Genomic DNA, 144,179 nt, shown 5'->3' on the forward strand with positions numbered 1-144,179 from the left:
TATACTTTTGTTTTCCTGCATAAGTAAAAGCAGGAAATTCATCACCTATGCCTCTACTGCCATTCATTCCAATTAGACTGGTTTTGGATTACTTCCGGATCAAGACGGCTGCCATTTTCGCTCGATTATGGAACTTTGAGGGTTTATGACATAGCCCATCTAGTAATTTAATAGGATCTATATGCTTGAGAGAATCTCTTCTAACAGAGAGAGCTGGAGTACTATCTGACTGATTCACTATGAGCTCTCCCTCCTTCCACTCCATTGACTGGCTGTCTACCTGTCCTGTGTGTACTAAGCGCTACAATAAGGCCCGGTGTCAACCCAAGCTGCTGCACTGTGGGGAAACCTTCTGTCTCATCTGTCTGGGAGAGATAGACAGTCACACCAGTAAGGGGGCGCTGCCGTGTCACTCATGCAGACAGGTGATCAAAGTACCGCACTCTGGTGTAGCTAAGCTAGTGGATAATTCTGCCATCTTCAGTTTGGTGACAAGAAGACAAGAAGAGTCAGAAGTGGGCATCTGCTGTGAGAAACATGCAGACGAGAAACTGAAGTTATTCTGCAATTCGTGACACAGGTATGTGCATGAAAAAGAAACAATCAACATGTGCACACCTGCCCACACATACGCACGCCCACACACACACGCATGCCCACACATACGCATACCCACGCATGCCCACACACTCACGCGCCTGCGTGCCTCTGCCTATACGCAGACTACGTGCTGCACATTGAGCCCCGCGGTTGCTAGGGCGCCACCGATTACAAATAGGAACTCAGTCAGGGACTGAACTTACTGTTTAGAGTTAGAAGAGTAGAATAGTAGAAACAAGGTGCAATTCTTTTTTAAGTAGTGCAACAGCAGTTTTCCAATTGTTATGCCAGTCACTCTATAAACCCATGTCATCTACTATTTTTGTATGTATTGCTAGGCAAAGTAGTCTAGCCGGCTATCTAAACCTTGCAGCAATCATCACCAAAGGCCCTGACCTCCAGGGGTCCACGACTGATTTTGTTAGTCACTCTTACTCTGATATCATATGAACATGACATAAATCATGGCAAAATCTGTTGAACTGTAGGGGATTAGCTTAAAACTAAATTTTTTTCTCCTCTGCCAAGAAGGGGGTCACTGAAATGTTTTGCCTGCGAGGTGGTAGAGGCAACCAAATCTCATCCCCAAAACACTAGAGGCGCTTCTGCACACACACACACACACACACACACACACACACACACACACACACACACACACACACACACACACACACACACACACACACACACACACACACAATGTAAATTGTAAGGTCTGAGACAGGGGGACTGAAAGCTAACTCTTCTCTCCTAATCAGCCACTGTGTTTTAGTCCCAGGGAGAGGGAATACATCCATATTCATGAGGGATTGTTTAGATAAATATCCACTCTGCCATAACTACTCCTTGAACAGCACCCTGGACGTCAGACACATTCCTCCATATTCATAGTTCCATATTGTCACCTGCTTCAACAAATACCAGTATAAGAGGGTATCCATTTCCCTATGGAGATTGCTGCACACAGATTAGAATATGCACACTGTCAATAGAATAGAAGATAGATACTCATTTGTTTCACTAAGGACTTACAGATGCAGTATAGACTATACTCTTCCATCAAGCATTAGACTAATAACAGATATTTTCAATCACACTTTGAACTACTGTAGCTCTATTCTGCTTTCATCTTTCCTCAAGGATGGGATTCTGGGATTCTGTCAGCTCAGGGATTCGATCCAGCAACCTTTCGGTTTCTGGCCCAACGCGCCTACCCGCCAGGCTAACTGCCGTCCTTGGGTGCTTATCATTGCAAACTGCCAGAACAACAAGAGCATTATAATATGACCTCATCAATAAGAAGACACAGTAACTAATGCCAGCTTGAAAAAAACATTTACTAACACTAAATGCACTAGCACTTTTTAAGGACATGCACTATAATAAACCTACAGCACAAAAGCATTCAATAACTCATTTTGATTAATGAGCACAATGAAATCTCTTACTCATACATCTTCATCATCATGTTTTCTCAATGATCCAATCCAGAGTGACCATGTCCTCCCTATAGTACTTGAAAGATGAGTAAGCAATAGACATGGGTGTGTCACAACAACTCTACCGCGGCATTGCTTTGTGAAATGAATGGTTTCTGGAGCCCTCATGCAAGGTAATAATGGGGCCCTGCGCTAGCCTAGTGCAGGAGGATAGAAAGAAAATGTCACAAACCCTGTAAACTGGGGAAGAGCCCCGACCAGGTACCTGAGTATATCTCCCTGCTCTTCAATTTCATCCGCCACCGCTTCACACCTGCAACAATGATGTGAAGAAGCCCGTCATGCGCAGGGCAATGTTACAGTAGCCGTGAAACCGGTCGAGGCAAGGCAACACACTCAGGACCTTCACACAGGAGACTGCCAGTAATACAGTAGTTAACATTCAGAGCAGCAACAATATTAGATCATTTGCTTATATAAATCACCACCCATCCTAACCCCAAACTGAACAACACTTCAAATACCTGTTGCAGTTTCAAATAAGCAGACGCCTTCTGCAGTAGCACTGACTACACCCATCAGCATATATTTCCACTCCCAGCTGAGATGAGACAGAAACAGCAGGTCTGACAGTATGTCAACATCTGTCAGATAGAATCCTGTGATACTCCAGGGACCATGCAGACAGATATGAACCCCCCTCACCCCTTGCTGGCTGGCTGGCTGACAGACAGTGCATCTCCCCTTGTCCCACTCCCCAATCTGCCTCTGCTCTGAATGTGTTTGGCTGGGGCACCTGCTTTTACCTGTGTTCGTGTCAGGTAAGATACAGCAATGCTTCTGCAGGATGCTTGGCAGCACCTGTGTAGGGAGAGAGAGAGGGATAAAAAAAATAACAGTTGTGTCACAGCAGAATGAATGGCAATTAGTCCTGGGAGAGCATTCAGCCACACTCTATGGCCTACAATTACAGCAATAGGCAACAATTTCTCACCCCATTTGTATGGGCTGAGAATGATCCTCATGTTTATTTAAATAGATCTGTTATGAAGCATTTTAATTATGCAGTAAGCTGTGAAATTGTGGTCCAGATACAGATGTGTGTGTGGGCGGACCATGTAATTCCGAGAGTCTTTTATCTAAAACATTGGCAGTGGTGAATTTGGTGGTGTGGAGAGGAGAATGTGATAGGATAACAAGTATCTAGCAGTCAAATTGAGGAAATTAAGACCATCTGATAATTTAATCGATTGATGTGTTCACTACAAGATTGAAGAAGCCTGACTTAGAAGCATTTTCTGCTGCATCAACAGTTTGACAGGAAGCTATGGAACATAAAATAGAACAAGCACTTACTGTACTATTTACATTATTGGTATGATATAATGAACAATAACACACTGTAGCCTACCTATTTCATATATTAAAATGAAATATATGATCTAAACACAGCATAGTGAAATGATTTCCCTCAGCACCAGCAAATGTAAACTATTTTCATAGTCTAAAGCTAAAGCTTCTTATGTAGCATTTTCACTGAAAAGAACACAAAACTAGAGGCAGGAATTGGGTAGAGCTAGTCTCAGTTAAACCAGAACTAAAATCTTGCTCATTTGGTTTACCTAGTCTGTCCATGAGCGATTAGGGTAGAGCAGGTGTCACAGCAAACAGCAGGTGTCTGTTTATGACTACTGATTGACAGGTTTATTGTCATCAAAATGACTTTCATAATAACGACCACTCGGCGCTCTCCCATTCACCCATGGGAAGAGCAGTGGGAAGGGAGGCAATAATATTCCCTATATTTGCTCTTCTTTGTAACTTCAAACACCTCAATCTACCAGAGTTATATCAAGTCCTGCTACTAGGTATTGGATAAGCATATCTTAATTAAAACTGAAACATATCAAGTTCCTATTTGACAATGAGAGGAGTCTAGGGGGAGATGGGGGGCGGCGGTGGATGGAGTCTTCCTGGGGCTTATATCTATACTTCTACATTATAGACAATGTATATACAGTGAGGGAAAAAAGTATCATCTCAGCTTATTACCTGTATAAAAGACACCTGGGAGCCAGAAATCTTTGATTTCAAATACTTATTTCCCTCATTAAAATTAAAATCAATTTATAACATTTTTGACATGCGTTTTTCTGGATTTGTTTTGTTGTTATTCTGTCTCTCACTGTTCAAATAAACCTACCATTAAAATTATAGACTGATCATTTATTTGTCAGTGGGCAAACGTACAAAATCAGCAGCAATACTTTTTCCCCTCACAGTACAGTACCAGTCAAAAGTTTGGAAACGCCTACTCAGTCCAAGGTTTGTCTTTATATTTTACTATTCTCTACATTGTAGAATAATAGTGAACACGTCAAAACTGTTATGAAATAACAGATATGGAATCACGTAGTAACCAAAAATGTGTTAAACAAATCAAAATATATTTTATATTTGAGATTCTTCAAAGTAGCCACCCTTTGCCTTGAGACTGCGTGAATCAGGCCTTCATGGTTGAATTGCTGCAAACAAACTACTAAAGGACACAATTAAGAAAAAGGGACTTACTTGGGCCAAGAAACACAAGCAATGGACATTAGACCGGTGGAAATCTGTCCATTGAGTCCAAATGTGCGATTTTTGGTTCAAACCTCCCACCGCGAAGCATAGAGGAGGGGGTGAGATGGTGCTTTGCTGGTGACATTGTCAGTGATTAATTTAGAATTCAAGGCACACTTAACTAGCACAGCTACCACAGCATTCTGCAGCAATATGCCATCCCATCTGGTTTGAGCTTAGTGGGACTATCATTTGTTTTTCAACAGGACAATGACCCAACACACACCTCCAGGCAGTGTAAGGGCTATTTAACCAAGAAGGAGGGTGATGGAGTGATGCATCAGATGACATGGCCTCCACAATCACCTGACCTTAACCCAATTGAGATGGTTTGGGATGAGTTGGACCACAGAGTGAAGGAAAAGCAGCCAACAAGTGTTCAGCATATATGGGAACTCCTTCAATACTGTTGGAAAAGCATTCCTCATTAAGCTGATTGAGAGAATGCCAAGAGTGTGCAAAGCTGTCATCAAGGCAAAGGGTGGCTACTTTTGAAGAATCTCAAATATAAAATATAATTTGATTTTTAACACTTTTTTTGGTTACTACATGATTCCATGTGTGTTATGTCATAGTTTTGATGTCTTCATCAAAACTTTTGACTGGTACTGTATATCTTGTTTGTTTTGTTTTGTTTTCAGTGGCGGCCACAATCTAGCAACGGCAGTGTGCCGCTGCTAAATGCATATTGGGGAAACACTGAACAGGTAGTCTTTATCCTGTCACCTCTGCTTCATAAGCGCCACAAATCATCCTCACCTCCTCCTCTCAGCCTGTCGGCTTCATTCATCAATTAGCAGCTCATGTTATTGGCTGTTGCTCCGCCAGGCATTTAAAGGATGACCTAAGCCGTGCCGTGGAGTGGTTAGGTGGATAAGGAGCAAGAGAGGAGCATTGAAACCGAATGAGAGGCTCCACAAAAGTGAATGATAAACAGTTTGGCTTGCATGGATCAAACTCAGCATAATGGGCTAAGTTATGGGGACGGTGCATGGTGCTGGCTGGCTGGCTGGGCTGGCAGACGTTGCATTAGGAGGGGGAGAGACAAACTGTCAGGATGATCATAAATGTTTCACACCAGGCCTCCCGGGTGGCACATCGCAGTGCTAGCTGTGCCACCAGAGACTCTGCATTCGAGCCCAGGCTCTGTCGCAGCCGGCCGCGACCGGGAGGTCCATTGGGCGATGCACAATTGACCTAGCATCGTCCGGGTTAGGGAGGGTTTGGCCGGTAGGGATATACTTGTCTCATCGCGCACTAGCGACTCCTGTGGCTGGCGGGGCACAGTGCACGCTAACCAGGTCACCAGGTGCACAGTGTTTCCTCCGACACATTGGTGCTGCTGGCTTCCGGGTTGGATGTGCGCTGTGTTAAGAAGCAGTGCGGCTTGGTTGGGTTGTGTTTCGGAGGACGCATGACCTTCGTCTCTCCCGAGCCCGTACGGGAGTTGTAGTGATGAGACAAGATAGTAACTACTAACAATTGGATACCACGAAATTGGGGAGTAAAGGGGGTAAAAAAAAATGTTTATATAAATGTTTCACACCCAGAAAGAGGAGTCCTTCTTTCTCATTTTCACTTTAAAGGGATTGTTGGGCCTGAAAGCATATTGTCTAATTTCATATAAACATGTTAGGCATCCATTTGTCTTTAAGCTCATCTTGGGCTGCGTACCAGAGAGAGGATTTATGTTGTTCTGCTTTAACAAGGCAGATTTACAAGAAACACAAATAGTACAATACTATAAATGGGACAACTGGGAATAACATGTCAAGAATCAGCTTTAGGATGTGTTTGATGTCGACTCATTCAAATGGATGTGATAGTGGAACATTCCAGTTGGGGGATGAATAGAAGGTGAAACTAATGAAAAAACACAGTCACAGCTGATCTGTTATTTTAGTTCTATACTGTATGTGCTAAGTTATTTTTAGCTTCAGGTCCAATTTTAACAGGGAACAAGGAGCTTATTGGCACAGACTATGGCTCTGGTTAGCAAATAATTACATGTTTTTTTTGTGGAGGTCCACAGTTTCTATAAAACAAATGAATAGGCATGCATGAAACAAGATTGTAAATGAGAGTTTACCACATTACCATCTGGACTAAAGGACAGATCTTGTGAATGAACAGTCTTAATCCACTGTGCCAATGTGCTATTAAAAGGTACCATTTAGCATAAGTGCTTTCAAATCCTCTGTGCTACTGCCAATATTATTCAATGTTATATTTTTTGCTTAATTACTATTCGGGGCTGCAGATGAAATACAAAAGAATTAGAGTGTATCTCATTATTTGCATTCTGGATGCCTCCTGTCCTTCTTCACTTATCTGTCTCTGCAGCCAAAGAGAATGCACAACACAACCATGTCCTGTGTTTCCAGGCAAAGCCAGCAGATCACAGGAGGGGGGCTTTTCTCAGAAGAGAGAGAGAAATATCATGAGGCATGTATTGTACAACTTGGAGGTTTCAGATAAGTATGAATTTGCAACTTTTACTTTTACTCCACTACATTCCTAAAGAAAATATGTCATTTTGACTTCCACTCATTTTCCCTGACACCCAAAAGCACTCTTTACATTTCGAATGCTCAGGCAGGACAGGCAGAATATGGTCCGATTCAAGCACCTATCAATATATGGCATTGTCATCTCTACTGTCTCTGATCTGGTGGACTCCACAAACACAAATACTGCGTTTGTAAATTATGTCTGAGTGTGCCCCTGGCTGTCCTTATAATAAAATTTAAAAAACAAGAAAACTGTGCCATCTGGTTTGATAAATTAAGGAATTTGATGTGCAGCATTTACTTTTACTCAAGTATGACAATTGAGTAATTTTTCCACCACTGTACTTAAGAACATTTTAAACCAGATACTTTTAGACTTTTACTGAAGTACACTGAACAAAAATATAAACGCAACATGCAACAATGTCAAAGATTTTACTGAGTTACAGTTCATATAAGAAAATCAGTTCATTGAAATACATTCATTAGGCTCTAATCTATGGATTTCACATGACTGGGAATACAGATATGCATCTGTTCGTCACAGTTATCTTTTTTTAAAGTAGGGGCGTGGATCAGAAAACCGGTCAGTATCTGGTTTGACCACCATTTGCCTCATACAGCTCGATACATCTCCTTTGTATAGTTGATCAGGCTGTTGATTGTGGCCTGTGGAATGTTGTCCCACTCCTCTACAGTGGCTGTGCGTGAACTGGAACACGCTGTCCTATATGTCGATCCAGAGCATCCCAAACATGCTCAATGGGGGACATGTCAGGTGAGCATGCAGGCCATGGAAGAACTGGGACAAATTCAGCTTCCAGGAATTGTGTACAGATCCTTGCAACATGGGGCTGTGCATTATCATGCAGAAACATGAGGTGATGTCGGTGGAAGAATGGCACGACAGTGAGCTTCAGGATCTTGTCATGGTACCTCTGTGCATTCAAATTGCCATTGATAAAATGCAATTGTGTTTGTTGTCCATAACTGATGCCTGCCCATACCATAACCCAACCGCCACCATGGGGCACTCTGTTCTAAAGAAACATGATATGAAAAAAATGTAGAACAGAATAGCATACTCTGAGTTGTCCTTATGTTAGGCCATGATCTGGCTATGCCACATGGTTGTGGACTACACTAGTTCATATACCAGACAAGATTTATTTAGAATTCCATGACATTATTTTATAGTATGAAGAATACAATTGAACATAGCTGAATACAATAGAAAGGATATGATTTAAGGGAGTGCACACATGGGGCTTCCTCAGTCTCTTCCCTGTGTGTGCATTAATGTTGTTTTGTTCCCCTTGTCCAGACGCTGTCCTTGTTTTCTTTCATGTCGGTTATTTATTAAATATTCACTCTCTGTACTTGCTTCTCGTCGTATGTGGATGACAAAACACTACACGTCAGCTACTACAGCGAGTGAAATCATTGCAAACCCTTATCACTGCAACACTTAAGAAAGAGCTGCAGTTAGTTTCAGAATAGGTGGGAAGGAATAAATACAATATTTTAAAAACTAAAAGCATTGTACGTGGGACAAATCATTCACTAAACCCTAAACCTCAACTTAAATATTGTAATAAATCATGTGGAAATGGAGCAAGTAGAGGTGACTAAACTGCTTGGAGTAACCCTGGATTGTAAACTGTCATTGTCAAAACATGTTAATACAACAGTAGCTAAAATGGGGAGAAGTCTGTCCATAATAAAGCCATGATCTGCCTTTTTAACAACACTACCAACAAGGCAGGTCCTACAGGCCCTAGTTTTGTAGTACCTGAACTACTGTTCAAATCAAATAAATCAAATCAAATTGTATTTGTCACATGCACATGGTTAGCAGATGTTAATGCGAGTGTAGCGAAATGCTTGTGCTTCTAGTTCCGACTGTCACGACTTCCGCCGAAGTCGGTCCCTCACCTTGTTTGGGTGGTGTTCGGCGGTCGACGTCACCGACCTTCTTGCCATCATTGATCCATTTGTCATTTTCCATTGGTTTTGTCTTGTCTTCCTACACACCTGCTTCCAATCCCATTCATTACATGTTGTGTATTTAACCCTCTGTTTCCCCTCATGTCCTTGTCAGAGATTGTTTGTTGTATGTAGGTGTGTTATTTGTTCTGGTGTGCGACGGGTTTTGCACTCGATTATGTTATTTTTGTCTACTTTGGTTTTAGGAGGTTTTTTTGAATGTTTATTAAACAGCTCCATTTTTACCAAGTTCATTCTCCTGCGCCTGACTTCCCTGCCACCAGCACGCACCCCATTACAGAATCTCTGACCACACTATGGAGTCAGCAGGAGAGGATACCCCGGCAATTGAGATGGAGGAGCACGTCCAGGAGCATGCAGTAAGCTGTTTTTCAGTCTCTCAGTCCCAGCTTTGATGCACCTGTACTGACCTCGCCTTCTGGATGATAGCGGGGTGAACAGGCAGTGGCTCGGGTGGTTGTTGTCCTTGATGACCTTTTTGGCCTTCCTGTGACATTGGGTGGTGTAGGTGTCCTGGAGGGCAGGTAGTTTGTCCCCGGTGATGCGTATTGCAGGCATCCCTACCCTCTGGGGAGCCTTACGGTTGTGGGCAGAGCAGTTGCCGTACCAGGCGGTGATACAGCCCGACAGGATGCTCTTGATTGTGCATCTGTAAAAGTTTTAGTGTTTTTGGTGACAAGCCAAAGTCTCTGAATGTCCTTAAATGGCCCAGCCAGAGCCTTGACTTGAACCCGATCGAATATCTCTGGAAAGACCTGAAAATAGCCAGGCAGTGACGGTCCGCATCCAACCTGACAGAGCTTGAGAGGATCTGCAGAGAAGAATGGCAGAAACCCCAAATACAGGTGTGTCAATCTTGTAGTCATACCCAAGAAGACTCGAGGCTGTAATCGCTGCCAAAGGGGCTTCAAGAATGTACTGAGTAATGGGTCTGAATACTTATGTAAATGTGATATTTCAGATTTCTTTTTTTCTTTTTTTTTTACATTTACCCCCCAAATTTTACACCAGTTTTCAGTTTGTCATTATGGGGTAGTGTGTGTAGTTTGATAAGGGAGAAAAACAATTTAATACATTTTAGAATAAGGTTGTAGTGTAACAAAGTCAAGGGGTCTGAATACTTTCCCGAATGCACTGTACCTTGCCTTACTGAACACAAGCTGGACATCATACACAAGTGATAGGCTAATATTGACACCCATCTGACTACTCTTAATTTAATCTAGTCTTTACATATACTAAATCATATATGTGTGAAATGTGTTTTGATTTAGAATGGACCATTATCAAGTACCTGTATCGAAACAGGGGCAGTGGAAAAAATACATGTCATCTTAAATAGAGAATGGAGGACGCTTTTCCATTGGTTCATTTTCAGTACAGCCAGGTAGGCTATACTCCTGTTGTAAAGTAATGTGCATAATATTAGTAGTGCTGAGAAATAAATATAGTAGAAATAGCCTATAGAAAGCTGATGGGATCCTCCTATTTTTAAAAGAGACCATCACTCTGTTTTCTCAATTTCATAGCCTATAGAAATGTTGCACAACATGAGGTCATGGGCTCTCATGAAGTGTTAGTTTAGATTTTTGAATACATTTGCATTGATGTCAGAGTGATTAGAGAGATAATAGAGTGCTGAGTACCAGGCAGTTAGCAAGTTTGGTAGGCTACTAATGACCATTCGTATCATCATGGCTTGGAGAAGCCTAATTACCGTGACTAAACGGGCACGTGGAATTTCACTGCCGGCATGACTTGTGACTGCCGGTGTGGTGGTAATACGGTCACCGTAACCGTCCTGGGCTGGCGTGGTTACACGTGGTCTGCAGTTGTGAGGCCAACACTGTTTGAGGTGGCTTATGGTAGGGAACTTAACATTACATTTTCTGGCAACAGCTCTGATGGACATTCCTGCAGTCAGCATGCCAATTGCACACTCCCTCAAAACGTGAGACACCTGTGGCATTGTGTTGTGTAACAAAACTGCACATGTTAGAGTGGCCTTTTATTGTCCCCACCAAAAGTTGCACCTGTTTCTTGATATGCCACATCTTTCAGGTGGATGGATTATCTTGGCAAAGGAGAAATGCTCACTAACAGAGATGTAAACACATTTGTTCACACAATTTGAGAGAAATAAGTTTGTTGTGCGTGTGAAGAATTTCTGGGATCTTTTATTTCAGCTCATGAAACATGGGACCAACACTTTACATGTTGCATTTATATTTTTGTTCAGTATAGTATTTTCTGCGTAACCTTAACTTTTCTGTGAGTCATTTTCAATTAAGGTATTTTTTCTTTTACTCACGTATGACTAATAAGTACTTTTTTCGACCACTGACTGTTGGTTTCACAATCATGTCTTAACTGAATACGATTGCTCTCAATAGAAATACAAGCATCAAATGTAGACTGCCAATGAAAAGAGCGATTGGCCAGTGGTAATTTCACACAATAACAATCACACACTCAGGAAAGTACAAGTGAGAAGGCGAGAGATGCAAAACGAAAGGGAAAAAAAGCCAATACAGACCAGAAAAGTCATACACTATCGTTTCGAGTTTTTTTTTTTTTTTACTGATGGCATCTCATATAAAAGGAACTGATTGCCTACTCTCTGAATGGCTATTTGGGGAGCAGAAAGCAAAAGTACCGTTTGGCCAGTGGATATGACTGCTGAATGGAAATCAGCAGAACACTGATTGTCCCTCAATAGGAAGCGGATACAGCAGCTTCAGCATGAACTCTCCCAGTCATAGATAACAGAGGAGCATACATGTAAATGTTATAAAAGTCTTGAGTTGTTTTCCACCCAAGACCACTAACAGGAATACATCTCCACTGCATCTCAGCAGCCCATGCAAAAAGTAGACATCTCCGCACTCTTAGAAAAAAAGATACTATCAAGAAGGAAAACCCCTTGAATAACCTTTTTTGGTTCCAGGTGGAACTCTCTTGGGTTCCATGTAACACCCTTTCCACAGAGGGTTCTACATAGAACCCCAAATAGTTCTACCTGAAACCAAAAAGGGTTCTACGTAGAACGAAAAATGGTTCTACCTGGAACCAAAAAGGTTTCTCTTATTGGGACAGCTGAAGAGCCCTTTTGGAACCCTTTTTTCTTAGTGTCGCTTAAAAAACAAACAGGTTTTGATGGGGATTGTTTTGGTGTGTGGTAATTAGAACTCCGTGCGGCACGGACATTGACTCTAGTAAGCTGAAGAAAGTTGAAAACTCCCCTGAATACAAGACAGGGTTGGATGCACACACTGTCCCAGTTTCATTTAACGCCTCTGCACTGCATGCAGGGCTGGGGAGATGCAACACAGTTTATCAAGAGGAGTGGAGTCAACAGAAATGCCTATTGTCCCAGCAGAGACTCAGATCCACTGACAGTGTCAAATCCAGCCTCACTCACGCATGCATTCACACATACTACACACACATACTACACACACACACACACACACACACACACACACACACACACACACACACACACACACACACACACACACACACACACACACACACACACACACACACAGTTAATTATGGGAAGAAACAGTGTATAATGGGATATCTTGGCACAAACTACGGGTGGGTGGCTGGGGAGCGACTCTTCCTGCAGCTGAGAAGTGGAGTAGATTCCATGCATTTTAAAGTGTTTGCTACTCTCCCCTATTTGGTCCCCTATGCTCAGTCAAGCTATCAAGACCACTTGTGTGTAGATGAAATGTTAGATAAGTGCTATGTTTAATCAGAATCCCCTGAGGAAGTTGGAGACTTAATAAACTGCAGCTTAGTCTGCTGAGGAACGGCTTACCGCGTAATGATCGTATTACTATCAGTGAACTGGCTGAAAGGGACCTAAAGGGGAAAGCACTATAAGCCACCTATTGATGTAGGATCGTAATTTGAGCTAGTTTGCTACAGCGCGATAATAATCCTGCAGCAACAGGAAATGTGAATTATGGATTATAATTAATGGACATTTGTGTAGGGGTTGGTACATTTTTTGTAAGGGAAAATCAAGTCAGAGATTTCAAGGTGTAAATTACAAACTTCAGGAGCCTTTTTAAACCTCAAATGTACTACAGGTTTAAAATGTCCTGCATGGCAGGAAAGTTCTGTACTACACCAAGTAGACTGCTTCCACTTCACATGTAGATGCTTTCAGTTTCAGAACAAGTGTACTCATGCACTCTAAAGTGAAGATGCTGTATTTTACAACACCTATGCTGTGTTTGCATCACCCATAAAGGTTCACACCAAAATACCCACCAAAACCGCTTCGTAAAGATTTACAGTGCATCGCTTGCTGGCAGTATACCATGCATTCTTTCACGTAGAACCGTGTTCATTTAGAGTTGAGAGCACTGCACTTCACTGCATACTTCACTGCATATATCTGCACATGGAGATATAAAATATGTTTTTAACTTCTGGAGGTGAAATCACTACAGGATGTCCATCTGCAGGCAGCCCTCCATATCAGTGGAGTGAGTGGTGGGGTTGAGGAGAGGTCGATACATCCCATAGACATAGCATGGTTGATTTTGGCAAAGGTACAGGTGACCAGTTATACAGTACATGTGGTGCACAGCAGGGTGAAGAGGTTGGCTACAGCGTCTAACACTCATGTTAGATAGAAGGGGGGCCAGACCGAGGCAGTGCCAACAGTTCATATCAGGGAAGAAAAGAGAGCGAGAGAGAATTTCTGAATGAAGGTTAATAAAATTAGATGAAGTCTAGGTTATACTTCAGGAGGAGGATTTGAACATGGTAGCCTCTCTCATAAAACAAACTGTAGAAAGACAGTTTGTAAAGATTAACACATTATCGCTACACAATATGACAATAAATCAGGTAAAGCAGCCACTTTCCAGAATGACATGTTATGTTTTTTGTTTCTAAATCCACTACCTATGGCATGCATTAAAATTTGCCAGCAGTATACCATCCTGCATCCCACTGCCGGTTTGCCTCTGAAGCTAAGTAGGGTTGGTCCTGGTCGGTCCCTGGAAGGAAGACCAAATGCTTCTGGAAGTGGTGTTGGAGGGCTAGTAGGAGGCACTCTTTCTTCCGGTCCTAGATAAAATATCTCAAGGCAGTGATTGGGGACATTGCCCTGTGGAGGGTGGTGTCTTTCGGATGGGACGTTAAACGGGTGTCCTGACTTTCTGAGGTCATTAAAGATCCCATGGCACTTATCGTAAGAGTATGGGTGTTAACCCTGGTTTCCTGGCTAAATTCCCAATCTGGCCCTCACACCATCATGGCCACCTAATCATCTTCAGCTTCCAATGGACTCATTCATCTCCTCTCCCCTGTAACCATTCCCCAGGTGGTTGCTGTAAATGAGAACATCTCAGCCTCTAATATCATCACCCCTCCATTAAGTTCACACAGTAGAGAGTTTTTCTCACGTCTGTATGACTGATAATCTCTCCCTCTGCTTAACTTTCAAAGCAGAGAAGTGCGCTGCAGAGCACAGGAGGTGACAGTTTGTTCAAGAAAACTGCACTTTCACATTCACAATTTGCACCAGCAAACGACACCCACACACAAGATAGACTACTAGACCTATAGCTGAAACACTGTACTGTACTGGGGCTGCATGATATGGCCAAACATTACCCATACTACCAAATTTTGCTATTGCGATTTGACATGCGATATTGCCTAGATCAAAACACTTGGGCGAACTGTTGGAATCATAGAAATGTAACGACTTATGGTAAGAAGCTAAGTGAAAAGAAGCATTATTCTTGTTTGAAACAATCAGTTGACTGCATTTTACCCTTATGGTGACTCTAACAGTGAGGAGATGCGTTTCAAAATATTGCATGTGCTATGAATCTTTTGCGATATGGATATTGCACATGTTAATATTTCGATGTCAATTCAATTAATTGTGCAGCCCTATGTAGTACTGTACAAAATAGTGGTTAAGTTCTTCAACTGTTGAAATCAGAGCAAACATGAGCAGGAGAAGTGATACCAAAGGGAGAATAATTACCAAGTAAGAATTTAAACAATTAGCCTACTGTTTGTTGACTAAAGAAGCCAGAACTCTGTGTTTTTACAGTAACTTAATCAAATTTAACTCACACTGACTGGGCCCATTAAGTCTGTGCCTGGGCGAATCCATGAAAAAGTCAACCTGAGCATGTCCAAACAAAATGAGTCATTTCCAAATAAAACCACATTCATAATTATACTTAAGGTATATTGGAGTTCAAGCAGTATAGGCATGTGCAGATTGTCTCATTTGCAGTTGTAATACAACAAAATCTTGTATGTGTCTTCATTCAACTGGGTTAATTTTGAAATACAGTGCCTTGCGAAAGTATTCGGCCCCCTTGAACTTTGCGACCTTTTGCCACATTTCAGGCTTCAAACATAAAGATATAAAACTGTATTTTTTTGTGAAGAATCAACAACAAGTGGGACACAATCATGAAGTGGAACGACATTTATTGGATATTTCAAACTTTTTTAACATTTCAAAAACTGAAATATTGGGCGTGCAAAATTATTCAGCCACTTTACTTTCAGTGCAGCAAACTCTCTCCAGAAGTTCAGTGAGGATCTCTGAATGATCCAATGTTGACCTAAATTACTAATGATGATAAATACAATCCACCTGTGTGTAATCAAGTCTCCGTATAAATGCACCTGCACTGTGATAGTCTCAGAGGTCCGTTAAAAGCGCAGAGAGCATCATGAAGAACAAGGAACACACCAGGCAGGTCCGAGATACTGTTGTGAAGAAGTTTAAAGCTGGATTTGGATACAAAAAGATTTCCCAAGCTTTAAACATCCCAAGGAGCACTGTGCAAGCGATAATATTGAAATGGAAGGAGTATCAGATGACTGCAAATCTACCAAGACCTGGCCGTCCCTCTAAACTTTCAGCTCATACAAGGAGAAGACTGATCAGAGATGCAGCCAAGAGGCCCATGATCACTCTGGATGAACTGCAGAGATCTACAGCTGAGGTGGGAGACTCTGTCCATAGGACAACAATCAGTCGTATATTGCACAAATCTGGCCTTTATGGAAGAGTGGCAAGAAGAAAGCCATTTCTTAAAGATATCCATAAAATGTGTTGTTTAAAGTTTGCCACAAGCCACCTGGGAGACACACCAAACATGTGGAAGAAGGTGCTCTGGTCAGATGAAACCAAATTTGAACTTTTTGGCAACAATGCAAAACGTTATGTTTGGCGTAAAAGCAACACAGCTCATCACCCTGACTACACCATCCCCACTGTCAAACATGGTGGTGGCAGCATCATGGTTTGGGCCTGCTTTTCTTCAGCAGGGACAGGGAAGATGGTTAAAATTGATGGGAAGATGGATGGAGCCAAATACAGGACCATTCTGGAAGAAAACCTGATGGAGTCTGCAAAAGACCTGAGACTGGGATGGAGATTTGTCTTCCAACAAGACAATGATCCAAAACATAAAGCAAAATCTACAATGGAATGGTTCAAAAATAAACATATCCAGGTGTTAGAATGGCCAAGTCAAAGTCCAGACCTGAATCCAATCAAGAATCTGTGGAAAGAACTGAAAACTGCTGTTCACAAATGCTCTCCATCCAACCTCACTGAGCTCGAGCTGTTTTGCAAGGAGGAATGGGAAAAAATTTCAGTCTCTCGATGTGCAAAACTGATAGAGACATACCCCAAGCGACTTACAGCTGTAATCGCAGCAAAAGGTGGCACTACAAAGTATTAACTTATGGGGGCTGAATAATTTTGCACGCCCAATTTTTCAGTTTTTGATTTGTTAAAAAAGTTTGAATTATCCAATAAATGTCGTTCCACTTCATGATTGTGTCCCACTTGTTGTTGATTCTTCACAAAAAAATACAGTTTTATATCTTTATGTTTGAAGACTGAAATGTGGCAAAAGGTCGCAAAGTTCAAGTGGGCCGAATACTTTCGCAAGGCACTGTACAGTGAAAGAATTCACACTTCTTTACTTTTTCACATTTTGTTGTGTTAAAACCTGAATTTAAAAATGATTAAAATGTATATTTTTGTGTCACTGGCCTACACACAATACCCCATTATGTCAAAGTGGAATTATGTTTTTTGAAATGTTTACAAATTAATTAAAAATGAATAAGCTGATATGTCTCGAGTCGATAAGTTTTAAACCCCTTTGTTATGGCAAGCCTAAAACAAGTTCAGGAGTAAACATTTGCTTAACAAGACACATAATAAGTTGCATTGACTCACTCTGTGTGCAGTAATCGTGTAGAACATGATTTTTTTAATGACTACTTCATGTCTGTACGCTACACATGCAATTGTACGTAATTCAGTTGAGCAGTGAATTTCAAACACAGATTCAACCACAAAGACCAGGGTGGTTTGCAAATGCCCCGTAAAAAAGGGAAACTATTGGGAGATGGGTAAAAAATTTAAAAAAGCAGACATTGAATATCCCGTTGAGCATGGTGAAATTAATTATACTTTGGATGGTGTATCAATACACCCAGTCGCTAGAAAAATACAGGGGTCCATCCTAACTCAGTTGGCAGAGAGGAAGGAAACTGCTCAGAAATTTCACCATGAGGCCAATGGTGACTTTAAAACAGTTACAGAGCTTAATGGCTGTGATAGGAGCAATCTGAGGATGGATCAACCACATTGTAGTTACACCACAATACTAACCTAATTGACAAAAATAACTGAAAATAAGTTAGCCTGTACAGAATATGTGGCAAAGCAATTCCCGTTTTGTCCTGGATACAAATTGTTATACAGTGCAATCGGAAAGTGTTCAGACCCCTTGACATTTTCTAAATTTTTGTTACATTACAGCATTGTTCTAAAATTGATTAAATCGTTTTTTCTTTCATCAATCTACACACAATAGCCCAAAATTACAAAGCAAAAACAGGTTTTTAGAATTTGTAACAAAGAAAACCCAAATATAACATTTACATAAGTATCCAGACCCTTTACTCTGTACTTTGTTGAAGCACATTTGGCAGCGCTTACTACCTTGAGTCTTCATGGGTATGACACTACAAGCTTGTCACACCTGATTTGGGGAGTTTCTCCCATTGTTCTCTGCAGATCCTCTCAAGCTCTGTCATGTTGGATGCGGACTGTCACTGCACAGCTATTTTCAGGTCTCTCCAGAGATGTACAATCGGGTTCAAGTCAGGGATCTGGCTGGGCCATTCAAGGACATTCAGAGACTTGTCCCGAAGCCACTCCTGCTTTGTCTTGGCTGGGTCGTTGGATCGTTGTCCTGTTGGAAGGTGAACCTTCGTCCCAGTTTGAGGACCTTAGTGCTCTGGGTCAGGTTTTAATCAAGGATCTCTCTGTACTTTGCTCTGTTTATCTTTCACTCGATCCTGACTAGTCTCCCAGTCCCTGCCACTGAAAACATCCCCACAAGATGATGCTGCCACCACCATGCTTCACCGTAGGGATGGTGCCAGGTTTCCTCCAGACGTAACGCCTTCAGGCCAAAGTGTTAAATAATGTTTCTCGTGGTCTGAGAGTCCTTTAGGTGCATTTTGACAAACTCCAAGCTTACTGCCTTTTACTGAGGAGTGGCTTCCGTCTGGCCACTCTACCATAAAGGCCTGATTGGTGGAGTGCTGCAGAGATGATTGTCCTTCTGGAAGGTCAGAGTGGCTATCAGTTTGGCCGGGCGGCCAGCTCTATGAAGAGTCACGGTGGACCCAAACTTCTTCCATTTAAAAATGATGGAGGTCACTGTGTTCTTAGGAACCTTCAATGTTACAGACACTTCCTCAGATCTGTGCCTCGAAACAATTCTGTCTCGGAGCTCTACGCACAATTCCTTCAACCTCATGACTTGGTTTTTGCTCTAACATGCACTGTCAACTGTGGGACCTTATATAGAATAGAAGAGACATTTACATTTCATTGAATTTCACTGATATCAATTATATTTCCTTTCATGCAAATTCAAATTGCAATTCTGTATCCTGTTAACTACTTATATTTAAATTAAATTAAAATGCAATCATTTCATTGGAATTCATGAGGAATTCTCAATTCAGTTCTGAATTGAGCCCAGCCCTGACACACACACACACACGAACGCACACACACACGTACATTACCACACAAACACATACTAATCATTTATAGTTGCCAATCTTGATAACTCCCTGCTCATTTGACGCCAGGTCCGCCCCCTTCTTCCATTCACTCCATTTCATTACACACTGCTTTCCTCCTGGCTGTCACGACAGGGCTTTGCCAAAACACTATCTCTCACACATGCATGCATAATAAATGAACACAGAACACTTTGCAATTGACGTGCCCTCAGCTTGCTTCCACATGGTAAGACATGCAGTTTCCATGTTGCAACTGTAGCGATCCTCTCTTTTCCTCGTCCAGAGAGAAACACACGGGAATCTACCACAAAGTTTCTGCCGCGCAGCTGGTTGTCATTGAAGAAAGATGCGTTGGGAACTATGGGCTAAAAATACGGACAATCTCTTTGTATTATTGAAGAGGCAAGGTTTGAGCGTATTTGAACTGTTTAGGAAATATGAGGTTTGAGGGATCGCAATGTGCCAGCCATTCAGCTTTTAGGAGAGGTGACATGCAAATTACAATGTTCACCTTTTTAGGGGGTGGCAGGTAGCCTAGTGGTTAGAGTGTTGGGCCAGTAACATAAAGGTTGCTAGATTTAATCCCCGAGCTGACAAAGTAAAAATCTGTTCTACCCCTGAACAAGGCAGTTAACCATTGTAAATAAGAATTTGTTCATAACTGACTTGCCTAGTTAAATAAAATCACCTATGATGTTTGTGGAATATTTACAACCTACCTGGAAAAAAGTTGAATCAATGTTGTTTCCACATCAGTTCAACAAAATAATTCAATATGATGATGTTGAATCGATGTAGTAAACTGATATGCAAAAGGTCATCAACATAAGGGAATTACATGTTTTTTTTTCATCCAAATTTTAAACTAAATCCAATGGTCCAGACATTTTTTGTTCCTTGCACATTGAATTCCCATAAATTGACAACTCAACTAATGTAAATCAAAACTAGACGTTGAACTGACATCTGTGCCCAGTGGGAACTCAGTCAACCACTAGCCTATATGCGGTCTCTGTGCAACCAGATAATTGATTTCTTCCCGTGGTGTTCAAAAACCCAATTTTGCACACAATAACAGCATTTTTGTTTGGCATCAATCATTGCATCTGCAAATTGTGAATCCTAACTACTGTGGCCTTTGACTCATCGTCATACCTGACAATAGCACATCATACTGTATGTATTTCCAGTACGCCAGCCGCAGCCCAAGTGATGTAACCTAATTAACAGATTCTATACACCCTTCACGGGAATACATCTAGTCTTGCTGCTATTGCTCTTTGGCCACAAATAAATAAATGCACAGTGTACTAGTTGATTATTATTGTCCCAGATAGTCTTGTTGAATACTTGGCTTCTCTCACAGTGTCCTCAACACCCGATCATTACATAACATGTTTACCCAGGTTTCCTCCCAGCTCCTCACGGACAGAGAAACTGACTATTCAAACACGGCTGCCTGCTTCCCTTCCCGAGCTGAACCGAGCTCTCCCTTCAAAGCATGCAAAAGGCAAGCGGTACCCACTACTAACCACCACCACTGCTTCCACTGAACATAGTCCACACAGACAGATAGCAGCAGCACATTGCATGTCTGCCGGCTGCAACCAGAAGTGTGTGAGATGAGATGCACTGTGAAAGATACATTTCTTCCATTTCAGACGTTTACATCTCACAATAAAAAATTCATTTTTTTGCCTAGAAAGTTCCCATCTCTCACTCTTCTCCTCCGGGGCAAAGTTGTGCATGTATGCAGTAGCAGCCAGAGAGAACAGTGGTGTGTTTGTGTACAAAAGCATGTCAGGTGCCCCACAGTGCAAAATCATTCAAATGATAATCTTTCTAGGAAAGATGCAGGGGGGGATTAATAATTGCAGGTAACTAAAAAGTAATGAATGATATTTTCTACCAAAATCATCTATCAAAATTCTTAAACAGTGGATATTACATAAGACTGATCTGCCATACAGAAAAAAAAATGTATTTGGAAGTCAGATGCTGAGACCCACCCATTTCCAAACTGAACACTTAATCTATCACTATGCTAAAATCACTGACTATTCAAACACGCTGAAATCCATGTGCTGCCAACGTTGCTAATCCGACACCTTTAGACTTTTCGAATAGGGTATAACTATGACATGAGGGGTAGATTATCAAAAATGATGTTACCTTCTTCAGAGCTGACATTCTACAGTAGGTAATTCCTCCTCAAATCCCGTTCACATGCTGAGGTTTCCAGCGAAGTTTAGAGGGTGCGCCCATTCCAAACTAGGCTCACTCTGGTCCTGATGCTGAGCCATTGGTACCTACCTATTTGATATTCACATCGCGGTTTCCATGCGCTGCTTTCAAACCCTTCTTCACATCTGGCTTAGTTTGCGCATGTCAATGGAGTTTTACTGGATGCGAACAGAGGGGGAGCTGTTGATCAGGATATAGGGGGCCACTGTCTGGCAGGGGGACTGATGCAGGCAGTTGAACTTCTATCAGTTTCTAAACCAGTCTTTGGTTCCATTCTCGTATGGATGTGAGGTCTGTGCTCCAGCTTGCTTGTTTATTTTCTTTCACCGCTGTGCACACACACACACGCACACACACACACAATTATATTTGGCGAAATGATTTCAGTGGTAACGGGGCATGCTTCGTCGATGCAATGATGCAAATGATGGAGTGTCATTCCAGAAGTTCTTAAAAGCTGCAAAACACTCACTAGCAGGGTAGATGTCTATGCTAACGAGCTATGTAGCTGATAGCTTTAGCGTTCATCACAAGTTTGTTTAATGGTGCATTCGAGTTCATTCTAGTGATATGGCACATAGGAAACAAGGTAAGTCCATTTCGCTTCTAACGCCAGACGTAACGTTAGGTAACATTAGCTGGTTTTACAAGTTTGTACTAGCTAGCTATCCTGCTAGCAAGGCTGCTACTCACCTCGCGCATCTCACTGTGTCAAACGCAAGTGGCATCCTGCCCTGTCAATCCCGCGTGTTTTTGCAATACATTCATAGATGTATACATCTATTAGCTGCTGTTGTGATATTTTTTTTCCCCCCATTTGTCCATTAACTAGATTTTTATTTGAAGCCTATGGCTTGTACTTGACATGGACAGCAAAGTAAAATAAAAGTTAAAAGATGGTTCACATAAGATTATATATATATACTTTTTACAACAGAAGCTGCCCGTGAAGGGAGAAATCAATAGGCAAATATCTTAGCCAATCACAACAGTGGTAGTTAAGTAATGTTGTGAAACACTATCATTCCACTATTAGCACCAGGTATATTAGACATATTTAGACATTACTATGCAAAAAAATATGTGAAGCACCTTTAAGAATGTTAGTTACATTTGTTTCAGTATTCCAGTCTAAGGTTCTTCAGATGCTGTACCTTACCTACCAGGCCTGTGAAAGAATCCAGCTCTCCACCCCTTGAGACCTCTGTGAAACAAAAGTAGGCCTAGAGGAGGAGGGCACTATCACTGGTAAGTAGAGTTTCATATTACAATATACAAGTTATTCTCAAATTATTCTTATCTCTGTCATTCGCAGGAGAAAGAGAAGGCGATATCGAGGGCGGTGGTCGGGGTGCCTTGTAAGGATCTGGTGGTGAGTGGGTTATTTGCCTTTACCATCAGTCCTGTTAGCCAACGTACAATCATTGGATAAAAGAATAGACAAACTACAAGCACGTATATCCTACCAAATGGACATTAAAAACTGTAAAATCTTATGTTTCACCGAGTTGTGGCTGAATGACGACATGAATAACATACAGCTGGCGGGTTATACACCGTATCGGCAGGATATAACAGTAGCCTCTGGTAAGACAAGGGGTGGCGGTCTATGTATATTTGTAAACAACAGCTGGTGCATGATATTTAAGGATGTCTCAATGTTTTGCTCGCCTGTGATAGAGTAGCTCAAGATACGCTGTAGACCACACTATTTACCAAGAGTTTTCATCTATATTCTTTGTAGCTGTCTATTTACCACCACAAACCGATGCTGGCACTAAGACTGCTCTCATTGAGCTGTATACGGCCATAAGTAAACAGGAAAACGCTCATCCAGAGGTGGCGTTCCTAGTGGCCGGGGAAACTTAAATCCATTTTACCTCATTTCTGCCATCATGTTAAATGTGCAAACAGAGGGGAAAACACTCTAGACCACCATTATTCCACACAGAGAGACGCATACAAAGCTCTCCCTCGCCCTTCATTTGGCAAATCTGGCCATAATTATATCCTCCTGATTCCTGCTTACCAGCAAAAACTAAAGCACGAAGCACCAGTGACTTGGTCAATAAAAACGTGGTCAGATGAAGCAGATGCTAAGCTACAGGACTGTGTTGCTAGCACAGAATGGAATATGTTCTGGGATTTTTCCGATGGCAATGAGAAGTACACCACAACAGTCACTGGCTTCATCAATAAGTGCATTGATGACGTCGTACCCACAGTGTATGTACATACGTACATACGCCAACCAGAAGCCATGGATTACAGGCAACATCCGCACTGAGCTAAAGGGTAGAGCTGCTGCTATCAAGGAGTGGGACTCTAACCCGGAAGCTTGTAAGAAATCCTGCTATGCCATCCGACAAACCATCAAACAGGCAAAGCGTCCATACAGGACTAAGATCGAATCGTACTACACTGGCTCTGACGCTCGTCGGATGTGGCATGGCTTGCAAACTATTACAGCTGCGAGCTTCCCAATGACATGAGCCTACCAGACAAGCTAAATTACTTATATGCTTGCTTCGATACAAGTAACACTGAAAATTGCATGAGAGCATCAGCTGTTCTGGACGACTGTGTGATCACGCTCTCCGTAGTCGATGTAAGTAAGCCCTTTAAACAGGTCAACAGGACGTGTACTGCGAGCATGCGCTGACCAACGAGCAAGTGTCTTCACTGACATTTTCAACCTCTCCCTGTCGGAGTCTGTAATACCAACATGTTTCAAGCAGACAAACATAGTCCCTGTGCCCAAGAACACTAAGGTAACCTGCCTAAATGACTACCGACGTAGCGTCAGCGTTCAACACCATAGTGCCCTCAAAGCTCACCACTAAGCCAAAGCCCCTGGGACTAAACACCTGCCTCTGCAACTGGATCCTGTACTTCCTGACCCCCCCCCAGGTGCTAAGGGTAGGCAACAACACATCCACCACGCTGATCCTCAACACGGGGCCCTCAGGGGTGCGTGCTCAGTCCCCTGCTGTACTCCCTGTTCATTCGTGACTGCTTGGCCAGGCACGACTCCAACACCATTATTAAGTTAGCTGATGACACAACAGTCGTAGGCCTGATCACCGACAACGATGAGACAGCCTATAGGGAGGAGGTCAGAGACCTGGCCGTGTGGTGCCAGGACAACAACCTCTCACTCAAAGTGACCAAGATAAAGGAGATGATTTTGGACAACAGGAATAGGAGCACCTAGCCCGCCCACATTCTCATTGATGGGGCTGTAGTGGAACAGGTTGAGAGCTTCAAGTTCCTTGGTGTCCACATCACCAACAAACTATCATGGTCCAAGCACACCAAGACAGTCGTGAAGTGGGCACGACAACATATTCCCCCTCAGGAGACTGAAAAGATTTGCACGGGTCCTCAGATCCTCAAAGTTCTACAGCTGCACCATCGAGAGCATCACTGCCTGGTATGGCAACTGCTCGGCCTCCGACCCCAAGACGCTACAAAGGGTAGTGCGTACAGCTCAGTACATCACTGGGGCCTAGCTTCCTGCCATCCAGGACCTCTACACCAGGCATTGTCAGAGGAAGGCCCTGAAAATTGTCAATGAAAACAGCAACCCAAGTCAGGTCATACAGTTGAAGTCGGAAGTTTACATACACCTTAGCCAAATACATTTAAACTCAGATTTTCACAAATCCTGACATATAATCCGAGTATAAATCCCTGTCTTAGGTCAGTTAGGATAACCTCTTTATTAGATGAATCTGAAATGTCAGAATAATAGTAAATATTATTTATTTCAGCTTTTAGTTATTTCATAACATTCCCAGTGGGTCAGAAGTTTACATACACTCAATTAGTATTGGGTAGGATTTCCTTTAAATTGTTTAACTTGGGTCAAACGTTTCGGGAAGCCTTCCACAAGCTTCCCACAATAAGTTGTATGAATTTTGGCCCATTCCTCCTGACAGAGCTGGTGTATCTGAATCAGGTTTGTAGGCCTCCTTGCTCGCACACACTTGTTCAGTTCTGCCCACAAATTTTCTATAGGATTGAGATCAGGGCTTCGCAATGGCCACTCCAATACCTTGACTTTGTTGTCCTTATTCCATTTTGCAATTTTGCTTGGGGTCATTGTCCATTTGGAAGATCCATTTGCTACCAAGCTATAACTTCCTGACTGATGTCTTAAGATGTTGCTTCAATATATCCACATCTTTTTCCTTTCTCATGGTGCCATCTATTTTGTGAAGTGCACCAGTCCCTCCTGCAGCAAAGCACTCCCACAACATGATGCTGCCACTCCCGTGCTTCACAGTTGGGATGATGTTCTTTGGCGTGCAAGCCTCCCCCTTTTTCCTCCAAACATAACGATGGTCATTATGGCCAAACAGTTCTGTTTCAGACCAGAGGACATTTCTCCAAAAAGTATGATCTTTGTCCCCATGTGCAGTTGCAAACCGTAGTCTGGCTTTTTTATGGCAGTTTTGGAGCAGTGGCTTCTTCCTTGTTGAGCGGCCTTTCAGGTTATGACGATGTAGGACTTGTTTTACTGTGGATATAGATACTTTTGTATCTGTTTCCTTCAGCATCTTCACAAGGTCCTTTTCTGTTGTTCTGGGATTGATTTGCACTTTTCGCACCGAAGTACCTTCATCTTTAGGAGACAGAGCGCTTCTCCTTCCTGAGTGGTATGACGGCTGCGTTGTCCCATGGTGTTTATACTTGCGTACTATTGTTTGTACAGATAAACATGATACCTTCAGGCGTTTGGAAATTGCTCCCAAGGATGAACCAGACTTGTGTAGGTCTACAATTGTTTTTCTGAGGTCTTGGCTGATTTCTTTTGATTTTCCCATGATGTCAAGCAAAGAGGCACTGAGTTTGAAGGTCGGCCTTGAAATACATCCAAAGGTACACCTCCAATTGACTCAAATTATGTCAACTTAGTATTTGTAAACTTCTGACCCACTGGAATTATGATACAGGAATTATAAGTGAAATAATATTTTTGTAAACAATTGTTGGAAAACTTACTTGTGTCACGCACATTGTAGATGTCCTAACCGACTTGCCAAAACTATAGTTTGTTAACAAGAAATTTGTGGAGTGGTTGAAAAACGAGTTTTAATGACTCCAACCTAAGTGTATGTAAACTACACTTTCAACTGTAGACTGTTCTCTCTGCAACCGCACGGCAAGCAGTACCGGAGCTCCAAGTCTAGGTCCATAAGGCCTCTCAACAGCTTAGACGCCCAAGCCATAAGACTCCTGAAGAGCTAACTAATCAAATGGCTACCCAGACTATTTGCATCGCCCCCCCCCCACACTCTTTTACGCTGCTGATTTTCTCTGTTTATTACCTATGTATAGTCACATTAACTCTACCTACATGTATGTACATATTACCTCAATCACCTCGACTAACCAGTGCCTCTGTACATTGACTCTGTACCGGTACCCCAAGTTTATAGCCTCGCAATTGTTATTTTACTGCTGCTCTTTAATTATTTGTAACTGTTTGTTTCTCCTTTTTTACTTATATTGTTTACTTAACACATACTTTTGTTAAAACTGCATTGTTGGTTAAGGGCTTGTAAGGTCTACACCTGTTGTATTCGGCACACGTAACAAATATTCTGCACATGTAACTAATAAAATTTGATTTTAAATAAATATTGTTTCCGGAGCTGAGCAAAGTGAGACGTCACCTGCTTTTTATTACTCTCAACTAAGTTAGTGTCACACTCAGGAAATAATATAGCTACAAACACCTCCAAACCAACTGCCAGTACTTACAGTATAGCTAACGTTCTTTCTTTCTCATTTGCTCTGTGTCGCAGGAGATAGAGGGATAACACTATCCCCAGCCAGGCAGACGAGTGCAGATTACAAGACGAGTGCAGAGGGATCTGTCACGCCTTCAGCCAGCATGCATAAATACTGTGGATTTGGTAAGAGGGCTATAATCTTACATTTATGGACTGTCTGTGGGGAAAGAGATGTGCCGTAAAGCAAGGGATTTACTATCGAGGCCTCTCCCTGGTTCCCCGGTTCGGCTCAGTGCTCAGTTTTACTATCACTCTCCCTGATTGTCTTTTCCTGTCCAGTTGTGGAGAAAAAGCAGGAACAAATATTTTTAACCATGATCTTAGTTGTTAGATGGTTATGCAGAGTGTACACCATGCATTGAGATGGGATCTTTTCAATCTCTGTGCCACATGGATTAGACCAGCCAGTTCGGGGCTCTCGAGTGGCGCAGTGGTCTAAGGCACTGCATCTCAGTGCTAGAGGCCTCACTACTGATCCTGGTTCTATTCCAGGCTGTATCGCAACCGGTTATGATTGGGAGTCCCATAGGGCAGCGCAAAATTGGCCCAGCATCGTCCGGGTTAGGGTTTGGCTGGGGCAAGCCGTCATTGTAAATAAGAATTTGTTCTTAAATGACTTGCCTAGTTAAATAAAATAGTCAATGCTGTTGCTCAGTGTGTTCTCAAGGGCAAATGTTATTGTTGTCATTACAGATATGGGTTGATTATCTCAGTGTAAATGGCTTATGTGGGCACTCAATTAAACCATTTTGGCTCAACAGTTGACATTGATTTACCAAAGAACGTATATAATTTTTGATATGTGGTCAGTAGACTGAGATGTAACCAAGTACAGTAGATGTGTTTAGTGGAGGTTTCCCTGGCATCACGAAACAGCTGAATGAACCAGCTGCTTTAAGCCGTCCTACCCAAGTCCATTTCACTCACTCACCGTCTGCCTGCTGGAGGGGTAGGGGGTTTGGGCTACCTGGCTGAAACTGATGAGATGAGTATTGCCATTGGAGAATAGCCTAAGGCAACAGCTTAATTTGTACACTGAATGGGTTGTACTAGTATTTACACTTTACCAGCTCTCTGCAGCAATTGTGTTAATTAATTGGAAGACATGTTTTTCTAGCAGCTCAAGAATTTATGACATCAAGGCATACTCAATTGAGCTATATTTGCCCGTTACAATGGTTTAGGCCGAGTCAGCAATTTAGGCCTATTAATACTTTCTCTTAAAGCCTGTCCAAATTCACATAGAAATGTGAGTTATAGATCTATCATTCTCATTAAAAGCAAGTCTAAGAACCGGTAGATCGGTTCTATGTGCGATATTTCTATGCTTCCCGTTAAGTTTTGTTCTTGCGTATTTCGGTTTTGTACACAAGCTGAAAACACAATATTCTTGTTTATTGAAAATATATTTCACAGCAGTTTAGATGGTACAATGATTCTCTACACTATTGCTTGTTTTGTCACCAACTGAAATTTGGCAAACTATTCACACTTTTGTAACCAGAAAATGGTGGCGCGATTTCTTCTTCTTTAATGCTTGGCCATTCCATTTTTCTGACAAGCAGCACTATTTTAGAAGTAGTAGAGGTTAGCACAGGATAGGCCTAATCTTGTAGCAGTACACATGGAGTAGTAGAGTGGTTTTGAGTGGATGTTTGTGGCTCTGTGCTACATTACGCTTGCAGGTACGGTATGCCTACTTTAAATATTTGTTGTTACCATGGAGAAAGCAAAGAGCATGACAACCTCAGTCATGAAAATCTGTATTTTTTTTTGTTGTTTCTTCAAAGTCTTAACATTTACCGTGGCAGATGTCTATTTTGAATAATGGCTTAAAGTTCTTCCATGTAGAGCAGCTGGGTGTATACGCATGATGCAGTTCTTCTCCATTTTTTAAATTAACATCTAAGCAAAGAATGAAGTCATCATGTATATTGCATATTTGAAAAGGCCCACTTATGGGAAAATCTCAATGACCAGTATACACACCAAAAACAAGTAAAGAGGCATGGGGAGAAGCTCAGCAATACTCAAGTGACTGAATAAGCTGACACTAAGAGCAATGTCTACTGCTATTTGCCTAGTTAATAGCAACTCTACTGCATTGTATTTGGGCTGCCCAGTGCCCGCTAGTTGGTGAGTGGTTTTAGGCCTGTGTGTCTATGCATGTCACAGGGAATTTGTTTCCAAAAGCCTAATTCCTTCAACCTCCCACAAGGCCTTGGAGTTCTTAGACAGTCAAAATGTGTAAAGTGAGGGACCAACTCAGCCAAGAAGGATATCTTATCAGTGGTTTAGATTTACTCATCAGAGAGGCCTTGGATGACCTTACTATTCATCCCTCCTGTCAACATTACAATGTTGTTTCTGGATCACTAATAGACTTAGCCTACCTGACCACTAGAGGGAGCAGTGTGACTCACGTTCCTTAGATCACTGCAGTTCACCTGTTTCCCTTTTAAAACAGACCATTTTGTTTTCATGACTAATACTATGCACCACACGTCCGTCTTCATTCTACAGGACAGCCTGTGTCTTTGAACCGCGATTGATTGACCTGGACCTTGCTGCATTAAGCGTCTATTATCGAGCCCATGTTATCTTCGCCCCATATCTGCTGCATAATTTACATATTACCTCCAACAGCCAATCGCTTCCTACAGTGCATTCAGAAAGTATTCAGACCCCTTGACTTTTTCCACATTTTGTTACATTACAGCCTTATTCAAAAATGTATTTAAAACACAATACCCCATAATGACAAAGTGACAAAGCAAAAACAGGTAGGTAATTCAGACCTTTTACTCAGTACTTTATTGAAGCACCTTTGGCAGCGATTACAGCCTCGAATCTTATTGGGTATGACACTACAAGCTTGGCACACCTGAGTTTCTCCCATTCTTCTCTGCAGATCCTTTCAAGCTCTGTCAGATTCACTACACAGCTATTTTCAAGTCTTTCCAGAGATGTTCGATCGGGATCAAGTCCGGACTCTGGCTAGGCCACTCAAGGACATTCAGAGACTTGTCCCGAAGCCACTCCAAGATGCATTGTCTTGGCTGTGTGCTTAGGGTCGTTGTCCTGTTGGAAGGTGAATCCTTGCCCCAGTCTCAGGTCCTGAGTGCTCTGGAGCAAGTTTTCATCAAGGATCTCTGTACTTTGCTCCGTTCACCTTTCCCACAATCTTGACTAAACTCCCAGTCCCTGCCACTGAAAAACATCCCCACAGCATGATGCTGCCACCACCATGCTTCACCGTAGGGATGGTGCCAGGTTTCCCCCAGACATGACGTTTGGCATTCAGGCCAGAGTTCAATCTTGGTTTCATCGGACCAGAGAATCTTGTTTCTCATGGTCTGAGAGTCTTTATATGTCTTTTGGCAAACTCTAAGCAGGCTCTCATGCTTTTTTTTTTCAATTTAAAGTTTTATTAAGTTTTCTTGTTTTTCAATCAACCAACAAAACACATTCCACATTCACAGATACACAGATACATACATACTCAAAAACAAAATAAAAACACAAAAAAAACATAACACTTGCAGCAGCACTATCAAGGTTCTTATCAGCTATTTCTAGCATTCGCTGAGACGACGGGCCAATAATTCCTTTTTAGGTTTTACAGTACCTTACACAACATGTATCTGCGCATTTCCCTCGTCACCCCTTTCACTCTGTCCAGTTTGAAATATAGTTGAGTAGTGGAGACCAGAGTCTATCAAACTTGGGCTGTCTCTTGTGGAGGTCATAAGTGAGCTTTTCAAGAGGGAGAAAGTCAACAATCTGGTCAATCCACATTTTAAATGTAGGAGGGATATTAGAGGCCCACAATAGAAGAATACATTTCTTAGCAAAGTATGTAATAGTCATAAGCAAATTTTCTCTGTCAGGATCAAGAACAAAGTCCTGCTGGGCATTAAGAAGATAGATACACGGGGTCATATCAAACTGTACCTCTAGTATTTTCTGTGCAGCAGTATGTATAGATTGCCAGAATCAATCTCTCTACAGTTCCAAATACATGCATATAGGTTCCACTTTCAGAGGTACATATTTTACAGTTAGGAGACATATCTGTTTTCATTCTATGGAGTCTCAAAGGAGTATAATAACATTTGTACAAAAATTTGTAATTAGATTCTTTCATTTTTACATTGGTAGAGGAGCAGTATACCCTGTCGCAGACCTCCGCCCATAACTCATCACTGATAGTCAGATCAAGGTCCTTTTCCCAGATTATTTTCAAAGGAGTAAAGGAGGAGCCTCCTTTCTCAGAAAGGAGTCTATAGATGTAAGATATTTTGCCTTTAATGGATTGTGCTGTGACAAGAAGGGTTTCAACTTCATTCAACTGAGTTCTAAACCTCCTCTTGGAGGTAAATGAGGAAATTACATGTCTAATTTGAAGATATTTTTTTTTAAATGGATCTTGGCACATCAAATTCACTGCAGAGCTCTTGAAAGGATTTCAGTGTAGTGGTTTTCTGATGAAATAGGTCTGAAAAGGTCCTGATTCCTAGAATATGCCAAAGATTAAAGTTGGCATCCCTCAGGTCTCTTGGCAAGTCTGGGTTGCCTACTATAGGCGAGTGAGAACATATTTGGGAGGAAATGCCCAGGTATTTCTTACAGTCCCTCCATGCTAGTAGGGTGCTGTAAATCACAAAGGTTTTGGCTATGTTGCCCACTTCACTAAAGTTATTAATGAATATAATTGAGTTTAAGGGCAATGGACCACAGGATTGGGCTTCTCTCTGAATCCACATTGACTCTTGTCTGTTTGTGATCCATGTTAGCATGTTGCGGATTTGGGCAGACCAGTAGTACAATTGAAGGGAGGGAAGGGCAAGACCACCCTTAGATTCAGGTTTCGATAGAGTGGAAAACTTGATCCTAGGTTTTTTATTTCCCCATATAAATTTGGTGATGCTTTGGTTAGTTGTTTTGAAGAAGGAAACTGGGAGAGAGCATGGGAGCATCTGAAATAAGTAGTTCAGTCTAGGTAGGACGTTCATATGGATGACATTAATTCTTCCTACTAAGCTAATTGGGAGGGAGATCCAGGTTTGGAGATCGTTCTTAATTCAATCCAGGAGTGGAAGATAATTTTCCTTAAGGCTATTCAGATCTGGTGTTATGAAGATCCCGAGGTATTGAAACCCCTGTGTTTTCCATTGGAAAGGACATAGTGTCTTCATAGAGCTGGTGAGTGTAATATTGAGAAGGCAGACAGTGGATTTGTTAAAATTGATCTTATAACCTGAACTTGCCATACTGAGCAATTGTGTCTAAAATGAGAGGGAGGGATTTCTCAGGGTTGGATATGTAGAGCAAGACATCATCCACGTAAAGCGAAATCTTGTGCTGCAGGCCGCCTGCAGAAACACCCATAATACTTGGATTGCTCCTTATCAGCTCTGCCAGAGGCTCCGCCCCCAACAAGTAGAGCAGGGGGGACAGCGAGCACCCCTGTCTTGTGCCCCGTTCCAGAGGGAATCTGTCAGAGTTCAGTCCATTAGTAGTCACCATGGCATTTGGATGAGAGTATAGTGATTTGATCCATTTAATAAAATTTGGGCCCATATTGTACTTTTTTTTCTAATACTGAAAACAGAAAGCTCCACTCCATCCTGTCAAACGCCTTCTCAGCATCCAGTGAAGCCAGCAGGACAGGGGTCTTCTGTGCGTTTACTTGATCAATAATATCAAAAAGACGGCGAATGTTATCAGAAGAGTATCTGTCTCTAATAAATCCAGTTTGGTCCGCTTTTATTATTTTGGGAAGAAGAGTGTTTAGTCTTTTGGCGAGCAATTTGGTAATTATTTTATAGTCGAAATCCAACAAGCTTATGGGCCGGAAGGACGAGCAGGATAGGGGGTCCTTGTCCTTTTTTAGCAACACTGTAATGCGAGCTGTGTGCATCGAGTCTGGGAGAACTCAGTTTTTGCAAAAATCCTCCAGCATTGGCATGAAGATAGTGCGGAGCTGGGGCCAAAAAGCTTTGTAGAACTCTCTGGGGAATCCATCTGGGCCTGGGGACTTATTAGGTGGCATGGAGGTAATTGCCTCCAGGATCTCCTCAGGAGTGAACGGGGAGTTGAAATCTTCTTGGTCGGTCTCTGATAGTTTAGGTAGCGAGATTCCCTCTAGGAAAGAGTGGAGTTCTGCCTCTGTGTGTTTTCTCTCAGAGGTGTATAGTTTGCAGTAAAAATCATGAAAAGTTAAATTGATATTTTTTGGGTCAAATCAAATCAAATCAAATTTATTTATATAGCCCTTCGTACATCAGCTGATATCTCAAAGTGCTGTACAGAAACCCAGCCTAAAACCCCAAACAGCAAGCAATGCAGGTGTAGAAGCACGGTGGCTAGGAAAAACTCCCTAGAAAAGCCAAAACCTAGGAAGAAACCTAGAGAGGAACCAGGCTATGTGGGGTGGCCAGTCCTCTTCTGGCTGTGCCGGGTAGAGATTATAACAGAACATGGCCAAGATGTTCAAATGTTCATAAATGACCAGCATGGTCGAATAATAATAAGGCAGAACAGTTGAAACTGGAGCAGCAGCACGGCCAGGTGGACTGGGGACAGCAAGGAGTCATCATGTCAAGTAGTCCTGGGGCATGGTCCTAGGGCTCAGGTCAGTTGAAACTGGAGCAGCAGCACGGCCAGGTGGACTGGGGACAGCAAGGAGTCATCATGTCAGGTAGTCCTGGGGCATGGTCCTCCGAGAGAGAGAAGGAGAGAATTAGAGAACGCACACTTAGATTCACACAGGACACCGAATTGGACAGGAGAAGTACTCCAGATATAACAAACTGACCCCAGCCCCCCGACACATAAACTACTGCAGCATAAATACTGGAGGCTGAGACAGGAGGGGTCAGGAGACACTGTGGCCCCACCCGAGGACACCCCCGGACAGGGCCCGGACAGGGCCAAACAGGAAGGATATAACCCCACCCACTTTGCCAAAGCACAGCCCCCACACCACTGGGGTCGTATGTGACCTCGTCCTCTGCTGATCGGATAGCCATGATTGTACGCTCTGACTGCTCCTTTTTTAATTGGTAAGCAAGCAATCTACTGGGCCTATTGCTATACTCATGGTATTTCTGTTTAGTAAAGAAAACCTTTTTTTATCTCCCGAGTGTTGTCCAAATTCAGTTTGTCTTTGGCTGCTTTAAGATGACTCCAGGAGGTGCTGTCTGGGGATTGTTTATGTATTCTTTCACAGCATTCCAGCTCCCTCTCAAGATCTAGCCTGTGTGTTTCTATTGCTTTTTTCTTAGAGGAAGCATATGCGATTAGATGGCCTCTTAGTGTGGCTTTAGCAGCTCTTTGTGGCTTTTCCAGCTCTTTGACCTCGGGATGTTTTTGCAGAGGTCAAAGCGAAGGTGGACAAAGGCGTGATCTGAAAGTGCTATGGGTCCGATTGTACATGTGGTTGAATTTATGAAACTCTTTGGGATAAAAATGTAATCTATACGGGAGTAGGTGTTATGGACATTAGAGTAGTATGTATAGTCCATAGATGAGCTATTAGTCTCTCTCCAGATATCTATCAGTCCCATCTCTTTAGTAAGAGAGTTCAACATCTTTGCAGATCTAGGATTTGTGGTGGGGACTTGAGATGATTTGTCTATGTGGTTGGGTTAAGGGTACAATTAAAATCTCCAGCCACCACGCCAAAGGAGACACAATGCTCATTGAACAGGGTTATCATTTTTGACATGAAGGCAGGAGTATCTGTGTTAGGGGCGTATATATTTAATATAGTAATTGGTTGACCATATAGTGACCCAGTTATCAAAATAAATCTCCCCTCCGGATCAGATATGTTTTTGTCAATTATGAATGGAACATTTTTATGGATAAGTATGGCTGTGCCTCTACTGTTTGATTTGAAAGATGAGAAATACACCTGTCCCACGCAAGCTCTGCGGAGTTTGGCATGTTCAGCATCACAGAGGTGTGTCTCTTGTAATAGGGCGATTTCTGCTTTTTCCTTTTTTAGAGCACATAGTATCTTTTTCCGTTTTATTGCATGACCGAGACCATGGCAGTTCCATGTCAATAGATTTAAGGTACTAGTCATCGTCATCGAATAGTGATCGAACTTTAGTGCAAGTTATCGCTGGGTAAGAGTGGATAGTAGTTACAGCTGCGTTCACATAAAAGGAAAATAAATGGTGTACATAAAATAATAATCTCTGAACACCCCAGGCGAGTTCCCAAACAACTCAACACATCCCGTTGGATCTATTACACCCCCCCCCCCCCCGCTCAGACTCAATTCTGTGTGCCGAATAAAACAAAAACCGGGAACAGTGAGCAACGCACAACGTCTCCCTCTCCCCACCAAAGAAATGCCTCATCCTCTCCACCCCGCATTGAGTAAATGACACAGTTGCCCTCGTCCAGATCACAGTAAAAGAGGGGAGAAAAATAAAATCAATAGCCCAGCCTGCATATACCTCCCCCAAGGGACATAGGGAACCCCAAGTAATAAAAGCAACAAAAAACCCAGGAAATAAAAGTAGGCTGAAACATTAGTAGGCCTAGGTTATAGGTTAGGCTATACAGCCCATCCCTCTCAGTTAAAGGAAAATAAATGTAAATTGGACGGCTGTAATGACATTTAGGGGGTGGGTCTCTGGATATCGGCTACATGTTGTCTTACCTCCTTTAGTAATGGCATTAATCACATTTAGTCATTGGTCTGTTTCTCATTAACCAGGATTGTCTTTCAAAAAAACGTTTGGCCTCTTCGGGAGTTTTGAAGTGTCGCAAGACTCCTTGGTGAAGAATCCTGAGCTCGTTTGGGTATTTGAATCCCCTGAAGATGCCTCGGTCAATTGAGTATTTATTCACTTCGTCAAACTCTCGGCGCTTTCGGCGTATTCCAGCTGACAGGTCCTGGTGTAAAGCGAGTTTGGCGTTTCCCACTGTGATGGTATTGTTTTTCGCCGCCTGTAGGACTCGTTCCTTGTCGGTGAATCTCAGGAAACGTATGATGATTGGGAGCGGTGGTTGTCTGGCTGCTGGTGGGGGCCTCAGTGCTCGGTGTGCTCTCTCGAGTTCTATGGGCCTGCCGGTGGACAGGTGGAGCCACTCGGGAAGTTTGTCTTGCAGGTAGCGGATCAGTAGCATGTTTCTCTCTTCTTTTTCGCCCAGATTGAATAGAACACAATTATTCCTTCTCCCCCTGTTTTCCAGGTCCTCTGTTTTCTCTTCCAGATGCTCGATTTTCTTTTTAGCATATGCTATTGTTTCCATGGCATCTGTCAATAAGTTTTCCATGGATAGGATTCGCCCCTCTGCCTCGTCCAGGCGCCCCGCGTTTATGGTTATCTTGTTGTTGATGTCAGGCAAAGTATTTTCCAGGATTTTCACCTTGCCCCCTATCGCACTGAGCTGAGAGTTAATGGCATCTAATTTGGTGTTTAGTTCTGTACGTTGGGATCTCAACTCAGAAAGGATGTCTTCGACAGAGTGCGAGGTTGGCATTCGTGCCTCGGGGGGGAGCGGGTTCTCTTGCTCCTGGCTAATGGCGCTATTTTTTTCTGAAGCTAGCTTTTCTTGGAGGCTTTTTCCGTCGCTAATACTTGAGTCCGGGTAAAAATGTCACCTGTAGTGTCGCCTTTTGTAGCCGCAATGACTTTTTCTTACTAAAGCTAAATGAGTTTGAACTTGGAGTGGAGGTAAGATTAGGAATTGGAAACTACTTGTGCGGAGCTCTTAGTTCATGCGGCCATCTCGTTCAAGGGTCACGTGACCCCTCGGCTGTCGTGCTTTTTAATGAGGAATGGCTTCTCTCCCCCACTCTACCTTAATGGTCTGATTGGCGAAGTGATGCAGAGATAGTTGTCCTTCTGGAAGGTTCTCAAATCTTCACAGAGGAACTCTTGGTCACCTCCCTGACCAAGGCCCTTCTCCCCCGATTGCTCAGTTTGGCTGGGCGGCCAGCTCTAGGAAGAGTCTTGGGGGTTACAAACGTCTTCCATTTAAGAATGATGAAGGTCACTGTGTTCTTGGGGACCTTCAATGGTTCAGAAATGTTTTGGTACCCTTACACAGATCTGTGTCTCGACACAATCCTGTCTCGGAGCTCTACGGACAATTCCTTTGACCTCGTGGCTTGTTTTTTTTCTCTAACATGGACTGTCTACTGTGGGAGCTTATATAGACAGGTGTGTACCTTTCCAAATCATGTCCACGCAATTGAATTTACCACAGGTGGACTACAATAAAGTTGTAGAAACAGCTCAAGGATGATCAATGAAAACAGGATGCACTTGAGATCAATTTCAAGTCTCATCGCAAAGGGTCTAAATACTTACGTAAATAAGCTATTTCTGTTTTTTAATTTTTAATAAATTAGCCAACATTTCTAAAAACCTGTTTTAACTTTGTCATTATGGGGTATAGTGTGTAGATTGATGGAAAATCTTTTTTTGTCAATTTTAGAAAGGCTGTAACATAACAAAATGTGGAAAAACTCAAGGGGTTTGAATACTTTCCGAAGGCACTGTACATGGTTTTTATGAATAGTTTTATGTAAATGCCATGAATAATAATTTACCAGCTTGCTATTTGAGCAGTTTCTTTCACAGCTGAAAATTGATAAATAAATCAAATGTTTTTTTAAATGGTTAAAAGGCCACTTTCTCTGTCTCTGCGCAGCTGCCCATATGGCTTTCTGCTGAAAGCCTAGAGAAAGTGTGTGTGTGTGTGTGTGTGTGTGTGTGTGTGTGTGTGTGTGTGTGTGTGTGTGTGTGTGTGTGTGTGTGTGTGTGTGTGTGTGTGTGTGTGTGTGTGTGTGTGTGTGTGTGTGTGTGTGTGTGTGTGTGCCGCCCACCTAACAGTGTGTGCATTTACGCTCTGCAGTAGTGGTGCTGGAGTCTGTAGACTGTGGTTGAGTTGCTGATTTCCAGACAGCCTCTCTACCCACCAGTTACCTTAGGGAAAAACCTCCACTCTCTGCTGTGTGTGGGAAGGCCCCATCTTTACCACAGGCGATTCGGTCAGATTTGTGCTCTGTGATCCTGGACAGTGGATATCCACCCATCCCTGGAGCATCAATCCAGCCCCTCAGCTACAGAGAGGTCTATAGGCAGGGTCATCCAAGGGGTGCAGCTTGGCTGAATATGCTTGCTGAATTAGCTTGATCTGTTACAAAATAAACAAAGTCTTGTGTTAAAGGCCGGATAGACATGGTGTTGAAGGTGGCTCATTCCAAGTGCGATGAAATGGGTACTTTTGATGAATTTGGATCACAGGGACAGGGATCACAGTACTACAGCCAAATGGGATTCTTGCCTTAAAGGCCCAGGGCAGTCAAAATGTTTTTCTTGTGTTTTGTATCATATTGTACAAGAGCTGATGAAACTAACATGTAACAATGTGACATTTTATTTACCTTTATTTAACTAGGCAGGTCACTTAAGAACAAATTCTTATTTTCAATGACGGCCTAGGAACAGTGGGTTAACTGCCTTGTCCAGTGGCAGAACGACAGATGTTTACCTTGTCGGCCTGGGGATTCAATCTTGAAACCTTTCGGTTACTAGTCCAACGCACTAACCTCTAGGCTACCTGCCGCCAAATCAATGTTGTTTTCTGATAGTTGCTGGTTTAAAATGCAATCTACACAGGACCTTCAAATCAGCAGGTTTGCATGGACGTGAGTTTCTGCTTGTCTGCTGACGTCACCAAGCGGTACATTCGTTAATAGACCAGTAACAAAGAGTTCCAGACTGCTAGTTTTCAGTTTTCCCCTCCCAACTCAGACCACTCCCAGACAGTCCTAGTTAAATTCTGCTTGAGAAATCGTTTTTTTGCTGGAAAGCTATTTTTGTCCATTTAAATGGAAAACTATTACAGTAAGATAGGTATTGATCTAAAACGTCTGCATTGGATTCCGCAATGTGGGGAAACAGTGCCATAGCCGTTGTTTTTGTTGGCGAAGCAGCGCTGGGGAGTGTATTGCATGGGAGTGAAACAAATTGCACTACATATGCAGCTGCATGCAATGATGTCTGAGGGGGAAAAAAATGTGTTTGTTGTTTGCAGTAACTTTGTTGTTCTAATTTCTCAAAAGGACGTGGCAGTTTTACAATTGCGGATTCCAGCTTTAAGGGATTAGACACTAGTTTGTGAATGTCATGAAAGTTAAAAAGCTCTCACTTTTTATTGTTCCCTTCAGTTGAGAACACTCATGACTCCAACAAAGATGAAGAGGTAGAAGAAGAAGAAGAAGGAGAAATGGGAACTGTAGCTCCAGGAGGTGGGACAGTGGTGGACGGAGCGGGCCAGGTTACAGGATCCAACCCTGGGGACCCCCATGGAGGAAGGAGTGTGGCTCAACAAGAAGAGGAGGAAGCAACGTCATAAACAGAAGCTCTTGTCTCTGGGTCTGGTGCTGCGGCTCGAGTTCACCTACGAGAGCGAGGGGGGAGGAAGAGATGAGGCAGAGAAGAGCAGCTGAAGTGATAATCTTCCTCAGGACCACACAAGATCTATGTGTCTGATTGTGAGTGTGACATACCAGGGCTGCTAATCAACCCAGATACGGTCACATATCGCCTAGGCTGTGTTTCAGTCTTCCTAAGAGCTGGCCAAAAGTGCTGAAGCATAGTTCATTTTATCGCTTTCGTGATTGGCAGAAAATAAATAATTTGAACAGCACTGTGCAGAGCACACGCACATTGAAAGTGAAAGCACATTAATCACTAGCCTATAACAACTTGAGGACCTTGAGAGATTTAGGAATCGAGGTGTAGAGGTGCATTGAGGTGTTTGGGTTTACTTCATCATGCTCAAATGTAATGGACAGGCTCAGTCATCTGGTCTGTCATAATTCCTCCATGACTTGCCTCTGGAGGGCTAGAGATGGCCGACAGTCAGTCAGTCCAAAGAATCCCATTGGTTCCAGGGATTAAGGTTTCTCTGTTGGTGAATTACTGTGGAAGGCTAAGAAGGAAGACCTCTGGAAATGTCCACAGTAGTTCAGTTAAAGGGGCCAGATGCTCCTGTTCCTTATATGCACCTCAGTCTAGAGAAAGACCAGGTGATTAGACACAGGCCCATTCAGCAACGGAGTTTATAATGGTTGGTGGAGTAATAGTATACTTACTCCACTACCAAGCAGGTTCATCTGGTAGTGGAGGGTCTTCTGACCATTCCCCCCTGCTGTTTTGACCCAGCTCCACAGCCTCTAGTCCCTGGTGCAGCGACAGGACACAGCAAGGATGGCAAAGGATCTGCAGGATCTGCAGGAGCTCCAGAACAGCTCTATCATGTCTACTGGTGAGTAGTCTTATCTGGTTTTAACTCGCCTGGATTAAATGGTGTTTGTCTGAGCACGCCATTCACGTACACATGCATACAGTCACCGGTCAGTATCAGCCCTCACCTGTCCGTAAATACTAGACCACACCTGTCCATACTATCACTTACCTATACATGCATGCTCTCACCTATCCAAACACTAACCAGTTTGAAAATCATCAGCATCTCCTGCCATTCATTCACCTGGAGTTTCACTCAGGAGCTGCCAGGAGACCACACTTTGTACAGATGTAGAAATTGTGAATGAGATGGCCTCAGGTGTGTATTTGGGTCAAATCTGTCTAATAGTATGTTGTCCACCCACTCTGCCCACACTTTTTGTGATGAAATTTCACTTGTGTTATAAAGTACATTTTTACCAAGACAAATATGATTTTTCATGTTCTGAATTGTTCAGTGGAACATTATATTCAAAAAGTCGGATTTCGTAACCGAATACGTCCGGTAATAAGCACCGAGCTCTGTTTACATACAGTAGTGGCGACACTTTCTCGCAGTGACTTTTGAGGATTTTCCATGTTGTGGTGGTAGTCTGCAAAGTTGTTTCCGCGAGTCGCAAAAAGCTAAATTAACATAACATGTTTTTTTTGTGTTTTTTTTAAGCTTGCTGTACGCTCAGTGCTCCATTGACATTTCAGAGATCTGCTTGTTTTTGTGAAATCTGAAAAATAACAGGAATTTCGCATTTAATATGAAAGCGTATACTAAAATATCATGTCATGTCTCAAAATCGATATATAGCTTACCTCAATATTGTTTTATGTCCTTTGGATTTGAAAAGAAAGGGGACAAGTTCAACAGTGAGCCTGTCAGTTTGCCTCAATTATCACACAGCTTTCAGCCTAGCTGACACGATGCTATTTTCCAAATATTTGACAACTTTTTCCCTCTGGCCTCCATTGAATTATTCACTCTAATTTTGTCCAACCGACAAGGGTAGCAACGGCAATAACTTTTGAACAGATTATGATAGAGACATGAGGTTTGGACCATTGGTTTTCAGAGAGTGGCATCAACACAATTAACATATTATTTTATCCATTGGTCAAAAGATGCGTTTTTGATTAGACACCCTACTAATAGTGATGGGAGGAAAAATCGATAGTTACATATTGCGATATTATTTTTGGATGATATTATATCGATTTGTATATATATTTTTGGCGTTACTTAGAGCTAGTCGGCTGTACCTGAGCCAACATGTTTACAGCACTTTTATTTCCATGACTGATCATGGTCTCTCGTCTCTCTTCTCTCTGCAGCAGACCAATATGTTTGGAACATGAAATCGCAATAAATCGCAGTATTGAATCGCAATATATATAGAATATTGTATCGTGAGGTCCCTGGCAATTCCCAGCCCTAATTGACTAATAGGATCAGTGGATACTTGGCTGTCCCTGGGGAAGATGGTACTATTCTGGAGTGTTATATGACTGACCTGTCCAGGGGATTCAGGGCACAGTTGAGCAGGTGGCAATAGTGACGCTCCTCTTTCCACTCTCGTCACTAAGGCAACACTGAGGAGGAAAACAGGCTCCAGTCCAGACCAGTGATCAGTTCCAACAATAGACTCACTATAGACTCAAACCGCACAGTGTATTCTTGCTGGTCCCTCCACCTGTTCTCCAGATGTGGGCAAGCTCTGTGTATTTCCCTGAAACTTAATTAGTCATTTGAAGGGGAAATAAAGAAGTCTAATAACCATTTAGTCTGTTAAAACAAATCTATTCCCACCTGTATATTGTGTCGGAGCGGCAAAATATTCCCCCTTGTTATTTTTTGCTAAAAGCACATTTCCATTTAACAGAATGTCAGTGGGGTACTATAAATGTTTTAGGTGGCAAATGCAAAGTGGGTTATTCATCGAGCTAAACACAAATGGAATTGGCCACCAGTGGAATAAAACCAGCTGCTTCTGGCCACCAATGCTTTAGCCCAGTAAGCCTGCGGTGTGCTGTTGGTTTAGCCTGTTTTAAACTCCTTCGCGTCTTTTTACAGTTCACTGGAGCTTCCTTTCAGAACAGAGAGAGGAGGAATCAATTCACCCAAGGGGCAGCTTATATTTCACTGTTTCACCCAACACCTCTCGCTCAGGGAGGACGTCTGCTGACAGTTTTATTTAATGACTTTCATGCACATGGTGAATGGAATCTCCTTTTAATTTTTGCTTGAACAGAACAGTCAGATAAAAGCCATAGCCCAGGGGGAAAGGGAAGCTGTTAGGAAACAGTGAGGTACTGTATGTGATAGGAGTACACTGGCAGTACAATACTGGATTTAGCCTAGGATAACTAGTTTACTTGTCCTCACCGCTATGGAACAGCAGTAATGACCTCATTAACTAACGTTTAACCACTCACTATTCCTGATTGCAATCAACTGTAATGTAGCGTTTGTCTCTTCTCTTTCCAGGTGATGCCACTGCAGTTGTGTCCCTGTTTCAGTATTGGATCACAGACATCCCGCACCATGCAGAGAGAATGGAAAACAGGCCAACCTACAACATAACCTTCCTAGTCGAGCCAGCCAACAACACAACTTTAGACTTTCCTAGATGTTCAGGGTTTTTAACAATACTGCTGACGGAAAACATGTCTGACTTAATTCATTGTGAGCCCATGTAACGGAGTTAAGTACATAGCGTAAACTCACTCCACAGCTAGCTTGAAATGTCGCGGATGGAGCCATCCAATCGGTACCTTTTAGGTGGCTCAAACCGTTGGAATGTTGTCAAGGAGGGAGGCCACATGTGTTAGCAAAGCAGAGGTCCCGAGTTCGAGCCAGGTACGAGCCGAATCGGGGAAGTGATACCAGACGTTGTGTTAGCTAATCTAAGTTTATCATTAGAAAACCCTTTTGCAATTATGTTAGCACAGCTGAAAACTGTTGTCCTGATTAAAGAAGCAATAAAACTGGCCTTTATAGACTAGTTGAGTATCTGGAGCATCAGCATTTGTGGGTTTGAGTGTGTGGCATGCTTGAACAGAGGCATTTGTGGTTCTGTGGTCTGGCCCACCATCCGATTGAATGATAAAGATTGACTTGTTGAGAGACACATCATCTTCACTGTAGTTCTATCCACTGAGGATGCTGAGATTTTTCAACTGTATTTTCGAAGGGGGCTGGAAGGCTAGAAAACCTTGTCCTTGACAGTGACATGAACTTTCCCATCATAGAATGAACTAGATGGAGATCCTGGGATCAACATGACAGATGGTACAAGTCCACTGATGTGATAATCATGGTCGGCAGCTGCTAGAACTGGCCCGCTCACAGGAGCAATGCTTGGATGTTTGCCTCTGTTACAGGTCCCTATAGGCTGGCCAGGTTCTCCGACAGGGATGATTGCCTTATCAGCCACACATAACATTTCACTGTCCTTCTGCCACATGCAGGCTAACTGTTTTAATGTAGGTCCAAACTTTGAGTCTTGATGTTCCTTTCTCATCACCTGAGACTGGACTATGAACTTGAGGTCAAACCTTCCTGTGTACTGGAGAGCAGACATGGACCATGGATTCTTGGGTGTAAACTGCAGTCTTAGCCCCTGTATTGATGGGATTTTAGTTTCTGGTGGAAGCCGCTTTTCCACTTTGTAACACAAGTCCTCAACTAATATATATATATATTTTTTTAACCTTTATTTAACTAGGCCAGTCTGTTAAAAACAAATTCTTATTTTCAATGACAGTGGGTTAACTGCCTTGTTCAGGGGCAGAACGACAGATTTTTACCTTGTCAGCTCTGGGATTTGATCTTGCAACCTTTCGGTTACTAGTCCAATGCTCTAACAATCGTTGACCTGAGCTGTGTATTTGTTAAAATACTTCTGTACTTCATCCCAAAAGGACTGAAATGAGGATTGTGGTTTGCCATTCAGCTTCCTTAAATCCATGATCAGGTCTGGGTCATCACCATCAAGGAGGAACAAGGATACTCTCTCATCAAGTAGGCCCCCTGTTCATCATCGTTTGCTTAACTCTTGTCATCTGTCAGAAACTGATACATTTCTCTCAGGAAGTAGCTGTTCATTTTGCAGCGTGTGCGTATGTGTTCAGGAATGTTTTTGCATTGCTCTAGTGTGGAGTATGTTGGTATTTCTTTTCACAGTGGGGAGATGACAGAAGCCTGGTCTCATGAACACCGTTGCTGTGTGAGGATACCTTCCATATGAATGTCAGAGTGCCGAGGTGGTTACCACAGGCATACTTCTATACAGTGAAAGTCGATGGCGGTTTCAAATTGTCAATCCATTTCCTTCTCTGGAATCTTATCTTCAGCAGCAAAGTCCAGTTGAAAGAGGGGGTGGAATTGGGGCACTTTATCCAAAGCTTGTAACAGAGTACTATACTGGGGGCTGACCGGTCCGCATGGTGCTCTCACAGTGTAGCATAAAACATCAGACTGGTGTACGTAGGGGAGTGGGCTGTTGGTGACGTCTGGTCATTGCTTGATTCACCTTCTCCCAGTGGGATGCATCAGCTGCTATGGACTCTGTTCGACTCGCCATATCTTCTCTGAGATCTAATGTGAACAGGGAATACAGGCAGTTTTAGTTGAGAGGTTTAAAACATAAAGCTTACACGTTTTACATTTCCTGAATAAATGGTGACATTTTACAATATCAGACACAGTATGTGTGACATGAATCTCCAAGGAGTAGTGGTACGCCACAAACTTAATTGATATAGAAAAATGACACAACACATTCATTAACATACCTGTGAAGGGATTCCAGTGTTCCCAGGGCTGGGATATTGAAATAGACAGCTGACTTCAATGAAGCTGATTTTGACTTCGTTTTGGTGCCTTGTGTCGTGTTTCCTGGTACCTGTTGTTGGATCCAAGGCCTAATTGCAGGAATCTGTCTGGTATGGCTAAGCCTCCCTCTTTAAACTTGTCTAGATGGAGTTCCATATTCCAGAGTGCTTTTGATAATCGGTTAACAAATGTCCAGGCTATATGGACATGAAATATAGGAGAAACATTATATTTCATCCTGATTATCAGATTATTAATACACAAATTAACATTATTGAACATTGTTCACATAGGATATGTAATAGAATGATATATTCAAAAAAAAATTTAAAAAAATCCTGTCAATCCAGGAAAATTTCAAGAATTTAAAGTTTCTTCATGTGCCGTCATGCCCTGATCTGTTTTTCACCTGTTCTTGTGCTTGTCTCCACCTACCCGCCTGCCTGACCACTCTGCTTGATCCTGAGCCTGCCTGCTGTCCCGTACCTTTGACCCTACTCAGGATTACCGACCTCTGCCTGACCTGACCCTGAGCTTGCCTGCCGTCCTGTACTTTGCCCCACTTCTCTGGATTATCGACCCCTGCCTGCCTTAATTTGTTGTTTGCCTGCCCCTGTTGCTGTAATAAACATTGCTACTTCAACACAGTCTGCATTTGGGTCTTACTTGAACGTGATAAGTGCAGTCGCAAAAACCATTAAGCGCTATGATGAAACTGGCTCTCATGAGGACCGCCACAGGAAATGAAGACCCAGAGTTACCTCTGCTGCAGAGGATTAGTTCATTAGAGTTAACCTCTTGATACTCCCCATCCCGGATCCGGGATCGTGAATAAATCCTCAGGCTCATTAGCATAACGCAACGTTAACGATTTCTGAAAATCGCAAATAAAATGAAAATAATGCACCTGCTCTCAAGCTTAGCCTTTTCTTAACAACACTGTCATCTCAGATTTTCAAAATATGCTTTTGAACCATAGCAATTCACTAATTTGTGTAAGAGTATGCAATGCTAGCTTAGCATTTTGAGTAGCATTTAGCACGCAACATTTTCACAAAAACCAGATAACCAAATAAATAAAATCATTTACCTTTGAAGAGCTTCGGATGTTTTCAATGAGGAGACTCTCAGTTACATAGCAAATGTTCAGTTTTTCCTGAAAGAATCTTTGTGTAGGAGAAATCGCTCCGTTTTGTACATCACATTTGGCTACCGAAACGAACCGAAAATTCAGTCACCAACAACGTCAAACTTTTTCCGAATTAACTCCATAATATCGACCGAAACATGGCAAACGTTGTTTGGAATCAATCCTCAAGGTGTTTTTTTCACATATCTCTTCATTGATATATCGTTCGTGGAAGCCTGCTTTCTTCTCTGAATTCCATGGAAAAATACTTGCAGCTGAGGTTTGCGCACCAATTTCGGCGCAGGACACCGGGCGGACACCTGGTAAATGTGGTCTCTTATGGTCAATCTTCCAATGATATGCCTACAAATACGTCACAATGCTGCAGACACCTTGGGGAAACGACAGAAAGGGCAGGCTCATTCCTCTCGCATTCACAGCCATATAAGGAGACAATGGAAAACGGAGCCTCAAAAATCCTGCTGATTTCCTGGATGCTGTTTCATCTTGGTTTTGCCTGTAGCTCACGTTCTAGGGCACGCACAGAGAATATCTTTGCAGTTCTGGAAACGTCAGAGTGTTTTCTTTCCAAAGCTATCAATTATATGCATAGTCGAGCATCTTTTTGTGACAAAATATCTTGTTTAAAACTGGAACGTTTTTCATCCAAAAATGAAATGGCGCCCCCAGTTTCAAGAGGTTAACTGCACCTCAGATTGCAGCCCAAATTAATGCCTCACAGAGTAACAGACACATCTCAACATCAACTATTCAGAGGAGACTGCACTTATCACGTGAATCAGGCCTTTATGGTTGAATTGCTACAAAGAAAGCACTACTAAAGGACACCAATAATAAGAAGATACTTGCTTGGGCCAAGAAACATGAGCAATGGACATTAGACAGGTGGAAATCTGTCCTTTGGTCTGATGAGTCCAAATTTGAGATTTTTGGTTCGAACCGCTGTGTCATTGTGAGACGCAGAGTAGGTGAACGGATGATCTCTGCATGTGTTAGGAGTGTGTATTGGAGGCAAAGTCAGGTGCAGGAGAGCAGAGTGTAGTGAACAGGCACACTTTTTTATTCCGGTCCAAAATGACAGCACAAAGTAACATAAAATGTGCCCAAACACAGAACATAGACAAAAAGTGATGCGTGTAACAATATCCACAATTCCAAATACACGTAACACAAACAAACAATCTTACACAAAGACATGATGGGGGAAAAGAGGATTAAATACATATGGATTGATTGGGGAATGAAAACCAGGTGTGCAGGGAACAAGACAAAACAAATGGATACATGAAAAATGGAGCGGCAATGGCTAGAAAGCCGGTGACGTCGACCGCCGAACGCTGCCCGAACAAGAAGAGGAGCCGACTTTGGCGGAAGTCGTGACAGCATGTGTGGTTACCACTGTGAAGCATGGAGGAGGAGGTGTGATGGTGTGGGCGTGCTTTGCCGATGATACTGTTTTGATTTATTTAGAATTCAAGGCACACTTAACCAGCATGGCTGCCACCACATTCTACGGCGATACGCCATTCCATCTGGTTTGCGCTTCATGGGACTATTTGTTTTTCAACAAGACAATGACCCAAAACATCTCCAGGCTGTGTAAGGGCTATTTGACCAAGAAGGAGAGTGATGGAGTGCTGCATCAGATGACCTGGCCTCCACAATCACCCGACCTCAACCCAATTGAGATGGTATGGGATGAGTTGGTGTGCAGAGTGAGGTAAAAACAGCCAACAAGTGCTCAGCATATGTGGGATCTCCTTCAAGACTGTTAGAAAAGCATTCCTATTGAAGTTGCTTGAGAGAATGCCAAGAGTGTGCAAAGCTGTCATCAAGGCAAAGGGTGGCTACTTTGAAGAATATCAAACAAAATATATTTGGATTTGTTTAACACTTTTTTGGTTACTACATGATTCCATGTGTTATTTCATAGTGTTTATGTCTACACTATTATTCTACAATGTAGAAAATAGCACAAATAAAGAAAAACCCTTGAATGAGTATGTGTGTCCAAACTTTTTACTGGCACTGTACATGGGAATGTCTGTATGCGTATTAAAATGTTTGTTTTGATATATATTTTGTATTTATTTGTATTGTCCACGTGATATACAGTATGACATTGCACCCTAATTACTTCCTCAAATTGACAGGCTGTTGGATCATTATTCCTTCCATGAGTAAGCATGATAATGCCACTATTGAGTTACTGTTCAAGTTGTTTCATATGATAGCATGGATACCTAATGGGAGTAGCATCACACAGCGTCCTTCCAAATTACCAGAGACGGAAATGCCAAGTCTGGCCCAATTATTGGCTTTGTTGTTTGTTTGTTTGTTGATATGACATTTGGACCAACTTGATAGCTTACCAATTACTGTACAGTGTAGTCTTCACAATCCACTTTAAACAAGGTAAGAACCTACACCTCTTGAACAAGCTAACTTGGCGACAATTTACTTCACTAATCAAGTCATGGTGCACATGTGACGATTTTCCTGAACAGGAGAACTCTGAGCCCTAGCAACAGGCTATTGTTGCTGATCAGATCGCATGCTATGGAAAAACTCTGGTCTTAGGGACAAACACACACAATGATACGGACATTCTGTTGGTGAGTGAATTTAAATTGATAATCACCTATTGTCACAGAGCCAACAGCGTATCCACTAACATCACAGCATCTGACTAGCACTGAGCATTCTAATCTAATAGAATTGGCAGTAGCGTGTGTGACAGAGAGGAGCGGGCGAAGGGAATTAGTTTGGGTTGTGGTTGCCCAGCATTCAATAGTAAATTTACACTAGATTAAGAGGAATTGATTTCATTCCGGTGCTCAGATGCTGATTTAGAACGGAGTGGCATTATGGGATCAGGAATAGCTCAGACTGGATCAGTAGCTACCTGCCACAGCAGTAGTGAACGATTAACACAAGGGCCACCATTTGTGGTTCCTATTCATAGGAGGATCCACCAGGTTTGTGGTGTCTGGTTCATGCTTATAGTCCCATTCTCGAGCCATTAGCCAGAGGGACGGTGAGGCAAACACAACATTGCCATTATGCTGTTAGTGTTAGCAGCATACCATTAGCACTTTGCTTGGTGGTGCAGCTAAAATTCAGACTTTTATTTCAGTCTGGCTTGTCATCTTTCTGGGTGATGTGACATGGATGGGTATCGTACCCCCTCTTAAATACTTTTTGTAAGTTACAAGCAGGGTTCAACTCACACCTATCAATCACTCTAAGATTGGGAAGGGGAGAGTAGCTAACCAACTGCTGTCCTAATGTCCATCCATTTAGTATGCTTGACCATAAATCATTACTCAGTGGTTAAACTTCCTAAGTAAAACGTTTTCTGGGGGTATTTGTACTTCACTACATTCCTAAAGAAAATAATATACCATTTACTCCATACATTTTCCGTGACACCCAAAAGTACACGTCACATTTTGAATGATTAGCAGGACATTTCTACAATTCACACAATTATCAAGATATCATCCCTGGTCAACCCTACTGCATCTGATCTGGCGGACTCACTAAACACATGCTTTGTTTGTAAATTATGTCTGCGTGTTGGAGTGTGCCCCTGGCTATCCATAAATACAATTATGACTTCTGGTTTGCTTAATATAAGGAATTTGAAACTATGATACTTAAGTATATTTTAGCAATTACATTAACTTTTGGTACTGAAGTATATTTAAAACCAAATAATTTTACACAAATAGTATTTTACTGGGTGACTTTCACTTTTACTAGGGTCATTTTGTTATTACTACTGCTGTACAGTATACTGTATGCTACACTGTACTCTGAGTGTACAAAACATTAAGAACACCTACTCTTTCCATGACAGACTGACCAGGTGAAATCAATATTAGGAATGTGTTCTTAATGTTTTGTACACACAGTGTATATAATGTATGCTCCCACCCATCCAGGACACCTACTTAAATGCTGGATGAGGAAGGCAATATAATCAAGGACTCCACACACCCCCGCCATGAGCTGTTTACTCCCTGACCGTCACGCAGACGGTATCGGAGCATGAGGTCTGATACCAACAGGCTCAGAGACAGTTTGTATGTACTGTACAAGACATCAGACTGCTGAACACTTGAACTGGACTGACCATCTGCTCTGATTCTCCACACCTTAGAACACATGCACTCATGCATACACCCTCACAGACCACAGGAGGTTAGTGGGACCTAAATTGGGGAGGACTGGCTCGTTTTAACGGCTGGAGCAGAATCAGGGGAATGGTATCAAATACAGCAAACGGTTTCCATGTGTTTGATGCTATTCCTTTTGCTCCGTTCCTGCCATTATTATTTGCCGTCCTCCCCACAGCAGTCTCCTGTGACACACATATACACATACACATACAGTATATACAGTACATTCATGCTACACAAACATCACAACTGCTGCTACCAGACTCTTATTATAATTGCTAAATACTGCACAGTCTAAACACGTGCTCCCCCAATCCCCCCCTATCCCAAAACACATGTAAATATTGGACTATCCTGTATTATACTTATGCTAAAATGTTTATTCTATTCTACTGAGCCATTTACTTTATGATCCTATTTTTATATTTTCTTATTTCTTACTGTTGTTGCATTGTCGAGAAGGAACCTGCAAGTCAGCATTTAGTTGGACAGTGTATCCCATACATACGACTAGTAAAACTTGAAACTGTATGCTGTGTTTACATGCTTGATCTCTAAGGAATTTGACCCATATCTCACCTGGCTCTCTAACGATTGACTTGTGTCTCCTCATTGCTGGTCTCCCCCACGTGTTTACTCCTAGGTCATTGTCTTTGTGCCAGCAACTCCCATAATCCAGTCAGATGCACCACCTGTGTCTTATACTGTACTGTGTTTGAGTGGTTATATAAAGAGGCTATATAAAAGCTTCAGACACTGACCCACTCCAGGTAGACAACAGCAGGTCCACACATCCAGATCCAGTCCTCTCTCTTACAGAGGGTTCCCCATCGGAGAGAAAGAGAGGGAGTCTAGGAAGACTGAGAGGAAACCGTTTGAGAGAAGTTGCCCAGCAGAGCTGTATTTTCACTATCAGTCTCTAAGCAACCAGTTGAAACCCTGGAGACCAGCAGCAAGATGTTTTTTAGACTCCCAAGATTAACTCCTGGGTACATACGATATCTACAGGTGAGTGGCCAGTGAAATGTACTTTTTTAGATAAATCTTATAAAATTATACAAAAGGACAGCATGTTTTGCTGTAGCATTCCTTACTTTAAGGCGATAACTGTTGTTAAAACTGTCTGCTACCGAACCATCAAATGATGGTATTTATAAATAAATGATCTGGGCTCCTGAAAGAGCTGATCTCTATAATATATAAACTACTTTTGGAAAGCTAATATTCTGAGCTAGCCATTAAAAAAGTATGGTTGACAACCCTTTAACTGGAACAGAATATGTAAAAATATGACCTTGACATCCCGTAATCCGAACCATCAATTTATACATTTTAATTGTGTTCACCGACTGTATTTAACACCAATGAAACTTTTTAGGATGAAATTGGCCCCCACTCCCAACTGTTCACTGTGTCCCCTAAATCAGGTAGGCACATTATTTCATATGATGTGGGGGTGCCCTGCAGTTACATGCTACTGGGGCAAAGTTACACAATTCATTTAGAAGTGCATGAATTTAAATATGCAATGCTTTGCAACTATCATGTTACTTAATGATAGCCTCTTGAATCTCTATATCAATCAGAGAAAGTGAATGCTGGCATGCACCACTGCTACGAAAAACAATGAGGCTAGGTGGGGTGGGAGGCATGGTTTCCGGGTGGGGAGGGAGGATGCGGGCGGGCAGGTGGAAGGGGACTGTGGGGGGAATGGGTTGGGGTTATCTTTTTATATGCATTTCTTAGATTTTTGTTTAGTTTTTTTGTACCTGTAACCTGTCTGCTAAATCAAGTAGCTCAGGTCCAGATAATCTCTTTGGTTGAGTCAGTGGAAACTGCCCTCGAACACTGGATAGCATGAGGCAGTGGAAACTGCCCTCGAACACTGGATAGCATGAGGCAGTGGAAACTGCCCTCGACACTGGATAGCATGAGGCAGTGGAAACTGCCCTCGACACTGGATAGCATGAGTCAGTGGAAACTGCCCTCGACACTGGATAGCATGAGTCAGTGGAAACTGCCCTCGACACTGGATAGCATGAGTCAGTGGAAACTGCCCTCGACACTGGATAGCATGAGTCAGTGGAAACTGCCCTCGACACTGGATGAGCATGACACTGGATAGCATGAGTCAGTGGAAACTGCCCTCGACACTGGATAGCATGAGGCAGTGGAAACTGCCCTCGACACTGGATAGCATGAGTCAGTGGAAACTGCCCTCGACATTGGATAGCATGAGGCAGTGGAAACTGCCCTCGACACTGGATAGCATGAGTCAGTGGGCTCTGCTTTTTTTGGCATGACTTCGCCTGGCTTGTTTTGATTGAGGACCTTTCAAGCATAATGCCTGGCAATATCTGCTGATGTTGTAGTATAGATGACTTGGTCCTTGGAATTCTGAGGCTTTAGGAGTCTCTAGGGAGTACATGGGATGTAAAGAAATGGATTGAACTTGAGATGGTGTATTGATGTATGCTGTATTGCCTGTAGTTGTTGTGGATGGGTGGACAGGTTCGGCTCAGCCTCTAGGTTTACATCTTATCCATAGATTGCTTTACTGAGCCTAACGTTATCATATATTACTAATCCATTGCATCTTATATTAGGGCAGTTTGTCTCAAATAGTTTTATGTTTAGATCCTTCTTCGAAAGTTCAGCGGCTTTGCAATCATTCACATTTGAGAGTGACTGCAGGCAATGACAGAGGAAAAAACACAGTGAATTTGCAATGTGCAATAGACCACAGTGCAGTTTACGTTTCTACTTCCATCAAATAAAAACGATATTCTCTGTTTTACTTATCAGCCATAGACTTGAGGAAGTCTTTTGTTTTAGCTCACAAAGCTTTCTTTGACGTATTTACTGCTGTTTACCACAAGCTAGTGGAGGACAAATCCGTGACATGTTTGGTTGAATTATGATTACAAATACCTCAGTGAGAGAGCATCAGGAATGGGGCTGGGAATCAGAGCTCAGGTTCCTGTTATTTCCTCTGCTCTTTATTATTGTCTAGGGGCCTGCGTGGACATGTGCCCGTATCACAAGAGAGCCTTTGTCAGTGTTAATTTGGCAAAATGGGAGAAAGTGGGTTTTTAATTTCTTGGGTGGGGGTGACGGGGGCATAATTGTGGCTGACTCGATTGGCGCAGAGGAAAGTTGAGACTTCTGTCGCAAGAGACTGGGAGGTTATATTATGTTTGTTCTGTTGAAGCGACTACAGCCCACAACATCTCCCCCATCTATCAGTATAGAAAATAATTGCATTATATATATATATATATATATGTGATTTTCATTTAGCTGGCTTATATGGCCACAATGCACAGTATATTCAGTACATTGGTCGTGGTCTCAGTGAACTGGCATTGAAAACCTGTTCTGGTTATCCTATAGATGCCACTGCCATGCCATCTCCCAAGTCAATTGTTAATGAATAAGAAAGCTTTCCCCTGTAACCACATCATGTTTCTTTGTCTCCCACTCAGACCCAGGCTGTGGCAAGTGAGACCCAGAGGGCTGGGGACCTGGCCATGCCCCGTCTGGCCATGTTCCTGGGGGCCTTGGGGATTGGGGTGTGTGGCTACAGCTCCAGGCAGTTGGCACTGTACCACCGGCCCTCTGCTCGCGTGCTGACCTGGATGGACGTCGGGAGCACCCCGGTGAAGGGGAGAGCCCCATCCTTCATGGACCTGTCTCAACGCCACACTGTCTGTCAGAACATCCCGCCCCCGTCATTTGCTGGGCAGAAAGTGCCTTAAAACAACAATCAATCAATATGAATCCCTCAGTATGTAGTATCTTTCTACCCAGGTATGGTGGAGCTTTGGCTCCACTGTGCAAGCACTTTAGTGTTAACAGAAGTTGAACCCTAACCTAGTGATCAATAATCTGATAACCAATGATTACTAGCCTCACCTGTGTAAAATTCTTCATTGGCAAACAGTATATAAGCTGCTATACCAGGTTATGAATTTGAGATTACTGATTCGATGAGTAGTTCAACCTGTTGCTATAGTAGCTTGGAAGATTTAACTGTGGAAGTCCATCTGAATAGCTACATATTGTGTGCCTGTGAAGGCTGGTAAATTGTCACCATGTTTGGCTCAGCCCCCTGGTACACAGATGGTTGGCAACCCCCGCTCCCTCGGGCAGATTGCCAACCATAAGGGCTGGGGAGGCTCATCCACGTCCAACTACTTTCATTGATTTGAATGAATAAGAAACAGGAGGTGCCATCCGTCACTATAGCTTGGCATGCACTGTCAGGTCCAGAGTGAAAGACAGGTTATTATTTCACTGCATTGTCAAACGATAGCACTACAGTCGTCCTCTTTGAGGGTGTCAATTCTCTTACATATTGATACTGTATGTAATGAGGTACATTGTACACTGTGATGAGGGATGTCCAAGGGTGTTTTGGGCGATTTTTCAGAGACAGTCACTGAAGCAAGCTAGTGATTCTTCCGGTTGTATAGGATGGACCATACTCTCAATATGATTGCTCACTTGAGGACAACATCCAGACTGCAATGCCATGTAAATAATGCCACTTTATGAATACTGCTCATTAGATTACTGTTCCTATGATATTTGTCACATGCGCCGAATACAATTGGTGTAGACTTTACCGTGAAAGGCTTGCTTTATGACCCCTTCCCAACGATGCAGAGTTTAAAAAATAATAATACAAAAGAAAAATAAGGATAAAATAGTAACAGAAGAAGAATGAAATAAAATACACAGGAATGGAACTACGGTATATCCAGGAAGTACCAGATCAGTGTGCAGAGGCATGAGGTATTTGAGGTAGATATGTACACGAAGGCAGGGTAAAGTAACCAGGCATCAGAATAGATAATAATAAGAGCAAAATAAATAACAGTAGCAGTAGCAAATTACTAGTTTAAAGTGTGTGTGTTCATGTGTGTGTGTGTTTGTGTTGTGTAGGTAGGCAGGGTAAAGTAACCAGGCATCAGAATAGATAATAATAAGAGCAAAATAAATAACAGTAGCAGTAGCAAATTACTAGTTTAAAGTGTGTGTGTTCATGTGTGTGTGTGTTTGTGTTGTGTAGGTATGTGAATGTGTGTTTTCTGTGGGAATGTCAATGTAGTGGTTGTGAGTCAGTGTGTATCTGGTTTGTATAGTCTAGGTGTGCGTAGGGCCAGTGCAAGATAGAGTCAGTGCAGATAGTTTGGGGACCATGAATTGACTATTTTGCGATCTTATTGCTTTGGGGTAGAAGCCGTCTCGGAGCCTGTTGGTCTGGTACCGTTTTCCGGACGGTAGCAGAGTGAACAGTCTATGGCTTGTGTGGCTGGAGTCTTTGGCAATTTTTCAGACCTTCCTCTGACACCGCTTGATATAGAGGTTCTGGATGGCAGGGAGCTCGGCCCCAGTGATGTACTGAGCTGTTCACATCACCCTCTGTAGCGCTTTGCGGTGGAAGGCGGTGCATTTGCCATACCAAGCGGCAATTAGGCCAGTCCTGGTTGCACTTCATGATTACAGATGTGAGTGCTACAGGGCGATAGTCATTTAGGCAGTTTACCTAGGAGCTCTTGGTAACAGGACTGGGTGGTCAGCTTGAAACTGGTTGGGATTGTGATTTTTAACCTGTTTAAACGTTTTTCTCACATCGGCCTCAGAGAGCGAGATCACACAGTCCTCGAAGCGGCTGGGTTTTCCTTTGTAATCCGTTATTATCTACAAGCCCTGCGACATACGACGAGCATCGGAGCCGGTGTAATAGGATTCTACCTTCCTCCTATATTGTCCTTCTGTACGTTTGATGTCTTGTCGGAGGCCGTGTGTCCATGTCTGTGTCCTGTTCCTTGTCAGCCGGTAGCTCTAGTCTTTAGCCCAGTGAGGATATTGCCTGTAATCCATGGTTTTTGGTTTGGGTACGTTCGTATAGTCACGTTCGTATAGTCTAATAGTTAAAATGATGCTGGCAGAGACATTACATTTAAGTCATTTAGCAGACACTCTTATCCAGAGCGACTTACAAATTGGTGAATTCACCTTCTGACATCCAGTGGAACAGCCACTTTACAATAGTGCATCTAAATCATTTAAGGAGGGGGGGGGGGGTGAGAAGGATTACTTTATCCTATCCTAGGTATTCCTTGAAGAGGTGGGGTTTCAGAGACAGACAGAGAGAGAGGGGAGGATGACGAAGCTCCTAATCACTAAGCCAATTTCCTCCTGTAGGATTTAACCAGGTGGAGTTGGCACATCGCTCTAATCTGATATTAGGGATGATGACCAATGAGGACAGGAGACTGGTTCCTGCTGTGAGCAGAGGCTGGGTACCAAAGCGGTCATAGACTGGATAAAGAGCTCCCATAATATGTTGGGAGATGATACATTCAAAATCACCAGCTATTGTAAAACCACTAAACGTCAAATCAATACTCTTGACCTTAAACAAATAGTGATTTTTAAGGAGAGCAGGTACAGTAGAGGTCAGCAGAATCTGATCCCATAATCTTTTTCCACAGCAGCCGAGCCAGTTTCCGGAGTCTGCCAAGATAAACGTTTTTAGCAGGACCAGATTAGCTGTGCTAGCCCTGCCACTGCATTGTAGGTCACTACAAATGGCCCTAATCCACTCAGCAGATGTTCTAATTGGCCAAGCTGGCGTCAGAGAGCGACCGGCATTCCCCTCAACTCGGCTGAGACCGACACTCATAAACAACTTGTCAATGGACTGGCTAATGAACTTACACAGAAACATGACATGTCGAAACAGCACAAAACTCTAATGCCTCCTGTTAGTTCACCTCCTATTGCCCTCTAAATAGAACATGATGTATTCTATACCTATACCTTGTAAGGTATTTCTGGGACAAAGAAATTTGGCAATTTTGCACTTTGAGCACTTTTTCCTTCTTTAAATTTATCTTGTTTCTACAAATGTGTCACTACTATTTTAAGTTATTACTGTTGACTATTGTTGACCTTCACTACCCCTGTCATCTGTCTGTTATATCTACCTGTACAGTAGAAAGTCAATAAAACGTTTTTCAAAATGATTGACCAATGTATTATTGTTTTGTCTGATCACTTAGACATAATAATGGTACTTGAAACGGAGTGTAGAATAGCATAAACTGTACCCAGAACCCCAACAGGCATAGTTAGAACGATTGATATTGGACTTTCTATTCCCAATTCTAGACTTGTTTCCTGTGGAGGCTTCAGGCTCTTTGGCTGTACAATAATGACTTGAAGCATGAAACACCATCCAGAGGCATTAGCTCTACATCAGCTCTGTTAGCTGTGGTTCATAGAGCACATATTGCTGATGTATCCCCCATCCGACTCACTATCATCATCCAACTAGACACCATCAATTCTCTTAATGAACCCACAGGGTGTAACAGAGTCATGTGATTTTACACTGTAGTAAATTCCAAATGGATTCAACTCTGTTTTACCAGTGAGATATTGCGTCATTCATTCTATTTAGCGTGGAAAAGTGCCCTTTGTGTGAGTGTATAAAGCGCAATTAGGAATTAGAATACTAGAATGGACATGAACCATCTTATGCAGCCTGGTCTCTTAGCATTTAGTATTATTCTGTACGCAAATCCCAGATAGTCAATTTAGTAGATTATGTTACGTTTCGTATGTTTTAATTTGTGGATGTCCATCACCCCATTTTGTAAGATATATGTTACGAATTACAATTTGTATTATATGTTACGAATTTGCACAATATGTACATTTTGGAGTTAGGTTGAAGGGTCAAGGTTATGGGAAGAGTTATCTAAAGGGGTTAGGGGAAAGATTAGCTAACATGCTAAGTAGTTGCAAAGTACATGTAGCTAAAAAAAATAGTAAGTAGTTGAAAAGTTGCTAATTAGAGAAAATGCGAAAGCTGTCCATAATGAGATTAACGTGTTCAGTACGCTATCCCTGTTATGTTCATCTGCCTTGCATCATCATTAATAAACTCTCTTTCTGCACCTGCTTCCTGACTCCCTGAGTATTCGTAACATATACGATTGGCCAACCACCCTACTTTAGTTTTTGCCTTAAGTAACTGTGACCGGATCTGCACCGGTACCTTTCTGCGTTGTGTTCTGGTAAGGTGTAGGTGGAAGATAAGGCTCTAGACACAATTCTGCAGGTTGTCTCTCTTTTAATGACTGCATGGAATGGATACAAATACAAGGCAAAAGTTAATGCTGCAGTCTGGACTCCCATACAACTATATTTGTCTCTCCTCATCACGCTCTGAACTCAGTAGTAAAAGCATCAACAACAAAAATACATTGTACAAAATGTATATGTTTATATTTTCAAAAGACTCATTACATTTTATAAATGTTGTACACCAATAATTTGTTAATAAGTGCTAAATATACCAAGGTTGCCAGGTGCACGGTGTTCCCTCTGACACATTGGTGCGGCTGGCTTCCGGGTTGGGTGCGGCTTGGTTAGTACGTAACATATCGTACTAATTTGAGTGTGCCGGATTTACATGTACTATGTTATGTCTAGTCTATGAGACCAGGCTGTCTGTCAGTCATGTGCTTTGGTGTTAAAATAATGAATATGGTCAGACCATGTTTTAGTCCATACATTTTCCTAATTAACTGCCAATCTACTTTCCATTCAAACTATGGTTTGCTAGTGCTGTGATAAGATATTGTGTTAAAATAATGAATATGAAGAATTCATCTGCAGACTGTTTTAGAGGAATGATCCCATACATTTTCCTAATTAACTGCCAATCTACTAACATTCCATTCAAACAATATAGTCAACCCCATAGCAATATAGTCAACCCCATAGCAATGTAGTCAACCCCATAGCAATGTAGTCAACCCCATAGCAATGTAGTCAACCCCATAGCAATGTAGTCAACCCCATAGCAATGTAGTCAACCCCATAGCAATGTAGTCAACCCCATAGCAATATAGTCAACCCCATAGCAATATAGTCAACCCCATAGCAATGTAGTCAACCCCATAGCAATGTAGTCAACCCCATAGCAATGTAGTCAACCCCATAGCAATGTAGTCAACCCCATAGCTGCGGGAAGTATGGGGTGCAGCAACCCTGAAAATCAGAATAAAAAACTCATGTTGTTATTATTTTTTGAACCAAATATTTTTTCACAACAGTAGTGCACTGGGCCTTTACTAGTATTAGCAAACCAATAGAAACACCTACAGCGCAGGCAAAAATGTGCTTTGGCAAAAAAAAAGGTATTTGTATAATTAAGAACAGTATCTTGCAGGATTGAATAGTTGGAATTGTAAGAGTCGTTGTCCTGTCCCTTTCTCTGTGATCACCATTCTAATGGGATCCAGAAAGAACAAAACCCTGTCCTCAAACATTTACATCAAAAGGTGCAAACTTATGGGCAAAGACACAAAACATCCCCATCAAATGAAATATATTGTTTTATCAAATAAGATTGAAATCAACCACTTTTGTGAAGTATTAATTTACCATCCGTACAAACCACTTAATGTAAATGTGCATTACTGTATTGTACATAGGCTGGGGTTTGTACCTGTAGACTTTTCATCACTGTGAAGAAAAACAATGACCAATGCAGTAATTGAGTAGATTGAGACATCAAGTGGTTTGTGATGATGTGACTCAGTTGGTATGGCAAGGCTAGGGTTGTGGTTTCAATTCCCACAGATACGAAAAAGTCAGACAAGAGCATCTACTAAAATGGAAAAGGAATGAATAGACCATTTCAGTTTTCACATAGAAATAAGTTGCATTTGCAAAGTATTTCAAGAAACTGGAAAACATATCAAGCAAGTATTTTTATATTCCACAAGTGTTATCAGATTAACTGTTTTGTATTATCAGACTAACTGCTTTGTACAGATAATTATCAGACTTAAGTTAAGTTAGAAATGCTGGTAAACACTCAAATACAATTTTCACAAAAGTAGTGCACTGGGCCTTTACTAGTCCTGTATTAGCAGACCCAAATACTGTAGATGTCTTCAGCGCGGGCAATTTATTTGCTCTGCATTCCCTTCATTCCAATTAGATTGATTTTGGATTTCTCCCTGACCAAGATGGCTGCAATTTTTTTCTACCATTATGGAATTAAGGAACTTTGAGGGTTTATGACATAGCCCCTCTAGTAATTTAATAGGATCTCTATGATAAAGCGTGAGTTCTTCAACCAAGGAGTGTATTCATAGAGCTGGGTTGTTTTCATTCATGTTCTTCATAAAGATATATAGCGATATTTGGTTGTTCATTATAAAAATCAATAAATCAGTTTATTGTGCTGAAAGAGAAATTTGGTGTGTCCCTAAGATGTAAGGCATTGTCACGGGGCTATGAAGCACTGAGACACCTACATAGCACCTACACACATCAATCATTCTTTCATGTCTATCAGGAACGTACTATTAAGGAACGTAGGCAAGCAAGCCTACTCCTTTAATGTCCAAGGACCTTATACAATGCATTTGGAAAGTATTCAGACCCCTTGACTTTTTCCACATTTTGTGACGTTACAGCCTTATTCTTTTTCCTCATCAATCCACACACACAATACTCCAGAATGACAAAGCAAAAACTCATTTTTAGACATTTTCAGCAAATGTATAAAAATAAAACTGATATCACATCCAAATAAGTATTTACCCTTTCCTCAGTACTTTGTTGAATCACCTTTGGCAGCAATTACAGCCTTGAGTATTCTTGGGTATAACGCTACAAGCTTGGCACACCTGTATTGGAAAGTTTCTCCCATTCTTCTCTGCAGATCCTCTCAAGCTCTGTAGGGTTCAAGTCCAGGCTTTGACTGGGCTACTCAAGGACATTCATAGACTTGTCCCGAAGCCACTCCTGCATTGTCTTGGCTGTGTGCTTAAACCTCTTAGCGCACGGATCCCGTTACCGGCATCAAAATCGACAACATCCTGTGAAGCTGGAGCACGCCAAATTCAAATGACAAAATTGTAATATTGAACATTCATGAACATACAAGTGTCTTACATCATTTAAAAGCTTAACTTCTTGTTAATCCAACCCCGTTGTCAGATTTAAAAAAAGGCTTCACGGTGAAAGCATACCTTGCGATTTTCTGAGGACAGCGCCCCGCATACACCAGCATTAACATTTTCCAAACCAGCAGAGGCGTCACAAAAATCAGAAATAGCGATAAAATAAATCCCTTACCTTTGAAGATCTTCCTCTGTCTGCAATCCCAAGGGTCCCAATCCCATAACGTCCTTCTTTATATCCCCAAAAAGTCTGTTTAATTTGGCACGTTTGATTGAGTATTCCACCTGTTTCACTATTTCAACATGCAGACAAAGGTATCCCAAAAGTTAACCGTAAACTTCATCCAAACAAGTCAAACAACGTTTCTAATCAATCCTCAGGTACCCTAATATGTACATAAATGATACAATATAAGACGGAATGTAGTATGTTCAATACCGGAGATAAATAATGAAGTGTGCGCACTCTTTCACGTGCACCACAAGACTAGAGTCCTAATGAGGGACACCTTGAAAGACTACAAATACTTCCTCATTTTTCAAAAAACAAGCCTGAAACCCTTTCTAAAAGACTGTTGACATCTAGTGGAAGCCATAGGAACTCCAATCTGGGAGCTATTTATTTGTATATCCCATATACAAGTATTGAAATGGACTGTGACCTGGATGGAATTTCCTTGGGTTTTCACCTGCCATATCAGTTATGTTATATTCACAGACATTATTTTAACAGTTTTCTAAACTTCTGAGTGTTTTCTACCCAATACTACCAATTATATGCATATCTTCTGGGCCTGAGTAACAGGCAGTTTACATTGGGCACATAATTTTTCCAAACTTCTGAACACTGCCCCCTAGCCCTAAGAGGTTTTAAGGTCATTGTTCTGTTAGAAGGTGAACCTTTGGCCCAATCTGAGGTCCTGAGCAATCTGGAGCAGGTTTTCATCAAGGATCTCTCTGTACTTTGCTACGTTCATCTTTCCCTCGATCCTGACTAGTTTCCCAGTCCCTGCCACTGAAAAACATTCCCACAGCATACAGCATTCCCACAGAATCTTGTTTCTCATGGTCTGAGAGTCTTTAGGTGCCTTTTGGCCAACTCCAAGCAGGCTGTCATGTGCCTTTTACCTTTTACTAAGGAGTGGCTTCCGTTTGGTCATTGTAACATAAAGGCCTGATTGGTGGAGTGCTGCAGAGATGGTAGTCCTTCTGGAAGGTTCTCCCATCTCCAGAAAGGAACTCTTGAGCTCTGGCAGCTCCCTGACCAAGGCCCTTCGCCCCCGATTGCTCAGTTTTGCTGGGCAGCCAGCTCTATGCATGGTTCGCGTGCATGTAATTCCATATTGTGCATGCGCCTTCGGTCATGAAAAACCCACATCTTGACTCACAAAGACAGCCATTTTGAAGTTGGTTTAAAAGGGACAATCTGCAGTTGCTGCATCCATTTTTGGACTTATAAATGAATGATATGTATCCATTGATTCTTGAAGAAAATAACTTATAAATGCCATCAGAACATTTTGATGGAGCAAACTTTCCACGGAGGGCCGAGTGTTGTCTGGGAGGTCAGCACTACTGTTTCACGGTGGTAACCCCACAGCCCCTCAGTTTGTTTTGTTCAACCCAGCTTCTTTCTCCTGTCCTGTTTATAGTGCCTGTTTTCTAGTTTTCCTGGTTTTGACCTTTCTGTGCCCTGTCTGCACTGCCCATGTTCGCCACTCCACCTTCTCAGTGAGCCTAAAAAGACCAGGCTCACTGGTAGAAGCGAGTACTCGGGTGGGCCATATGGAGAACTTTCCTGCATCCTTTGCAAGCAATCCTTTTCATGCCATTCTGCTGTGGGGAAACCAGTCCAAATCTCTCCGGGACCTCGTTGACTATTTGGCCGATGAGAGCTTTTTGGACGCTACCCTGGATTCTGAGCTGAACGTTCCCACTCAGCCCCTCTCCACTCCCATGAATGTTAGAGCGCTGGATGGCCGCTCTATAGGCCGTCCAAGCTTAGGACCCTGGGACTGAACACCTCCCTCTGCAACTGGATCCTGGACTTCCTGATGGGCCGACCCCAGGTGGTGAGGGTAGGCAACATCACCTCCGCAACGCTGACCCTCATCACGGGGGACCCACAGGGTTGTGTGCTTAGTCCCCTCCTGTATTCCCTGTTCACCTACGACTGCATGGCCATGCACGACTCCAACACCATCATCAAGTTTGCTGCGGACATGACGGTGGTAGGCTTGATCATCGGTGACGAAATTAAAAATGGTCCACACACATGCGTACAGTCGTGAAGAAGGCACAACAGTCTCTTCCCCCTTAGGAGGTTGAGAAGTTTTGGCACAGGCCCTCAAAAAGTTCTACAGCTGTCCCATTGAGAGCATCTTGACTGGCTGCATCACTGCTTGGTATGGCAATAGCACTGCCCTCGGTCGCATGGCATTATAGACGGTGGTGAGGACAGCTCAGTACATCACTGGGGCCGAGCTGCCTGCCATCCAAGAGCTCTATATCAGGCGATGTGAAAGGAAGGCCCGGAAAATTGTTAAAGACTCCAAACACCCAAGCCAAGGACTGTTCTCTCTGACACCAACAGGCTCCTGAACAGTGCCTGTCCCCACGCCATAAGAATGCTAAATAGCTAACTAAATAGCTAACAAAATGGCTGCACAGGCTGAGTTAACCGTTGTAATTTATTGTTATTTTGGTACTGTCTCTAAGCACACTCATAGGGCCCTACACACTACCCACACTGATACTCCAACACAAAAACTCACTCCATCCTTTATACTGACTTTACACACACCCACTCACATACAATCATTATATACACTGCTGCTACTCTGTTTATTATATACAGTTGAAGTCGGAAATGTACATACACCTTAGCCAAATACATTTAAGGAGAAGTGGATCTAAAATTCCATGCATAACACATATCTTTTAGCTATGTTCATTATGAGTATTTCTGTAAATTGATGTGGCTTTATCTACTGGTCAAAATGAGTTTGTCACGGTTTGACTTGCATCTGAAGGTAACCGGTACCGGTATAGAGGGTAGTTTTGTGCAACAACAAAAAAGATTTGTAACTTTGCAAGCTAACGTTAGCTTTGTTAGGTTACATTAGTTAACCATTAGCTAGCTAACATGAATGTGTTCTATTTAGAGTCCAACCCCATCAACATCTGCAGAGGCATCAACATCAAGCTAAGCACCAGAAACTATTGACCCTGTATATAGTATGCTAAGTTATTTTATTGTGTTCTTCTTATTTCTTATCGTGTGTTTTTGTTCTATTTTGTTACTGCATTGTTGGGGTTAGAGCTTAAAACAAAGGCATTTCACTGTACTTTGCATGTGACATTAAAACATTAAACTTTAAATATATTTGACCCCACTAAAGAAAGGGGAGACTCAGAGCTGCAGGCCTGCAACTATTTTACAACCAAGCTAGAGATGTCTTGCATGGACTGTGTCTCAACCAAGGCCTGTGGTAGATGGACGAACTACAGCGGTGTTTGTCAGACATCCCCCGAAAATCAGTCTTCTCATGGAAAGTAATATTACCACTCTATGGAAAGATGAGACTCTCATGAACACGATGGTGTTCTCCGTTTGGTTCTACGACCCCCACAAGTGTCACGGGACTCATCTGAAGGTAACCGGTACCGGTATAGAGGGTAGTTTTGTGCAACAACAAAAAAGATTTGTAACTTTGCAAGCTAACTTTAGCTTTGTTAGGTTACATTAGTTAACCATTAGCTAGCTAACATGAATGTGTTCTATTTAGAGTCCAACCCCATCAACATCTGCAGAGGCATCAACATCAAGCTAAGCACCAGAAACTATTGCAGCGAAGTCACCTTCTAAAAAATCTTAATAAAATCGTCAAAATCTTTCCAAGACTCCATGATGAGCTAGGCATAAACATGGTCTTGTTGTTACAGTTGATGTGTTCACAAGTCGGCTACAACTACTACTGTAGTTTTCTCTGTCTTATAGAGGTTTAGCTGATTGTTCCTGCAAGGCTTGAAGTGTAAACTGGAGAAAAGGAGGGATCAGTAAGGAGGGGATGGTGTGGGTCACTGAATGGTGTCTGTTGGGGTGGGTATTGTGTGTGAAGGTTCGTATGCATGATCTGTTGACATGAGGGGGGGGGAGGGTGAATATTGTATGAGTGTTTATTGATGGGACAAAGTAGTGACATGTAGGCTAATCACTGTGTGTTCAACAGACTAGCCCTGCTGTTGCTGACAACGACGACCTTGACATTAGCTTCAGTAGTACAGAGCCTGTAGACCCATTGGATGAAAGCTTTCAGCCGTGAATAAGCTCAAACTCAACATCATCTGACTTTGAAACAAGCCAGGACAGCCAAATGGATTTATGAAAGCACACTACCCTCTTGAGAAAACAAAATCATGAATAAACTATTGTGTGCAAGACAAAAATATATAAATGTAAGTGCTTCTCAATTTTTCACACCATTGCAGTAAGTTCTTTGGCATTGGAGAGAGGGGCTGTTAGTACACTCTTCTACCCTATCCACTCTACTGTTGGCAGTGCTTGTCTACTTAACAGCACAACTGTAGGTGCTCACACACAACAATACACGACTAGACTGTCTAGAAGTCAAGCCCTCCTCAAATGTTTTATATCTTTGCCAACAGCCCATCTCAATGCCCCATTATTGAGTGTAACAAAACACATACCAGTTCTACTGTACCCTTTCTTGTTTACAGATGAACATGGTTTATTGTATGGTTACACATTCTCATGATCAGTCTTCATGTCTTTCCAGGAGACTTGCAGTACTGTACATGCATACAAATATTCTGCAAGAGGTCTAAGTAGTGGGTGGTGAAGAACATTGCCACAGCGCCAAAGCCTGCTAAACCAGGTGCCATTACCCAATACAAGAAGAGGTTCACCAGCTGAAGAACATTCTGGAACCTGCCTGGAACATTCAACCAATACTATTTAGTTAGACTGATGTTGTAGTATAGAGTGCCTAGTATGCTCATAACTGCATTGTGGTATAGATATTGCTAGCTGTTGTACATACAGGGGTATGTATATAATGGTGTTTTATATAATCTTTTTTGAAGTGTACTGACATAAATAAACGATTCTAGCTGCATCAGTCTCGACTTCAACTTCTGGATCAATTCAGTGTGATATTAATGAAATGCTAAAACAAAGGATGAAGGGAGTTGATGTATCATTTTAACTTTAATGTGTTGGAAAGTTAACATGTTTAAATAAAACAATAGATTAGTCTGTCAATGTAGCCTGTAAGCAGACATGGCTTGTATTCAAGACAAAGTCTATTTGCTCTGGAGACCGAGTTATGGCAGTATATGAAATACAGTGCCTTCGGAAAATATTCAGACCCCTTGACTTTTTCCACATTTTCTTACGTTACAGACTTAGTCTAAAATTGATTAAATAAATACAAATCCTAAGCAATCTGCACACAATACCGCATAATGACAAAGTTAAAACAGGTTTCTAGATATTTTTGCTAATGCATTAAAAAAACAAACAGAAATACCTTATTTACATAAGTATTCAGACACTTTGCTATGAGACATGAAATTGAGCTCAGGTGCATCCTGTTTCCATTGATCATCCTTGAGATGTTTCTACAACTGCATTTGGAGTCCAACTGTGGTAAATTCAATTGATTGGACATGATTTGGAAAGCCACACACCTGTCTATATAAGGTCCCACAGTTGACTGCATGTCACATGAGGTCGAAGGAATTGTCTGTAGAGCTCCAAGACAGGATTGTGTCGAGACACAGATCTGGGGAAGGGTACCAAAACATTTCTGAATCATTGAAGGCCCCCAAGAACACAGTGACCCCCATCATTCTTAAATGGAAGAAGTTTGGAACCACCAATACTCTTCCTAGAGCTGGCCGCCCAGCCAAACTGAGCAATCGGGGGAGAAGGTCCTTGGTCAGGGAGGTGACCAAGTAGCCGATGGTCACCGATTGAGCTCTAGAGTTCCTCTGTGGAGATGAGAGAACCTTCCAGAAGAACAACCATCTCTACAGCACTTCGCCTATCAGGCCTTTCTGGTAGAGTGGCCAGATGGAGGCCACTCCTCAGTAAAATGCACGTGACAGCCCGCTTGGAGTTTGCCAAAAAGCACCTATAGACTGTCAGACCATGATAAACAAGATTCTCCAGTCTGATGAAATGAACATTGAACTCTTGGCCTGAATGCCAAGCATTACGTCTGCAGGAAAACTGGAACCATCCCTACGGTGAAGCATGGTTGTGGCAGCATCATGCTGTGGGGATGTTTTTCAGTGGCAGGGACTGGGAGACTAGTCAGGATCGAGGCAAAGATGAACGGAGCACAATACAAAGAGATCCTTGATTGGGGCCTCCGGGTGGCACAGTGGTCTAAGGCACTGCATCGCAGTGCTAGCTTTGCCACCAGAGACTCTGGGTTTGAGCCCAGGCTCTGTCGCAGCCGGCCGCGACCGAGAGGTCCATGGGGCGACGCACAATTGGCCTCGCGTCATCAGGGTTAGGGAGGGTTTGGCCGGTAGGGATTTCCTTGTCTCATCGTGCACTAGCGACTCCTGTGCTGGGTCGGGCGCAGTGCACGCTGACCAGGTTGCTAGGTGTACAGTGTTTCCTCCGACACATTGGTGCGGCTGGCTTCCGGGTTGGATGTGCGCTGTGTTAAGAAGCAGCGCGGCTTGGTTGGGTTGTGTTTCGGAGGACGCATGGCTCTCGACCTTCATCTCTCCCGAGCCCGTGCGGGAGTTGTAGCGATGAGGCAAGACAGACGCCATGAAATTGGGCAGAAAAAGGGGGTAAAAAAAGAGATCCTTGATGAAAATCTGCACCAGAGCGCTCAGGACCTCAGACTGGGGTGAAGGTTCACCTTCCAACAATTTTAGAATAAGGCTGTAACTTAACAAAATGTGGAAAAAGACAAGGGGTCTGAATACTTTCCAAATAGAAATATACTACTAACTAATAATAAATACTACAGTTCTACAAAGGGAATACTTGCATATGGTGTGTTTGGGTTGTACAGTGAGGTGTTCGAAGTCCCTTTGATCCAACAGCAGATTGTTCTTATGGGACCTTTCACATCTCTTCTTGAGAGTCATCAACTTCTTTGTATCCAAACGGTATTAGACATTCATGGACAATCGTTGTGCCTGTATTCCTACTGCAGCAGCACGGTGTTGAATATGAGACATCCCACAGACACAGGTTAGCTAACTACAGTGCCTTAAAGTATTTTTATTTTGTTACAACCTGAATTCAAAAATGATTGAATACTTTTTTAGCACCCATCTGTACGCAATACCCCATGATGACAAAGTGAAAACATGCTTTTAGAAATGTTTGTCAATTTATTGAAAATGAAATACTGAAATATCTCATTTACATAAGTATTCACACCCCAGAGTTAATACTTTGAAGAAGCACCTTTGGCAGTGATTCCAGATGTGAGTCTTTCTGGGTAAGTCTCTAAGAGCTTTCCACACCTGGATTGTGCAACATTTGCCCATTATTCTTTTCAAATGTATTCAAGCACTGTCAAATAGGTTGTTGATCATTGCTAGACAACAATTTTCAGGTCTAGATTTTTCCAGTAGATTTAACCCTCCTGTTGTGTTCCGGTCAAATTGAGTTCTCTCTCTGGGAAATGTAGTTAATTTAATCTGATTGTCAGATTACTTTGTCCACACAGGGCATCTGAACACACAAAATACATTATGATGATTTTCATTACAGGATGTTTTATTGTACTTTTGTACACCTGTGGTGTTCCCGGTTAAATATGACCGGTCATTAGAAATGAATGGGTGAGACTACAATTAGTGTAGAAAATTGAGTTCAGGCACATGTCCATTCATCAGATGGAAACACTTCCTCTCCCAGACCCCCACATGCATGTGTGTTTGAGCGCGCACACACACACACACACACACTCGCTCCCTTCTTGGCTTGCATGGCAACCCCCACAGGAACCTTTCCCCAATAGAATCTTTCCCCCACGGGAACCACACCTGTTTGGCATTCTCACAAACAATCACTGCATTGTTTCAATAATATATAGAACTTTTCTCGCAGCTCTGGTACATAAAGCTTTTTTGAGGCCTTGCTCACAATTCATTCTGTGGCAGCACAATGACCAAGCGATATACTGTATGTGAGGCTCTTGATCATATCTTTGATCATGACTCTGGTGAGGAGGAGAGAAGCCAGGAAACTGACAGGGAAGATGCATTAGAGGAGGAAGTGTCAGAAGTTGAAGACAACACAGAATATGATCCAGACCAAGAGACAACCGATGTGGAACAATCCAGTGATGAGGAAGAGGGCCCTGCTGAGGTTATTGTTACATTCCGGTTGAGAAGAGAGGTCTGCTGTCGGCTGAAAATGTTATCAGGATGACCCCACGAGATACGCTGCTTCGAACTGTTCCTGACAGAGTCAAATCGAAACTATAGTGATAAACATGACCAACTTGGAGGGGAGATGCGTTTACACAGACAACTGGAAGGAGGTAGACCAGACAGACGTCCAAGCATTCGTGGGTCTCTTGATTTTGGCTGGTGTGTTCAGATCCAGAAACAAATCTACCACCAGTTTATGGGATAGAGAATGTGTCAGGCAATTTTGGGTGCCACTATGTCACTCCAGACATTTCATGTGTTGTCACGATTGATTTGCTTTGACAACCGTGATACAAGACCAGGCCGCCATCAACAAGACAAGCTGGCAGCGATCAGAGAGGTTTGGCACAAGTGAGTGGAGCGCCTGCCACTCATCTATAACCCAAGTCCTGACATCACAGTGGATGAGCATCTGGTCGCTGCCCATTCAAACAGTATATGCCAAGCAAACCGTCTAAATATGGAGTAAAGATATGGGCAGTATGTGATGCCAGGACAAGTTATGCCTCGAACATGCAGATTTACACTGTGAAACCTGCTGACGGTATTCCTGAAAGGAAGTGAGTGGTCCTGGAAATGACTGCAGGTCTCCAGGGGCACAACATAACATGTGACAATTTCTTCACCTCATATGCTCTTGGTCAGGAGCTGCTAAAAAAAATGACCATGGTGGGGACGGTCAGACGGAACAAGCCTGAGTTGCCTCCTGCCTTACACACTACCAAGGACAGGGATCGTTTTTCCTCTGAATTTGCCTTCACCATTACACACACTCTTGTGTCCTACTGCCCGAAGAAAAAGAAGAATGTGCTCCTGATGACAACTCCGAACAGGGGGACAAGAAACGCAACGCTGTCCTGGATTACAACAGGAACAAAGGGGGAGTTGATAGCCTTGATAAAGTATGTTACTTTTTATCTTTCAAGTCTCATGTACTTTTTTCTATTACCAGATTGTTTTATCTGCACCATAAAAATAAGACATGTTGTTTGGTGAAATGCTCATTGAAATTTTGAACTGTATGGAGTCAATTCTATTCATTTGTTAGCTAGCTTGCTAAACTTGACTTGTAGTGGTATTAGCAAGCACCGTTATGGCCAAATTTATCACCAAATTGTACTGTATTGAACAACTCTGCCTCCTGTAAAAAGAGAGGTCATATTGCTAGCTAGCTACCGACAGCAAAACAACTTACTCGTTTGTCATTTGCCCACCTGAGTCCTGGACTAACTTGTCTAAGCTGCCACCGCTGCCTGCTGGTCTCACAATTTCTTTCTCTCACTGTCTCAACTCCTCTTCCGTGTATTCCGGCTCAAATAAATAGGGCTGTATGTTTCCATGTAAAATAACATTTAGAAACATAATAATTGTTGTCCAGCTCATCTTGGAAAGAGGAATCACCAGAAGCAGCCATTGTAGCTAATTATTTAGCAATCTCAGCGAGACAGTGCACGATAACAAAGCTCCAGTAACTAGTAACCAGTAACTTGAATTTACCTGCAAAAAATTAAATGCTAATTACCCATGGTGATCTGGATGAGACTGCCGAATCAAGGCAAAGGTAACAATCTCTGGGTTAACTATCTAACGTTAGCTAAATGTAGTAATGAATAAATTGGCTACATTTCTTTTAATTGACAATTCTGTAAACTGTCTTTAAATTGACAATACCTGTTTAGCAAAGGTTTCAGCTAGAGATGATGTGCAGGAGCTTGCATGGATTTGTAGTTTAGCATGATGTCTACTCTGATGTTAATTAGCATTTGAATATGAGAGTAAATAGAGCCGATATATACTGATAAAAGTCACCTTGTCCAAGAGAGATTTATATGGTTATCAAAACATCACATGTAAGTCTACATGAAACACAGCCCTTGTTTTTTATGTTTCCAAAATCCCCTGGGAAAACTGAATGGTGTAAAAACATTTGGAACCATTTCCCTGTTTGACAACTAGGTTTTATGGGTATTATGACTAATGCCGTGGTACTCTATGGCTCTATTGAACAAGGACAACCATATCTACTCTCTGCTAGCGTGATCGTGCAATCTGCGAAACACAAAGACACAATAATTGCTCCAAAACATGACCATTCAGTTTTAGATCTGACAGCAGGATCAATCAACCAATGACGTCATTGATTGAACTCTACCGGCTCGAAAATTCTAAAACACAGCTGTAGTGCATAATTATGTCTGAAACACCCTCCATCAATCATAATTATGCAGGGAATCTGGAAAAACACCCTACATTGTGTCTAGCAGTGAAGTTTCCCTTTAAAAATCTACCTAGAACCATGATAAAAAAAACAACAACATTTAATGTAAAGCCCAAAAGGTAGGCTACCATTATGTCAGATCGTGAAATGGTTGTTCAAATACGATTTTACCTGGCCAAATTAGATGGCCTGCAAAAAATAGGAACTACATTTTTTTTATGCACAAAACATCAACTTGGACCAGATTGACAGCTCTCCATTACCAATATTCATTGTCTGCAGTGAGAATTCACTTTCTTTCGATAATTATTTTGTCATTTATCTGCAGAAAAACGTTGTTTTGAGCTCAAAAAGCAGTAGCAGCAGTATGCAAATCAGGGAGCCAAATTAACGTCTCTTTCACCGATGCTATTATTTTCCCTGCGTTCACCAAAAAGATCCGTTCGCGAACGACCAAATCACTATTGCATATGCAAATAGCAGAGCGCAATTATGCTCCTAGTGGCCATGGCCAGAATTGAGAGCTTACTGTATCAGAGCAGAATGGAGGAAAGTTAGGTGAAGTTGATAACGATGAAGATGCATTAAGTTCTGTTGTAAAATACTTGTCACATTACATATTGGGGGTTCTCATGAGAGAAACAAGTGTATAGGTCTACTTCACCTTGAACAAGCGGAGTTGGTGCGTTTGGCTACTTCATCCTCTTTCGTGGTACGCACTCCCGGCTTTGACAAAGAGGACAGATCCAGTGCGCGGTAGGCTACAGCGGGAAGGTAGGTGAGGAGGAGATACGATTGATTATATTTGCACGAGGAGGAAAAGAAAGGGATACATAAATAAATAAATAATTATACCTTAAAGTTTAAAGGGTGTGTAGGCCTACAGTTGTTGTTTTTTTTCTCTGATTAAAAAGCTTGATAAATGCGTCGCTGTTTGGATAGAAAGACGTGTGTGTCAGCTAACTTTCACATTTCTTTGAGACGGGTTTCGTGTTGGTAGAAAAACGAAATATTTTCTATTCTCCCATGTGTAAATATATACGTTGAGTTTTAGTATTTTTGATGGGACGACTGAGTTGCGCCTATAAATTCATTTTAGGGGAAGGTGCGGTTCTGTAACTTTAGGGCTACATGCGTTCAACTTAATTTGGCTATTAGTCATCCAATTTAGATATTGAAATTGGCCTTCGTGTCTATTTAACATGGGAATCAATTCAAACGCCCAAAGCCACTGAGGTTTGCCTGATCTCCGTTATTAGTCAGCTACAAATCAGAATAATTAAAGTTGAGAACCACCAGCACCTCCGTCACGTATTGGCACGCTTTGGACAGATCTCACTGACAGATTAGACGACCAAATTCATGATACGGGCGCTGTTTTACTAAAGCTACTAAAATTGAGTTGTGGGATTCTATTGTCATCTGTTCTATCCCTCACTAAAATATTTTGGTTTGTTGCAGACTTTTTGTTTTCCCCCGAAGGTGGTGCAACATTCAAATGAACATGGTGCAAAACTAAGATGTCTATCTAATGTTTAGTCTGGATATACACTCATGTATTCTCTCTCTTACTGGGCATATGCAGGAGGGTCAGATACAAGTGACTGCGTTCCATGTGAAACAAGTAATATTTTCCCATTGCAGTTCTCTAATCACTTTTAATATAGATTGGTGAGACACCAATCTATATCGAGGGGTGTTGAGAATTGCTGTGTGCGGGATGTGTTATTCATTGGTGCATCATTTCCCTTGTGGAACATTACATAACAGTGCAGTGCCATATTAGAGATGATTAATCACACCGATTGCTGTTGTGCAGGTCTCCTCTGCAGCCTCAACTCTGTCCAGAGAGCCAAGAAAGGCCAGGGCCACTGGCGTGTTGTCTACTTTCCCACTGCATCATGGGTAACTTCTCCAGCAAGGACAGCCATGGACCCACAGGTACCCTCTGCCCCCCCCCCCCCGTACACACACACACACACACACACACACTCACTTAACCTGTCAACCCTTCTGATGTGCTGAACAGCTGCCTCTGAAGTATTTAGACTTTTCCTTCAGAGAACAAAGACCGCATACCCACAAGGATGCTCACATACCTATTTCAGCTTTTAGTCAATGGTGAAAAGACCGAATGGGGATGGACAGAGAGGCATTAATAGAGAGAAGGAATGAGACAAAGAGGGAGTGAGGAAAGACTGGATCCATCTCTGCATTTGTGTTCCCCAATCTCCAGAGTGTGTGGGGGTCAGGGGGTAGGAATCTTGGCTTGGTTCCTGTGTGTGTTGCTCGGTGGTCATTCTCCTCGCGTCCCCTTGCGATTTGTCAGGCTTTGCTACCCAAGCTGTGATGAATCTGCAGAATTCCCCGGCTCAGCACAAGGGCAACGGATTAATCATGGGAAGCCTAATGCTGGCGGACTGACGCATACACACATTATGGCTTGGAATGGGTGAATAGAAGTCAGCGGTGGAAGTGGGAAGTTACGGCCTGTCACTGAATTTGCTGCGGGTTAGATTGACATGATTATGATGCATCACTTGTATTGTGGAACTCTATCAGGAATGATATGAATTAAGCCGAGAGAATATCTGTTTAAACCAAGGACAAAGGAGGATTTAGGGTCAGTGGTGGTATAGATCAGCAGCACAGAGCAGAGGAACGTGTGTCTCCTGACAAGCAATGGCCCATTCATCCTGAGAATGACGGCCTGAGTATTGTGGGGGGGGGGGGTTGACGGTCTGGATTAGTCATCAAGGCAGCATTGCATGCCATCACACGATACATGCCCAACCAGTGACCACTGCACTCAATCTCTCACCCTCTCGTTGGCTGTCTCGTTGGCTGTCTGGCTGTGTCTCTTACTCACACTTGTTCTGTTGCTCTTATTCTCTCCAGGGCCCAACTTGGATGTGTTCCACACCCCCCCTACTTCTCCAGTGACCTCCACCCTGCCTGCTGTCACTCAGATCACACCCTCTACACCAGGCCAGCCGGTCCCATCCACAACTCCGGCCCCAGCTCCAGCCCTAAGTGGGAAGAGACTACTACCCTCCCTGCCTGTCAGCCCAGGCTACTCTGTGATTGGTCCTGGGCTTATCTCCCTGCAGGGCAAGACAGGAAGTGATGCAGCAGCGCCTGAAAGGCAGGTTGTGATGGGGCGTAATGGAGGCCCCACCTGCTCTACTCCCAGGACTCCTGTATCCCAGGGGAATAGCTCAACGATTAGCTCCACCAAGAGTCTTCCATCTCTGGATAGCCCCTTGTTTTCAGCCGGCCCGGTCAGCCCCTCTGACCATAGCTGGAAGGAAAAGGACAGTGGACTGAGCACATCCATGCTGGAGGTCCGTAGGACTGCAGACAACCAGGGAGAGCTGGAGAGACTGGTGGAGGAGTGTAGGACAGCACTGGGTCTCAGCCCCAGTCAGTATGCTGCTCTGAGCAGCGCGGGTAAGAGCAGCACATACTGTACGTAGACATAAATAGACCCTCTTTCTAGCAATGCCTAAAATAATCCCACAATGCCATATTTCTGAAATGCATGATCTCATACCTCTGAACAAACACATTTTTCTCTTCTCCTCTCTCTCACTTTCTTTTTCTCTCTCCCCATCTAGTAGATGTATTGAAGCATCTGCTAGTGGAACGTCAGAAGTTGACCGTAGAGGTCCAGAGTCTGAGGGAGACCATGCAGGTGAGAAAGATTAACAAGATATTCCAGTAAACAATGGACTGACCTGTTTCCAAATCAGGAAACAGATTCTACATAGTGTAACCCTTCAGCTTTAGCCTAGTTCCAGATTGACTTGTGCTTTAGCCAACTCTTCTGACTATTGTTGTCATGCCATGGACTACCTTTGGCATGACAACAAAGGAACACTGCAGAGAACAGTTGGCTAAAGCACAAACAGATGTGGAGCGAGGGTCACCATTGCTACAAACTCAGACAATAGAACATGACAGATTCCCTTCCTTTAATCTAAGTACTAAGCTCAGGTGTGTTTTTAGTTTGGACAACTACTTTGTTTTAGGTGTTGCTACTGTTCTTTATTTAGCATTTGTCTAAGTACTGAATAAAAATATAAATGCAACATGCAACAATTTCATAAATTCATTCTTTAGGCCCTTATCTATGGATTTCACATGACTGGGCGTATAGATATGCACAATTGTCCTCTCAATGGATCTTGTCACTGTATTTTTGGGCATTCAAATTGCCATCAATAAAATGCAATTGTGTTCGTTGTCTGTAGCTTATGCCCGCCCATACCGTAACCCCACCGTCACCATGGGGCACTCTGTTCACTGCTTGCCCACACAACGCCAAACACGTGGTCTGCGGTTGTGTGGCTGGTTGGACGTACTGCCAAATGATCTGAAATGACATTGGAGGCGGCTTATGGTAGAGAAATTAACATAACATTTTCTGGCAACAACTCTGGTGGACATTCCTGCAGTCAGCATGCCAATTGCACACTCCCTCAACTTGAGACATCTGTGGCATTGTGGTGTTTGACAAAACTGCACATTTTAGCATGGTCTTTAATTGTCCCACACACAAGGTGCACCTGTGTAATGATCATGCTGTTTAATCAGCTTCTTCATATGCCACACCTGTAAGGTGAATGGATTATCTTGGCAAAGGATAAATGCTTACTTACAGGGATATAAAAAATGTGTGCACAAAATTTAAGAGAAATAAGCTTTTTGTGCATATTGAACATTTCTGGGATCTTTTATTTCAGCTCAGGAAACATGGCACCAACACTTTACATTTTGCATTTACAGCTGAAGTTGTAAGTTTACATACACCTTAGCCAAATACATTTAAACTCAGTTTTTCACAATTCCTAACATTTAATGCTAGTAAAAATGCCTTGTCTTAGGTCAGTTTTCCTGGTCATTATGGCCAAACAGTTTTTTATTTTGTTTCATCAGACCAGAGGACATTTCTCCAAAAAGTACAATCTTTGTCCCGATGTGCAGTTGCGAACCGTAGTCTGGCTTTTTTTATGGCAGTTTTGGAGTGGCTTCTTCCTTGCTGAGCGGCCGTTCAGGTTATGTTGATATAGGACTTGTTTTACTGTGGATATAGATACGTTTGTACCTGTTTCATCCAGCATCTTCACAAGGTCCTTTTCTGTTGTTCTGGGATTGATTTGCACTTTTCGCACCAAAGTACGTTAATCTCTAGGCGACAGAACGCGTCTCCTTCCTGAGTGGTGTGACGGCTGTGTTGGTCCCATGGTGTTTATACTTGCGTACTATTGTTTGTACAGATGAACGTTGTACCTTCAGGCGTTTGGAAATTGGTTCATCCTTGGGAGCAGACTTGTGGAGGTCTACAATTCTTTTTCTGAGGTCTTGGCTGATTTTTTTGGATTTTCCCATGATATCAAGCAAAGAGGCACTGAGTTTGATGGTCGGCCTTGAAATACATTCACATGTACACCTCCAATTGACTCATGTTGTCAATTAGCCTATCAGAAGCTTCTAAAGCCATGATATACTTTTCTGGAATTTTCCAAGCTGTTTAAAGGCACAGTCAACTTAGTGTATGTAAACTTCTGACCCACTGGAATTGTGATACAGTGAATTATTAGTGAAATAATCTCTGTAAACAATTTTTGGAAAAATGACTTGTCATGCACAAAGTAGATGTCCTAAACGACTTGCCAAACTATAGTTTGTTAACAAGAAATGTGTGGAGTGGTTGAAAGACGAGTTTTAATGACTCCGACTTAAACTGTATTTTTGTTCATTGTACGTGGAGAGGTGTATTGGGGAGAGTTTTTGGTGGATAAGTTTGGAAACATAAACAGGAAATTACACAATCCCAGAGGCAGAGGTTGCAGCTGGGGATTACCGCATGTAACCTCTTAGCTCAGGAGATAACAACAAATGATATCCTGTCATCTCCACCCAGAAATGGAACAGAGCAAGGGCCTCTGGGAGACGCAGTCCTGCTAAATGGCCTCTTCCTGTCCTAGACCCCTCCTGAGATCCTGAGGAGTCAAGGAGAAAATGCTCTAAGATAATCCTGATCTCCCCTTTATGCACAAACACACACACACACAAAACTGTACATACTTATATACATAGTGTCTTCAGAAATTATTCATACCCCTTGGCTTAGTCCACATTTAGTAGTGTTACAGCCTGAATTCAAAATTGATTGAATTGATTTTCTTGCTCATCTACTCACAATACCCGATAAGGACAAAGTGACAACATGTTTTTAGACATTTTAGAAAATTTAATGAAATGCAGAAGTATCTGATATACGTAAGTATTCACACCCGAGTCAATACATGTTAGGCTCACCTTTGGCAGCGATTCCAGCTGTGAGTCTTTCTGAGTAAGTGCTTTGCACACCTGGATTGTATTTTCACATTTATAAAAAATTATAATCTTCAAGCTGTTAATTGGGGCGGCAGTGTAGCCTAGTGGTTAGAACATTGGACTAGTAACCGAAAGGTTGCAAGTTCAAATCCCCGAGCTGACAAGGTACAAAATCTGTCGTTCAGGCAGTTAACCCACTGTTCCTAGGCCGTCATTGAAAATAAGAATTTGTTCTTAACTGACTTGCCTAGTAAAATAAAGGTAAAAAAAAAAAAAATTCTGTTGTAGATCATTGTTAGACATCCATTTATTTTCATGTCTTGCCATAGATTTTCAAGCCGATTCAAGTCAAAACTAACTAGGCCACTCGGGAACATTCAATGTTGTCTTGGTAAGCAACTCCAGTGTATATTTGGCCTTGTTTTAGGTCAGTGGTTCCTAAACGCTCTTGGTTAATGTACCACCAATTACATTTTTGCTCTGCATGGAGTACCCCTGAAGTACCCCATCGTGCATTTTACCAGTAAGCCTATGGTCTCATGCGTCTTCTCAAGTACCCCTGGTTGGGAAACACTGTTTTACGTTATTGTCCTGCTGAAAGGTGAATTTGTCTCCCAGTGTCTGTTGAAAAGCACACTCCTCCAGAAATGTGCCAGTGCTTAGCTCTTAGCTGTGTTTTTACCCTAAAAAAACCTCCCTTCCCGGTGACAAGCATACCCATAACATGAAGCCACAACCATACTAGGAAATATGTAGTGGTACTCAGTGCTGTGTTGGATTTTCCCCCAAGATAAGGCTTTGTGTTCTTTGCCACATTTTTTTGCATTTTTACTTTAGTGCTTAATTCAAACAGGATGCATGTTTTGGAATATTTCACTCTGTCAATTAGGTTAGTATTGTGGAGTTACTACAATGTTTATCCATTCTCAGTTTTCTACTATCACAGCCATTAAACTCGGTAACTGTTTTAAAGTCACCATTGGCCTCATAGTAAAATCCCTAAGTGGTTTCCTTCCTTTCGGGCAACTAAGTTAGGAAGGACGCCTGTATCTTTGTAGTGACTGGGTGTATTGATACACCATCCACAGTGTAGTTAATAACTTCACCATGCTCAAAGGGATATTCATTGTCTATTTTTTTTTTACTCCATCTACCAATGTGTGCTTTTCTTTGCGAGGCATTGGAAAACTTACCTGGTCTTTGTGGTTGAATCTGTGTTTGAAATTCACTGATAATTGTATGTGTGAGGTACAGAGATGAGGCAGTCATAAAAAATAATGGTAAACACTATTGAATCAAGTCAAATGCAAGCCATTTTAACATCAGCAGATGTCACAAAGTGTTAAACAGAAGCCAGCAAGCAATGCAGACGTAGAAGCATGGTGGCTCGGAACAACTCCTCTTCTGGCTGTGTCGGGTGGAGATTATAAGACTACATGGCCATTAAAGCCAGATTGTTCTTCAAACTGTTCATAGATGACCAGCAGGGTCAAATAATAATCACAGTAGTTGTAGAGTGTGCACCAGGTCAGTACCTCAGGATTAAATATCAGTTGGCTTTTCTCTCGCTTTCCTGCTCTCTCCCCTGTGCCCCTCTCTCTCGCTTAACCATACTGCTCGCTCCCTCTCGCTTTCCCGTGCCGCTCTCTCTCTTAACCATACCGCTCGCTCCCTCTCCCGTGCCGCTCCCTCTCCCGTGCCGCTCCCTCTCCCGTGCCGCTCCCTCTCCCGTGCCGCTCCCTCTCCCGTGCCGCTCCCTCTCCCGTGCCGCTCGCTCCCTCTTCCGTGCCGCTTCCGCTCGCTCCCTCTTCCGTGCCGCTCGCTCTCCCGTGCCGCTCGCTCTCCCGTGCCGCTCTCCCGCTCTCTCCGTCCCGCTCGCTCTCCCGTGCCGCTCCCGCTCGCTCTCCCGTGCCGCTCCCGCTCGCTCTCCCGTGCCGCTCCCGCTCGCTCTCCCGTGCCGCTCCCGCTCCCGCTCCCTCTTCCGTGCCGCTCGCTCGCTCCCTCTTCCGTGCCGCTCGCTCGCTCCCTCTTCCGTGCCGCTCCTCGCTCCCTCTTCCGTGCCGCTCCCTCTTCCGTGCCGCTCTCGCTTTCCCGTGCCGCTCGCTCTCTCCCTCTCGCTTTCCCGTGCCGCTCGCTCGCTCCCTCTCGCTTTCCCGTGCCGCTCCCTCGCTTCCGTGCCGCGCTCTCTTGCTCCCGCCTCTCTTGCTTCCGTGCCGCTTTCTCGCTCTCTCTCGCTCCCGTGCTCTCGAGGCATGGGAGCTGGAGAGCGGCACTTGAGGTAGTGTGCACTCGCGTTCCCTTTCCCATGCCGCGCTCTCTTGCGCTCTCTTTCTCCCGTGCCGCTCTCTTGCTCCCGTGCCGCTATCTCGCGCTTTCTTGCTCCTATGCTCTCGAGGCTCTTCTCACCACCCCTCACACTCAAACAACCACACAACTGTTGCTCCCTCCTGATCCCACCTCTGCCCTTCGTCTTCCCTGTCTAGCCCCTCTTTCTTGTCCTTTCCGTCCACTCCTCCTTCTCACCAAACCAATGTCCCGTTCATCCACCCGATCTCTTTCCCTGTCTATTGCGCCTGTCCGTGTTAAATAGCTCTCAGATCTGCTCTGGGATCAGTTCCAGTTGGACAGTGCTGCAGATTTCCAGGATTGAGCTGGTTTTGGCTCAAACTGAGGTTGAATATGTTTACATGCCAAATGAAGGTTGTGTGTCAAATTTGCAATGCAGAATAAATGGTTGCGGCTGGGGAGAAGTTAGATATCCTGTGTGTGTGTGGGGGGTAGAAAGACTGTCTTTGATCTAGATGTGTCTCGTGTGGGTGAGTGTATCCACAGGCCTTGTAGGGACTGCTGTTGAACTGAGTTGGTCTCTTAATGAGTATCAGAGTGTATGGGAACTGGTTGTTCAATACACCCAAGTGAGTGTGGAAAGTTACAGAAAACCCACGGCGAGTGGGGACACAGACTCAAGTATGCATTAGGGGGTCTGGGTGTGGAAGTGAGCGGAGGCTTGGGGACAGACGGGTGGTTCTCTCTGTCTCTCTCACACACACACCAGCTGAGATAGACACACAACTGGAATAACCACAACCGTCCTGGAGAGACTATGCGGCATGTGTCACTAGGGATTCCCGAGAGGGAGTATGTGTGTGTCTAAGGGAGAATCAACAGTGTTATCTCTCTCTGTGTGTGAGGAGTGCCCCCTTCTGTTTCCTGTCTAAGACGTGCCCCATTTGGACACTGACAGTTAGCTAGCTGTACAGGCAGGATGCAGATCAGAGGCTACTACAGGACGGGGTGGTTGAGTCTAATGGTTTCCCATTGTGTTCTTTTCTCCCATCTGGCATTATGAGTTGCATCATGTGTACTAATAAAAAGCACTTTGTGTCTGCTGCCATAAGGCAGTTTAAACTCTGAGGCTTTGAATCAAAGAATGTAAGAACGGGTTGTTCAGTGGTCAAAATTTTACTGTGTTAGAGAGAGCGGTAAACTTCACTTTGTGCTTGTGTTGGAATAGAAATGACCGTGGAGACGTGTGTGTGTGTGTGTGAGTGAAAGAGAATATGCTCTCGTGTGTGTCTGTCCAATGACGACATAATAGACCCCAGCTGTGGTCTAGAGTCACTGGTCAGATGAGGAAACGAGCTGGCTCCAGTCTCTCCTCCTCCGCGTCTCTATCCATTCTTCATTTAATTACCAAACAAGGCAACCCCTCCACTCCTCCACACTCCCACATTTCTCTGCGGGGTCACATTGCAATGCTCACACCCATTCTGCACTGATTCCATCTGTGCATGTTACTTTATGTGCCGTTGCATGTTTGGTAACTGGATAGTGCTGCATTTCGGCTGCTCTCAACAGATTTTCTCTGTTCCTTTATCATTTTACCTTTTGGCTCAGCAACTCTGCTTGAGAGCCTGTGTTTTTATTTCTACCTTTTATCCACAGGGCAGTGTTTGTGCATGTCCAGAGCTAGGGCATGTTCTCAGGGTGTACGTTTGTCGATAGTGGCGTGCTCACCTGGTCTCCTCTCCTGCATCTGTGTGAAGAAAACATGGCGGAAGTTTACTGGTACGTTACGTCGGTGCAGTTCTATTTAATATCAGTGCAAGTGAGGTAACACGCGGACTAAACCGTCTCCGCGCTTGCGTCCGCCGATTTATTATTTATTTCTTTGTCTATCCCCACCGGACACGTTCGTGACACGCAAGTTAAAATAGCTAATCCAACTGTGAACCATCTGTATTACGCCTAACAAAAGATGTAAACACAACATGCAACAATTTCAAAGATTTTATAAGGAAATCAGTCAATTGAAATAGTCATTAGGTCCTAATATGTACGGTGCCTTCAGACCCCATGACTTTTTCCACATTTTGTTACGTTACAGCCTTACTTTAAAATGTTCCCCATCAATCTACAAGCAATACCCCATAATGAGACACATGTATTACATATTAAAAATACATCACATTTGCTTAGGTATTCATACCCTTTACTCAGTACTTTGTTGAAGCACCCTTGGCAGCGATTACAGACTTAAGTCTTCTTGGGTATGACGCCACAAGCTTGGCACACCTGTATTTGGGGAGTCTCCCATTTTTCTCAGTAGATCCTCTCATGCTCTGTCAGGTTGGATGGGAGCGTCGCTGCACAGCTATTTTCAGGTCTCCAGAGATCTTCGATCGGGTTCAAGTCCAGGCTCTGGCTGGGCCACTCAATGACATTCAGAGACTTGTCCCAAAGCAACTCCTGCGTTGGCCTGGCTGTGTGCTTAGGTTCGTGGTACTGTTGGATGGAGAACATTCGCCACAGTGAGGTCCTGAGCGCTCTGGAGCAGATTTTAAATCAAGGATCTCTCTATACTTTGCTCCATTCATATTTCCCTCGATCCTGACTAGTCTCCCAGTACCTGCCGCTGAAAAACATCCCCACAGTATGATGCAGCCACCACCATGCTGAACTCTAGGGATGTTGCCTCCAGACGTGACGCTTGGCACTCAGGCCAAAAAGTTAAATCTTGGTTTCATCAGACCAGAGAATCTTGTTTCTTATGGTCTGAGAGTCCTTTAGGTGCCTTTTGGCCAACTCCAAGCTGGCTGTCATGTGCCTTTTACTGAGGATTGGCCTTTGTCTGGCCACTCTACCATAAAGGCCTGATTTGGTGGATTGCTGCAGAGATGGCTGTCCTTCTGGAATGTTCTCCCATCTCCAGAGATGAACTCTGGAGCTCTATCAGTGACCATCGTGTTCTTGGTCAACCTCCCTGACCAAGGCTCTTCTCCCCCGATTGCTCAGTTTGGCCGCACGGACAGCTCTAGTAATAGTCTTGGTGATTCCAAAGTTCTTCCATTTTAAGAATGATGGAAGACACTGTCTTCATGGGGTACCTTTTTAAAGCTGCAGAAATGTTTTAGTACCCAGATCTGTACCTCGACACAATCCTGTCTCGGTGGTCAACGGACAATTCCTTCGACCTCACGGCTTGGTTTTTCCTCTGACATGCACTGTCAACTGTGGGACCTTATACAGGTGTCTGCCTTTCATCATGTCGAATCAATTGATTGTACCACAGGTGGACTCCAATCAAGTTGTAGGAACATCTCAAGGATGATCAATGGAAACAGGATGCAGCTGAGCTCAATTTTGAGTCGTGTCGCAAAGGGTCTGAATGGTTCTGTTTTTATTTTTGTGCATTTGTTTTTAGAATGTTTGGCAATCTGTTTTAGCTTTGTCATTATGGGGTATTGTGTGTAGATTGAGGAAAAACAATTTTAATCCGTTTTATAATAAGGCTGTCATGTAATAAAACATGGAGAAAGTCAAGAGGTCTGAATATTTTCCGAATACACCGTATTTCACATGACTGGGATTACAGATATGCATCCGTTTGTCAGATACCTTTATAATAATAAAAAGAAGGGTCGTGGATCAGAACCAGCCAGTATCTGGTGTACCCACCATTTTCCTCATGCAGCACGACACCTCTCCTTCGCATAGAGATCCGTTCTATTTTAACGCTTGGCTACGCATACTCGTTTAAGCAGTTAGGTCGTGTTTGGTTTATTTTGCTATGCTTGCTTCACGCAGCGCTGTCAGTTTGGTTAGCATGTTAGTTGACGAAGCCACTTTGCGACGCACAATCTGGTATTGGTATCTTTTCTGTCCACCCTTTCTCGTGAGTTTACTGTATGTGATAGCCTGCTGCGTTGCTGTGGTATGATTTCTTCTCCCTGTGTTCAACTTGTGTGATTCATTAGAAATTCAGCAATAACCTCAGTGAATCATAGCCCCTTTGGAGTAAGGGCAGTAAACAACTCACACATTCCAGGTTAGTGGATCTGAGCCAGTGCACCTGAATGGGGCCAGGGCTGTTTACAGCAATGCGTTTGCACGGGTCTCGATGTGGCTCATTTGATTCGCTAGAGCCACTCCTCTAAACATGCTAAGACTTGCCTCCGTCTCATCCCATCCAGCTGTTAGTTTATGAAGGCCAAATGGACATTTAATCATTTAAATCGTATAGTCTCTGGAGGTGCTGTGTATGATGTGATGCTGGCAGACAGGGCCTGATTAAGAAATCTTTGGCAATGTGGCGTAGGCTACAGTTCAGCAGAGGCGTTTTTAGGATTTCCACATGGGGATTTTGATTTTAGTCTTAGAAAAAAATCTGATTTTTAAAAATTCATTTCATGCAATTCTACGTCATTTACATGACAGGAGACATTAGCTGAATCTTTTTTTAATACCACCTAAATGAGTGGCTACTCTGACAAATTGAGATCAATCTGGTCTTGAAGCGACACAACATTAGGAGGATATATATATACACACACACACACACACACAGTTGAAGTCGGAAGTTTACATACACCATAGCCAAATACATTTAAATTGTTTTTCACAATTCCTGACATTTAATCCTAGTAAAAATTCCCTGCTTTAGGTCCGTTAGGATCACCACTTTATTATAAGAATGTGAAATGTCAAAATAATAGTGAATGTATTTATTTCATCACATTCCCAGTGGGTCAGAAGTTTATATACACTCAATTATTATTTGGTAGCATTGCATTTATGTTTAACTTGGGTCAAATGTTTTGGGTAGCCTTCCACACCTTCACACAATAAGTTGGGTGAATCTTGTCCCATTCCTCCTGACAGAGCTGGTGTAACTGAGTCAGGTTTGTAAGGCCTCCTTGCTCGCAAATGCTTTTTCAGTTCTGCCCACAAATTTTCTAAGGGTTTGAGGTCAGGGCTTTGATGTCCACTCCAATACCTTGACGTTGTTGGCCTTAAGACATTTTGCCACAACTTTGGAAGTATGCTTGGGGTCATTGTCCATTTGGAAGACCCCATTTGCGACCCAAGCTTTAACTTCCTGACTGATGTCTTGAGATGTTGCTTCAATATATCCACATAATTTTCCTTTCTCATGATGTTATCTATTTTGTGAAGTGCACCAATCTCTCCTTTAGCAAAGCACCCCCACAGCATGATGCTGCCACCCCCGTGCTTCACGGTTGGGATGGTGTTCTTTGGCTTGTAAGCCTCCAAACATTTCCTCCAAACGATGGTCATTATGGCCAAACAGTTCTATTTTTGTTTCATCAGACCAGAGGACATTTCTCCAAATAGTACGATCTTTGTCCCCATGTGCAGTTGCAAACCGTAGTCTGGCTTTTTTATGGCGGTTTTGGAGCAGTGGCTCCCTCTTTGCTGAGTGGCCTTTCAGGTTATGTCGATATAGGGCTTGTTTTACTGTGGATATAGATACTTTTGTACCTGTTTCCTCCAGCATCTTCACAAGGTCTTTTGCTGTTGTTCTGTGATTGATTTGCACTTTTCGCACCAAAATACGTTCTTCTCTAGGAGACAGAACGCGTCTCCTTCCTAAGCGGTATGATGGCTGCGTGGTCCCATGGTGTTTATACTTGCGTACTATTGTTTGTACAGATGAACGTGGTACCTTCAGGCGTTTGGAAAATTCTCCCAAGGATGAACCAGACTTGTGGAGGTCTACAGTTACTTTTCTGAGGTCTTGGCTGATTTCTTTTGATTTTCTCATGATGTCAAGCAAAGAGACACTGAGTTTGAAGGTAGGCCTTGAAATACATTCACAGGTACACCTCCAATTGACTCAAATGATGTCAATTAGCTTTAGAAGCTTCTAAAGCCATGTCGTCATTTTCTGGAATTTTCCAAGCTGTTTAAAGGCACAGTCAACTTAGTGTATGTAAACTTCTGACACACCGGAATTGTGATTAGTGAGTTATAAGTGAAAATAATATGTCTGTAAACAATTGTTGGAAAATGACTTGTCCTAACCAACTTGCCAAAAACTATAGTTTAAGAAGAAATTTGTGGAGTGGTTGAAAAACAAACAAGTTTTAATGACTCCAACCTAAGTGTATGTAAACGTCTGACTTCAAGTGGGTGTATGTATGTATTGGACTCATCAGACCAAAGGACAGATTTCCACCGGTCTAATGTCCATTGCGCGTGTTTCTTGGCTGAAGTACGTCTCTTCATCTTAGTGGTGTTATTTAGTAGTGGTTTCTTTGCAGCAATTCAACCATGAAGGCCTGATTCACTGTCTCTGAACAGTTGATGTCTGTTACTTGAACTGTGAAGCATTTATTTGGGTTGCAATATGAGGTGCAGTTAACCCTAATGAACTTATCCTCTGCACCAGAGGTAATGCTGGGTCTTCCTTTCCTGTCCTCATGAGAGCCAGTTTCATCATAGCACTTGATGGTTTTTATGACTGCACTTTAAAAGTTCTTGAAATGTTTTGAATTGACTGACCTTCATGTCTTAAAGTAATGATGGACTGTTGTTTCTCTTTGCTTATTTGAGCTGTTCTTGCCCTAATATGGACTTGGTCTTTTCCCAAATAGGGCCATCTTTTGTATACCACTCCTACCTTGTCACAACACAACTGATTGGCTCAAACACATTAAGAAGGATAGATTCCTTCTTAATTCCACAAATAAACTTTTAACCAGGCACACCTGTTAATTGAAATGCATTCCAGGTGACTACCTCATGAAGCTGGTTGAGAGAAAGCTTTGCACACTCCAGGCAGTCATCAAGGCAAAGGCTGGCTCCTTTTGAACAATTTCAAATATAAAATATATTTGGATTTGTTTAACACTTTTTGCTTACTACATGATTCCATTTGTGTTATGTCCTAGTTTTGACGTCTTCACTATTATTCTCGAATGTACAAATTAAGAAAAAGCCTTGTGTCCAAACCTTTGTCTGGTAATATATGTAGGAGCCTCCACTGCTCAGATGAGGAAGGGGAGTTGTCCTTTTTAGTTAACTAGAATAAATATATTCACGTCACCAAATAATTGGTTAAAACACAGTTTTGCAAAGGTGGTCTACAGTAGCCTCAGCAGCACTCTGTAGGGTAGCACCATGGTGTAGCTGGTGGACAGCTAGATTCTGTCCTCTTCTGGGTACATTGACCTTAATGCAAAACCTAGGAGGCTCATCATTCTCATCCCCTTCCATAGATTTACACTGTAATGATGACAACTTCCAGAGGGTGTCCTCCAACTTATTAGAGCTCTTGCAGGGTGAACTGACATCTTGTCCACCCAATCAGATCATTAATCTAGTACTGAAAGCATAAGCTAAAGCTAGCTAGCAGTGCATAAAATGTTGTGAGTAGTTGACTCAAATGGAGGGAAATTTTATCGCTACAGCATAGAATAACAATTCTGTGCTTCCAACTTTGTGGCAACATTTTGGGGAAGGCCCTTTCCTGTTCCAGCATTACAATGCCCCGTGCACAGAGCGAGGTCCATACAGAAGTGGTTGGTCGAGATCGGAATGGAAGAACTTGACTGGCCAGCCGGAGCACTGACCTCAATCCCATCGAACACCTTTGGGATGAATTGGAACGCAGAGTGCGAACCAGACCTCACTAACTCTCTTGTGGGTGACTGGAAGCAAGTCCCCGCAGCAATGTTCCAACATCTAGTGGAAGGTCTTCCCAGAAGAGTGGAGGCTCTTAGAGCAGCAAAAAGGGGACTCTATATTAATGCCCATAATTTAGGAATAAGATGTTCGATGAGCAGGTGTTCACATACTTTTGGCCATGTGTATGTTTGTTTCAGCCCAGCCCTAACACACCCAATTCAACCTATGGATTGTTCTTCATAGTAGATAACTGTCACTGTCTTCCTTTCTGCAGACTGAGAGAGGGGAGTGGCAGCAGTTCCAGTCTGACCTGCAGGTGGCAGTAGCGGTGGCCGACCGGCTGAGGGCCGAGGCCGAAGAGGAACTGAGCGTGCTCAGAACGGCTCAGAAGGATACAGAGCGAGAGCTGGCGGCAGCCCAGCAGAGATGGGAAGAGACTGATGGGCAGCTGGTCATCCTGCGAGGAGAGCTGAAGGAGAGCAGGCAGAGACTGGCCCACCTCACCCAGAACCAGGGGCCAGGACAGGTCAAGACCCAGGGCAAGGAGGGTACCACTGGGGAGATCAGCACACCTGAGCCCCAGGAGGGAAGCCACCGGGGCAGGGAGAGGGGAATCAGCAGGGTGGGCCAAGGAGGAGATGGAGATATGGGGAAGAGGAGCCAGGAAGAAGTGAATAAGAATGTGGTTGTGGAAGAGGCTAGGACGGACACTAAAGTCATGGCCAACCGGTACTTGATGAAGGTGACCAATGAGGAGAGGAGTGCAGAGGAGGGGTGTGATGTGAGGGAGATGCGACGGATGCTCGTACAGGAGAGGTCAAGGTGAGTACCAGGATGACTACCTGTTTGAAGGATTTCAACTATACATGAACTTAAATGAATGCTAATGTCATGATTTGAAGTCGGAAGTTTATATGAACCTTGGCCAAATACATTTAAACTCAGTTTTTAGGATCACAACCTTATTTTAAGAATGTGAAATATCAGAATAATAGAGATCTATTTCAGCTTTTATTTCTTTCATCACATTCCCAGTGGGTCAGAAGTTTACATATCCTCAATTAGTATTTGGTAGCACTGCCCTTAATTGTTTAACTTGGGTCAAATGATTTGGGTAGCATTCCACAAGCTTCCCACAATAAGTTGGGTGAATTTTGGCCCATTCCTCCTGACAGAGCTGGTGTAACTGAGTCAGGTTTGCAGGCCTCCTTGCTCGCACACGTTTTTTTTCAGTTCTGCCCACAAATCTTCAGTAGGATTGAGGTCCGGGCTTTGTGATGGACACTCCAATACCTTGACGTTGTTGTCCTTAAGCCATTTTGCCACAACTTTGGAAGTATGCTTGGGGTCATTGTCCATTTGGAAGACCAATTTGCGACAAGCTTTAACATCCTGACTGATGTCTTGAGATGTTGCTTCAATATATCCACACAATTTCCTTTCTCATGATGCAGTCTATTTTGTGAAGTGCAGCAAAACACCCCCACAACATGATACTGCCACCCCCATGCTTCACGGTTGGTATGGTGTTCTTCGGCTTGCAAGCTCCCCTTTTTCCTCCAAACATAACGATGGTCATTAGGGCCAAACGGTTCTATTTTTGTTTCATCAGACCAGAGGACATTTGTAAATGTATGATCTTTGTCTCCATGTGCAGTTGCAAACCGTAGTCTGGCTTTATTTATGGCGGTTTTGGAGCAGTAGCTTCTTCCTTGCTGAGTGGCCTTTCAGGTTAAGTCGATATAGGACTTGTTTTTACTGTAGATATAGATACTTTTTTACCTGTTTCCTCCAGCATCTTCACAGGGTCCTTGCTTTCCTGTTGTTCTGGGATTGATTTGCACTTTTCACACCAAAGTATGTTCATCTCTAGGAGACAGAACGCGTCTCCTTCCTGAGCGGTATGATGGCCTGCTGGTCCCATGGTGTTTATACTTGCGTACTATTGTTTGTACAGATGAACGTTGTACCTTCAGGCATTTGGAAATTGCGCTCAAGGATGAACCAGACTTGTGGATGTTTACACATTATTTTTTTCTGAGGTCTTGGCTGATTTCTTTTGATTTTCCCATGATGTCAAGCAAAGAGGCACTGAGTTTGAAGGTAGGCCTTGAAATACATTCACAGGTACACCTCCAATTGACTCATCTTGTCAATTAGCCTATCAGAAGCTTCTAAAGCCATGACATTTTCTGATATTTTCCAAGCTGTTTTAAAGGCACAGTCAACTTAGTGTATGTAAACTTTTGACCCACTGGATTTGGAATATAGTGAATTCTAAGTGAAATAATCTGTCTGTAAACAATTGTTTGGAAAATGACTTGTGTCATGCACAAAGTAGATGTCCTAACCGACTTGCCAAAACTATAGTTTGTTAACAAGAAATTTGTGGAGTGGTTGATAAATGCGTTTTAATGGCTCCAACATAAGTGTATGTAGACTTCCCACTTCAACTGTAAATCCAGACTGATTTTTGACTGCCATAATTTGTAAATCATAAACAGAGTTGCATAATCAGACGAATCGTTGTCTGGAGGGTTGAGCTGTTGTTGGAATGGAACTGACGTTCAGGCGGGACACTTGAGGACATCGATTTGTAAAGAACCATGTTAACGTATTTTACTACTGGTACTGAAGGTGAAAGCTGAGAATAAAGTGTTTCAACAATGGTTAGCTTTGCTATCATGTCTGACCCCTGATGAGCTGAACAACAAATGGTTCTTCTCTGATCAGTGTGTCTGTGTGAGTTGAGTTCATCCAGTAATATCAAAGGGCATTCCATGATTTCACAGAAGCCTTTCCAGACTACCTGTGTCTTCAGACTCTCCCACGGTACAGAATGGAACATCCCAGTCCAATACTGCCGCAATAGTTGGGTCTACATTCAAGGTAGACCACTTAGAATTTGGGGTCCAACTGCTAGTCTGTCTCTCATAACCCTGCAAATATATAACCGTTACTATTCCAGCAGGTGGCGTCATTGCAATAGTTAGAATGTGTTTTGTGATCGACTAACGCCTTCACATGTTTTTGAAATATTGAGGCACAACAATAAAATGTAAGGAATGTATGGTACAGCGTATGAATAGATATGATCTATGTTCTCTCACTTCAGAACCAAAGCCAAACCAGAGGAAGAAGAGAGTTGGAAAGGCAAGGCAGCTGGTCCAGCACTCACACCGGTGTGTTTTGTGTTCCCCCAATCAACCACGTGTCGGTGCGTTCGTTCCTACCACGACCCCTTGATCAGTAATGTAGCAGGTAAAATACATTCTACTGTCGTTTGTGTGTTTTACAGGGATGCAGGAGGCGGCATTGAACCAGTACAACTCTGCCCTGACAGACCTGCCCCCTAACAAGGCTTCTAAGACCAGGTCTCAGGACAGTTTCAGTCTGCTGCTGCGCCGCCATGGCGGCTCCAAGAGGAACTCTCTGCTGCGCTGGTGTCAGAACCGCACTCAGGGCTACAAGGTACCGTAACGCGATGTTTGTGTTTTTGACACGGGGTCAGGAGAAAGGACGCTCGGTAAAGAGAATGTTGGAACATTCCATATGTAATCAGTAAACAGTCATTATGAGACTTTCTTCACCCTTTTTCTTCCTACACTCAATCTATTTACAGAATATTGACATCACTAACTTCAGCAGTAGCTGGGCAGATGGTCTGGCCTTCTGTGCTCTGTACCACACCTACCTCCCCTCACGTATTCCCTACTGCACCCTTAGCCCTGACAGCAAGGTGGGTAACACACACATGCATAGCACGCTTGAATGCATTGCACACACACCTATTGATTAGCCTGTCAATCATGGTGCTAATTCTTTTATCCATAGAGGGAGAACCTCAGCCTGGCATTTAAGACTGGAGAGAATGTTGGAATCACAACATTACTTGTGAGTCGAGTCTCCGTTAATCAGAAGCTGTGTTAGTGTCATAACTCAATAGTGACTCAATAGTGAATGAGATGCTGCCGTATTGAAGTCCTCTGTGTTTTACAGACCATGGAGGAGATGCTGAGGGCTGGAGGACCAGACTGGCAAAGGGTTCTGGGATATGTGGAGAGCATGTACCATCACTTTGAGATGTAATGACTGTGTAGGAGGGAAGCCTCGGAGGGAGTTACAGTTCACTACTACTGGTTGAAGGAGAGGGAGTGTAACTCAACCTTCTACTAGCTGAGATGGTCATTAACCAGGTTTCCATCCAACCAATTCATGTGGATGAATTGCCTGACGCATGAAAATGACCGGGTTGATGGAAAGAGGAAATGTTGGTACAATTTCATAAATTTCGACAGACAAGTTTTGTTCAACATGGTTTTGTCGGTAATTAATTAATTAATTATGTGAGAAATGGTGTTAGAAACACTTTTTGTGTTCTAATATTGATATAATAATCAATCAATCATATGGTAAACATGGTCACGAAATGATATGTGATGTGGTCGTCCCACTACGACTCGGGAAAGCATGCAGTTATTAAGCTACAGATGTAATAAGTTATGAACTTCACAGGGGGGGTGGAAGTGCACCGTGATAAGCTTGATGCTCCTTTCCAATACATTTCGAGGGTCTTATTCTGATTGATGCTAGGCTGCCGTTTTGACAAATAATCTCGATCTTACCCATAATAATCTCATCATGTAGGCCTAGGCTAGCCTATACCCGCCCTGTGTCTGCCAGCTGTTAGCTAGCACACACGTGCCACAACCAGAGTGGGTACTTTTGCTATATAACGCAACAGCTTTTGGACAAAACCATCGGTAGAGTTGAAAATGCAATGGGAAACCAATTACTTTTTTAAAATTCAGTACATGGGAGTTTAAGCGCAAAATATATTTTTTATATGTACTAAAGTCATCATGCACAGCATGTAATCCACAACAAGTCAGTTTGATGGAAACACATCTGTGGTGAGAAAATGTGCCTATTGTTTTCATACAGATTTTATAATATTCACATGAAAATCTGTGGCCAATTGGATGGAAACCTAGCTAGTGATTGGCATCTAGTGAAAGTTAGGGTTCGTTGGCACAACAGAGCCCTGTTGTGGTCAGGAGTGCAGGTGCCATTCTTTTCAGCAGTACCTCAAGCTGCTAATTTGTGTGCAGTGCCTTTTTTTAATATCAGTTTTCCATTCCAAAGATTTTCATGTTTTCTATCAGTTTTTAGCACTCTGTAAATATGCACTTTTATAAGCACTTTGATGATTGTAATTTAAAAGGAAAGGAATGCATATATACAGTCTCTTGCAATCCGTGGATGCTTATATGTAACTAAAATGTGATCGCTGACTACATTGCCAAAGACGAAGAATAAATAAAATTGTCAACATAAAGCTAACTTTGTTTGTTCTGTACAGTCTCCACGGAGACTGAATTGCTTTATCACAGTGATTTGACTTGGGATATCTAAATAGATCTAATTATTTGTTTGGTCTTGTCTTTGTCTCCATCTACTGGTGTCTTCAAAGCTGACAAGCTATACCCATAGTCGCACACAGACACTTATACACACACGCAATGACCGTCTAGGACAACGTCACACATAGCCGCTGCCCTCTTGACATCAAAATCACGTTCATTAATTACTTATTTGAATTAATCATGACAACCTTGAGACATCTGAATAATATTACTCAATAAGTCATCCGCAATAGCTCTCGGCTAGGGAGTTGTTTTGCACCAAACTAACATTTGTTCCAAGTGGGTCATACTGCAAAAAGTTGATTTGAATGTGTGCAATAAAATGTGCTATGATAAAATTCTTACAAGCCTATCAGAATTTGGCAGTATGGATGGGGTTGGAGCCATAACGACGTGTTGGTCTGGACTACAACACAGCAGAGACGACATGGAGAGGATTTGACCCCTGGGACTTTGTGTGGCGCTGGCTGTCATTTCTGCTTCTGCTCGGGTCTCCTCCAGGTAATGAACCTTGAATTTGAGCTGATGGAAACTAGACATTTCTGTGATTTATGATTTGAAATATTTCGCCATGTCCGTAAATTGAATTTCTCTGTCATGTAGTCTAGTCATTATTATAGGTACTCATTTCTGATAGTCATAACTCATAGGAGCCAAGAAGCAAATATTTTGGAATTTCAATCATTAAAAAAAATGTTGACATTTTACTGGTTGCTTGAACACTTAGTGTTTGTATCCCAGCTGATGTAGAAGTATCTTGCTCTCTCCCTCATATGAGCACTACGTACCTGATCTCAGATCCCAGTCTGTTGTGTCCGGCGACCCCTACCACTCTAGCTGTCACCATCCTCACGAACGACCCAGTCAGGGTCACAGCAGAGCTGACCAACGGCAACACCGGCCTGGTCCAGGCACAGTGCGCTTTCAGAGGATGTAACAGAGGAATGTTATCAGTTATCTTGAACTTTCTCTTTGTTAAGCAACAAACATGGTTGATGTTTTTTTCAAAGGTGTGTTCTTGATCTTCCTCCTGTGGGTTTTTTTTCTGTATCAATTAATATATTGAGGTAATATCTGAGCTGGTCAGTGGTGGGTAAAGGACTATTGATGACACAAAGTATACATGTTAATCTAGGTCATTACAGCCTAATTACACAGAAATAAGATGAACTCAATGACGCATGATACTTTGTTTCTTTTCAATTTCCCACATGTTCTGAAGCCATCTTTACACTTTTCAACATGTGAGTGTAAATATCTATAGGCTTGGAATTTTCCACTGATTCTCCACAAGACAAGATGTAGGACATAGAATGCTAGACTCTCCCAGTGCCTGAGGACGCTTGACTCTCCCAGTGCCTGAGGGTCGAAGCAAATCAACTTTGATTTGTCACATGTTATTGCTGGTGTAGCAAAATGCTTGTGTTTCTAGCTCCGACAGTGCAGTAATATCTAACAATTCACAACAATACACACAACCTAAAAGTAAAAGAATGGACTTAAGGAATATATAAATATTAAGATGAGCAATGTCGGAATGGCATAAACTAAATACAGTAGAATAGAAAACATTTTATACATATGAGATGAGTAAAGCAAAAATGTCAACCTTATTAAAGTGACTAGTGTTCCATTATTAAAGTGGCCAGTGATTCCAAATCTATGTATATGGGGCAGCAGCCTCTAAGGTGCAGGGTTACGTAACCGGGTGGAAGCCGCCTGGTGATGGCTATTTAACAGTCTGATGGCCTTGAGATAGAAGCTGTTTTTCAGTCTCTTGGTCCCAGCTTTGATGCACCTGTACTGGCCTCGCCTTCTGGATGACAGCGGGGTGAACAGGCAGTGGCTCGGGTGGTTGTTGTCCTTGATGATCTTTTTGGCCTTTGTGTGACATCAAGTGCTGTAGATGTCCTGGAGGACAGGTAGCTTGCCCTCGGTGATGCGTTGGGCAGACAGGATGATCTCTTGTGCATCTGTGAAAGTTTAATGGTTTTTGGTGCCAAGCCAACTTTCTTCAGCCTCCTGAGGTTGAATAGGCGCTGTTGTGCCTTCTTCACCACACTGTCTGTGTGGGTGGACCATTTTAGTTTGTCAGTGAAGTGTACGCCGAGAAACTTGAAGCTTTCCACCTTCCCCACTGTGGTCCTGTGGATAGGCGGGTGCACCCTCTGCTCTTTCCTGAAGTCCACGATCATCTCCTTTGTTTTGTTGACATTGACTGAGAGGTTATTTTCCTGGCACCACATCCCAGAGCCCTCACCTCCTCCCTGTAGGCTGTCTCGTCATTGTTGGTAATCAAGCCTACTACTGTTGTCTGCAATCTTGACGATTGAGTTGTAGGCGTGCGTGGCCACACAGTCATGGGTGAACAGCGAGTACAGGAGGGGGCTGAGAATGCACCCTTGTGGGTCCCCTGTGTTGAGGATCAGTGAAGAGGTGTTTCCTACCTTTACCACCTGGGGGTGGCCCGTCATGAAGTTCTGGATCCAGTTCCACGGGGGGGGGTTCAGAACCAGGGACCTGAGCTTGGAGGCTACTATGGTGTTGAATGCTGAGCTACATTGTATGAACAGCATTCTTACATAGGTATTCCTCTTGTACAGCTGGGATAGGGCAGTGTCCATCGTCTGTGGATCTATTGGGGTGGTAAGAAAATTTAAGTGGGTCTAGGGTGTCGTCAGGTAAGGTCAAGGTGATTTGATCCTTAACTAGCCTCTCAAAGCACTTCATGATGACAGTCATTTAGTTCAGTTGCAGTGCCTTGCGAAAGTATTCGGCCCCCTTGAACTTTGCGACCCTTTGCCACATTTCAGGCTTCAAACATAAAGATATATAAAACTATTTTTTGTGAAGAATCAACAACAAGTGGGACACAATCATGAAGTGGGACGAAATTTATTGGATATTTCAAACTTTAACAAATCAAAAACGGAAAAATTGGGCGTGCAAAATTATTCAGCCCCTTTACTTTCAGTGCGGCAAATTCTCTCCAGAAGTTCAGTGAGGATCTTTGAATGATCCAATGTTGACCTAAATGACTAATGATGATAAATACAATCCACCTGTGTGTAATCAAGTCTCCGTATAAATGCACCTGCACTGTGATAGTCTCAGAGGTCCGTTAAAAGCGCAGAGAGCATCATGAAGAACAAGGAACACACCAGGCAGGTCCGAGATACTGTTGTGAAGAAGTTTAAAGCCGGATTTGGATACAAAAAGATTTCCCAAGCTTTAAACATCCCAAGGAGCACTGTGCAAGTGATAATATTGAAATGGAAGGAGTATCAGACCACTGCAAATCTACCAAGACCTGGCAGTCCCTCTAAACTTTCAGCTCATACAAGGAGATGACTAATCAGAGATGCAGCCAAGAGGCCCATGATCACTCTGGATGAACTGCAGAGATCTACAGCTGAGGTCGGAGACTCTGTCCATAGGACAACAATCAGTCGTATATTGCACAAATCTGGCCTTTATGGAAGAGTGGCAAGAAAAAAGACATTTCTTAAAGATATCCATAAAAAGTGTCGTTTAAAGTTTGCCACAAGCCACCTGGGAGAGACACCAAACATGTGGAAGAAGGTGCTCTGGTCAGATGAAACCAAAATTGAACTTTTTGGCAACAATGCAAAACGTTATGTTTGGCGTAAAAGCAACACAGCTCATCACCCTGACCACATCATACCCACTGTCAAACATAGTGGTGGCAGCATTATGGTTTGGGCCTGCTTTTCTTCAGCAGGGACAGGGAAGATGGTTAAAATTGATGGGAAGATGGATGGAGCCAAATACAGGACCATTCTGGAAGAAAACCTGATGGAGTCTGCAAAAGACCTGAGACTGGGACGGAGATTTGTCTTCCAACAAGACAATGATCCAAAACATAAAGCAAAATCTACAATGGAATGGTTCAAAAATAAACATATCCAGGTGTTAGAATGGCCAAGTCAAAGTCCAGACCTGAATCCAATCGAGAATCTGTGGAAAGAACTGAAAATTGCTGTTCACAAATGCTCTCCATCCAACCTCACTGAGCTCGAGCTGTTTTGCAAGGAGGAATGGGAACAAATTTCAGTCTCTCGATGTGCAAAACTGATAGAGACATACCCCAAGCGACTTACAGCTGTAAGGTGGCGCTACAAAGTATTAACTTAAGGGGGCTGAATAATTTTGCACGCCCAATTTTTCAGTTTTTGATTTGTTAAAGTTTGAAATATCCAATAAATTTCGTTCCACTTCATGATTGTGTCCCACTTGTTGTTGATTCTTCAGAAAAAAATACAGTTTTATATCTTTATGTTTGAAGCCTGAAATGTGGCAAAAGGTCGCAAAGTTCAAGGGGGCCGAATATTTTCGCAAGGCACTGTACCTTTGCTTTCTTGGGTACAGGAATAATGGTGGACATCTTGAAGCAAGTGGGGACAGCAGACTGGGATAGGGAGAGATTGAATATGTCCGTACACACTCCAGCCAGCTGGTCTACGCTCTCAGGACGCGACTCAGGATGCCGTCTGGGCCGGCAGCCTTGCGAGGGTTAACACGATTAAATGTCTTTCTCACGTCGGCCACGGAGAAGGAGACCCCATATCCTTGGTAGCGGGCGAAGGTGTTTAAGGAAGATGTCTGTGTCCTCGTGGCTGGTTTTGCCTTTGTAGTCCGTGATTGTCTGTAGGCCCTGCCACATACGTCTCGTGTCTGAGCCGTTGAATTGTGACCGTACACACGGAGTTCTATTTACACAAACAAGTAGAGATGCTTTTCCTCCCGGTGAATAGAGACACTTCAATGTGCTTTTCTGTATACCACAGGAATGTCCATAGACGACGACAACTTTCAGGAACACTTTACATAGTAAGGGAACCACAGATATTCCTCTCAATAGACTGTAGCATAACATATCGGCTTCCATTTTACCTCACCAAAACTTGACATCAATGTCTCTATATGAATCTGATCTTTCACCTGAGGTATACAGATGAAAATAAAACTGTTTTTATTTAATTTGATGTTCCAGATTGGAGAATCTCCTCCTATATCTGTAAAGAGCACTTTCCAACTTCATGAGCTTCAATATTTGGTAGGTTTTTCTCTTGGTTGGTGAGTGTAGAGTTGTAGTGATTCCTCTCTGCTCTTTGCGGTAACCTTTTGACATCTGACCTCTTGTCATTGACTTCCAGTTGACGTCCAGGGGTCAGGTGGTGGCTGCAGGGACAGCAACCTCTCCCTCCTTCTCTCTAACCCCTGCAGTGTCTTGGTCAGCAGAGGCCTGTATCACTGTGTACTACCTGATGTTGAGGTCATCAATGGCCTACTGCACATCTTTATCAAGCCCCATGTAGTCCTACAAAACAAGGTAACAACTCGTATCACTAATAATGCTAATCTGTCTTATACTAAATGAATTATTGCAGTATGATGAAATGTATTCTGTTCTCCAGGTATGTCTCAGCTGGAGCCATCTGGCGGCAAGGAAAGGTGATGAGGTGTTCCTCCGTCAGTGTGCTTGAACCTGGCCCTCTGGTCAGAATCATGGCGGTGGCGTGGAGGACAAAGACTCTGATGGTGTCATCTCAGATGAGCTCTTCAAGTGGTTCGTCTTGTGATAGTAACAGTTTTAGGTCATCACCTCAGCAGTCAGGCTCTGTCTGTATCAATGGCGACGTGGTAAACTTCTGCGGCATCAGAACTGGCCCAACCTGCTGTATTGTAGCTAGTTGTTTTGTTATGTCTAAGTGGTGGTGGCATCTCTTGTGTTGTGGGTGGGGGTGTGCTCAGTTGCTGGGGGAGATGACTGGATAACTCAAGGAGATAACCCTTCACCACAGTGGAATGACTGGAGGGAAAGATATCACGCTCTCCATTTTCACAGTACTGATGGCACACATTGTGTCTTGCTGAATAGACTACACTGAGCCTGGAATAACCCTAGGTCTCACCTCACTGTATTCCTGGGTTGATGTTGCGTTACATCATGACTGTGACCTGACCCACTTCTTCATAGATGATAGTTGACCGTGATGTGGGGAAACTGTATAAATTTGGCTATGAAACAAGTGTTCTCTTACTATTCTATTAATATTGACTTTTGCAGATAAAATTCCATAATGCACAACATTTACTGCAAGTACAAATAGGCCTGTTGTGTGCACTGTTGCCAAAACATTAGCTTTTTGCTTTTCAAATCTGAGACTTGCAACCTTGTGGTATGAACAGATACCAGTTTACAGAAGACTGAATTGGGTATGAAATTAATTACACACACCACCATGTTTGGATGACTTAACATTTAAACAACTTGTAAACAAGCACATATATTGTGAGATGTACTTTCTGTTCCCGAAGGATTATGAAATCAAGGGGTCCCTCTTGTGGAGATGTGGCATACTACAAAAAGATGACATTACATTTAGGGGCGGTTTCACAGACCCAGATTAAGCCGAGTCCTAGACTAAATTGCACTTTTAAATTCGACTAAATGAAAATGCATTTCTCAGACATGGTTTAAAATAGTCTCAGACTTGCACTAGTCTAGATTTTTAGTCTCATTTCCAGAAGGAGTTCATTTAGATCTAAATGTAGGCTTAACTTAAACCTGGCCAGAGGCAGGCTTAACTTCAGATTAATGGGTGTTGGTCCCCAGGTTGACCCTGGCAGTGGAGGAAAATTGATTACCTGGACTATTTTAATGATGATCAAAGAGCACTAAAAGAGCACTACCAAGACTTGACAGAAGGGCGGTTATAGACAGTAGCAACCCACTGAATGATTTTGATGAAATCAATTACTGTGACCTTTTTCTGTATTTACAAAGAAAATGCAGCTGACAATAGTTCGCATGAGCCAAGGCTTTCATCTGCCTCTCTGCCGGGAAGGCCCATTCCTCCTTCCCTACAAGTACTGATCACCTAGAGATTTTTGCCACCTGAAACCTTCCATCGTGAAACAGAAGATTTGGGTGGTCTAAGTCAACCGACTATGCAGAATAGTCCACAAAGTCTGCAGTGCTATATGTGAACTGAAAGACAATTGCATCAAGTTCTCTGATGCTTCTGCCCAAGCCAACTACACGGTAGAGTTAGGGTTCTGAGAAACAACGGTACAACCAAGCTCATATCCACACCAGAGGTTTAATGGAGCACATGTTTGGTGAATGGAAGAGTAATTTCCAGTGTCTTAAACACATTGCGCTTTCAACCAAGAAGATGCTGCATTTGTCATAATTGCAACAGCAGTGCTTCACAATTACCTCAAACAGCATGGCTGCCCAGATCAATTACCTCAAACAGCATGGCTGCCTAGATCAATTACTTCAAACAGCATGGCTGCCCAGATCAATTACTTCAAACAGCATGGCTGCCCAGAACCTTACATTAAAGATGGGAATGACCCAGATGTTCCCATGGTTGAGACAGACAAATGGACAAGCCTGCAGAGATGCTTTCATTATGCAACACTTCCCACAACAAAGATCGCTCAAGTGATTGAAGCAAACAATATCCATAATTCACAAATGTAAATATTGGGACTGTGAACTGGTGCTGGTTGGAGAACATTGGTGCTGTGTCATGTTTCCCTCCTTTAACAGCCAACTCATATCATGCTCTTCTTTTAAACACAGTTTGCACTCCATGAAATTCCAATTCCATGGCTCCCTACGAGCAACAGCATTTGTCTTTTTGTGTTTCCGACAGGACCTTTAGAAAGACAAGAAAATCTATAAATATTATTAGTAATTATGTATGATATTGTTTGTGTTTACATTGGCCACAATGTATGTGTGACAAAACTGTGTTGCACAAGAAAACTAACATTTCAAAGTGACTCTGATTTGTAATAGTGAGCCAACAATAAATACAGAATCTGACCTGAAGTAGTTGTAGTGTCCTTTTTGTTTACTTTTCATTTGAGTTGAATTCATTACAAATGGTAGTCCAGGCATAATTTTTCTTGTTTTCTATTGATGAATCATGCTGTTTGTTTTTGATAATTGAGTGCTTTGAAACCAACTTTTTTTCTGTTATTTTTTGAACATTTTCTTTTACTTCATTGTTTGGTTTAGGTGACTTGCTCCACATCCACACAATAGTTATGTATTAGTGTCCCATCCCTGGTTTTTGAAGCCTTCTCAGGTCAGCACCAAGTGCACGTCGTTAATCTAATCAGACTCCCTAGTCTAGAACTAATTAATCTGAAGTTAAGCAACGTCTCAGAAACATTTTTTAAAATCTGGATTAATTTAAGAAGAATTAGCCTATTGCTGATTTAAATTAACTATATCCGTGAAACCGCCCCTTAAAGTTTAAAGAATGGTATATTTCATAGAAATCTGGAAATACTGGACAGTTATTTTAAACGGTGTTAAAATAGAAAATGTCTTAGATCATTAAATCATTTACTTTCTTCATTATACTTCTTCCTATACTCTGCATCTCCCGTATCAAACCTCTTCTTGGATGTAAGTGATCCATCCTTAATTGTTTTCCCATTCCTCTTGTTCTCCACAGGTCATCTTGGTGGTTGCTGAGAGTCTGCTCTTTGTTTGTCCTGGCAGACAATGCCCTTGTTTCTCCACTGAACACACGTACGGTGGCTGTACAGAGCCAGGGCGGCCCTGCTGCTCTCTTTCCCATCAGGCCCCTGGTTCATGGAGAGATGACAATGTCTGTGGAAGCAAAGACTGGACTGAGAAAATTGGTCGTAAAGATCCTTGTGAAGGTACAACGTGGCTGATTAACTTCATAATAAATGAGTTTTCTTAGTTACAAAGTGGATTCTTGATTGACTGACTTCATCATTTTACGTCCGTCTTTTGATACACCCCCCTCGGTACCCCTCTCCCCTCAGAACACCCCAGACCATGACTAATTAACACTATATTGCCTCTTAGTACTCGTCCCGTAACCTCTGTCGGTCTGTATTCTCTAAGCCCCGAGGGCAAAGAACGGCCCTTCTCTGGGACAGTGTGGAGCTTGCTGTCCAGACAGCTCCACTTCTCCTTCCCTCCAGATGTGGTGCCAGGCCGCGAGAGGGCTCACGTGGCAGTGGTTGGTATGTACCGTTCAATACTGTCTACCATCCATCGTTTGTTATCACCAACACAGCTCTGTTTAGGTTTACATGTCGTTAACTCAACCGCAGCGTACACCTATGTTTCATTTTGTGTTTAGACAATGGGCATGATGCAAGCACGTGGCTGGCCAGTAAAAATCTCGCATTTTGGGTTGGGTGGTAGATGATGGAAACGGAAATGAGGGCTATCAAAACAATATTTGTGGCAACTCGACTCAGAGCAGCTGTGGAGTTGTTTATGTTTACCAATCAGATCCAGTGATTTGTCATGGTAGAATACAAAACCTAGCAACTTTTGTCGTTCAAGGCCAAACCGTGTGGTCTCTATTCATGTTATGTATATTATACAGGCAATCTTTTCTAAACACCAAGAGAATTCCTGTCTCTTCATCTCTGTTCTTTTGTCTCTCAGCCATATTCTTTTGTCTCCCCTCGCCTTTTTACTCCCCCTCTTCAATCTATCCATCTCTCTCTCCCTCTGCTCTCACAAAGTGTCCCACTTCAACACCAACTCCAGTAACTACCTGCTACATCAGAGCAAAGTGGTAACAGTCTTTGTCTGTTTCAAGTGGAACATATGACACATTATTTCAGTGATGTTTCACCTGACTGCATGCATCATAGGCTAACAGACAGTATTAACAATTTCCCCAGGTAGACGATGAACAGGATTTACTCATTGATGTATTGATATGCCTTATTTCAGGTATTCAGGGCACCTATTTATCACTGGATGTCTAGTTAAATCATAGCTATAAACACAATGTTCAACTTGTACAGACATTTATGATATGTGATGACTTAATTATGTCATAGAAGAAGGTGAGGTATAGGTATGCTCCTACAGGCAATAGAGGGGCCCTGTGTTTCAGGTTCCAGCAAGTCCGACACTTCAGATATAATGGCCATACGTTCTCAGTGTCTCCTCACTTGCGTTCCATGTAATCCCAGAACGATGTCCAGTGTGAATGAAGGCAACAGCTGTGCATGATAGCTCTGACCCCACAATGCAGCGTGAAAACTGTGTTGAGATGCAGAAACGTGGTAATTGACCACATTCATCCAGAAATGACCATCTGGAACACATACCGTCTGGTCCATGTTAAATCTGCTTAGATTGTATCGCAGATAGGATATGATGGAATGTTCTGCTTCCAACTGCCTTCAATTTAGTCTGTTACAGACCCCCTCTAAACATCTTTCATTCAGTGTCCTCACCTGCCCTGGGGAGCCATTTATATTATGTATTACATTTTGGAAACAGTAAAAAAAAAATCCACAGAGGATTTGGCCTTTTCTTCAAACACGTTCGCTGTTTTCCTCTCAAATTGACTTAAAACAGAGCTTTCTGTTTTTTCATTTATTGTATTTTATTTAACCTTTTATTTAACTAGGCAAGTCAGTTAAGAACAAATTCTTATTTACAATGACGACCTACCCCGGGCCAAATCCTACGACGCGGGGCCAATTGTGCGTCACCCTATGAGACTCCCAATCACGTCTGGATGTGATGCAACCTGGATTCGAACAAGGGACTGTAGTGACTCTTGCTCTGAGATGCAGTGCCTTAGACCGCTACACCACTCGGGAGCCCGTCTTTAGCCTCATCAATTACAGTTATTTGTGAAGGGGATTTTGTTTAGTTCTTTCCTTCCCTTTTCATTCATTAATTTATATTCATTTTAATTATTTGTTATCATTGTTCTCTGTCCTTGACAACTATTTTGTTTATTGTGTTTCTGTTGCACATAACAAGTCATGTATACTGTGCTGTTTAGAAGATCAGAGGGGTTGGGTTAAATGTTGAAGACCTATTTCAGTTGAATGCATTCAGTTGTGCAACTGACTAGCTACCCCCTTTCCCTTTGTAATTACTACAGTAATTACTATTACAATTTCACTACACCGGCATAGAACCACTTGATGTCATACACTCACTTCTACCTCTCTTGTCAATCAGATTAATGTTTTCTACAACATGGAGGACCGAGTGCTGTCGGAGGAGCGAAGCTGACACAGAAGGCTGCTCTCTGGATGCTGAGGCGTGTGACGAAGAGAATGACCTGGACCATACAGTATCATGTTATCCATATGCCCCAGGTAACTTATCATCTCTATAGAGATGTTTGCCTCATTTGTTTTCAACCTAATTCTTTGTCTGTTGCAAGCGTCAGTATGTGCCACTATTTTCTATTTGTCTTGACAGTTGTCATAATTATAACTCCACCATGTATAATCATGCAATCAACTTCTGTCTGAGGCTGTTAGAGAGACAGAGGAAAGCTCCGATAGGTAAGTTGCTGGTGGATGTGGGTGTGCTCAGTGGCTTCACCCTCGCTCCACAAGCTGTTGCCACGGGAGACCTGGTCAGAAAAGCTGTGGCTTCTCCTGGGAAAGTTAGCCTATATTTAGATTCAGTAAATTGACTTTTACATACTGTACGCCTCGTGTTTAAATACAAAAGCATTGATATTTCAGAGGTTGAATTGGGGCAATAAATAATGCATTTGCTTTGTTGGAAGATTGATTTGTCATCATTGATTGTGTAGCTAATTCACAACGATTTTATTTGCAGTCGACCACAACAGAGGTGTGCATCACAATCCCAGTGTTAAGACTTCAAAATGTTTCATGTGCAAGATGCTGTGGTTCAAGTGTACAACTACTATGAACTATGTAACCTTTAATATCAAAGCAGACAATCACTCAGTGTTATACTACGTCTCTCTAGTAATCAATACAATATTTATCAATACAACATTTATCAGTACAACATTTACCTCTTCAATATCTTATACGGCATAGAGCAGTGAGGTTCTACAACTCTGGTGTGTTGCAAGACAGGGCCTCCTATGTCTTCTAGGGGAGAGACTGCAATCTGCAGGCAAGAGATCTTAATCTCTGGCTCCTCCACCACCAATACAAAGAACAGCGCCATCGACTGGCTGGGATGTGTACTGGTTGCAATCACAGCTTTACTGTTATAACAATATAAACCATTTTAAAAGCCACTGTCAGAAGGCAAAAAACTTTCTGTAGAAATATCTAATCATTATTCTAGTAATATATTTGATTTACTTTACCCTGAATCAGTAAATTGGTCAAATCTGAGTAATGTTTTATTAGCTTTGGGCTCCCCTGTGGCGCAGCGGTCTAAGGCACTGTGCTAGAGGCGTCACTACAGTCCCTGGTTCGAATGGTTAAAGGTTTTAAAAAAAGAAGCAATTTGATGCACTGGGTTGAATGTACTTTTTGTATTTCAAATACATCTGTCTTTTTAAATGTTGCGAGGTAACCTCATTCATTTGAACACTTTGGTATAAAAATGTAAACAAACAAATGTAGGTGTACGTTCCAATTACGTGGAACAAATGCGTTCCAATTCCCCACTCTTATTTCCCCATCTTTTTTTATTTAGATTTGTATTGAACTTTTATTTAACTGAGCAAGTCAGTTAAGAACAAATTCTTATTTACAATGACGGCCTACCCCGGCCAAACCTGGACATAGCTGGGCCAATTGTGCGCCGCCCTATGGGACTCCCAATCACAGCCGGATGTGATACATGGGTCTGATATACCATTATGTTAATTAATTGCGGACTGAATAATTTATGATCTTGCTGACATTCTGGATATTTGGCAACCGAACAGATAAAAGTCATTGGCTTTCATCCTCCACATGTGTCTCTGACCCTTTGGAAGAACATGTTTAGCTGAGGCAGTAAAATTATGACTTAAGATTTATTCTGCCAGCACTCAACTTGATTCCCTTCAAATTAATCACTTGTGGGTTCAATGTGTTTAAGCTCACAATGATGTATTCAGCGTCTATTTTAATAAAGTTGCACTGGACTCTTCTGTGAGTTTGCATACATCTCGCCACTTTTGGAGAGATGCCACTTTAAGCTGCTCTTGGGCAAGTAGAGACCATGGTTTCTACTGCTAGGGTCAGTCAACTCTAGTCTACCACAAGGATGAAAGGAGTTTTAGAAGTGAAACTGTTTCAGATGCTGAATGTCTATCACCATGTTTAATGCCTCTAGACTCTAAAGTATCTGCCATTGGGATATTTCTCGTCACATCTTTAGTGTGATGTGGCTCAAATCAAACGAGTCACTCTGCAGCTGAGTTCCTGCTCTCTGGCGTTCACCCTGTACTACCTCTCTCATAATGTACTAGACAACACCACTCTATGCAAATCACTGTTACTCAATCATCATAAACCTTCGCAGCCTTAACTACAGCCAGCTGAATGGGGATTGTTAGTGTAGTGGCCAACTAGACTTCCTTAGCTGTTTCCATTCACAGACAGATGGACAGACAGACCAATATGGTCTCAGGCCAATTCATATTATTCTGGAAGTAAATCTGTATCTCCATTTAGTGTGATGTATTATGTTACATTATGAATGGAATAGTGGCCAGACAATATAAGCAATAAGGCCAGAGGGGTTCTGGTACATGGCGAACATACCATGGCTATGGGCTGTTCTTAGGCACGACACATCATGCAGTTCCTGGACACATCCCTTAGATGTGGTATATTGGCCATTATATCACAAACCCCCGAGGTGCCTTATTGCTATTATTTTTAAATTTTACCTTTATTTTACTAGGCAAGTCAGTTAAGAACAAATTCTTATTTTCAATGACGGCCTAGGGTTATAACTGCCTGTTCAGGGGCAGAACGGCAGATTTGTACCTTGTCAGCTCGGGGGTTTGAACTTGCAACCTTTCGGTTACTAGTCCAACGCTCTAACCACTAGGCTACCCTGCCGCCCCGGCACTGGTTACCAACATAATTAGAGCAGTAAAAATAAATGTTTTGTCTAACACGTGGTATGCGGTCTGATATTCAATGGCTGTCAATCAGCATTCAGGGCTCGATCCACCCAGTTTATAATACGAATTATAGGACATGTAGTATAATATGTTTTACCCGGTCGTACAACGGCATACAAATTGGATGGTGCACATTACCATATATCTTGGAGGACGTATAGTACCATACATATTTCTCTGAGTCCAGATTGCTTGTTGCGCTGCAACATGTGATAATTAAAGGTAGAATTTATGTTGGCAGGGGACAGGCATAATTTTATTTAAAAGGTTAGGAGAACTAAGACTACAAAGGTTAGGAGAATTTATGTAGCAGGTTAGGTGAAATATAGGTTACGATTAGAATAAGGGTTAACTAAAATGCTACAGTTGCCAGCTATGCGACTTGAACACGCAACCTTTGCTCATTGCTAACTGGTTAGCAATCCAATCGCCTCATTCACTGGGCACCCATGACAGGCCATGCGCCTGCCGTTCACGTGGCAGTGGTTAGCTGGAAGGTGACAGGCCGAATTTGAGATGAGATTCCTGCCTATTGTCTTTCAAATTAACTCATGGCTAGATGGCTTGCCTCGGGCGAATAGCGTCCTCTAAGTGGATGCTGAAAGCCAGATGGAAAAGCGGCCTGCGGAGGGCTTATAGCTGTCCTCTGAATGTGGGCTACCCGCCAGAGATACAAATCAATAACTTGAGCAGGAAACTCCACTCGCCCGCTGGCTGTAGGAATGTATAGCCTTGGTCGTAGCGACGGAGGGACATTTTTTGCTATCTGGCTTGATGGTCGCGGATTACGCCCAACCGTTTCTGTCTAAAGTAACTTCACCTTTAGTCCTGTAGGTATCATACATCTGGGAGGTGCTCAGAAATACATAGTGTTTCTTATTGGCTCTGAAGGCCAGGTCTGAGAGACCCCAGACCAGACAGAACGAGGCCTGGCGAGGGGCAGCTGCTGCAGCAGGACTGTTCCAGGATCTATACACCAATATCTTCCTATTAGAATATCACAATTCTCAGCTATTGTCATTCCCACTCATATCATTCCCAGGATTTTTCTGAGAGTGACAAATTGACAATAGCTTTGTCAAGACAATTTCTGTCCGTACATAAAAATACTAAACAATGTAAGACTACAGTCCATGCAACCCGTCAGTCTCTAGCTAGTTTGCTGTGTGGCCCCATGTAACTCACAGAACAGTGGCACAGAATGTCCCCGTATCACACAACATCGATCAGAAACGGGTGTCATCACCCGAGGACTAACGTGTGATTGCCAGTACATACAAGACAGACCTGATGCACAGACACGCCTTGCTCCTCACAGTTATCAAAGACACCTCCTTAAATATACATGTTACACAGCTGTGACGGCACACATCTACATCGGTGGGCCTGTGGGAATGTAAACAATGCATATGTAACAGTATAACTTTAGACCGTCCCCTCGCCCACACCCGGGCGCGAACCAGGGACCCTGCACACATCAACAACAGTCACCCACAAAGCATTGTTACCCATCGCTCCACAAAAGCCGCGGCCCTTGCAGAGCAAGGGGAACCACTACTTCAAGGTCTCAGAGCAAGTGACGTCACTGATTGAAATGCTATTTAGCGAGCACCATCGCTAACTAAGCTAGCCGTTTCACATCCGTTACACATATGAGGATGGTACACACACACGCACACACACCTAAGCACATTTTAAAGGAAAACGCACTAATTCATCATTACTCAATAGAAACATGCCAGGTCGTCGTGTACACACACGCGGTCAAACATATACTTTCCATCTATAGGAAAATGTGCTCTGAAACAACAACTCCTTGTTTCATACATCTTTTGTTATTCTGAGGGCAATTCCTCAGTACTGCAGTGGTCCACACTCTGTGTAACAGTAACATGCGCAGAGGTGGGTGCCGAATGAATTGATTTAAATTGACTGATTTCCTTATGAACTGTAACTCTGTAAAATCTTTGAAATTGTTGCATTTCTATTTGTTCAGAATAGGCGAAGATGATAAAGTTATTTTTGTTTTGTGATGACTTTATTGGAATAGATATTCATAGCATATTGCAGAAGCAACAATGCAATTGCATTTCTTCACAGGGGATGAAAATGGATGATTTGTAGGCTTATGGTCATGGAAAATGCAATTATTTTCAATAACCAGCTGTTGAAACTTGCAATCACAGAAGGAATCTTTGAATTTGGCTGGAGGGACAGATGTCTGCACCAAACCAAATTGTTGATTTCAGAGTTTCTAGACAACATCATGAGGTTCACATGTAACCATAAATCATGACCATTGAGACTGGTGACACTGATTAATATTCAATAACGTCAAAGTTGCTGAGAGATGACGGTTTGCGAATATGCTGTCACCATGGGGATGTAGATGAAATAAACAAAGTAGAAGACTAACTTATGTTCCCCACTCCCTAACGGAAAGCCTGGTGAGCAACTCGAACAACATGTACTGCTGTTATTGGAGAGAGATCTGACACAAGGAAAGACAAATAGTGTTCACTTGTACTACAGATAATCCATAGTGACTGCATGGGGATGACTTAGATGGTTGAATTCATTCTGCATATGATTTTTCATATTAAGTTGTAGGCCTATTACAGTGCTGTGGATCAAGCTGGAGTACTATATCTGGTATTTTATAGAAACTTTGGCATGTTTGGTTCTGGTATCAGAGATGAAATGATTAAAAGGAATTCAATAACAAAAGGCAAACAAAACAAACATCCCATAGTTGGTAACCTAGTAGAGTTTGCTTTATGAAAGATAATGGGGGTCTCCTCAATAACAAGAAGACCGATTGGAGACTCCCTAGGATGGGCACCTACTTACACATCGTCATCGCAGGCATCACAGAGGCTATGTTTGACAGGCCGTGCTCCAGTCATCAAGGAGAGTCATGGAAACTCATTTGAGCTTCCATCCCACCCAGAGTGTGTATTTACACAACCCAGTGAGCTGCTCTGCACTATCTCCTCAGTGACCCTCCACATCCCTATATCGACAGCTCTGCTGTCATCTGCTGCTGGCGGCTGATCTAACCCAGACACAGAAAGAGACGTAAGGGATTAGAGAGAGACTGTAAGGACAAAGAAACCTGAGCTATTTGATTTAATCATCCCAGACATATGACACCCCAATCTCACTACAATGCTTCCAGGTAGAGGTACTTAAAGGTACTTAAAGAATCTAGAAAAATCTGTGTCACTGCAGCCTGTGGTCAGGAATTTTTATTGATTTATTTTACCTTTATTTAACTAGGCAAGTCAGTTAAGAGCAAATTCTTATTTTCAATGACAGCCTAGGAACAGTGTGTGTGTGTGTGAGTGAGTGACACAAGGTTGCCATTCATGGATGATCAAATATTAAGAAAGTATCACAATTCAGAAATATTCTCCCAGTCAAAGTCATCATGACCCCTTCTCATGAGTATGAGTGGACCCTTCCACTCTGGCCTGGCCATGCAGAGAGAGGTGCAACCACCTCTTTTTAAGACCCATTGGCTTTTAAAACCAATCAAATAAAGCCATCTCGGTGTGTGAAAGGGGAAAGCATGAGGAGACGTTGTAAATGGAAGTCTGTGTCTTTTAGATTTATTCCATCTGACCCATTTTGGGGCCTTTGAATCAGAGCCTCCGCTGCCTCTGTGTGTGTGATTAATCTGGCCTGATGCGTTGGCATAACTCTGAGTCAGTGAAGCCCGGTGAACCGAGGCTGTGTTAAACCTAACTGGGTGTGTTTGAATGAGTGACTCACAGTGGGGGATCATAGCTTTAACTGTACTGCAGTATTATGCTGCTGTTGCCCAGGAAAAGCAACACTATACTGTCACTAGACTAGCTACAGTACCTCACAGTTCAACCAAGATGCAAACTGTATGTGAGAGATGTTGAGCCACTCTTGGAGAACAATGGACATTGAATAGGAAAATACTTTGTGTGTGCTGTTTGATTCCCCCAGTGACTAGGAAACCTCTGTGAGCCCAATGTGATTTCTGTTTTCATACGGTTCTCCACAAATGTTTACCTTGTTCAGTTTTTCTGGGACAGACTCACAGCGGCCACACATTTCCTCCACCACAATAGTCAATTAGTCTAATCAGAAAGAGTTAAATACTGTGCGGCACACCATCGCTGTCTGTCTGTGGTGTGTGATTGGCATGATATTTATATAGTACGGAGGTAGCCGAAACCATGGAAAATGTGGAGGCTCCTATAGGCTTGATTGGGATCTGTGCAAATATTGCTGTTTGACGTGTCTTGGTTAGGGCTGGTATGATCAGCTGCTTTGATAGTTCTGTGGTGGAAGGAAAAGAAACCTGGGTCTGACTTCCCTGAGTTGAACACACGTGAAATATATATGTGAGCAGTAGCAGGGAGGGAGTGTGGGACTGGTGAAGGGAGGGGCTATCAAAATAAACCATCACTCCCTGTTATTAAAGTGACGTATCCCCGATGATAATCAAGAGTTACAAATCGCCAAATGCTTGAAAAGAGATTACAATGGATCTGCTCTGCTAGAAGCTACCATTCTGAATATCTCTGCCTCCCTCCAACCCTACTTCCTCAACCCCATTCTATGCATATTCTTCTGGGTCCATTGGCGTTCTCTGAGACTGACAGTGCTGAGCTGTTATCTAAATATTTCCTGGAACAGTTTGAAGACTTTTGTAGGATGGTTGATGGTCTAAAAGTCAGGAGCATAGTTTTTTACAGCAAATGGGCTCTGGGGGAACTTCTGGGCTTGGTACGTCTGAGTACAAAGGCCAGTCTGACAAAGGCCAGTCTGAGTTATAGAGAGGCACTGTGGATATTCACACTCTGTATATACACACCACACCCCCTATAAGTGTGTGAGGAAACTAACACAGAGTCCCAGGTTGCCAAGTCAAGAGAGTGTGGGTCATATTTAACTTGACTTCTCTCTCATCAAGAGGGGAAATATCCCCTCTTCAATTTAATAGGGTATAATGTTGCGTAAGTCAAACAGAAGAGGCCTTTGAATGTTTGGCTTAAAGGAGCGAATAGTACTCAGTTCTCAATATCTAGTTCCAAGTATCTATCTCAGATATGTTGCCTTTTGATGACTTCGCTTCGAAACACCCCATTTATGCCATTGGCCACTCGTCCCAGCTGTTCTATTTCATACATATTTATCAATTAATGACTAAAACATTGGATTGTAGCTAAAAGGACATTTTAATAAGGAAGTCAAATATGTGAGGCTGCATCTCTATCTCATTCAGACAGCACAAAAATCTCTTTCCCAATTCAGTGCTGGTAAAATACGAGCTTGTTTTTTTAATGGAGTTGAATGGGGGCACACACATACAAAAAACCAAGACTCTGGTCACAAAAACATCACAAAAGAGCCATCTATATCTGCTATTGAGATAATTTGACACGTTAATCAAAATGACATTCAAACATTAGTACCTCTGTAATGTTATGATTGCTCCATGTCTCAGTGTGTGAGATAAATCATTGGTGTGTAAACGTGATTGCCACAGTCGTCCACTACTCTGCCCTGGCCCATAACCCCAGACAGACGGCAGCTGCATGGGGCGCTTGTGTATGGATTATGGACCAGTGGAGTCCGTCCACTCCTGCACTCTGGAGCCTCCTAACACGCACAGCACAGTATTCGGAGGAATGTAACGCACACCCTCAATATGGTGGTCTCAATCCATACACAGTAAATCTTCTCAGGCATTGCAGCTCTCTCACTGTTAAAATAAGAAAGAATGAAAACTAAGATGAGCCTTAGTGTTTTTTGAGTGTGTTTTCTGAGCTGGAACCAGAATGTCTAAGTCTAAGAGGTGTACATAATACGATCCCAGCCCAACCCAGATGGTTGAGGTCAGTGGCCATGTCACCTGAGCAGTCAGTGTGCTGATATAGATATGGGAGATGTATGGTTTCTCACTTATTTTCATTCCATATCCCTCCTCCCCTGTTGGAAAGCTATATGGACTGTTGACAAGTCAAAGCATGCTACATGAAAAAGCTGGCCTTTATTACATTAAATGGTCGCAGCAACTGCGTGCATGTTGAGAAACTTAACCCAAGACTTGTTTTTTTTATGCTGGGTGAAATCACATGCATGAAAATGTGCTGTTCATTTGAGAAGATCTAAAAAATGTTTTACCTGTGTAGGGAAACGAGTCCAAGTTTTACCTAAACATAAACCATGGCTCAGACATACCATCAATCCACTTGTCCATGTTATAGCCCTACCTAATGAGGACCATGACCACCTTTTACCTCTTATAACATCCTGATAGTGATTTAACTCCAGGGTCTGAGAGGTAATGGCCAATCATTCTCCAGCCATGTTGAACTCTCTACTGACAGACAAAGTGTTGGACATGTTTTTATTCCAGGGGGAGACTCCATATTCTCTCTCTGATTCCCGCCAAGAGAATACGAAATACCACGAAACTGGAAGCTTCTGCTAAACTATGGGTTCCATGGAATTTCCTTTTGATGGTTCACTTCAAACATTTGAGTTCCACATGAGACGAGTCATCTGCTTTTGGATATTGGATTTTGCCCTGGATCCTCAACACCGGGATACATATGCCATTCGCACGCATCACATCCATCTCCACACATCTAAGGAATACTGTGCAACGTCCCTGTCATATGTCCTATGGAAATTACAAACAAGAAATGTTCAATAGTCATGCAAAAATGATGCCTTAGATTAATTTCAATGTCAGACCCTCCCATGACACCTGAAAATGCTTGCAAGACTTTCGGGCCTGATCTTTTCCATACACAGAACAGCGGATTTCTTACGGTTTTGATTAATACTTTGTGGTTATACTGTATGTAACGCATGATGAGGATGATGGCTTTTATGTTGCCATAAAATTATTAACTAGAATGATAAATTCCTTGAGACAGAAAAGGGATACCGAACTAGACACGTAAGTCATGTTTATTTCACTGTCTGTGGTTTATGATCGATTATTAATCAAGCCTTATACAGTCACCGACCAGTTTGTTAGTTACATCACCCCGTTCTCAAAAATGGATCGCTCCTACAGACCGTGATTCACATGGTTGGGGCTTGCCATATAAAACAGGCAGATGGGCATCGAGGCATTGTTACTGTTTGATTAGAATGGGCAAAATGAGTGGCCTAAGCGACTTTTTAAGCATGGTATGACCATCAGTGCCAAGCATGCCGGATCCAGTATTTTAGAAACTGTCCTCAGGAGCTTTTCACGCACTGCAGTGTCTAGGGTTTCCCGAGAATGGTGCGACAAACAACAACATCCAGTCAGCGGCAGTCCTGTGGGCAAAAACAGCTCGTTGATGAGAAGTCGAAGGAGAATGGCAAGAATTGTGCAAAACTAACAGGTGGGCCACAAACAAACAAATAGCGGCGCAGTACAACAGCGGTGTGCAGAACGGCATCTTGGAACGCAGAACTCGTCAATTCCTTGTCACAGATGGGCTATTACAGCAGGCGACCACACCGGGTTCCACTCATATCAGCTAAAAACAAAAAGTGGGAACATGATTACCAACACTGGGCAATTAAGTATTGGAAAAACATTGCTGGATCCAACGAATCCCAGTTCCTGTGGCACCATAATGATGGTAGAGTCCGGATTTGGCTTAAGCAGCATCAGTCCATGGAGCCATCCGGCCTGGTGTCAACAGTACAGGCTGGTCGCAGTGGTGTGCCTACGGCCAATCTGCGCCAACATCCCTGTAGAACGTTTCCGACTTGTACTATCCACACCCCGAAGAATTCAGTCTGTTCTGAAGGAAAAGGGGGGTCCGACCCTGTACTAGATAGGTGTACCTAATAAACTGGCCACTGAGTGTATGTCAGATGGAGTGGCAGGTTTTGGCAGCAATGATAAACAAAAAGCCAGAGGAGCCCAACATAAATATATTTTACTGACTGAGTCTTCCACGCCCCAGACATATGGACAAGATATCAGGTGGAGATGCTTGCCAAACTTTGTCTTCCTCACTGGGTCTGACATGACAAAGAGTTAGGGCTCTATTCAACCTGTATCGGTGAAGGGTTACAGATGTTTGTTTACAAGCATTGGAGTTACTCAAGCTTATATTTTCGGTTCTGATGGGATACTACAGTTGAACTGAGCTCATGAGGCATTTATAAGTAATATTATTCAAGAATCAATGGGTACATGTCCATTATTTATAAGTCCAAAAATGGATGTAGCAACTGCTGATTGCCCCTTTAAGTCCAATGCAATGTGGGTCATACTCATGACCTGCAATCAGTATGACAATGCTTCTGGTGAGGACACAGTGCCAGGCATGACATCACCCTATACCCACAGGGACATCTCTCAAATCAAAATCAAATCAAATTACATGCACTGAAAACAACAGTTTTCAACATACCTTTATAGTGAAATGCTAACTAACAATCCTTTAGTAAGTTTTATGAAAACAAGTGTTATTAAGTAAAAATAGAAAATAAAAGTTAAAATAATTAAACCGAAGCAGTAAAATAACAATAGCGAGGCTATATACAGGGGGTACCGGTACAGAGTCAATGTGCGGGGGCACCGGTACAAGGTAATTGAGGTAATATGTACACTACCGGTCAAATTTTTAGAAACACCTACTCATTCATTGGTTTTTCTTTATTTTTACCACTTTCTACATTGTAGAATAATACCGAAGACATCAAAACGATGAAATAACACATATGGAATCATGTAGTAACCATAAGTGCTAAACAAATCAAAATATAGTTGAGATTATTCAAATAGACACCCTTTACCTTGACAGCTTTGCACACTCTTGGCATTCTCTCAACCAGCTTCACGAGGTAGTCATCTGGAATGCATTTCAATTAACAGGTGTGCATTGTTAAAAGTTAATTTGTGGAATTTGGGATGGCGTGTCGCTGCAGAATGCTGTGGTAGCCATGCTGGTTAAGTGTGCCTTGAATTCTAAATAAATCACAGACAGTGTCACCAGCAAAGCACCCCCACACCATCACACCACCCCTATGCTTTACGGTGGGAAATATACAGGTGGACACCGCATCTAAAATCAAATCAAATCAAATTTTATTTGTCACATACACATGGTTAGCAGATGTTAATGCGAGTGTAGCGAAATGCTTGTGCTTCTAGTTCCGACAATGCAGTAATAACCAACAAGTAATCTAACTAACAATTCCTAAACTACTGTCTTATACACAGTGTAAGGGGATAAAGAATATGTACATAAGGATATATGAATGAGTGATGGTACAGAGCAGCATAGGCAAGATACAGTAGATGGTATCGAGTACAGTATATACATATGAGATGAGTATGTAAACAAAGTGGCATAGTTAAAGTGGCTAGTGATACATGTATTACATAAGGATGCAGTCAATGATATAGAGTACAGTATATACGTATGCATATGAGATGAATAATGTAGGCTAAGTAACATTATATAAGGTAGCATTGTTTAAAGTGGCTAGTGATATATTTACATCATTTCCCATCAATTCCCATTATTAAAGTGGCTGGAGTTGAGTCAGTGTCAGTGTGTTGGCAGCAGCCACTCAATGTTAGTGGTGGCTGTTTAACAGTCTGATGACCTTGAGATAGAAGCTATTTTTCAGTCTCTCGGTCCCAGCTTTTATGCACCTGTACTGACCTCGCCTTCTGGATGATAGCGGGGTGAGCAGGCAGTGGCTCGGGTGGTTGATGTCCTTGATGATCTTTATGGCCTTCCTGTAACATCGGGTGGTGTAGGTGTCCTGGAGGGCAGGTAGTTTGCCCCCGGTGATGCGTTGTGCAGACCTCACTACCCTCTGGAGAGCCTTGCGGTTGAGGGCGGAGCAGTTGCCGTACCAGGCGGTGATACAGCCCGCCAGGATGCTCTCGATTGTGCATCTGTAGAAGTTTGTGAGTGCTTTTGGTGACAAGCTGAATTTTTTCAGCCTCCTGAGGTTGAAGAGGCGCTGCTGCGCCTTCTTCACAATGCTGTCTGTGTGAGTGGACCAATTCAGTTTGTCTGTGATGTGTATGCCGAGGAACTTAAAACTTGCTACTCTCTCCACTACTGTTCCATCGATGTGGATAGGGGGGTGTTCCCTCTGCTGTTTCCTGAAGTCCACAATCATCTCCTTAGTTTTGTTGACGTTGAGTGTGAGGTTATTTTCCTGACACCACACTCCGAGGGCCCTCACCTCCTCCCTGTAGGCCGTCTCGTCGTTGTTGGTAATCAAGCCTACCACTGTTGTGTCGTCCGCAAACTTGATGATTGAGTTGGAGGCGTGCGTGGCCACGCAATCGTGGGTGAACAGGGAGTACATAGACATTGAGGTTGGGACCAAAAATCTCCAATTTGTACTCCAGATCAACGACAAATTTCTACCGGCCTAATTTCCATTGCCGTGTTTCTTGGCCCAAGCAAGTCTCTTCTTATTATTGGTGTCCTGTAGTAGGAGTTTCTTTGAAGCAACTCAACCATGAAGGCCTGATTCACACAGTTTCCTGAACAGTTGATGTTGAGATGTGTCTGTTACTTGAACTCTGTGAAGCATTTATTTGCACTGCAATTTCTGAGGCTGGTAACTCTAATGAACGTATCCTCTGCAGCAGAGGTAACTCTGGGTCTTCCATTCCTGTGGCGGTCCTCATGAGAGCCAGTTTCATCATAGTGCTTGATGGTTTTTGCGACTGCACTTTCAAAGTTCTTGAAATTTTCCGTATTGACTGACCTTCATGTCTTAAAGTTATGATGAACTGTCGTTTCTCTTAGCTTATTTGAGCTTATTACAAGGCACACCTGTTAATTGAAATGCATTCCAAGTGACTACCTCATGAAGCTGGTTGAGAGAATGCCAAGAGTGTGCAAAACTATCATCAATGCAATGGGTGGCTATTTGAAGAATCTCAAATAAAAAATATATTTTGATTTGTTTAACACTTTTTTGGTTACTACATGATTCCGTATCTGTTATTTCATAGTTTTGATGTCTTCACTATTAATCTACAATGTAGAAAATAGTACAAATAAAAACCCTTGAATAAGTACGTGTTATAAAACTTTTGACCGGTAGTGTACGTGAAGGTAGAGTCAAAGTGACTGCATAGATAATAAACAGAGTAGCAGCAGCGTAAAAGAGGGGTCTTTGATTAGCTGTACAGGAGTCTTATGGCTTGGGGGTAGAAGCTGTTAAGAAGTCTTTTGGAAAAAGTCGTGGGACTCCGGTACCACTTGCTATGCGGTAGCAGAGAAAACAGTCCATGACTAGGGTGGCTGGAGTCTTTGACAATTTTTAGGGCCTTCCTCTGACACAACCTGGTATAGAGGTCCTGGATGGCAGGAAGCTTGGCCCCAGTGATGTACTGGGCCTTTCGCACCACCCTCTGTAGGCCACAGCTCAATCTTTCCCCCAGGTAACCGCCTCTCAGCATACAATGCTTCCTGCTGGTTCACCCTTTCTGCGTTCTTCTCTCTGTGGATCTCAGGAAGCCGAACAGCCCCTCTCCCTTTGATGCCTCCTGCACGATCATGCCACCACTCTGCTCGTCGGGTTGTCTTTGAAAACTTTCTGGGAGAGAGAGTGGGAAGAATGGAGAAGGAGAGAGAGAAAGCGAGGCCTAGCTAACATGGACCCTGTTATTCTGTGGTAGAGTGGGGGCCATTATCTTGTCTTGACTAGACAGCCTCTGATGTATGATAGTGGGACTGGACCACAGAGCCCGGAGGGGGGGGGGGTTCATCCATACATCCATCTGCATCAGGCCCCATCTCCTAACCCCCTGGCCCAGGCATCTCTCCAGCAGACGCCACGGAGCCGCTGCCAGGACACCAAGAGCTGCGCTTAAGTCATGGAAAATATGGAAGGCTTGTAATTGGACAGCCTCACTCTCCCTCTTCTCCTATCTTTTCCATAGGCCCCGGGGTTCAAACACTAACCAGAAGGCTCTGTTTGGGGCTGTAGAGAATGGGCCTCGTGTCTCTCTGTGATTTGTGGCTGTCTGACTCTGGACTTATTCTGGCCCTCTCTCGTCCATAACCACAGGGTTGATGTGCAACACTGTTGGTCATGGAGGGTTTGGCCTGAGGGAGATGATTTGTGTCTCGTCTCGAGTGAATTAGACAGACTGGGCACCTCCCTTTTGCTCTAGACGTCAAGTAGTAAAAGTGAAACATGGTTTGTGGTGAACATGATTAAGAAGACTCCTCAGCAACAGAGAATGGAATAATTGATAGCTTCATATGTTTATTAAGCATCATGTGATACGTCTGTGTGGTCAGGTATTACTGATAAAGCATTGAAAAAGTGACCAAAATATATATGTGTCCTTGTTTAAACAGCACTATTACCAATGCTGTACCATTCAGTGGTTTGCAGTATGTTTACAAATACAGTTGTTCACATCTGATATTTTCAGATTTGATTCCGTTTGCTGTAAGAGCGTTGAAGGGCCAAATAATATGTAATACACATTGGCATTGTAGAATGTTCACACACTTTCACTGTGGGGTACTGTGCTTTTATGTCACGGCCCTATTCATTGCTGTATGGCAGCTAGGCAATTCACAGCTCTCAGGGGCTTCTCTTACAGTAATCTTTACATCCGTGCATGCTTGGCCTGCAGAACACCCAGGTGAGTGAGTATAGCTTGTCGCTGGCCAAGTCATTATGCCAGTTGAGCGTTGAAGCACTATGAAACCCACCAGACCCTGCAGCCCTGGAGGACCAAGCGGGGCCACCCCCACACTCACAACAATGGAGGAGCTGAATAGAAAAGGGAGACCCATCAACTTTATTTCCTTATGAAGGTGCCATGGGATGGCTGCTTTTCAGAAGGAATTGTAATGGCTTGTGCAAGGTAGGCCAATAAGTGCAGTTAAAAGGTTTTTCAATGCTTAGAGAACAATGGCTGTAGTTGTGGTCATATTGGCCTGTATATGTCTAGTTCTTGCTCTACTGTAATTCTTAACAGTGTGAAACCTTGACAGATGACTGATCACTGTACATTCTATTTAGGTAACCATGACCTGAGCTCCAGTGAAAGCCAGCAGCTACATTAGCTCTCCTCTCCAGAATGATTACAAGTCCTTGGCTGTCTGATGGCATAGCCAGTCACTTACTTATTCTCACTGGTCATAAACCTGTCACACTTCTGGTTGCCAAATACACATACTTCATGTTGTCCTATAGTTTATCACTGCTATACCCGTCTGTGTCGATCAAAATTGTTACACCTGTTGATATCATATAATTCCTGCTGTTACGATCTTAACAATAGACTGCAACACAAAAAATTGCAGGAGTACGAACTGCCAAAGAAGTTACGACTTAATTTGAATTACTTTGCTTAGAAAAGCCTTTCGTATTTTTGTCCTTTGATTTTGAGAAAAATAAAAGTCAGACCCAAAACCACACGTTTTGACACATTTATATCCATTGTAAATGTCACAGGTTGTAAAATGGAATGTTTTGTTTCACACTGCTTCCAACTTTGTGGCAACAGTTTGGGGAAGGCCCTTTCCTGTTTCAGCACGACAATGCCCCCGTGCACAAAGCAAGGTCCATACAGAAATGGTTTGTCGGTCGGTGAGGAAGAATTTGACTGGCTTGCAGAGAGTCCTGACCTCAACCCCATCGAACACCGTTTGGATAAATTGGAATGGCGACTGGAATGGCAAGCCAGGCCTAATCGCCCAGCATCGGTGCCAGACCTCCCTAAAGCTCTTGTTGCTGAATGGAATCAAATCTCCGCAGGAATGTTCCAGCATGTAGTGGAAAGCCTTCCCAGAAGAGTGTATGCGGAGTTTGTTGTGATAGACTAGTGGCATGGCCAGACCCGTTTAAGCAACACTCAGACCATTTAACACAATAGCTCTAAGGACGTCTGTGAAAACGAATGAAGAGAGAGGTGCTTTTCACCTGGCAAAAATATATTGACTTCATAATGCTCATGAACAGTTTTTGTTGCTAACACAGGCCTTTCATTGAGGAGATTATGTAACGCTCTAGGTCTACAGTATGTACCATATGTTGCCTTGTGTTAGCTTTGAAATGGTGATATTTCCCCATCTGTGCACACGTGCCGTAGTATGGTGGTGAACCGAGTTGGATGAGACCCTGCAGAGTGTGGTCACCAGACCTCTCTCTATCACCCACACACTTATACACTCATGCCAGCATTAAGCTATTTCCTTCTGTGAGCACGTGCTGGAGACTCAGTACGAAAGAACACCGTGGTGTAGAACCAGGAACCCTACAGTCAGTGGTCACCAATCTCCTCCCCCTCTCATCGCCCTCCCCACCACAGAGAGCATGGGGCTTTTCCATTCGCCAATGGCCTTCCCGAATACTTTCCTAACCAACAATGCAAATATAGCTCCGGGCCTTATTTTCCGCTTGTTAAAAGAAAGAGAGAAAGAGCCCCGAACTCCCTCAAAGCAAATCCCCCGTCATCAGATTTCTCCCTAAAATAATATGGCGATGTGTGGACTCAGCACTACCCCTCTCGGCAGCCTTCCTGTTCCTCTAGTTGCGTCATTTTATTGACTGTTAGGAGAGAAACTTCAGAGTGTGCATTGCTGAGGTTCTGATTCACACTGCGCCAAGCCATGCAGTGTGGTGGTCCGTGAGAGCATGTTCCTCGCCCAGGAGGAGATGTGTTTCAGGGGGGCACCAGGGTCACTGGCGGATATCAGTGGGAGTCTGTCTTTCGCTGCCAGATGTACTTCCCAGCATTTAGTTTTGCAGGTTTTGATTGCTGTTTAGTAACGGTTTTATGTAGAATGTGAAAATGTGACTGACCAGCTCAAATCGGTCTTATGTAGCAAAATTTGAAATGTTTTTTTTTTACATTGGATAAAAGTAGAGATTCAGAGCTACAATATGGTATATCATACAATGCAATTGAGGAACAATGGGAAAGTAATTCTGCTTTGAAAGTTGATCAACTTGTAAACTCACTTTTGAAAAAAGGGCCTTGAAAGTCTTGGTACCTACTGGAAAGCTCTCCTTTGACTCCACCCATTCAGCACAGTTCACATCCTCTTAAACCAGCCCCACCCATCTCTTTAAGGATTCACATGTGAGGTCATGTGCTAAACAGTGAGTAGAGTAGTAAAGATTAAGACTAAAAGTGGTGAAAGTAGTAGCCTACAATAAGGAACAATTCCAGGTAAACAGTGTCCAGATAAAAATGTTATAAATATTAGACACTTACCCAGACACACTTGTCTAAATTGATGGGTCGTGTGAAATAAATGCTATAATCCCCAGCCACATCCAGTGGTGGAAAAAGTACTAAATTTTCATTGAGTAAAAGTATAAATCATTTCAAATTCCTTATATTAAACCAGACGGCACACTTTTTTAAATTGACGATAGCCAGGCTCACACTCCAACACTCAGACATAATTTACAAACGAAGCATTTATGTTTAGTGAGTCGGCGAGATCAGAGGCAGTAGGGATGACCTCTTGATAAGTGTGTGAACTGGACAATTTTCCTGTCAAAATGTAACCTTTGTAACCTAAGTACCTTTGGGTGTCAAGGAAAATGTATTGAGTAAGAAGTACATTTTCTCTACTAATGTAGTGAAGTAAAAGTAGGCCAAAATATAAAATAGTTCAGTAATGTACAGATATGACAAAAAAAACGACTTAAGTAGTATTTAAGTATTTTTGCTTAAATACTTTACGCCACTGCCCAAATGCCTTCACAACAGTACATTAGCACACTTTATGTACTGTTACACATGCACTTATCACTGTCACTACTTCAGCTGAAGTGGGTTCCTTTCCTTGTTCGGGCGACGCTCAGCGGTCGGTGTCGCCGGTCTTCTCGCCATCATCGATCCACTTTTCATTTTCCTTTTCTTTTGTCTTGTCTTCCCACACACCTGGTCTCAATTCCCTCATTACATGTTGTGTATTTAACCCTCTGTTCCCCCCATGTCTTTGTGCGGAATTGTTAATTGTAAGTGCATGTGCACGTTTTCTCTGGTGCACGACGGGTTTTGTAAGCATTTGTTTGTTGTTCTGGTTTCCGGGGGTTTTATGAATAAAACTGCTCCGTTGATTACCCAGTTTTGCTCTCTTGCACCTGACTTCCCTGCCGCCAGTTACGCACTCCCTTACAATCACATAGTATTCCATACATAAGTTAAGGCCATATGCAAACTGAGTAGAAACCTGAGTGAGGTTTGTGTGGTGGACACTTGATACGGTCACATGATATTGTTGTATGTCACAAAATCCTGTTACGACCACACATCAATATTCATTATATATCAATATTTTGCTAAGTGGATGGTCTCTACAGAAGGTGTAAACGGTACAGCCAAATGGATACTTGCATAGTAGCAATATCAGAAATAGATATTGTCAATATAAATAACATATACAGTATGTACAAGAACAATATCAAAAACGATATCGGTGATAGACGAGGTAGTTATACACATACAATCAGGGGTAAAGTGGCTGAGCAACAGAATAAAAAATAAATAGTAGCAGCAACGTGTTAGGAGAGAGTCATGGGAATAGAGGCACTGCAGATAGTGCTGATGACTAGTCCATCCAAACCATGCATGAACAAGGGAACCTATATTCGGAGAGCCTGTTTCTGTCCTGCCCTTGACTTTGGTGCAGGGCATGTGATGTCCATAGCCTCTTCGTCGCAAAACTTCATAATCTTGTCAAAAAGATAGTTTGTCTAGCTGTGTCCAATCCAGGTGGTGCTTTTACAGGCAGCTCCTTCAGCTATTCTCACTGCGAAGGCAGTCACCAGGAATACTTGGTATGGCCCCTCCCAATGGGGCTGCTTCCTGTCTATTCTCCCCAGGGACTGGATTGAGTGAATCACCTTCTCCTGTAATTCACCTGTAGTGCATAAAATCTTGGACATGCAGGTTTGGTTAACAAACAGTTTCTCATTTGTTGTATCTTCAACTTCTATGCCTACATGTTAGCTAGAATTTGTTTTTTATTTTTATTAGTTTATTATCCAATAGGCCACAAAGTGTCCTATCCTAGGCCCCCCTAGGCCCCGTCCTATGCTAGGCCACAACTACCCATCCCCCATTTGATACCTGGCTCCGTCCAGGTAACAATACATCAGCCTATTTAAACTGTAACTTAGGTCAAATAGGTAGGTACCCGTTGTGCCAAATTCCTCCTTTATCAGCGGCTCCCATCTTAACCCATCTAGTAACTTCCTTAATCAGAGCTCTAATCGGACTTTCCTTCAGTAATTCTGTGTCAATACTAACTTCCTCTTTCAAATGAGACTGTGTGTGGGTGTTGCTTTCCGGCTGCTCTCTTAGCTTCCTCAACTGCCCTTCTATTACCAACTCTTATGGTGGCCGTACCTTTCCTATGTTCTTCACATTTACAAATGGCTACTTTCTTTGGTAATAAAACTGCCTTTTAGTACATTCAAAATTAGATGCGCATGGGTAATGGGTTTACCCGCCGTGGTGACCCCTGTTTCTCCACTGAGCTGCAAATACACGGACGGTGTGAACAGCATAAGCACCATCAGTATGTATCGTAATGCATTTACCCTTCCCCAATTCACAAGCCCTGGCAAGGGCAACAATTTCAGCTTGTTGAGCAGAGTAATGTTTTGGTAATGCTTCAGCTTCCAACACCTCAGTGTCCAACTACAGCATATTCTGTCGCATTAGTGCCATCGGGGTTCTTTCTGGATCAACCATCTACAAACATAGTCAGTTACCCATCAGATAAAGCAAGGTCAGTTAAATCGGGTCGTAGTAAGACAACTTTCTTGGTTTCTGTTACACAATCATGTGTGCTGCCATCTGTTGTAAAGAGGAACTAATGTGGAGGGGTTCAGAGTAGTACAACGCTCCATTGTCAAATTAGTCATGTTCAAAAGGATTATCATACAAGACCGGTGTCTAGCTGGTGACATGTAAGCCATTTTATGTTCTAACAACAGAATGGATACGGCATGTGGAACCTTTAAAGTCAAATCATGATAAAGCACAACAGATGCTGAGTCCTCAACTGCCTGAGCTGTGACTTCCTCTTACTCACTTTGTGACCTTGTTCTGCTAAAAAACTAAGAGAGCTAGAGTATCATGCTTTACAGCCCTCCGGTGAGGGATTTGTCACCAATATTTTGTCTACATACAGTGGGGAGAAGTATTTGATACACTGCCGATTTTGCAGGTTTTCCTACTTACAAAGCATGTAGAGGCCTGTCACTTTTTATCATAGGTACACTATGAGAGATGGAATCTAAAACCAAAAATACAGAAAATCATGTTGTATGATTTTTAAGTAATTAATTAGCATTTTATGGCATCACATAAGTATTTGATACATCAGAAAAGCAGAACTTAATATTTGGTACAGAAACCTCTGTTTGCAATTACATACATCATACGTTTCCAGAAGTTCTTGACCAGGTTTGCACACACTGCAGCAGAGATTTTGGCCCACTCCTCCATACAGCCCTTCTCCAGATCCTTCAGGTTTCGGGGCTGTCGCTGGGCAATACGGACTTTCAGCTCCCCCCAAAGATTTTCTATTGGGTTCAGGTCTGAAGACTGGCTAGGCTACTCCAGGACCTTGATGCTTCTTACGGAGCCACTCCTTAGTTGTCCTGGCTGTGTGTTTCGGGTCATTGTCATGCTGGAAGACCCAGCCACGACTCATCTTCAATGCTCTTACTGAGGGAAGGAGGTTGTTGACCCCTCTATATGGTGCAGTCGTCCTGTCCCTTTTGCAGAAAAGCATCCCCAAAGAATGATGTTTCCACCTCCATGCTTCATGGTTGGGATGGTGTTCTTGGGGTTGTACTCATCCTTCTTCTTCCTCCAAACACGGCGAGTGGAGTTTAGACCAAAAGGCTCTATTTTTGTCTCTTCAGACCATATGATCTTCTCCCATTCCTCCTCTGGATCATCCAGATGGTCATTGGCAAACTTCAGACGGGCCTGGACATGCGCTGGCTTGAGCAGGGGGACCTTGCGTGCGCTGCAGGATTTTAATCCATGACGGTGTAGTGTGTTACTAATGGTTTTCTTTGAGACTGTGGTCCCAGCTCTCTTCAGGTCATTGAACAGGTCCTGCCGTGTAGTTCTGGGCCGATCCCTCACTTCCTCATGATCATTGATGCCCCACAAGGTGAGATATTGCATGGAGCCCCAGACCGTGTGTGATTGACCATCATCTTGAACTTCTTCCATTTTCTAATAATTGCTCCAACAGTTGTTGCCTTCTCACCAAGCTGCTTGCCTATTGTCCTGTAGCCCATCCCAGCCTTGTGCAGGTCTACAATTTTCAACCTGATGTCCTTACACAGCTCTCTGGTCTTGGCCATTGTGGAGAGGTTGGAGTCTGTTTGAGTGTGTGGACAGGTGTCTTTTATACAGGTAACGAGTTCAAACAGGTGCAGTTAATACAGGTAATGAGTGCAGAACAGGAGGGCTTCTTAAAGAAAAACTAACAGGTCTGTGAGAGACGGAATTCTTACTGTTTGGTAGGTGATCAAATACGTATGTCATGCAATAAAATGCAAAATTACTTCAAAATCATACAATGCGATTTTCTGGATTTTTGTTTTAGATTCTGTCTCTCACAGTTGAAGTGTACCTATGATAAAAAGTTACAGACCTCTACATGCTTTGTAAGTAGGAAACACTGACGATTTTGCAGGTTATCAAATACTTGTTCTCCCCACTGTATATCAAAATTTAGCTAACAAATGGATGATCAAATTTTCATTTTATTTCCCATTACTGTCAATACCAGATAAGGTTTCTGTTTCCAAATATTGACTTTTTCCTTGTATGCACTAATGAATTTAATAGTAACATTTCTATGTAGTAATCTACAAGATAGTTCAACTTAATTATGTAATTATCTCGTTACTCTCAATGATCCTGGATCACAACAAATGCCATATCCTTGTCATCTTTCTACTATTTAAATACAAATCTTCTAATAATTAAATAAAGCCAAAACGACTGCTAAACATAGCATATGTTTTTCTGTACTAATGAAATCTCTCCTTCGGGAGTTTACTGTATTTTATCTAACAATAACCTGAGTTAATCTTAAATCAGTCATCAATAATTGAATATATGTTGCATAGTGTGGGATCCATTATCTACAGTAATTTACCATCCCTAAGAACTGCAACATAATTAATTTTAACGCTTATGAAATCACTATTTTTCTATCTTCCTCTTTTTTCCTGCCCTGTTGGCTTAAAATATGTCCTAAATACTTAACATGAGTCTACCATAATTAACTTGTCCTCGCTAATTTTCTCACTGTATTCATCAAAGAAAATATAATAACACCATAATATCAATTTCACAGCCTTGTTGTATTAAATTACCTTAAGATTAGTAGTACAAATTACCTTACGATTCTTTATCCAAATGGCTTTCCAATGAGGCTGATCAGACCACAAAGGAAAGTTATGAGAGGTCATAAGTCATACCACCCCTTCAAAGAAGTGTTTCTTACTGCATTAAACAACATTCCTTTATCAAAAGAATTCCCGTATTTAATTAAAAATAAAAACTTCAAAAATTCCATGTAACTCACTCACTCTCTCCTCTCATTGTCTCTCTCTTTACACTTGACTTCCTGCTGCTACTACTTGTGTCTCTTTCTCCTTCGTCTGCGATCTCTTTTCTGTCTCTGTCTACTGTTCCTTGGTGGGACCTTACAATCCTCTGCCATGTGTCCTGTTTTATCACCATTGTAGCACTTTCTGTCCTCGAGTTCCGTCCACTATCTTTTTAAAATTTTTCCTGCAATTTCCCCCAGAGTAGCAATCAAATATTTGACTTCGCTCGCTCTTGCTCTCCAGCCCACTGTAAAACAACCGCTGCCCCCTGTCCTGGGGTCCAGTCTCCTTTTACAGCCGCCCAATCCTTTCCTACTACCTGTCTGACCTTTTTCTGGCTCATGTCTCTCTCTCATGTCTCTCTCTCATGTCTCTCTCTCTTTCTCTTTTCTCTTTCTCTCTTCTCTCTCTTTCTCTTTTTTTTTTTTTTTTTTTTGCGCTTCAGAAAACCACACCCTATCGGTGTCTAGCCCCTCTACCCGCTGTTTATCTGATTTACTACCCATGTTTGATAAATCCTTGCTGTTGCTATGGTATTTATCACTATCTATGTGTATATACTTCTATGATCTATGTATGTGCTGTTTACCGTTACCAAGCTACTATAGTTGCTCTCCTGCCTGACTATGTGTGTCTCTCTGGAAACTATCTATAGAGGTGTCTGTCGATTGGACATTAGATCTCACCTGTATACAATTACAAGCAATTGTTCCTTGGGACTTTCAACGTTAATATCTCGTATCTCACTCCTCTATATTAGGTTTCCCTCTCCTCTGTTTTTGGATATTATTTTCTGTCAGTATTGAATAGGTTAAGTTGTTCGCATAGAATTACCTTCCTTTCTCACCAAGCCTAGTTTATATCCTCACCTATTTTAATATATCTACCACTACTTTTCATAGTCGGACTACTTCCCATATACAGATAGACTACTTCAGGACTTTATTTAGGTATGTCCTTTGAATTGATGGCTGTCCTATTTATACAAAATGACCGTCCTGTCTAACACCTATATCCCTTCCTTCCGTTATTTTTATTTGTGGTATTGCACATTACCTCAGGTCTTTCGGACCTGCCTTCCTATCGATTTTGGTTAAACTACTAAGTAGAAACCTAGTGAATCTGTTTGGAATGCCCAATGTCATGAACCGGCTCAAAGCCCGTAACAAAAGGGAGACAACGTGGAGATAAGGAGTAACAAAATATATATTTATTAACCAGTTGCGACGAGCAAACCCGTATCCGGGAGCGTAATCATAGCCTCAAATGCATAACATAACACAACTATTCATGAAAATCGCAAATGAAATGAAATAAATATATTCAAACACAAGCTTAGCCTTTTGTTAACAACACTGTCATCTCAGATTTTCAAAACATGCGTTACAGCCAACGCTAGACAAGCATTTGTGTAAGTTTATCATGGCATAATGCTATGCTAGGCTCTGCTGGAAGTAGGCAACATTTTCACAAAAATGAGAAAGGCAACCAAATTAAATCATTTACCTTTGAAGAACATCAGATGCTTTCACTCAGGAGACTCCCAGTTAGAAAGCAAATGTTCCTTTTTTCCAAAAATATTATTTTTGTAGGCGAAAAAGCTCCCGTTTCTTCACCATGCTTGGCTGAGAAATCGACTGAAAAATGCTATAACGCCAAACTTTTTTCAAAATTAGCTACATAATATTGACAGAAACACGGCAAACGTTGTTTAGGATCCATCCTCAAGGTGTTTTTAACAAATATTTTCGATAATATATCTGGCGAGGCAGTTGGTTTCTCATAAGAAGCGATTGGTAAAATGGCTACCTCCAGTATTTTACACAAGGTGTTCTGCGGGAGACACCATGTGACCACATGCCGTATATGGTCCCTTACAGCCATTCTTCAAGGGAAATGCCTAAAAAGAAGGCACAATGCTGTAGACACCTTGGGGAAAACGTAAGCTCATTCGTAGCTCATTCACAGCCATAGGAGTCATTGGCATGAGGCGGTTTCAAAAAATGCGGCACTTCCTGGTTGGATTTTTATCTGGGTTTCGCCTGTAACATCAGTTCTGTGGCACCCACAGACAATATCTTTGCATTTTTGGAAATATCAGTGTCTTCTTTCCAAAGCTGTAAATTATATGCATAGTCGAGCATCTTTTCGTGACAAAATATCTTGTTTAAAACGGGAACGTTTTTCATCCAAAAATGAAAATAGCGCCCCCTAAATCCAACTGGTTAAGTAAGTAACTAGGTACAATATACAATGGCGTGTGTAATCAGTAGTGTAAGTCAGTGTTTTGCATGCATGAATGTGATAATGCAGGGTGTTGAAAGGTGCCAAAGCAAACAACCAAAAGGCCACCAAGATACACAACAAAATCTGTAAAGGTGTGTGCATGGAGAGAGTCTCTTCCATGAATGTGGAAGAGGTCTATTTATTCTGGGACACACCGGGCCCAGGTGTTTCCCATGTAGCTGACGACCCTGAACTCCGCCCACCGGCATCCTAATAAGGAAACAAGAACAAAGAGAGAATACGGCAGACAGATTGGGAGGGACGTCACACCAAGCTCCTATTATTGATATGTTCTAAGCATTTTAGAACATCAAATCCAAGATATCTTAAATCATACCCCCCCAATTTCGAGAATAAAGACTACTGACCTGGTCTCACAGACTGGGAAAAGCAATGTCGGTTGGATCTAGTCGCCGTTCCTGTCAACCTAGGGTGTATTCCAGCCTGTTATAGAGCCCCAATGTCAGGGGCAGGGCTTTATTTTACGGGACCATGGCCCGCCCGTGCGTGGTTCTCGGCTTGTTACCTTCAGATGACAGGGACAGATATTTAGATCCGGCTCGAAGGACCAATTGTTCGGAGAATTAAGTTTTCAAGGTTCATGAACTGAACTTCAATTAAAATACTCCGTCTGTACCCAGAGTTTGTAAAGTTCTGGGGGAAATGAAACAGACGGAGACCAGTCAAAAATAGTCAGAATGTTTATTCTCGAGTGCTTTGCCCATCATTTCATGTACATTGGTTTATATACCTCTCATTTCGTCATAAATATCCCTCCTCCTCTCAGACCATGACAAAGCTGCTTTTCAATTGCATTCCAACACATACATATTGCTTATCATATGCTACCACATGTTACAATCTACTGCAAGCCCAACGGTTTCTCCCCATCCCTGGTTGGGGACCAGACATCTTTCCTGTTGTTAGTTTCACTGTGGTCACAAGTTGTCTGTCAAAAGTTGTCTGTTAACACTTCCTCTTTGCCTATGTACAAACATTCTTCAACAGACAGGGTAGAATTCTGTTAGTTGCAATCCTGCGTTAAATGTATACATAATTTAGTCATTATTCATAAAAATCCCCTAACAATTACGTGATTAACTAATCACGTAATTGGGAAGTCGGGGCACCAAGGAAAATATTCAGATTAAAGTTATAATTTTCCTAATATAACTTAAACATTTTAATATCTCATCAATTAGTTTTCTAATTAACGAATTATTCTTTATCATGTTAGTCTCATTCCAAATGTCATAAATTGTTGGTTATCTGCACAAACCCAGTCTTCACTATGAATCATCCATACAGCAATTGTCTCAATAATTTATTTATTAACTAACTAAATAATCACAGAAATGCATAAACCAACAACAAAGTAGATCTGGTTACAAGGAATTGATAGGGGATGTGGGCTAAACTGGCATGGTTGCTTGGTAGACAAAGGGACTGAGAAGGGCGCGAAAGACACTACAGAGTTGATAATTCTATCAATTGAAATGCTGATCCTTTGCACATGAACACTCACTCATTTGGGAATAATTGCAATCAATATATATATTTACGCTGAGTGTGTCGTGATCTCTGTTGGAAAGTTTGTTTCTGTTGGAGAGTTTGTCCGCCCTCTCTGGAGTCTATTAGTTAGAATGGCTACTTCAGAGTAACATTCAGAAATGTCGTTATAGAATAGATGTTTCGGCAGTTGTCGGCCTTCGCATTCACGGGTACATAATTTCTAGCTGCAAACTAGTAATTAGTATCGAAGAGTAGCTCTTATTCTGTCAGATCGATTGTCTCAGAGTTTAACCACATGGTATGGTTAAAAGATTCAACAATCTACTCGAACCTTAGCTCCCTCTATGATGAGGTACTGGTCTCTACTCAAACCCTCTCATGGTAATCGAGGTAAGCTGGTCTAAAGGGAAATTCTTTAGGGTATGGTTTTATTCTGAACAGTAGAAACTGGCTGTCCCATGACGCCAGACCAATGTCTGTGCTCATGGGGCAGGCCTTAGACTTAGTTAAACTCCAAAGGGAATTGGAGTTTCCTTCATTAACAGTTTAAAATCACATTATATAATTTCACAAATAGTTTCATCTTTACTCATTAATTTTATATAACAATTAGATGCAAGCCTCACAACTGAGACTTTTGTATAAACAGAGTTATGGTAATGTGGCTATATTGTCTCTGAGTTTCACAAACATTAAATGAAATGGACCATGTACACATTCTCCAAAACCTGGACATTGTTCAGTTCTCAAGTTCTGTGATGTGGCAGAGGTTGCTTTGTTCTCCTGTGAAATTCATCCTCTCTATACTCTGGCCATGAGGAGAGAAACCTCTAGGAATTTATGACCTGCCTAACAGAGCCTGGGTGTAGGGGGAAGAGAGAGAGGGGGGATGGTGCTCACTGTACCCAAAGAGGGCCACATCATGACAATGGCGAGACAGCCTGCAGGGAGGTGAGGGCACTCTGAGTGTGGTGTCAGGAAAACAACCTCTCACTTAACGTCAACAAAACAAAGGAGATGATCGTGGACTTCAGGAAACAGCAGAAGGAGCACCCCCCTATCCACATTGAAGGGACAGCAGTGAAGAAGGTGGAAGGTTTTTAGTTACTCGACGTACACATCACAAACCAACTGAAATGTTCCACTCACACAGACAGTGTGGTGAAGCGCCTCTTCAACCTCAGGAGGCCAAAGAAATTTGACATGTCACCCAAAACCCTGACAAACTTTTACAGATGCATAATCGAGAGCATCCTGTCGGGCTGTATCACAGCCTGGTACGGCAACTGCACCGCCTTCAACCGCAAGGCTCTCCAGAGGGTGGTGCGGTCTGCACAATGCATCACCAGGGGCAAACTACCTGCTCTCCATGGCATCTACAGCACCCGATGTCGCAGGAATGCCAAAAAGATCAAGGACATCAACCACCTGAGCCACTGCCTGTTCACACTGCTACCATCGAAGGTGAGGTCAGTACAGGTGCATCAAAGCTGGGACTGAGAGACAGAAGCTGTATTTCAATCTCAAGACCATTAGACTGCTAAACAGCAATCATTAACTTTGAGAGGCTGCTGCCTACATTGAGACCCAACCACTGGCCACTTTAATAAATCGATCACTTGTCACTTTTTACAATTCACTCTAAATAATGCCACTTTAATAATGTTTTCATATCTTACATTACTCATATCACATTTTTTTTTTATACTATCTATTGCACCTTGCCTATGCTGCTCGGCCATTGCTCATCCATATACTTTCATTTACATATTCTCATTCACCCCTTTAGATTTGTGTGTATTAGGTAGTTGTTGAGGAATTGTTAGATTACTTGTTAGATATTACTGCACTGTCGACACTAGAATCGCAAGCATTTCACTACACTCGCATTAACATCTGCTAACCATGTGTATGTGACAAATACATTTAGATTTGTTTTGAAAAGGTACAAGGTAGGCCTCCAGGGTGTTGCAGTGGTCTAGGGCACTGCATCGCAGCGCTGGCTGTGCCACCAAAGACTCTGGGTTTGCGCCCAGGCTCTGTCGCAGCTGACCGCGACCGGGAGATCTGTGGGGCGACGCACAATTGGCCTAGCGTCGTCCGGGTTTGGCCGGTAGGGATATCCTTGTCTCATCGCGCACCAGGGACCCCTGTGGAGGGCCAGGCGCAGTGCACGCTAACCAAGGTCGCTAGGTGCACGGTGTTTCCTCCGACACATTGGTGCGGCTGGCTTCCGGGTTGGATGCGCGCTGTGTTAAGATGCAGTGCGGCTTGGTTGGGTTGTGTTTCGGAGGACGCATGGCTTTCGACCTTCGTCTCTCCCGAACCCGATGAGGCAAGATAGTAATTACTAACAATTGGATACCACGAAATTGGGGAGAAAAAGGGGGTAAAATAACAAAAAAATACATTTAAAAAAGACAAGTGGTGAAATGTTGCAACTCGACCAACAACATTTTATCCTAGTTTGCCACTTCAAATTCTGACTTGAAAGGTCTTTCAAGTGAAACTTCCCAGTCAGAACTATGAGCTTCTGATAACTCCGATAGCATATGAACGCAGCATATGCTGAAGCCAAAAGTTCTGGTTCCTGTTCTGTTTAGGCTCAACTGTGCATTTCTTTTCAAGACAGGAAGTCAATAAACTTAAACAGGCTTTTGTTCAAGCCAGACAGAGGAACTGCTTAGAAGTGTTTTATGGAGGAACTTGTGAGTGCGGCTCACATATGTTGAGTTTATCCAACAAACAGTAGAAGGAAAGTAAAAGTGTGGACTGGTCTGCTGCTGGATTGTATTTGCTAAAATGTGCTATAGGTCCTGGGGTGTTTCAAATATTTTTGCGCAAGAGCTGGCGGTGGTGCAAAGGACTGGGTTTTGATGAGTTAATAAGTTGTATGTGTGTCAAGGCTTGACCGCTCATTCGACCAAAATTCGACTTGGATCCTTTGTTGAAACTTGCTGAGGCAGCTCCATTCATCCCGGGGACTGGACCAAAATGCCGACGCCAGAGTACAGGAAGAAATGGGGCCCTAGGCAGAATACCATAGTACTGTTTCATATGATACTGCTGACTTTTTTTCGGCCCTACCAATCTAAAGAACCTGCTGGCGCCTGTTATAAAATGTGTAAGTACATTTGTTTATAAATTCAGTTGAATTGAAGAAACAGCTACTAGTCTCTTCTATGTGGAGGTCCAATATTATCCACTTCAAACATATTCAGGACAAAAATGTAATTGCTTTGCCACATTTCTTTTTGCAGAATTACTTTAGTGTCGTGTTTCAAACAGGATTCATGTTTTGGAATATTTGCATTCTGTACAAGTTTCCTTCTTTTGACTCTGTCAGTTAGGTTAGTATTGTGGACTAACTGCTGTGGTATCTCAGGAGGCCTATCCCGGGGGACGGTAATAGAGGGGAGGTAAGTGAGGCGACGTTGGCTCCCTCTGCTGGGAATACTGGAGCTGGGCACCCCGACACAGACAGCTCTAAGTGGAGGTAATTAGAGGAAAGTGGAGGCCAAATAAAAGGAGCACGATGGCACACCGCGAGAGAACAGGGAGAGACCGACACAAGCGAAAGGAGAGAAGAAGGACCGAGCCAAACCTCAGTGATTTTCTATGTTTATTTTCTGTCTTCGTCTGCAAAAACAACTTTACTAAAGCCTCCCTGTCTCTGGGTCAATCTCTGCCCGCTCAACCCAACCCCACCCCACGGTTTACCACACTACACTGTTGTTGATCCATCCCCAGTTCTCCTATCACAGCCATTAAACTCTAACTGTTTTTAAAGTCACCATTGGCCTCATGGTGAAATCCCTGAGCGGTTTCCTTCCTCTCCAGCAACTGAGTTAGGAAGTACACCTGTATCTTTTTAGTGACTGGGTGTTATGATACACAATCTAAAGTGTAATTAATAACTTCACCATGCTCAAAGCAATGTTTAATGTCTGCTTTAACATTTGTTAACCTCTTGAATCTATAGGGGCACTTTTTCATTATTGGATAAAAAAAACGTGCCCGTTTTAAGCACAATATTTTGTCACAAAAAGATGCTCGACTATGCATATAATTGACAGCTTTGGAAAGAAAACACTCTGACGTTTCCAAAACTGCAAATATATTATCTGTGAGTGCCCCAGAACTGATGCTACATGCGAAACCAAGATGAAATTTCAAACAGGAAATGAGCAAAATTTTTGAAGCTCTGTTTTCCAATGTCTCCTTATATGGCTGTGAATGCGACAGGAATGAGCCCACAATCTCTGCCGTTTCCCCAAGGTGTCTGCAGCATTGTGACGTATTTGTAGGCATATCATTGGAAGATTGACCATAAGAGACTACATTTGCCAGGTGTCCGCCCGGTGTCCTCCGTCGAAATTGGTGCGTCATCTTCAGCTGCAAGTATTTTTCCATGGGATTCAGAGGAGAAAGTAGACTTCCATGAACGATATATCAATGAATAGATATGTGAAAAACACCTTGAGGATTGATTCTAAACAGCGTTTGCCGTGTTTCAGTCGATATTATGGAGTTAATTTGGAAAAAGTTTGCCGTTTTGATGACTGCATTTTCAGGTTTTTTTGGTACCCAAACGTGATGTACAAAACGGAGCGATTTCTCCTACACAAAGAATCTTTCAGGAAAAACTGAACATTTGCTATGTAACTGAGAGTCTCCTCATTGAAAACATCTGAAGTTCTTCAAAGGTAAATGATTTTATTTGAATGTTTTTCTGGTTTTTGTGAAAATGTTGCCCGCTAAATGCTACGCTAAATGCTACGCTAGCTATCAATACTCTTACACAAATGCTTGTTTTGCTATTGTTGAAAAGCATATTTTGAAAATCTGAGATGACAGTGTTGTTAGGAAAAGGCTAAGCTTGAGAGATAGCATATTTATTTAATTTCATTTGCGATTTTCATAAATAGTTAACGTTACGTTATGCTAATGAGCTTGAGGCTATAACTGGATACAGGTTTTTTTCATAGCCAAACGTGAACAAAACGGAGCGATTTGTCCTACACAAATAATATTTTTTGAAAAACTGAACATTTGCTATCTGAGAGTCTCCTCATTGAAAACATCTGAAGTTCTTCAAAGGTAAATTATTTTATTTGAATGCTTTTCTTGTTTTTGTGAAAATGTTGCTGGCTGAATTCTAGGCTTATAGCTATGCTAGCTATCAATACTCTTACACAAATGCTTGTTTAGCAATGGTTGAAAAGCATATTTTGAAAATCTGAGATGACAGTGTTGTTAACTTCTTGAAACTCCCCATCCCGGATCCGGGTTTGTGACTAAAGCCTCAGGCTCATTAGCATAACGCAACGTTAACGATTTCTGAAAATCGCAAATAAAATGAAAATAATGTGTCTGCTCTCAAGCTTAGCCTTTTCTTAACAACACTGTCATCTCAGATTTTCAAAATATGCTTTTGAACCATAGAAATTGACTAATTTGTGTAAGAGTATGCAAAGCTAGCATAGCATTTTGAGTAGCATTTAGCACGCAACATTTTCACAAAAACCAGATAACCAAATAAATAAAATAATTTACCTTTGAAGAGCTTTGATGTTTTCAATGAGGAGACTCTCAGTTACATACCAAATGCGCAGTTTTTCCTGAAAGCGTCTGTGTGTAGGAGAAATCGTTCCGTTTTCTACATTGCGTCTGGCTACCGAAACGAACCGAAAATTCAGTCACCTACAACGTAAAACTTTTTCCGGATTAACTACATAATATCTACCGAAACATGGCAAACGTTGTTTGGAATCAATCCTCAAGGTGTTTTTTCACATATCTCTTCATTGATATGCAGTTCGTGGAAGCTTGCTTTCCTCTCTGTATCCCATGGAAAAATACTGGCAGCTGGCTTTTGCGCACCAATTTCGGCGCAGGACACCGGGCGGACACCTGGTAAATGTGGTCTCTTATGGTCAATCTTCCAATGATCTGCCTACAAATACGTCACAATGCTGCAGACACCTTGGGGAAACGACAGAAAGGGCAGGCTCATTCCTCTCGCATTCACAGCCATATAAGGAGACAATGGAAAACAGAGCCTCAAAAATCATGTTGAACCCTTATTGCACACAGACTGAGTCCATGCAACTTATGTGACTTGTTACGCACATATTTACTCCACAACTTATGTAGGCTTGCCATAACAGAAGGGTTGAAGAGTCAATAAATAAAGACATTTTATTTTTTAAGTGTTTTATTAATTTGGAAACATTTCAAAAACATAATTCCACTCTGACATTATGGGGTATTATGTTTAGGCAAGTGACAAAAAAAAGCACCACAGCACACCAAGACAGTCGTGAAGAGGGAACGACAAAACCTATTCCCCCTCAGGAGACTGAAAAGATTTGGCATCGGTCCTCAGATCCTCAAAAGGTTCTACAGCTGCACCATTGAGAGCATCCTGACTGGTTGACAATTTTTAGGGCCTTCCTCTGACACCGCCTGGTGTAGAGGTCCTGGATGGCAGGCAGCTTTGCCCCAGTGATGTACTGGGCTGTACGCACTATTCTCTGAAGTGCCTTGCGGTCGAAGGCCGAGCAATTGCCATACCAGGCAGTGATGCAACCAGTCCGGATGCTCTCGATGTTACAGCTGTAGAACCTTTTGAGGATCTCAGGACCTATGCCAAATCTTTTTAGATTCCTGAGGGGGAATAGGCTTTATCGTGCCCTCTTCACGACTGTCTTGGTGTGTTTGGACCAATCTAGTTTGTTGCTGATGTGGACACAAAGGAATTTGAAGCTATCAACCTCCACTACAGCCCCGTCGATGAGAATGGGGAAGTGCTCGGTGCTCCTTTTCCTGTAGTCCACAATCATCTCCTTAGTCTTGGTTACGTTGAGGGATAGGTTGTTATTCTGGCACCACCCGGCCAGGTCTCTGACCTCCTCCCTATAGGCTGTCTCGTTGTTGTCTGTGATCAGGCCTACCACTATTGTGTCATCAGCAAACTTAATGATGGTGTTGGACTCGTGCCTGGCCATGCAGTCGTGGGTGAACAGGGAGTACAGGAGGGGACTGAGCATGCACCCCTGGGGAGCTCCAGTGTTGAGGATCAGCGTGGCAGATGTGTTGCTACCTACCCTCAACACCTGGGGGCGGCCTGTCAGGAAATCCAGGAACCAGTTGCAGAGGGAGGTGTTTAGTCCCAGGATCCTTAGCTTGGTGATGAGCTTTGAGGGTACTATGTTGTTGAACGCTGAGCTGTAGTCAATGAACAGCATTCTCACATAGGTGTTCCTTTTGTCCAGGTTGGAAAGGGCAGTGTGGAGTGCAATAGAGATTGCATCATCTGTGGATCTGTTTGGGCGGTATGCAAATTGGAGTGGGTCTGGGGTTTCTGGGATAATGGTGTTGATGTGAGCTATTACCAGCCTTTCAACGCACTTCATGGCTACGGACGTGAGTGCTATGGGTCTGTAGTCATTTAGGCAGGTTGCCTTTGTGTTCTTGGGCACAGGGACTATGGTGGTCTGCTTGAAATATGTTGGTATTACAGACTCAACCAGGGACATGTTGAAAATGTCAGTGAAGACCTGCCAGTTGGTCAGCATATGCCCAGAGCACACGTCCTGGTAATCCGTCTGGCCCCGCAGCCTTGTGTATGTTGACCTGTTTAAAGGTCTTACTCACGTCGGCTACGGAGAGCGTGATCACACAGTCGTCCGGAACATCTGATGCTCTCAATCATGCCTCAGTGTTGCTTGCCTCGAAGCGAGCATAGAAGGGATTTAGCTCATCTGGTAGGCTCGTGTCACTGGGCAGATCGTGGCTGTGCTTTCCTTTGTAGTCTGTAATAGTTTGCAAGCCCTGCCATATCCGACGAGCGTCGGAGCCGGTGTAATATGATTCAATCTTAGCCCTGTATTGACGCTTTGCCTGTTTGATGGTTCGTCGCAGGGTATAGCGGGATTTCTTGTAAGCTTCTGGGTTAGAGTCCTGCACCTTGAAAGTGGCAGCTCTACCCTTTAGCTCAGTGCGAATGTTGCCTGTAATCCATCGCTTCTGGTTGGGGTATGTACGTACAGTCACTGTGGGGACGACGTCCTGAATGTACTTATTGATAATGCCAGTGACTGACGTGGTGTATTCCTCAATGTCATTGGAAGAATCCCAGAACATGTTCCAGTCTGTGATAGCAAGGCAGTCCTGTAGTTTAGCATCTGCTTCATCTGACCATTTTTTATAGACCAAGTCACTGGTGATTCCTGCTTTAATTTTTGCTTGGAAGCAGGAATCAGGAGGATAGTTGTGGTCGGATTTACAAAATGGAGGATGAGGGAGAGCTTTGTACGTGTCTCTGTGTGTGGAGTACAGGTGATCTAGAATTTTTTTTCCCTCTGGTTGCACATTTTAACATGTTGATAGAGATTTGGTAGAACTGATTTCAGTTTCCTGGCATTAAAGTCTCCGTCCACTAGGAGCGCCGCCTCTGGGTGAGTGTTTTCCTGTTTGCTTAATTCCTTATACAGCTGACTGAGTGCGAACTTAGTGCCAGCATCTGTCTGTGGTAGTAAATAAACAGCCACAAAAAGTATAGCTGAGAACTCTCTAGGCAAGTAGTGTGGCCTGCAGTTTATCACAATATACTCAACTTCAGGCGTGCAAAATCTAGAGACTTCCTTATATTTCGTGCACCAGCTGTTGTTTACAAATATGCACAGACTGCCCCCCCCCCCACTCGTCTTACCGGAGTGTGCTGATCTATCCTGCCGGTGCAGCGTGTATCCCGCTCGCTGAATATCCTTGTCGTCAATCAGCCACGATTCCGTGAGTTTACAGTTTTTGATGTCCCGTTGGTAATATTGCGATCTTACCTGGCTAGTTTATTGTCCAATGATTGCGCGTTGGCGAGTAATATTGACGGTAACGGCAGCTTTCCTAGTTGTCTTCTGCGGGTCTGGACGAGGCATAATGGCTGTGATAGGAGAACTGAACATCAACAACATTGAACTTACTCCACAATACTAACCTAATTGACAGAGTTAAAAGAAGTTAGCCTGTACAGAATACAAATATTACAAAACATGTATCCTGTCTGCAATAAGGTACTAAAGTAAAACTGCCAAAAATCCGTGTTCTGGCTGGGCCACTCAAGGACATTCAGAGACTTGTCCCGAAGCCACTCCCACATTGTCTTGGCTGTGTGCTTTCCTGTTGGAAGGTGAACCTTCGCCCAAGTCTGAGGTCCTGAGTGTCCAATGGCTCTATCCAACAAGGACAAACATATCTACATGCACAAAAAGGAATAGGGCGTTCAGTATAACAGAGCAAAATGCCAGAAAGCAGGACAACATTTATTTTTAGATCTCCCCCCCTCCATCAAAACACAGGAAGCCGTCATAGGGTGTATCATTCAGCGCGCGAAGCCCAGACCTGCCTTCCCCCTGGGCAATTATGTGTGAAACACATCTCACTGTTCTAGAAATGCCTCGGATGTGAAGAAAACAAGCCTAGATTCGCCCAGGGTGACATTACCCTTTAACTGCTGGCTACTCTTCTTCCGTGGCTTAAGCCAACGAGAGAAGGTCACAAGGGTTTCCCTAAAAGCTGTCAGGGTTTAAACATCTTCTATTGTACATAAAGTGAATAGCTTAATCAAATGATTGGGAAGTAATCTAATTCTGTCACTATCAAAGTCAATTGTTTTGTCTCCTCTGCTATAGAAGATTATAGCTCAGCCTCGGAATGTCAAAGAAACGAAACATATCCCCATATGCATCAGTCTTTCCTGGGTATTTTACAGCTTGTTTCTAGCATAAAGGATCTCGGACTAAAGCACCGTTATAGATCACTTTATATAATCGGATCCGTTATATTGTCTTCAAAATCTTAAGCTAACAAGGGGTAGGCCTGTGCTTTTTGTCATTTTCTTTAAGAAAAGTTAGGCCTATGTCATACCCCTTCAATTCGAGTCTTGGTTTTTAACCTAACAGCCTTTCACTGACACGTAGGTAGGCTATTTAATGAGTGCATGGTGGGTGGAGGAATTGACCGACAAATCTATGGATGTAGCAGCTATAGCCTGATATTGTCTGTCGGCCTACCTCTTGTTTCATAAATAGGAAGAAACCAGCTTCAACATAAAATCCTATTGTTGTTAGTAAAGTGTAATTAAAATGATGATGGTTTAATGGAATTATGCCTACTTGAATTTGCTACTTTTCAGCACCATGTGCAGTCCGCTTCGGATTGATTGTGCCAGCAGCTGCTGCTTTCAAGTTTCAGCACAACAATGTAAGTTATTTGAATCTCGCTTATTGTGAGGTCAATGACTGTGATAAATACATCATGAGCAAGAAACATATTATTTTTTTATCCAATTTATTGTAATAGTAGCAAGCTATCAATCAAAGTTGACCTGTAGTCTCCCTACTCATCTTTGCACGCTCCTTTTCAAACTGAACAGATCATAGACTATAGGCTAGTCCGCTTGCAAGAGTGCATTTTTTTGGACTAGGCCTAATAAATGAAACAATTCTGAAAAAGCCTTTGACTCCTGAACTACCACCGTAGGCCAACACAGCACTGCCTTTGGTTAGGGAGCACACAAAAAATGTTTTGATCCGAGCAGGGCTCAGGGTTGGAATATCCATTTCAATGTTTAATGCAGCCTAGTTGCTTTTACACCATCCCAGCAGCTACTGTATCTTAGAAACACAACTTTGCTCTGTGCTTCTCCAAGCATGCACTTTGTAGCCTATAGGTTATGGATCATTTGATTGAGACCACACTAAACAGCCAAAGGGGGCCCAGCGGAGAATCCGAGATGAGGGATAGAGCACACATCGATATATAGCCTAATAAGCAATTCATTCTTAAACACGGAGAAATATCAAAATTTCATTAATTACAAATTACATGACCCTCCCCTGGACTATGTTAAAAAAATACTAAACCCTCACCCATTTTCCTCTAGGTAGCCATTCTGTAAATCCATGATCCATCCCTTCCATGCATTGCTAACCTTCGGTTTACAAAAGTTCAATGGGGTTTGAAAATAGCGCCCCTTGTGTTCAATGCCAGTATTACAGAATATCCTGGTATTGCACAAGGTCCGTATGAAGGTATGACAAGATGGATACCACCCAAGCTTTGTCTTGGCAAGAGCAGCTTATACATTATGGGTTTGACTTCTCTGTCCATGTTACACCGTGTTAGTGTTAGTTATATCAGGGCCCATAGAGCCCGGTGAAGAGCTGCTCCAGGGACCTCTGTTTCTAACCACTAGGTGTCACTGTTCCTCTGCCATCTCACCAGTCCCCACATCCAGTAAGAGACAGTGATGCTAAGTGCAGCTTTCACATGGCATAACCCCTGATTTTAATTTCAAGGCTTCTCTCTCTCGCCACCACTTCCCAGACACAGACACCCCCCCCCCCCCCTTCTGTCCTTCTGTCTGTGAGTCTGTCTGTCTGGTGAGAGGATCCACACCGCCAAACTTTATGCCTGACGCGCAGAGAGAGGACGTTAGTTTTTCCACTACCACACACTTCACCTTGTGGTAACCCCCAGGAAACCAGGGACCTCCAAAGCTAATCTGTCTGAAGAAGGGCTCCAACCCTGGCCGAGCCAGTCTGTCTTCTCCATCTGAGGTGTTTGCTTTGGTGAGGATATTCTGGTGTATGGACCACTGAATGGAAAATGATGCTAATGTTGTGCCAGGAGAAACACC

General features: G+C 42.7%; 1 protein-coding gene and 1 long non-coding RNA gene across 6 annotated transcripts; both read left to right on the top strand.

Annotated features, from left to right (window-relative positions):
- Positions 1-21,768: 21,768 nt before the first annotated feature.
- Positions 21,769-45,331, top strand: LOC135538646 (uncharacterized). 3 transcript variants are annotated; one of them, XR_010455465.1, is made up of 8 exons: positions 21,790-22,142; positions 22,676-22,801; positions 22,869-22,925; positions 27,367-27,477; positions 39,560-39,886; positions 40,560-40,662; positions 43,120-44,655; positions 44,818-45,331. It is a non-coding gene; the product is annotated as an uncharacterized LOC135538646 (long non-coding RNA). The 3 variants fall into 3 exon arrangements; XR_010455464.1 differs by having other exon boundaries at positions 21,769-21,844; positions 43,120-45,331; XR_010455463.1 differs by having other exon boundaries at positions 43,120-45,331.
- A 27,642-nt stretch (positions 45,332-72,973) lies between these two features.
- Positions 72,974-94,053, top strand: LOC135538647 (cytospin-B-like). Of its 3 annotated transcripts, none has more exons than XM_064964522.1 (11): positions 72,974-73,234; positions 74,276-74,397; positions 75,355-75,906; positions 76,074-76,150; positions 89,003-89,550; positions 91,521-91,617; positions 91,844-91,910; positions 92,027-92,199; positions 92,351-92,467; positions 92,563-92,622; positions 92,728-94,053. In XM_064964522.1, exons 2-11 carry the CDS (start codon positions 74,358-74,360, stop codon positions 92,815-92,817), a joined length of 1,821 nt encoding a protein of 606 aa, XP_064820594.1. In that variant the 5' UTR covers positions 72,974-73,234; positions 74,276-74,357; the 3' UTR covers positions 92,818-94,053. The 3 variants fall into 3 exon arrangements, with proteins under 3 accessions (XP_064820594.1, XP_064820593.1, XP_064820595.1); XM_064964521.1 differs by having other exon boundaries at positions 72,974-73,230; XM_064964523.1 differs by having other exon boundaries at positions 72,974-73,230; positions 91,524-91,617.
- The last annotated feature ends 50,126 nt before the right edge of the window (positions 94,054-144,179 follow it).

The sequence above is a fragment of the Oncorhynchus masou genome, unplaced genomic scaffold (assembly GCF_036934945.1).
Source record: "Oncorhynchus masou masou isolate Uvic2021 unplaced genomic scaffold, UVic_Omas_1.1 unplaced_scaffold_1___fragment_2___debris, whole genome shotgun sequence".
Lineage (NCBI taxonomy): Eukaryota > Metazoa > Chordata > Actinopteri > Salmoniformes > Salmonidae > Oncorhynchus > Oncorhynchus masou.

Excerpts from the sequence above, each read along its gene's own strand:
- LOC135538647 (XM_064964522.1), top strand. The coding sequence starts at position 74,358 with ATGGGTAACTTCTCCAGCAAGGACAGCCATGGACCCACAG. Across the intron at positions 74,398-75,354 it reads GGACAGCCATGGACCCACAG|GGCCCAACTTGGATGTGTTC; the intron begins GTACCCTCTGCC and ends TATTCTCTCCAG. Across the intron at positions 89,551-91,520 it reads CTCGTACAGGAGAGGTCAAG|AAGCCTTTCCAGACTACCTG; the intron begins GTGAGTACCAGG and ends ATGATTTCACAG.